Source organism: Myzus persicae, unplaced genomic scaffold (genome assembly GCF_001856785.1).
Source record: "Myzus persicae strain clone G006 unplaced genomic scaffold, MPER_G0061.0, whole genome shotgun sequence".
In the NCBI taxonomy this organism is placed as follows: Eukaryota; Metazoa; Arthropoda; class Insecta; order Hemiptera; family Aphididae; genus Myzus; species Myzus persicae.
Window position 1 is genome coordinate 185,734 of NW_019103933.1, and position 144,179 is coordinate 329,912.

Consider the following 144,179-nt stretch of genomic DNA (forward strand, 5'->3'; position numbering starts at 1 on the left):
GCAGCACGAGGTTGTGTACTTGTGTCGGACAGCGGAGAAAGTGATCCCGCCGCCCGCCCGTCAGGTTACTTTCATATTTGAAGTGTTACTTAACCTTGTACGGGTACAGCGCACGCACACATTAAATACTCGTATTAATAATAATAATGTGCGGCCCATCGCGAAACTTCAACGCAAGAGTCGCCGAGTATGCAATAACATTAGGTATGGGGAATTATATTATTATACATTCAATAATTATGTACCTTTAATAGCTTCAGCGTGAACTTATTTATACTTTACATAGTTAAGTGGTCAACCATTATAATAATTAATAATATTATATTATAAATATAGGTCCAACTGCTCGCCCGTCAAGTTCTCTTTAACTGTTTCGTAATGTTATCCGCCAACCGCCAAGTGTCAATATCATTGACATGCCAGGGTAACCGTCTACTTATCGCCGACATTTTATCTTCAAAAATTCAAAATATTGTATTGAACGTTGGTATACAACATTATTCAAATTACAAACAAGTAAAAACCCTAGGTACAGGGAACGACTATTATTTGTGGATGGATGTTTATCATCAAGGCGTTTATACAATTATTATTAGACTTTCGGTGACATACAATAATGTTTATTTTTTATAAGAAGTATACTATTGTGTTATCAGCTATTTGATGGAAGCCCAATCACTAAACAATGTATCTTCTCTACACCCTGAGGGTAGCGGTACGTATTGTATTTGGGTTTGGAATCTAAAATGTGCTATTAAATTATAGACTTGAAAATACATTCTAAATGGTGATGGTCAGTATAGTATAGTGCCCTGTAATATAAAAAATGTCGAGAATTACAGATCTAATATGGTGCACATTACAATACTTAAAATAATATTATCAGAGTAAATATCGTGGTGCACCGCTGCAGCTGCACAGACGGTTCTCATCCATTGTTAGTCGGTTTCTAAATGGCTCCCGTTGAAAAAGGTTCCACGAATACTTAAATTCCTAAATTGCTCCGATATTCGACAGCAAAAATTCTTTATAGTTTATTTTTCACATACAATTTTAAAATAAATAACACTTATTTTTCAATTTATGATTTATAATACCTATGATTTTTTTATAAAGCCAGTTTTATATTTACTTTGCATAAACAATTAAAAAAACCAAATTTTTAAAAAAAAAATTTTAATATAATGCATAGACACTTATGCTATATTTTTGGTATTATTTATTATTATTATTATTATTATTATTATTATTATTTATTATAAAAAAATACGAAACATAAATTTTTGATTTAGAACGTTCATCGAACTCGGAGACACCTCGAGCATAAATCTCGACTGGATTTGTACAGGATGTCATAGCCATTAATTTCATTTTTGATACTGCTTTCATAACAATTTCCATTTCAAATGTATTTAAAAAATTGAAATATAAAAATTTAATGAAAACACTTGAACACTTCAATGACTGTCAATAGACTAAATATGTTCACTCAAATTATAGCTCTAAAGTATGAAAAGGTCACCTATAATCAACTATAAGGGCACTAGGATTACTTAGGGCATTTCCAGTAATAAAAATGTATCTTACTCTATATTATTATACTAAGCTTTATTGTATTTATGTTTCGTATTTTTTTTATTATAAATAATACCAAAAATATAGCATAAGTGTCTATGCATTATATTAAAATTTTTGTTTTAAAAAATATTGATTAGTGGGACACTATTTAAAATTTCTAAAAGTTGTTCTTTTTTTCCGCGTTCTTTTTTTCCTTTGTTCTTTTTTACTTGTTCTTTTTTTCCGTGTTCTTTTTTTCCTTGGTCTTTTTTTCCTAGATTCTTTGAGACAGTCGTAAGTATGTATATGAAGTAGAAGAAATTTATGTTGTCAATAACAGGAGTCATTTTGGAAAAGGGGGAGCCAGATAGGCTATAGCCTGGTACACCACATTATCTTACGTAATACCTACCTAATGAATTAAAAAAAAGAAAACTATTTATTAATAAAAGCAGCCCTTGAAACAGATTTGCAGTATATTATGTAATGTATATACAACAACAAATGGTTTATCACATTAAAAAAAAAAAGTTTGGTTTAACTTTCGTGTAAAAAACGATCGTATAAATGTAGACTAATTTTGATGACGGTATACGTAAGTTAGAGAGATCAGAGAGGGTATTTAAGTACATACGTCATACAGTGCTAAGAAGTTTACGTTAAGTTTGGTAAATATTAAGTACTGAGGAGGTATTGAATTGAAAAATATAAAATATTGAACGATGATATAACGATCGCAATAGAAAATAAACATATCTGTAATTTATCATAAATAATATATTGTCATAATTTCAGGCGAGTGGAAATTGTCCACACGCACACGTCGTTATAGGTTGGGTTATACACGCCAATCATTATTGCAATGGTCGTGTCAACAGAAAAAATACGTAATTTCCTCTAGTGCTGCAGTGATTATTTGCATCTTGTATTTGCTGTAAAGCGTAACATACAATGCGTGACGAGAAAATGACGTGTAAAAATTACATCTGCTGCAGGTATAATAATGTGTCAATATTATAACCGAGGGCTCGGAATATTGTGGTCGCCAACGTAATCAAATAAAATATTATTTCATCGGTTATCATTTATATGTGACATAATTATATCCGGTCATGTATACTATATTGTAGACTGTAGTGTAGACATCAAGACACCAGCAGCTCCGTAGTACGCCCGCGGTGTATTTGTCGACGGTTTATCTGCTTTCCGGCGATGACATAATCAAATGCTATCGGTCTCCTATTCTGGACTGCAGTGGATAAAATTCCTGTTAATATGTTCATGATACTTAAATTGTATGCAGCATTGCAACTGCAACAGGCTTATCACGCTGCTAATAAATTACGATAAAATAGATAATATTTATAATGCGACACGTTTTACCAGCGAACGGTGATCGTAATGATTTGGCGAAATCATCACTTAAAATTATTTGTTATGGTTAATAAAATGTACTACGGCGACCGTCCGGAACGATGGTAATATAGGTCAGAGGCGTATACACTCGGGTTTGTATGCTAAAATGTTAAAAACTTAAAAGGTGAATAAGTATTTGAGTTGTTGACATCAATTTGTTACAAGCAACTGGAAATCGTTATTAATTTACTAACATACGAGACAAGAAATTTTGTATTTGATACCGAACACACAGTGGTTTTAAAAGTTGAGGCAACAATTGCAGACTATGCTTATAATTACGAGAATTTTATTTTTGTAAATACACCTTTTTTCAGTGAGTAGTTTTAATACATTTCAGTTTTAAATAACTTATTGGGCATAGCTGGTAAAACATTCTAAACACTTGCAATTTTAGATCCAAAACGAATACTTGTAATTAATGACAAAAACAATTCCGTATATCACCAAGTAAGTGAGGTAATCATTTTAAATATTTGAACAATTTAAAATATTTATGGTATTTTACATTATAATATATGTGCCTATGTCCTACATGCCTGGTATAACCAAATAAAAGAATCATGCATTTTTTTTTAAAATTAATGCGGGATTGTGAGATTTTTCAAAATGTAGGGCTTTGAGTAAAAAAAAAAATGGTTGGGAAACACTAATAATCGTTTGGTTTGTTCGACTTTCCATGGCAGGAACTGATAAGTTATAGTTAAAGTTATTTTATTTGTGTTGTTTATGTCATAACTCATAAGGAAGTAGGTGTATACCGATTACTGGCCGGTGCAGACGTAACTAGCTAAATATATGAGTCACCGCGACGATAAAACAAACAGTTGACTGTACGTCTTCTGTCTGTACGTATGTAACCAAGTATAATATATTTTATACCAAGGTATCGTGGAATATTATCTTATGTATTTACGGTATAATATTAATTGTTGGTATATGTATTTACTCGAAATCTTTGAACTATAATATTATCGTCGATCGATACATGATAATTAATATTATTTATTTTCAGGTTATGTGAAAAGTTAGGACATGTGAAATTAATTTATGTTCTATGAAGTTTGTGGGGGGGGGGGGAATCATTTTCCACATGATCATTCTATTGAAATAATAAAACGTATAAATTATTTTGTTACAAATTATTCACTGTTTAAAATGTGTTTATGATACATGTATATGATTATATCAAACAGTGTATATTATTCGTATATTATTGTAATATAAGTTACAAATAAAATAATAGGTTTGTAGTTTGCATTTCGATTGGTAGCAATTTGCATTGATTGATAAAAACTCGCTCTGAAAATTTATTAAGGGGAGGATAACCGTATACCTAATCATACCAACGTAATATTTTTTTGTGTACGTACACAATCATGTTGGTCTTAAAAAAAAAAATAAGTTGTACCTATTCAAATTTTCAAATTTATAAGAAAAAATAGATTGTACATTTCGACATAATTTTAAAATTTTAATAACAGATGCATCTGTACATGTACAATAGCAAACATATTGTACTTAATCTATATCGGTATACATAATAATATTATAGAGTGGTTACTTGTAAGAATGGACACTCATGATAACGACAGCTATTTACATTTTTAAAGATATTTGTTATCGTTATTAGTGTTATTAATTATTACATACAGTTAGTCCAACTACCAGCGATCGGTTAAATTGATTATCTACAAATGTTGTTTTTATTTATAGCCAAAACTCTGAGCTTTCTGACCACAACTGTATATTTGATGTTTGTTCATACGTCATATTATACTGTACAGCTTATATAAATATTTTAACTACCTCTATCTATATCTAACTCTCTCTATTCCCCCATCCAAAAAAGTGGCAACAATATATTAAATAATATTAATATATGCATATAATTCGATATCCTGTTTTCGGCTGTAAAACTATTGACGAAATTTTAGAAGATATTTTAGCATCTGTGACTATTTTCTATGTATTTAAATATTTGTCTACATAATGATGTATACGAAAAGCAAATAAGTTTCGAAATCATTATTAATTAATAGTTCGATACTTGTTTTGCACAATGCGCGCTCACCTTTTGCAGCCTGCAGGAATATTATGTAAATTGTACCGAAGTGAATGTATTTTCTTAGGATGTACCTACGATAATTTAAGTTCATTCGAAATCTATAAAAATTAAATTAAATGAAATTAAAAATAAAGTTAAAATAAAATAAAATCCATCAACGTTTTCGTATATTAATAACCATTAAAAATTAAAAAGAACATTATTATGTATAGGCACATTCATTATTATGAATCACTAAGAAACGTGTAAGGACCTACAAAATAAGTATTAAATACTGTATTGCAGAATATATTGATTTCCACCAAGTATATGATAATATATACCATCACACGCAAACCAGATCTCAATTTTTTCAAATAAGGAATATTGTTTTAATTGTTGAGAATCATTTAGCATACATGACGTTCCATGGTAGGTGATTCTCAATATATTCCAATTAATTTTAATTTTTTTTACTAATATTATTTTTTATATTTTATTAATAATTTTGTTAAAAACGTCTTATGAAAGTCGTCATATCATAATAATTATAAATTTATAAATACCTATTTTTTTTTTTTTTTATTTTTTTTTTTTTTTAATACAATAAGGTACTCCTAGCTTGCGCTATCTATACCTAGAGAGATGAGATAAAATACAATTTTGGCGTAATAAGTGCGATAAATAAATAATTACAATTTTACATTAGATGATAACAGTAGTTAGAAAGTTAAGTTAATAATTATTAAATAAATAAGTTACAATTTTACATTAGATGATAACAGTAGTTAGAAAATTAAGTTAGATATTGTCTTGAGGAATTAGGTCATGCGGGCGACCTCGTTTGAGACGGCGCTGTGGAGGTGGTCTGATGTTGATGTGGTAGTGCATTGAGCCTGTTGACCTGTGGATGGATTCGAAGAAGCTCACAGCTGTGAGCTTGATGTGGTCTTGAATAGTTGAAATTTTGAGGTCATTGTGAATGTTTGAATTTCTTACGAACCATGGAGCGTTTGTTATCGTTCTTAAAACTTTGTTTTGAAATATCTGCAGTTTTTTGAGATGAGTTTGTGCGCAATTACCCCAAATAGGGCAGGCGTAAGTGATTAATGGACGTAGTACTTGCTTATAAATAAGTAGGGAAAGGTTTTTTTGAAGGGAAGACTTTCTGTTTAAGATAGGGAAGAGCATCACTAAGAGTTGATGGGCTTGTTGAAGTTTGGATGATAGGTGTGGCCACCAAGTTAATCTTTTATCCAACGTTACACCAAGGTACTTGACGGTTGGCTTCCATGAGATTGGTTCGTGGTTAAACATTAGTGGTGGTGGAGTAGGATTACGGCGTAGACTGAATAATACACTTACGCTTTTTGATGGGTTAATTGATATTTTCCAGTTCTTGCACCAGACAGATAATGCGTTTAAGTGGTTTTATAGGTGTACAGATATTGCTTCTGGGTTGCGAGATTCAGAGTAGATAACAGTATCGTCTGCAAAGAGGGCTATGTTTGTGTGCGGTGATTGCGGGATGTCGGAAGTGTAGATGTTAAATAACGTAGGGCCGAGTATAGATCCTTGGGGGACGCCAGCTGCAATTGGTTGGAAAGAAGAAAAGTTGTCATTTATTTTAACAGAAAATTGCCTGTTAGATAGAAACGAAGTTAGGGAGTTGAGTAGATAATTTGGTGTGTTGATAATTTTGAGCTTGTACAACAACCCATGATGCCAAACCTTATCAAAGGCTTTTGAAATGTCAATGAAAACGGCACCCGTGTGACAGTGTTTTTCATATGAATTGCTTATATGTTCAGTTATGCGCATGAGTTGCTGTGTAGTAGAATGATGTGCTTTGAATCCGAATTGGAATTTTGGAATTGTGTCTGTACAGTTTAGATAATTTTGCAGTCTCGAGAGGATGACTTTTTCGAAAATCTTAGATAACGAAGTTAGTAGACTAATTGGTCTGTAACTGTCGGGGTCTGTTTTGTCTTTCCCGGGTTTTTTTATGAGTATTATGATTGCTTTTTTCCAGTTTTCCGGAAAGTGACCAAGGCGAAGGAGCGAATTGAATAAAGAAGTCATGAACATAATTGCCTTGTTAGGAAGTTTTTTGTACATAAGATTCGTGATATTGTCGTGGCCAGGAGATTTTTTATTAGGTAGCCTTTTAATTATTGTTTTAATTTCACCCGGAGTAGCAAAGTTGATTGAATTTTGTACCGAGAAGTTTGGTGAACTCAGAACATTTACAACCCTAAGATCATTAGAGTTGTGTGCGTATTGATTCAGGGAGAAAGTATTCGAAAGGTTTTCCGAAAAAAGTTTGCATTTATCCGCGTTAGAAATTATAAGACGAGTTGGAGTGCGAAGAGAAGGAATGCAATTTGTCTCTTGGTTTAAAAGATTTTTTGTGACTTTAAATAGGCTAGAGTCGTTTTGATGAATATTTGACAAGAACTTGCTATATGAATTTACGCGGAATAGTTGCAGGGCGGTTTGCACTTGTTTAGTAAGCTTGTTTAACGTTGTTTTGGCTGCTGGGTTTCTCTGGTTTTGCAAAGCGCGTCTGGCGATGTGTTTTTGTTGAATTAAAGTCAATATGAACAGTGGTAGCGCACCGTAGTTTTTTTGAATTGGATTTTGAGGTGAAGTGACCGAGCACGCCCGTGCCGCGTTAGTAACGACTTCGGTGAAATGTTCGGCAATTTTGTCTGCTGCTAAGACAGTAGTTATATTTTTTGGAATAATTAATTTATTGTTTATATAGTCTTGATAATGAAAATAACAATTAAGATATTTCAAATATGGGCCTTGGCTCTTTGATACATTGATAGTAGGTACTTATCGTTTAAAAATATTTATCGGCCAATTAAAACGTTGGCCAAGCGAAGATAACACATCTGGGTCATTTCAATCTGTATACTGCATCTGCACACGCCTATGATCACATGGCTAGACAAGTTCATTAACAGTTTATTATTTATTGTCAAATTACTATACATATTACATATGTATTATAATTCTCGCATAATCTATTGTGCAGCAGTGCATAATATAAAACATATACTGTTATAATACAAAACAACCATTGTCTGCTTTATTATTAATAAATTTCTATTTTGATATAATATGTTTAAGTTATTTAACTTTATGTACTTATAGTAATGGCTCTATGATAGTGGATTTAAAAGATATGGAGGCTATGGACGCTAGGGTAAATGGAAATTTTGGTACTTAATTAATATGAATCTATCAACATTAATAATTTGCAAAAATGGTCCAAGTAATAAATTATAGATACAATATTCCATAATATATTTTATACTTTTGTTAAACCATTTCTAAGGGTTATTATCTTCAGTTTAAACATTTTAATTACCGAGAAGCTGCTCATTAGAATTTTTAATAAGTTGCATATATACATAGATAAACATTTTAAAAAAACTATCCATTAAATAATTTACAGTAAAAGAGGGGGAGGGGGTGTTCTTATTTGAAGGAGACTTGCTTGATAAATCGCCCTTTATATCACTGATTTATAAAATAAATTTTTAATATCTGATCGCTATCACCCAATGATGTATCAGCTAACCTGACGGTTACTGATCTGCACAGCTATAATACCTACATATAATATACCTATATTCTGTACTTTCATCGAATCACTATTGGACATGAACATAGGAGATTTATTATAAGAAACATAATTATCTTTCGACGGACCATCATACTCGATTTAAGTAGGTATTATAACACATAATAATATGTAACAGGATGTCAATGATACCGATTGACATCAATGTATGAGCAATGGTAGTACGCAATGCCCTACTGATGTGTGTAACTTCAAGTCAGAAATTAAAATATAATATTTTATTCATATATAGTGGATCTATTACGTATGAGTGCAGAGTGACGTATAATTTATAATATTTAAGCGTGTAGTATATTATTAGTTTCATGAAATGTTTTCGACTTTAGCAACCTGATGCTCGAGACGACAGTGATCCGATACGGCATTCTGGTTTATTCAAATAATATTCTATATGACAATATACAATCGCATACATACTACTTTAGTATATTATGTATATCGTATATGTTTTATTATATCTGTTATAGTATACTGATATCTAAAGTTCACATACAGGATGCCCTTTAAAAGTTATTGTTTGTTTCACGTATTGTAGATGTACCTATTTAGTTATCACATAATCGCTATAATAATAAAATATTGTTTCAAATCACCATGGGCGAGTTACACCTAGGTGGCTAGGTACAGTAAAACAATACCGTACGGTCGTGATTATTTACCAAGAAATGTACCAGTGGTGGAAGTGTAGGCTAGGGAATAGAAGGAATAATAATCTCTGTAGCAAACAAAAAATATATATATAAATATATGCAGTTAAAATTTAACCTCTTGCTATAGTTGGATAACATTTAAACGGCGTAGACAAGTATAATTAAAATTAGTTCAATATAATATATCATTCATTGTCCTCAACAGAATAAAAGTCCATGGCCCACGTTTAAGTCCACGGTTGAAACTTAAAAAGGTTACAAGTCAATAACTACGATGTACTGTCAGAAATATGTTTACGTTTTATCGTAGGTTAGGTTTTTTTTTAATATTGCTTAACAACAAAAAGTACTTACTATTAGAGATTAATGATAATGTAAAGCCTGTGAAGAAAAAAAACATGTTTGTGGTTACAACAATGGTGACCAATGTTCTTAAAATATATATAATATAATATGGTAACTGGTAAGGATATATTTGGTCGTATAATATACATTTCACCCAGCTTTTTACGAGCATGGCCTTAAAATATTAAACTTAACTTTTCACGGCACTTAAAACAATCATAATAACTGCAAACATAATTTTCATATACTAACACTAAATTATAGTATTATAAAATAATAAAAAATATGAATAAAAATGAAATTACATATAGGTACGAATATATATATAAATAGGAACATTAGGAACCTATCAACTGTTTATCTATACTTATTTACAATATTTGAATATTCATAAGGATTTTCTTCCTCTATGTTTTTTGTTATTTAATTATTTTAGGAAGAATTGTTGTGTCTTGAAAATGTATAAATATTAAATATTAACTTTGAAATAATTACATCCAAATCATGCACTTGCAAATACATGTTGGTATTGGATAGCGACCTTAGTTTTGGAACTGCTGATCTAATATGGACCGTGCCATAGTGATGAGTTAGTCTGATTATTCGATATATTGGAGACCGATCTCGATAAGGTACTTATTGGTCTTATACTCTTATTGGCGGTTTTCATAAATGCAACTTGTCAAAATAGCATAAGCGTTATTTGCAAATTTAACTCAAATTTTTATACTTTTTATGTCTACGTTGATAGGCACCATAAAACGCTGTGCAAGCGTACCCGTACTGCAAAATGCAAATAAATGTTACATAATATATACAAGCGGATGCCGAGAGAGAATAGAGAAATCTACATATACCTATATAGTTTAATAATATGTATATAATATATAGCGACATGATTTATCCATACAACGTTCGCCAAAAATACAGCTTCGTGATTTTTTCTATTTTGTAATGTATATGCATTAATGCGATTTATTATAATATTTGAAGCCCTCGCTTCTGTTCGCTGATTGTACTATCTGAAGTATAGCCGTGTAAGGATAGGAATCACGGTGTTCGGAGACAACAATTTTATTTGACGACGACGGCGGTGGCGGTTGTCGGCGGTAGAAGTGCAGCGATTTCACAATATTTTATTATAGTATGAGAATAACAGCCTCAAAGGTACTAATAAGTAATAATGATATTTCATAATACGAAACAATCGTGATCGTATTTTATCGTAAGAAAATTGTGGGTAGGCCCGAGAAAAAATTATTTGCTCTCGTAGCAATATTCGTCGTCCGACGACCTAATAGTTAGTCACGCTAAATGGAAAACGAAAAAAAAACGATTTGTCCACAATTTTTCGTGAAGTTTAATTTAAAATACTCAACAGACAATATTATTTGAAGCGACCGTTTCCGGTGCGCAGTTGAAAACGAATCAAATATAAAATTACGTATTATGTTATGAATAGTTTGTTAATTGTTTACGACGTGGTGTTATTCATATTTTTTTATTATGTTATTATTATACGGACAAGACATCTGAAAACGTTGTGCACATTGAACTAGTTGTGACCGTAACCTAAAAACGTTATCACTTTTCAGTTATCGAGAGGGATTCAGATAATATATACCTATTATACCTTATATTATACAATGTGATTTGACAAACAAGCTCACCTACTTAACTAATAAGACGTTTATTCAAATTCTAATTTTTGGAATTTTTAGTTTTACTAGTTTGACAGTAGACATCATATTAATTTCAGATACTTAGGTTTTATAAATATTAAAGTGAGTCCAAACTTGTTTTTTTTTTCAAATATGAACCATCTTTTTTTACTGTACTTAAACTTCATGTATTCCCTATTCAACTACAATGAGGTTAACAATCCTTAAAATAGTTATACTCACATCAAACATAAAATGCTAATATTTTTTACTTTACTTTTCAATTTATCAATTATCATAGCCCCGTTCCCCTACGTATCCTGTTATTCTGGCGCTGGCCAAACATGCACCCTTAAATAGAATAAAAAATCAAAGTGTACTTGTATTTGAAGATATCGTATGTTAAACTTTTGTCATATTCAAGACATCCGATTAAATATAATAGTTTCCATAAAATATTCGTGATACGCTCTGTATGTGTATGTTATGTAGTTATGTTATTTGAAATGTGGTATCCGTTAAAGTCTGCAAAACGTCCTCAAAATTACTGGCTTTTGCACATCCGTTATACGGGCCTTGAGTAAGACAAACATCTCACAAAATAAATAACTCACAAGGATACAATAGCCGCTTTTAAACGTTGCCAAGAAACCGTACTTTTGAGGGTTGGGCCAATGCGGCATTAAAAGTTTTATTTTATTGCTGGAATTCTTTCTCAAATACTACAAAAATAAACGATTGGTTCCATTTTAATCACAAAATTATTTTTATAATAAGTGATTCGACCGAAAATGTAGGTTGACCCCTTTTGTAAATAAACGATTTGGATTATTGGATTGTAATATTACGATTATGTAATGTTGGCCCACCCAAAAATGTTGGTCCGTTTAAATGAAAAATGGACGTTTATAGAGGGTGCGTGTCGATTTCACGTAATAACATTATATTATATAGGTACGTATAGACTACATAGGTATATAAGGAAAAAAACAAAAACACTGAAAACCGCTATAATTTACAAATCGAAGATCGCCGCTCCCACCTCACTTGACCGACGTCTCCTTCTCCTCGTCATCGAGCACCAGTGTCAAGGCTCAGCTCTCTCTGTCTCTCTTCCGCGCCCATTTACACCGTCACCGTCTTTCACCGAGCGTATACTACCGCGGTATGCGTCTCAGCGGCTGTACGACGGTAACCGGCTGCCAGACACGCGGCGACAGTATTTTATTATTATTTTTATATAACAATAATATATAACACTATATAGAATTCGCACAGACATTATTACCATCGTCCATCCGGTTCAGTGTCCGTTTCTCCTCCCGAGCGCGCTCGTGTTCGCCAGTCGGTTTATACCTACACTGTTGTGGTAGTGGTCGTCCGCAGAGCGCACGTTTACCTCTATCCCGGGCTAGCCGTCGAAAGAATAATATCATAAGACTCACACAACCGCGCGATATCATATAATATCATGCTATTTGCATACACATTATTTTCTTACGCCATGGACGTCGCGAGCGGTTAGCGCATTTCGTTTTCTTGATATTACAATATAACATTTGTTCACTATTCTCCCGATTGAGATCCTCGTCGCATATTTTCCCGGACACGACGTGTTTTCGCGACGTTTTTTGAAAAACTGTTTTAATAGTGCGCTCGCGAAAACACAAAGAGTAACTTACACGAGGGCGGAGGGTCGTCTCTCGTCTCCAACGCAAGATGGATATCCAATTCGAAGACTTGACGTACGAGGTGAAGCCACCGTTTTGGCAAACCAAAGGTCAGTACCTACGATATTTTTATAAGTTTTTTTCTACTCCGTGTACATTTTTCTGAGCTTGCAAGAGCGAGGCCAAATACCAATGGGTATGTACTGTCTCTTATGACTTATAAGTTATTTTATGATTATTTTAATATCATTTCACGTATTTATGATACTGAAAAAAAACTAGTTATTCAGTTAGTCTAAATAACATTTTAGCACTCACAAAAACATAGTCACCGTTTATAGTATGACGTATAACACTATATGCGTTTCAAAATTATACCAATTTTCATTACTTTTGCAGCGCAGACCCAAGAGTCACGTAAACATGGCCTATAGGCCTATATATGACCAAACTACAAATTATAGTGTTGCAGTATGCTATAACGTTTAGTATTTATATTTTATAAGTACAAATTTATAATGAGAAACTACAAAACAAAATCTGATAGGATCAACAGGCAATTAATAGAAAATTTTGATCATCGAAATACAATTCATAAATACTAGTTTATTCTATTTCATCATATCGCGGTTTATGAAACTGACGATAACTTGTTATTCAAACTTCAAAGAATGCCTGTTGTTATCTGATATTTTAAATCGGAATGCTCATTCAATCATTCCTGTTCATAATATAATATAGCTGCCAGCTGCTAATAATTAATAAATGTTTTTTATTTTATATAATAGTATCTATCTTATATCTAAATCATTCAGTCAGTAGGTACTAGGTTGTGACTTGTACATAGATACTATATAATATAATATAACGTTGCATAAATAACCTATCACAATAAGACGTGCTTTGTTCTGCTTAAAAAAACGTGTATTCTTTTTCATTAAGAAAAAGTAAATAAGCAAATCAGTGTTTGGTTGTACCATGATGGTATAACACTATGAGTAATACAAAGGCTTCATGTACGTAATATTACTATAATCGAGATGATAATAGTTAGGTATGCGTAACCATATTAGTGCCTAATTAAATATACATTTATACATTATAATGTTTATAATAATGCTATAGTGAGGTTATAGTGGGTCACTCGGTATCTGGGTATCTGGGTCTATTGGTTTTAACTTATGTGTGTGTTATTATTTGACATTAAATGTGTTTTTTAATCCTATAAAAAACATATACCCACAGAGCGACTAGTGAAAGAAAACAATGGTCTGACTATCGTTAAGAATACACAGCTTGTATTAATATATACGAATGTTGGTGTATAGTATATAAAATAGTCTCTATATGTACTTCGTCTGGGTAGTTCTTAGTTTTGTTATAGTATAATTATGTAAACAACACAACATTTGAAAAAAATGTAATTCGCCTCACGACTCGCATGAGTTATGCAGTGTTTTTGGTAATTTAGTTATGGGTGTCAGTCATTGTTGAAATACAAAACGTGCAGACAGGACGGTGCAAATTACCTGTAATATAACTGATATAAGGTACCTATTTACATAGATATTTTCCTGGAAGAGTGTTTTTTAGAGAAAAACACCTTTAGCGATATATTACATTTTAAAGTATCTGCCTCTAAAACATTTGAGAAACGACTTTATTATAAAGTCTATGACGTGTATGCTATATATACCTATATGTGTACATTATACATTTATGCTATGCTTAAGGCTGCAGTATAGGTGTAGGTACCTAAATTTTAATTAAAATGAAAATTTTAAAATTTGAACTATTTAAATGTGTTCTTTACACGTGGAAAGAATAATTGAAAAGCATGACCTACAGTTGGCATAGAACCAATTTTTACAATGTGTATAAACAAAAACAAAAATACTATAGCAGGTGTGACTAAATGTATCCGAATACAAATATGAGTCTTGCGAATTCTCTAGTCGACATTCTTGCATTTAAATCACTATAATATTATAGTAATTTAATTATCTATATAATATTATAGGTAGAAACATTTACGCCATCACGTTATATTATCGTCGTATTTTTGTTTGCTTATCCGTATATAATAATATAATAATACGATGATCGTGTGATTTGTAGATACGCAGATCTCGATATCACGTGACTCGAAGACTACAGCGAGTGTAATCATTATACGATTTAAATGTTAATTTTTGTAAGTAATTCGAAAAACGATTATTTCGTAATAATTAAATAATTATTTTTTACTAACCTAACTACTGACCTACCTATAGTAGGTATACCTACCACAGTACTACTTATAAACAACAGGCCACAGGGTCATTGGAATCATTAGATGTTCAGGTGCAAACAGACACGTTATTAAAATTAAATTAATATCCAATTTATTATAAGAATATGGTTTTATATACTTTCACTGAATAATACAATTGCATTTATAATTTTAGCTGAAAACAAAATGTCTCAAATCAATCTTTTTTCACATTAAGTACACCGCAATACCGAATACGTATAAAATTTCATTTTAATTTGAAACATTTTGAATGTATTTAGTTTTATAAATGATGTGCTATTATACTCAAAATTAAAGTAAAAGTACATGAAAATCATAAAAAATGGTCAAAGATAGTAAAATATTCTTAATTTTACCTAAATAAATTTATAATAGGTTAGTTATATATTATATTAAGCATATATTTTTATGTAGCACCAATGTTAAAATGATTTGAATTCAGTAATTCTTATATATTGTGCATTTCATTAAATTTTTGGGAATTTCGAGCCATGATGGTCTATTAGGGTGTAAATGTATTCAAATCTAGAGCTGTTAAAAACATATCACACATTTAGATTTATTGATCACAAAACGAGTGCTGACTTTCGTATTAAAAATAAATACATGATGAGTTCATCAGACTTCCTGAGTCGACTCTCGCCGTCGCAATGATCGCCTAGGGGACGTTCTGCACCGCTCATAACTCATATAGTCATAATATGATTGTATTCATACTATACAGTATTCATCTATAAGTTATACACTTATACCACAGTAATACGGGGGCTATACGCAAACATGAATTTTCTACGTTCTTGTTCACGAGCGAAAAATAAACGTTTTTTTTCTTCTAAATAATAAAACGAGAATGTGAAAATAGCGATCGTGCAGTGCGTAGGTCGACTCTCATCGTCGTTGGCCGATTACGTGCCGGTCGTTTTTACAGAAAACTCACGCACGGAGATATATTATCAGAATATTATAATAATATTATATTAAATTATACGGTATACGTATAATACGAAGACATAAACCACGTAACCACGTTTACTGCTGACGATAAATATAATTGCAGACTGTTGATATGTGTACGCTGACATATACAGCTGCGGTGGTCACGGTCATCCCTGTCTAATACAATATAACCTAGTATAGAACTCAGTATAATAGTTTTAATAATCAAATTAATAACATATTATAGTATTATATGACATTTTTCCCCCTTATACATAAGCGATATTTTCTTACCATAGTCCGATTATTTCGATTATTGTTCCATAATCTACACGATAACAATACTATATAGGTACCTATAATGTTCTCACGATTTCGTACGTCTGCAGTTGTTGAAAAGTGAGAACAGTATATAGATACTAACTAGCATAGTCTAAGATTTTAAGCGTTTTAATGAGGACTTAGTTTTAAAAAAACTATATCTGGCACAACTGTTTGAAAATGCACTAAAAGAACAATGCTCACACCCAATCCCCTTACTAATGTTTCAAATATTTTAGCAATATTTATCATAGTTATTGAATATAGAACTTTGAAAACTCTAAGAATAAAATAAATTCCAGGGGGACGAGGTGACCGAGTGGTCTGACGCGTCCGCTGCGACGCAGCCGATCGCGGTTCGATCCTCGGACACCGGGCGGCATTTTTCTCTGGACAAGTCGCGGTGACCGGAGAACAAGTGCCGCCATCCCCCAACCGGGCACGGCAGAAACCTACGGGTGCCCAATAGAAATTCTGCCAAAACAAAAACACACACGTGTCCCCCCCCCTACAGTCCCAAAAACTCTACAGTACCACACAACCTACAGCTAATGGCCTCAGTTGCCGAAGCTTAAATCAAAAAAAAAAAAATAATAATAAATTCCAGTTGATACTAGGTACTTAGTACTGTTAGTACATAATACAACGCTTTTTCACTCATATAGGTACATACAGACGAGTTTTAAAATTAGACTGAGAGTAGAGATGCTCTTGTAACAGCTTTTTAAGTAGGTATTGTATAATAGTATTTTTTAATATTTGCCATAAACCGTTGATTGTTTACTTCTCATCGTAACGAGAAAGCCGAATAGGTATATTCATTGTTTACATCGAGAGCTCGATGAATACACGAGGTATAGGTTATAGACCATATTTTAACGTCGTAATCAAATTACAAGGTAGGCGGCTACGTATACTGTTAGACATGAACTGAAATGAAAGTGAGAGTTCCTTCATGTATCCTTGTGCCAGTCATATGGCTTAAGTTCAACGTAAGGCTCTCATTATCTTTTTTATTTTCTTTAAACTAGTTTAACCTGTTAAGGACCGTACAATGATCACCGTTCGCCATTCCTATATTTGTACATAGGTACATACACTAAAACAATAAACGATGATATTGTATTATGCTTATAATACTCCGGAATCGTATAGTTATTAATTACCATCGTTCGTTGAACATTATTTGTTGAATGGATGAAACTATTCGATTACATGTTTTGACTGAATGTGACTGGTAATATAAATCATGACGTATATAATTGTAATAACCACCACATCAATGTAAGCCGTTTAAGTGTGTTTAGATATTCCGTCATTCATGGATCATCAGCGTATAAACTGTTTTCAAGTACTTGTTTGGTACAGAAAAGTTAAATTACAAGGCAGTTTATTTCGTTTGTTTTCTAAAAGATAATTATTATTATTTTGTATTGCATCATAAATTGAATATAATAATAGGTTTTTTCAAGCATAATATTATATTTTAATATTATTGACCTTTATGCTGTGAGACTGTGAGAGTGTAAGGCGCCCGTATGTTGTCTGCCGCAAAAAGTACAATGAATAATAATATATTGCCAAACACACACACGCGCGTTGTCGTCTGATTCTTCATCAATTATTTCACCATAATAAATTAAAAAATACCTATAACGTATTAATTTATGTTGTCGAAAATGATTGATATTGTGTGAATGTCTCGTTTTGCCATCAGATTTTAATGTACAATAATAATGTCATATGAATTAATTTTCAGAAGATTGTTAATATTATTTAACTGCAGGTCAGCAGTCAGTCAATATCTTACCATCAATATAATAATAACGCATGTAGAATACCCGTGTTGTTTAATAATATTGAACTTGCATAATATTATATTGTGATATATAGCTATAATGTAAACTTTATACAATGACAATAATTACAATATAATTGAGTTTTTCGTGATTGATATAATAACATACCATCAAATAAATGATTTTTTTCTTAGAAAATTTCGGTCATTCAAGTTCAGTGTCAATGCCATATACTATAAATTATAATATTATAATATATAATTTACTAATACGAGTATAACACGTCATATGAAAGTTTACAAATTTAATAATTAATTTATAGCCATGAGTCTATAACACATTTACTTGTTATTTGTTAACAATTGAATATGACATAATGATGAATATTTAATTCCGAGTTCAATTAATAAGATACTAAGTCGGCAAGATATAATAATAGAGTGACAGATTATAATTCATCAATAACTCTCCATTTCATAAATAATGTACTACATTGAAAACACGTTTTTAATCATTTTTACACATAATAATTTTAACAAAATATTGTACTCAAGAGTGTTAGAATATAATATGTAGTATAGTTTATTGGAATAAGCATTATTTAGGCGTGCGCAGACTCTAAAATCAGGTATTGCCCATGTATATTATCATTTATCATTGGTCTACTAGTCAACAATTCATAAATACAACACATCTTAATTTTGTTTTTTGAAAATTTGTTCAATTATAATATTTTAAATAATATTTTGAAGCCCTGCCATATAAACACAGTATTCGACTACAGAGTGCACGTAGTGAATCATTAATTTTTTTTAAGCAAACAATTCAACAGTCTTAAAAGATAGAACTAAAGACATTTAGAAGTACAGCCAGTGAAAATTGCAGTTTAAAGATAAAAAAATCTCAAAAATAAGCCCACATGTACAACTTTTTAACAACGTTGAGAGCAATTTGGTTTGCTATGGAATAGCAATTTTTACTTATAAAATCATAATTTATAAAAATAAATAGGTACCTATATCGATAAACAATTATTTTGTACACAAGCAGTGTTTAATCAGTTTTGAAATATTCTGAATACTATAACCATTATGAAGTAAAATATGTGTAATATTTGATTTAGTTTTGCAAATTATATTCTAATGTTGTTATTTTGCAATTCATTATTTTTGAATCTCACTTATTTGACTCTATCTATAAGTTATGTACAAAATATTATAGAAAGTTTATTAAAACTGTGTACATACCGAATAAGTACGATTCGTAATTTAGTTAACTATAAATAACGTTAAAATATTAATTAATAATGGTTGTAAGATTCTAACATCTTATAGTTTTAATATTTTAAAACAAGAAAAATTAAATTTGTTTTTACGTTTATAATACGAATATAAACAGAAATACATATTATACTTGTACCTATATTCAATATATTATTGTATTTCAATACATCTTATGAATGGATATTTTTAATTTCAATTCATGTTTTATCATCTTCATTTTAGTTAGTGAAACTATTCTAATGTAACTTAATAATTTATTTACGTTAAATACATACTGATAAATTCACGTGACATATTGTAGAGCTTTGAACTTTTGGTTTACCTATACATTTACTCTTACCTTAGACGTACAATATGTAGGCAGTTACTTTTACACCCAACTTCATTCTAACTCCAAGTTTTTGACACCAATATAAAGCATTTAACAGTATTGGTTTTGAGGGGATCGATGGGTGATTATCTACCCCCCCCCCCCTTGGGAATTATGTGATTTCTTTTGATATGTAAAGATTGAAAAAATAATAATTGATAGATATTATTTATGATGAGTATTACTTATAAGCGTTTTAAAATATATATGAACAAAATGTAAATAATAATAATAATAATTTTTTGCATATTTTCTTACTCCATGGTATGATTTTATGTAGGTACATATTGTTATGTGTTTTGGTGTATTACTGCTTCTGGAATAGAATGATTTTATTAAGTGAATATTAAAATTCACAAAGAGGGGAACAACAAATATTTTTATGATCGTAATGATGTGATAACGTGCGTTAAACGAATCCTTACGTGTTTTAATAATGAATATTAATTTTGATAGATATATCCGAAGATGGCAAATATTATATTATTTTGTTTCCGGGAGGGGGGAATCCGTCGATTTCAATCGGAAACCGCCGCCAGCTTTCACTTTTTACGTCAGATCAGTTTCACATGTACAAGTTCGTAATTTCAAGTATCTTTACGTATAGACAATACTTGAAACTGTATAATATATTAATATGTCATACCTATACCTACTTATTTTTGTTTTTTTACAATAATTGAGTGTAGTAAGTAATAAATATTAATGTAGGTACATAATATGGTAGTGTGATACTACCATTAATGGATCAAACACTATTTCAGTTTGGTATAAAATAAACAAGGTATATTCGTTGCTCAAAAAATAATCATACTTATAATATTCCTTAAGGGGCCAGCACGTGACATGCACGTTACCCTCTCCGTATTGTAAAGTGATTCTATTTTATCATTTTTTTTTTTTTTTTTGAAAGAGAAACACTTCTTACAGGGCGTATTAGAATTGGATTTTCAAAATGTATTCTAATTCTAAACCATACAATACGATTTTGAATATGACTAATTGTCATAAGTTTTTGTTTTTTTTCTTATGATGTTTGTCTAAGTATCAAAATTAATAATCGAAGAAAATTATCCTCTATTTATTAAAAAAAAATTAATCAAATCAGACCATCACTCTACAATATGTGAGAGGTTTTCCTGTAAAAAGCGTTTTGAACAGAAAATCACGCTTTTCATTTTTGGTCGGCGGTGCCGTTGACATAATATGTACTTAGATACCTCACACTAATTATCATTAACGACTAACACAAAATACGCCATGGGCAGCAGCGATGAAATTGCATATTGCCTAAATATTGCCCCTTAATGAAGATACACATGCAGGCACCTTTTTTTTTTTTTTTTAATGTTGTAACTAGACATTTTTACGGTAGTTTTATGAAATAGGCAGTAGCAATAATATTATTTTATTGGTGGTTTTTTTAATGAACTATGCTATTTTTAAATGTACTTGTATTATATTATTGCGACATAGCTTGTACGATTTAACGAATAACTCAATCGGGTCAATCAACAATTTATAACATCAAATATTATGCCATAGTAGCTATAGGTACCTATATAATTTAGAAAAATAACTTGCTATTATAACAATGTCAAATCTTAAGTACCAATAGGGTGTACGAGTATAATAGACAATTGGCATACTGCTATAAACATTATTATATTAATAAATATTAATTATTATAATGTTATTTAAAATTACAGTATTTAAAATATCAAATAATTTTAACAGGAACCACATATTTTGGCAAGAAGCATATTTTGTAATTTTAACTATTTTATAGTGGCCTGGAACAAAATTTAAATCTTGCATAAATCTTCATACTTAAACTATTATTTTCTTGCGTCCATTTTGGTCAATCATAGTTCATAAGTCATAAAAGTCATAATGAATAAATAAATAAATTCATTAATTAAATAACCCACATTTTTTTTTTAAACATATTTATTTATTTGTTCAATCTGTAACAGAAATTTACAATAAGCACAACGGATGGTTACATAATCGGTCATTTAATAGCTTGGTTGGAGTACTTGAAGAAGCTATTCAGTAATAGCACTTCATGGCGAGATAGTTGTGATTAGTGGACTAGTTAACTAGTCCATTAGTAGATCACGGCACCAGTTACGCTTTAAACGTCAACCAGGGTCGCCCGGGTTTGTTCGGGAGGAGAGGTTGTAGATGAGAGGGTTTCGGTGATTTGCAAGTTTCAGGTGGAAACGTTTGTATTGAGTTTTGGCGACGTTTTTTACTGTTGGAATGAGAAGGTACCTGTGGAGGGTGTCTTTGGACACATAAAAAGGATCTTTGGTTATCTGCCGGAGGCATTTAGATTGAAAAGTTTGGATTCGGTTTATGTTGGAGTCTTTGGCTGATCCCCAGAGCTGGATACCATAGGACCAGATAGGTTTGAGGAGTACCTTATACATAAGGATTTTATTATGTAGTACCCCACTATTTTTAAAATTTTTTTAAAAGTTATTATTGTTATATTATATAGCATTGCATACAACATTCTAGAAACCCAACAACTCATTTTTAGGACTCGTTAAACTTTTTGTATGATTGTGTGGTCTAGAGAGAAAAAAATATTGAATTGCTTAAAATTGGGCATGTTTATAAAATTTGCTTAATATGGCATCTCTGAATATACTAGATTTTTTAAAAGAATAGTTGAATTCATTTCATAGTACTTATAGTTATTCTGTTATTATTTTGTTTGTAGTTCCGTCAAGAACGATATTGAAGTCAGTAAATGGCCGATTTTCAGCTGGAGAATTAGCATGCATTATGGGACCATCAGGTGCAGGGAAGAGCAGCTTACTTAATGCATTATCTGGTTACAAGTAAGAATTTTTTTTTAATTGTAATTTTTTGGGTTAGTTTAGTATCCATATTTAAATCCTGTTTATATCATGATATAGAAATCGTTAATAGGTTTTATTGTTTAAATTTGTAATGATCCTTGAATACGTATTAATATATTATATTATTATGCACTATTTGTTGTTAATATTCAATATGACGTGTTGTTAAGAGAGATGTATCAAAATAAGACTGTTCTTACAAAGATAAAAAGTAACTTTAACTTAAAATGTACTTGTATTAATTAATAATTTCATAACCTGGAGCTCTAAGGCGAAAATAAATCAACTATTTTTTTTTTTTGGAGACTTAGGGCTCAAAACGTCTCGCTCTCCTATAATGTTTTCTAAAAATGATGTTTGCCTTGTACTAAGTATTAACTTTGAATTGTAGAGCATTGGCAGAAATTTCGCTTAATTTTGGTTACTCACTTAACCTGAAACTGAAGAGAACTTGTTGAGTTCCCAAAAATATTCTGTAGAACAGCAATTTAGATATTTCTAAAGTAAAATAGTTTCGAAATTTCAAAATAATTAATTTTAAATGTGAAAGCAAAGTCGCTGTCCATTGATGTCAAAGTACTTATATTACATTAAAATACTTTTAGTCGTCCAAAATGCATTAAATATTTAGGGCCAACAATGTTAAATTGTATGCCAACTAATATAATATATTACTATAACAGTAAAACAAGTTCAAACAAGAGTAGGGAGTTGTGAAAACGTGTAGTTAGTTAGTCTATTTTTAAACAGTTAAACTCTTTTTTTTTTAATTATAGAAATATGTATAATTAATAAAGATGTGTATTCGTTATTCTATTTATGTAGGTACATAAAAAATGTTGGGACATTTTTTTCTACTTGTGTACTTGATTTTAATTAAATAACAAAAAATGTGCATTCGATAATGATGGAAAACGCTTAGAGTTCCGATTCTATAAGTTATATTATTATTTAAGTGTCTACAGTTTTTACCTTATTAATTATAACTAATGTATTATATTGTCTTATTTAGCCTTCAACTATAATTTTATATACATTTAAGCTACATTTAAGCTATATATTTTAAAGTGGGTAAAGAATGAATTCGAAATTTTTTTGTCGACATTTTAAATCAATTTCTATAGGTAGGTACCAATAGTCAAAGACTAATATTGACGACATTACAAATGCACATGTGTGTCTCTTCATTTTGTAACAGTTATAATAGATGTATCACTAATATAGTGATACCTACTATTTTTGTTATGGATAATCACTGGTTCAATTGTGTTGAAAGTGGAAATGAAATATTTGCGGCTAATTTAACGTAAAGGAAGATATGGTATATGGCACAACACTTAAACTGTTTGGATCAATGAATATGTATAAAAATTTCAAAGACTTTATAAAATAATACAATTTTACTACCTATGAAGTTTTTATTTTTAATTTTTGATAGCTTTTTACTGAGCAGAAATTTATTTCTTGGCAAAAATATCTATTTGGGTTTTCACAATAGTTTTCATTTATTGAAAATTGTATAAAATATGGAATATATGTATAATAATTACCACTTGCCTGTTATAAACTTATAACGATAACCAAAATAAACCAAAATAATATTTTCTTATGTTGACTAATTATGTGGTAACGTTGCAGTTATAAAGGTGTAAGCGGGACTTTGAAGTTGAATAGTCAAGTAAGAGACGAGAAGTTGTTTCGTAAGTTATCATGTTACATAATGCAGGAGGACAAGATTCAGCCCATGTTGACTTTAAACGAAGTGATGATGTTCGCTGCGGAACTTAAGCTATCCAATGGTACATTGACCAAAGAAAAACAAATGATCGTGAGTACAAAACAATTGTTCTAAATCTAATGCATTATTAAATAAACAATACAAATTGCCTACAGGAGTAGATGAAACTATGATTATTAGCTTTATAAAACAGGGATGGAGATAGATTTGTAAAATACCTCTTACAGACCCGATAAATCTAACAGCTAACTTTTATGCATTATCACACGACAAAAGACAAATAATAAAACATTAAACATATTATTAGTATTAATTATTAAAAACCTATCAAGAGAAAAATATATAATTAATAGACAATAAATATTTCTTGATACAAAAAATAATTTTTGAAGCATATTCGTCACTAGCCGATTTTTATATTATCCTTAAAATATCTTAAGTTTAAAATTGGATTATTCTAACTGAATTATCGATTGATGTCTCAATGTATTAACCTCGGTATAAACCTTGAACCTACTGATGAGTTATAAAATAGAAACTTACATATTTCACTTTTCCATTTAAACAAAATTATCTATCATCATTTCAGTTAATACTGATTTCTTATTTATAAGTATGGACTAACTATTTTTTATTATTATGGTTATTATATTTTTTTTTTGGTGGGATGGTATCGATAATCCGCTTTAGGTTTTGGTTGCTACTATAGGTATATTAAAAAACTAGTATATACATCGAATGAACTAAATTAAAGTAGAATAATCATTAGTTACCTTTTTACGGGATGTTGTATTGTTGTTTTGATAGTGTACATAATATGACGAATAATGTTTTGTATATGTATAATGTAACAAAAGTATTAAATAGGTGACAGAAATTCAAAATGTCCTGGGACTGTCAGAGAGCAAAAACACAAGGACCGAATTCTTGTCGGGAGGCCAGAAAAAGCGGTTATCTATTGCTCTGGAACTCATCAACAACCCGCCCATAATATTTCTCGATGAACCAACTAGGTACGTATTGATAATATTTGAGATTGTAAAATATGTCGTAATGTGAGGTCAGGATGGTTTTTCTTTTTAAAATTATTGACGGTCTTCAGTTTGTTTGGATTTATTGTCTGTTGAGGCCGTAGCCTGTTGGAAATATAATATACATTTTAAATTAATGCCTTCAAAGTTACTACATAATCCGGCAATTTTATACAATTACTTATTATTGTTCCTTGAGAAAATATGAAACTGTCGAAACTAAATATATTTACACCTATATGACCTTAACAATGTACTTTAATGTTACATTCATAATATGTAGCGTAGATATGTTGTGTAAATAGTGTGTGATTATGTTATATTATTAGTGATATACCTATATAGTATATATATACAATATAAACAAATATTTTGTCGCTGTTTAACAAGGACCATTAACTAAAATTAATTTCTCTGTACCTAGGTGCACCTTGTCATCCACTATATTAGATAAATATATAATATATATAAAGCTATACCTGTATGGCTGTATGTGTTATATTTGGTGAGAAAGAGTTAATGGTTTAAGTTATTTCGATTTATATAATTCGGGAACACTATAATTTTTATTCGACGAATCACTGAAAATATTATCATTGCATTGGTCATGGTAATAACGTAATATTAAAAACGTAAGCAAAGACCGGAAGCATTAAATAAAAAAATATATCTTTAGGTTAAAATATACATGTCTAATATGGCGTAATATTGGTGTTTGCTTTAATAGAAACACTAAATTTTTTTTAACTACATACAATTTTTTTCTAGGTTCCTATAATATATTAACTTACATAGAATACCATTCTACACAAAAAAAACTATCTAAAATAACTAATTGGATTTTTGCTTGGAAAATTATCGAAATATTGAATATAGTTAAGAATTTTAATGGTTTGATGTGGACACTGTACGTCTGCAGATGCAATGATTAATACTTATTATATAGGTATCATCTACCTATGAAATAATATAGGTATCATACTATCATTATTATATATTATAACTATTAGGTACGTACATAATATTTACTCCGATATTTACGTGTTATAACTATTCAAGTTGTTTCAGTACAATTAAATAGGTGTGCCATAATGTTAATGCCACTTTTAATTAGTTCCACATTCATTAAGGATTTTGTTTAAATTTATTCATTTGATTTTACGTGATAACGTTGATTAGTATTAAATTACAAAATATAATATTAGGTACTCCGTCTAGTGAGTCGATATTTCTATAGGACACGGTAAATATATTATGTTATGTATTTGACTTATAAGGTTTAGGATATTTGGCAATAGACTGTTTGCAATAACAGGTACGTAGTGTACTAGTAGTGTACAATAATAAAGTTATTAGTGCGTGTAATAACGTTATTACGAAGGTCCGTCTAAAACGGTATACACATTATTGTGATTGACTGTAGCAAAATGCTGTTGCGTACTTGCATGTTATCTTTCCGTGACCATAGATGAACGATCAACAAATTTTCTCGGACCACTTGAGCGAAAATTATATATATACTTATACTTATACTTATACTTACTTTATATTTATACTTATTATATAGGTATAAGTATAGATTGCCGGAATCGGTGGGGTACCTAGGAATATACACATGGTAAACTTAAAATTTAACCTAGCTCTGTCTATGCGACTATGCATAGACATGGTTACTACATAATATGGTGATGTACTGATGTCAACCAGTTTTCAAAATTTTAGTATAGACGATTATCAATGTTTAAATAATTTGGTTTAATATTTTGTTTTTTAACAAGACAATTATTATTGGTAGGGGGCAGGTTCAATGTATTATCTACGACAGTACAGGCGTCCACAGATATTTTCAATGAGATGAGTTACAACTTGTATAAAAAAAATTATTTACATTTTATTCATTTTATTCATTTTACATATCCATAAATATAGTAAAAAAATTACCAGAAGGAGCTTAAGCAAAAGTTGGTAGTTTAGTAACTACTATATAAGGAATTGTTAATCAAACCTTAACTGACCATGATGTGAATCTAGAAAATGGCCCATGATTTCTGCCCTTTGAGCTTTTGGGATATTATGTTGATAATTGATTATTGTTTGGAATTTGTAGTGGGCGAACTTATTATTTTTTTGATTGAGTAGGGGGTTATGCATGTCAAAACAAATTTCGACTTTCCATGCTAAAATCACCACTGCTTTAACATAACCCGCCTGAATAAACGATTGTAATGGCCTACAGATCGAGATTTCGTGATCTTGTTCATAATCAACTGATGAGTGCTATATAGACATAAACACTGCATACCTGACCCACGTGGCCACATCACACGTCGTCCATTAAAATCTGAGCGATACCAAAGTTAAGGTGGAATTTTCATGCTTTGTTTTTCCATAAACAGTGGCTTAGACAACGTTTCCAGCACGTACTGCTTGCAACTATTGCGTGGACTTGCACACCAGGGCCGCACCATCGTGTGCACTATTCATCAGCCAAGTGCCAGCATGTTCCAGCTTTTCGACCACGTGTACGTTCTGTCGCAGGGGTACTGCGTGTACCAGGGCTCCACCGACCAGCTGGTACCGTTCCTGTCCACCGTCGGGCTACACTGCCCGTTAACGTACAACCCGGCCGACTACATAATCGAAGCGACCGACGGCGAGGAACAGGACAACATCGAAAAGTTGGCCGCGGCCACGGCCAATGGCAAGCAGTCGCTGTACAAGACGAGGGATGTCAACAATTGCTACTTGCACGAAGACACGACCAAATGTGAGTAATAATGAATATAACTTAAACAGCTAATCCTATACCGAAGTTCAGGTTCACCCCCAAGTCCTCCCCTGGCCAGTGGTGGCAAAACAATATTTTGCTTAAATGTTAATCAGCTGTAAGAAAATCTCAGCTTAATGACATGTATGTGTTTTTTAATCTTTAATGAAAAAAAAGAACTCACATGAAACTCATTTAATCGTCTGAAAGATACATTTAGGTTTCCTAGTAACGGTTTGCGTATATACGGTTTGGAACTATGCCGCTTCAAATTGTACAGTAATCCTGTACCGTATCCGTATGTACCTGGTACTAGTCCTCTTTTCTATTGGGTACACACATTTTTCAGAGATTACCCCCCCCCCATCTATATCGGACAAAAAACAAATAATCTCTCTAAGAAAAGATTTTTTAATTTAGCTTATAATAATTATTACAACTTTAACCACCAAGTCGTACACACTATCACATAATAAAACTTTTGCACCAATAATTTTTACGTTGTTTATAATGCGTATTTTATTGTTCTTTGCTCGTCTTCTATAGCTGGCGAATTACTCTTACCGGAACTTAACGGAAACGTGATCACTACCAAATTGCTCCCTTTGCCACCGATAAAGTACAAAGTAGGCGATGAAGTGGATATCGATGACGACGACGACGAAGACGACGTGGTAAAACCCGGCAACACGTGGTGTGTGGATTTTCCAACTTCCGGTTGGTCTCAGTTTTGCACGCTTTGGAAGCGCATGGTCTTGCAAATGTACAGGAACAAGGTAGGCACATTATTTGTTCAATAGATATAGCAATTGGAACGATTTCCGTTTCCTATAAGTATCATCGATGTGATGTTATCATAATATGTGCATGTTATAATATTATTACTCTAACGAAATTGTTCGTCGTTTTTGTCTTTCACCTGGACACCCACAGATCGGTTTAAACATACAGTTTTACCATCATCTCATCTGCGGCCTGGCGGTAGGCATTGTATTTTACGGCAAGGCAAACGACGGTGAACAGTTCTTCAACCACATGAAATTTTGCATGGGCAATATTCTCTTCCACACGTTCACTCAGTCGATGGTTCAAGTGCTCGCATGTACGTATATATATATATATATATATATATTTACATATATATTATGTTAATTATTTATCCGCATTTTATATAAGACAGAAGTTTTGTCGTGCAACGTCCATCTTCTGGGTATATTGTTATCCACTCCTGTACATATATATTGGTGCAATTGTGCTAATATAATCATAGGGTATCCCCGAGGGCTCAGTCCCTCACAATTTTAATAAGCCCACTCATACAATACACAAGTGATATACAGTATATCTACCTATACGTATATATACTTTAAAATTTACTCCGGAATTTCTGCTTCAGTGTTTAACAATATTGCTATGAAAAAAATTAGTAAGGGATTGAAAGTCCCCTGATCATTTTTAATATTAACGCCACTGCGCAGTTGTGTTATGATTTATTAGTATAACTATTATGAATATTATGAGTTGTGGTAAAGAAATTTAGTACTTTTTGAAATACAGAAAATATTATAATATAAAATATAAAAACAATTACATAAATGAGTCTTAACCGCGGTAACGATTAAGGTTTGTTTAAGGCAAGTGGGCTACATATGGTACTTAATAATTAATGATTTAGTGCAATAGTATTGCGTGAAAGTATAATATTTGTATTATCATTTTCATGAAAGCTAAAATGATCATTGATTATATTATATAATAATAATTTTAAATTACATTTTTTCTGCAGACCCTACGTTATTTTGGAAAAACCAAGTGGATGGATGGCATCCCTCCACTAATATAATATATAAGTGCATCATAATGTATATTAATGTTACATAACAAATTTCAATGTTTGCTATTACTATTGTTATAATGTTATTAACTTTGTAGTTCCGTCCGAAGTGAAACTGCTAAAACAAGAATACTTCAACAGATGGTATAGCTTGAGGCCGTATTTCTTGGCTCTACAGTTATCAAGAGTGCCGTCTATTGTGAGTATAATACTATAATAACATAACATAAATGAATAAAGCAAAAAAAATGTTCTTATAACGCTCACAATGAATATATACATAACGTGAATCGTGAATCTATATACTTTAACGGGGTCGTTCAAATTTAAAGTCACTAAAATAGTTAATTTGCACGGTCCTATATATACGTTTTATATCGATGTCATGTGTATTGTGTGTTACGTCATCATTGAAGTCTAATAACTATAATATGATATTTGTTTTTTCCGCTTAGATATTTTTCAGCAGTATTTATACGACTTTGGTATATTTCATGTCCGGGCTACCGTACGAACTCTTGCGGTTTTCGATGTTCAATATCATTTGTCTACTGGTTTGTTTCGTCTCCGAGGGCATGGGACTGCTTGTGGGTGCTGTGTTCAACGTGACGGTATGTATTGTTATGAAAAAAAAATCATATCCAATCGTAAACCAAAAGCAAATAATTCGACAGTTCTTTCTATAGAAAGTAGAGCAATATTATCCGAAAATACTAACAAAGATTATACGGTGTGCACTGTGCAGTGACAAGCTGGGTTACCTATCTGTATAATATATATTATATATTTATATAACAGGGATGGCAAACCTTTTGAACACTGCGTGCCCAAAATTACCCTTTTTTAGAGCGTGCCAATAAAAAAATATTAAAAATATTATATTTTCTTATACTATAATTTGATTGTATAATTAATGTATTGGTATAAAAAGGTTATTTTAGGTTATTATAGGTCCTATAATATTATATATATATATTATGTAATATATAGTAGTAAAAATTTTCGAGTGCCCATCACAAAACCTTTTTGCGTGCCACGGATTTTCCATCCCTGTTAAACATATAAGTATCTCTACGGCTCTACCTCGTATATGAAGAATAATGACTACTGAACTATACATAAAGTGATTCATTGACAACTAACGCTCATTTTCACGAAAAATATTAACGTTTTTCTTACACAATTTGAAGTCTTTACAAAAGAACATCTTTTATATTTTTTAACTGTTATGCATTGCAAGTAAACAATGTAATTCAAGAAAAATACAAAAATTTTATATTTTTACAATGATTTTTTTCATAAGATGTCGTATAATAATTAATAATATGCGGGATATCATGAAAGTTATGTACTATATCAATTTAGTAATTATAATTAATGATAATAAAGTAATATTATAGTTATATAAAAACATAATCGTTACAGAACGGCAGCGCAGTTGGCCCAATGCTGATAGCGCCGTTTTTAGGACTGGCCATTTACGGGTTCGACTTCGCGCACCAGGTGCCGTGGATCATGGAGTTCGTTATGCAAGCCAGTTTCTTGCGGTGCGGAGTCATCGGACTGGTCATCACCGTGTTTGGGTTGAACAGAGAACCTCTGCACTGTGACACGGGCTACTGCCACTTCAAAGACCCAAATATCATAATTTACTACCTGAACGTGGACAGGAAACATCCATACTTCGAGATCATCAAGTTGTTCGTCATGCTTTTGCTGTTCAGGTTCCTCACGTATTTCGCGCTCCGGAGGAGGCTCTCTAGTCACTAAACATGACTGCGGCCGGTGGTGCTACTTTTTTGTCCGAGAAGAACTTTATTCTTGTTTTTTTTTTTTAATGTTTTAATTACTTATCCTTATATATATAGTTATTTAAATTTAATCAATTTTCAATCGTTGTGTTGTATGTTTGTTAAACTATATATACCTATATAATACAACGATAATATTATTTTTATATATTAGGCATAGATAACTACTTAAGTTTTCTAATTTATCACTCCGGGTACTCGAAGACCGAGACTTCCACATTTATAAACGAACGATATGTAATTTGTAACTAATTTATAAGTATATTATACTGTCATAACTTTTGTATTAGGCAGTTCTATGTATAGTCTAAACACGAATGCAGAAGTGTTGTATAATGTAAATATGATAGAAAATTAATTTTTATAAAATATCTATACGACTAAGACTTACCAAGTATTTTTTCTCCAAATAAATTGTGCCAAAAAAAAAAAAAATTATTGAACTCAAGGAAAGATGCTTGATATTTATCACCCTGACTAATTATGTTAATCATATAATCTAATATACTAGGTAATCCAATAATCCACATTCCAAAATCATAGCACGAAAAATGCGCAAAACATTATTTACACCACCTACAGCAGAAGGGTCAGCATCGTGCATGAAGATTGTGTAAGCAGGGTTGGGGAAGACGCCAATATACTCAAAATAAAATTATGATGAATCATAACTCTTCGTGTCATAAATAAATATTAATACGATATGTTATACGATCGAAATCAAATTTCTTGTTACTATTATTCAGTAAAAATGTTTACAATAATATAGTATCTTTTTGCTGCAAAATAATATACATGATACTAGTATAAAATGTATCATGGTACATGATACTTGACACTTTCAAATTATGTATCAAGATTAACTACCCAATTTATTGTATTTTTGATGCTTCCCAACCCTGATTGTAAGTATATATAAAAGTAGGTACCTACTAGTCTATAAGTAAGAATATTTACATTTTCTGACTATGCGGTATTGCGGTTATAAAATCATATTATACAAAATATGTATACAGTATGTAACACACTATGTATATTGTATAATCATACTGAATTACATTTGTTAACACTACAAATTAGGGAAGTCTGCTAGGTACCTATCTTGAAAATTATTAAAGTTTCTGACAATATTTTTATAGATAGGAATAGGAGTTATAATTTATTTTAATTTATAATCAGAATTATTTTTCATTCTTTTTACCAATTTCTTTAGAATGAACGGTTTTCTTCACTATTTTTTATCTTTATAATTTCTTTTAATGACAACATGCATAGGTAAAATTTTAAATTCGTACCTACTCCGAACAAAATATTTTTCTGAAAATTTTGAAATCAAATTTCAAGCCAGTATAGATGAGCTGAGTTAAGTGGTAGGTACAGGGTATCCCTGCAAAAAACGTTGTTCTATTACTCTGCTCAATTAAATTTTAAATATCATACAAATTATTACAATATTATGCACACATAGGTACATTAATCGTCGTTTTAACTATTTTTTTATTATCATTTAATATTAATTAAGACTTATAGATAACTGAAGAATTGAACCAACGTTGTGAGGGTTGCGGTAATACGGTGGTTACCATCACTGTTGTACCACTTTTCACGTATTAAAATGTTTATTAGTAGGTAGGTACCCTATTATTAATTCTCAAAGTTCGTATTACCAATTAATTAAAGTCTACTATCCATACTCGACGAAATTCAATTTTTGTGTCCAAATAATCCGAAAATATTCTGTTTAGGAGTATGAAATGAAAAACACATGTTGTGATTTGTCATTCAAAATATTTCAAGAGATATAATATAAATATATTTATTTTTTCCAAATTGTTGTATTGACACTTATGATATATATATATCACTTGCAATGTGTGTATAAGCATCCAATAAATAAGACGTCCTATTATTAATTTCGTAAAGGCCATATACAATTTTGAAATGCTATTTGCGCCAGTGCATCGCAACTCGTAAATAGTGTCCATTGCAGCACTTTCAATTTCTTCGAGGTTTTCGTGTTCTCGAGTCGATCGTGGTGTCAATCGAGAAACGTTGTTACAAAAACGACGGATAATATTATCATCTTTCCGACGGGGAACAACGGAAAAATGAAAAAAAAACAAAAACGGACTTTCGGCTTCTGATAAAACCCGTGACAAGACGAGAATCGAGTACTGTTATCACGAATAATGAATGAATTATAATAAATGCACTCGACGGCGATGATGGACGTCGAAACAGGTGAAAGTAAGACGTAAGTACCTATTACATAGAAGTAATCTTCCGTTTTCTGTGCCTCTGACCGAGTAGGTTTTAGTGGTTTTACAATAATCAACCGTCGGACGTGCGGAGACGATGATGTGACGCGGTCACCGGGTTGTACGCATCATTACTCGGCGGAATCAAAATAACTTTCGTTCGCACGTCGTCCTCGTGTGCACACGGCAATCGAACGGAATTCAATTTCAGCGTTTCGCCCCGCAGACATGACAACCAAGCGGAGCACCCGGTCCGGGTCGATCGAGTCGAATTACATACCCACGGGCTTGGCCATGAGATCCGAGACCAAAGGCACACTGCTGGTCAGGGACCCGACGACCGTGTCGAACATATTCTTGACGGTGTTGCTGTTCGCGTGCCGAAAATACCTGTTTTTCTCGACGCACAAACGGCTGTTCGTGTACCTGATCCTGCTGGTCGCCTCCGTAGTTGGCGACTTCATCAGGTTCCCGAAGATCTACTTCGCCAACAGCGACACGTTCCTTAACCAGTACCTGGTCAAGTTGGGTTGGTTTTGGACGTTGCTGTGGACGCTGTCGTTTCTGGTGACCACCAGCAAGGTGTTCTGCCTCAACTCGCGACCGACCATTACCGTGCACGCCACTCGTCTGGTGGTAGCCACATTTTTCTGGTACTTTTGGACAAACGCCTTCAATCGACTCGAAGATTATTACGGCAAGTGTTCGGGAGGTAGAGGACTGACTCGATCAGCGTGCAAGTCTGCTGGCCACCTGTGGAAATCGTTTGACATATCTGGTCACGTTTTCATACTCATATATAGTACACTGGTGATGATTAGTGAAGCGAGGCCGATCATTGGCTGGGATAAAATTCAAGATGTCTTGAGAAATGAAGAGAATGCTCGCAAAGAAGGCAAAAGCGTGGCTACCACATTTAGCAGTCTGAAAGAAGAGGAACTGCAAGAGATGAAAACTGTTTACAAAAAAATGACCCCTTATGTTCAAGTTTTATTCATAGTAATCACAATTTTTGTTGCTATTTGGGAGCTAATGCTCATCACAACAATGATGTATTTCCACACAATGCCCGAAAAACTATTGGCTGGCATAGTGGCAATGTCAACGTGGTTTGTGACATACAGGGCCTGGTATAGTTCATCATTTTTGCCTCCTCTGCCCGGTGACGGGTTCTTTAAATATCAAGCACTTCAAAAGAGTGAAGTAGGTATTTAGTTATTATTACGGTGTCATGACAATATATTGGTGTTTTGTATTTTTTTTCAATAACAAAATCTGTATGTTTATTTACAGGTAAAGTACTATATTATATCTGTATGTGTTCATTTTGAATAACAATTTTTACTGGTTTTATTGTTGTTAAAGTAAAATATTTTGTTTTCAATATATTATATATATATTTTTTTGAATGTTTTTATTTAGGATTTTTTTTTTTATTAATTTATTATATTAAACTGTTGAACAATATTTCATGATTTTATGTATTTTATTTTTTTAATCAATTCACTTATTGTTTAAAACCTATCCCGAGCATTTTAATCAAATTAATGAATTTCAGTTATTAAAAATTTACAAATTTACAATTTTTTTAATATTTTAATATCACTGATATTGTTTTACTCAATTTGATTATTGTAAACGAAAATCAAAGTATATACTACTTTAATAATATGAAAGCTACTTATATAAATAACTTTTATAGAATAAAAATCACTCAATTAAATTTTATTTGTTTTAGATAAGAGTTCAATTATGTAATCAAAAAAAAGATTAACCAATGAATTACCTGATGTATTAAATAACGCAATACTGCTTATATTAATTGAAGATTACAGAGATTGTAAAATGTTAAATTAAACCAATAAACAGTATTTTATAATGATCCTCAAGATATTAAATACATTTTCTCAATAACAGTTTTGATGTACATAGGATTAGAGGATAGTTCAATCAGGTTATATTTGGGTATGATCTTTGAAGCTCCACCCAAAACAGACAAATAAACTAAACAATAATAAATATAAAATAAAAACTACAGAATTAATGTCTTTCAAGTATTTTATTATTTCAGCAAATGGGTAAGTCGAAATTATTTCTAAATGTGATATTTATATGTAGTTATATAATAATTGGGATTGGTTATCGAAGTTGTCTGCTATACTTAGATCATAGAGCAAAAACATGTAAAAAATTAATATTATTTTAAAAAATATATCATTTGCTTGTACCAGGAGGGTAAAGAGGTGTTGACATGTACTGCATACTTGGATGAGGTAATGCTGGCATGACAGGTATAAAAGGTGTAGCTACAACAGGCACGGTTTGAGGAGCAATGTTGAAAAAATTGTTTTGTAATTCCGTGGGCAATGGTGGTAATGGAGCAGGTAATCCTGGCGAAGGTTTCATTTTGGTTTCTTTCATAGCCGCAATACTAGTAGTTTCCTTATCTTTACGTGCTTGAGCATGACCCCAACGTACATTCAATTTATGTCCACCCAATGTCAAACGGCCATAAGTACTCTCAGCTCCCATTTCAGCTGCAGCTCGTGTAGTGTATTGAATGAATGCGCAATTCTGATGAGCTACATGAGTAATGTTTCGGATTTCTCCATATTGATAAAATACATCACTGAAAGTTACATAAAACAAAATCTGTAGCAACTTGAATTATGCATATAGTATGATATTTACCTCAAATCTTTTTCTGTAGTAATGTCATTCAGGTTGCCAACATAAAGTGTTGTGATTGTTTGATCCTCTGGTTTCTCCAATTTTGGCATTTCACTGGCTCTGTTCATCATTTTCTCGGCAACAGGATCATTTACACCATAATACCTAATATAAATATGATGATAAGTATTTATGTTGACACTCTCATAAAGGTATTTTCTACATACTACTAGATTATTGATTACTAACATTTAAAAAATACAAACACTTCAGAGGAACTTACAATGCGATAAGTCTCATAAATAGATAATATTTTCAATACAAAAACTTGCAAAAAAATCCAAGAATAAAAATTAAAAATGTAAAACTCCACGCATAATTGAGTACATTTTAAGAAAATTCAAGTATTATTTATGACTAATTAACAATAAATATAGTGGAATTATTTATGATTAGATACCTGTCTTTGAAATTCTGATTCGATAGTGGATCCTCTGGATCTGTAGGCCTTTCATGACGGTATGGACATTCTTCTCCTCGTCGACATTCACCTTTCACCCAAAACGAACAAATGTGTGGTCGGTTACGTTCATAATAAGGAGCTTTACGAGCCATTTTAGCCAGTACATCACTGGCATTCTGACATTTTCCTCCAGCTTCATCCATTTTAGCTAGCTAAATATAATACAAAAATGAATTCAGGCATACACTTTTGGTAACCAAAAATTAAAATTATCTCACTTCAGAATCCATATTTTGAACAAAATATTCTTTATTAACATCAGATTTGGGAATTTGTTCTTTAATTTTTAATGCAGCGTCACGAACCTATAATTAAAAATAATTTCAAGTTGTTAAATATATCAAATTAGTTACTTATCAATAAAATAAAAATGTACTTGTAAAGGAAGTCCATATTCGAGATCCAACAAACATGTCTGGCAAGCATTTCTTAGCCGTGCACAGGTTTGACATATTTCGGTTTTCTTGAAACGCATTCTAGCGCCAGGGCACCAACGGAATACTGTGAATGGTCTCGCACAAACTTCACATTCCTTACCATATTTTTCTTTTGCCTAAAATAAAATTAAGTGATGAAAGTTATAAATTATAAAAATTATGTTAAGTAGATATACTTACCATTCGCAAGTAAGGGCTATCACCTAAACATGTTTCACAAACAATTGGAAAGTCCTACAACAAAATTAAAAATATTAGGCAATATTTTGATACAAGCCAATATTCAAATTTATCATAGGTACAACATAATTAAAAAAATTTTTAAACAAAAGTAATGTTGGTAAAGAAGAAAATGTTAAATCCCGGAGAGTAATAAATTACTCCCAATCCTCACATTATTAACTTTTAACACATAATGAACTCAGTGATGTAAAATGTTATGAAGTTTTAGTTCACGACTTACAAAATTAACTAGTTCAAGTTCATTAAATTAAAACAAGAGTAAATTATATTGGTCTGGTAAATGCCAGACAATTCATAAAATTGCGTAAGCAACATTTACTTTTAGACCTACTGTCAATAACATAATAAGTACTTTCGTATGTGATTTTTGTACAGATCTATAAATATTAAACAATAAGTTACTGTATTTTTCTAATAAGCAGTTACAACAATGACTCTTTGAAGAAATACTAAGCTGTGAAATACCACCCACACAATATACATTATTATATTATATTACATTTCAATTCTTACAACAAACTACAAATTGATAAAATACATAAATCTGTCCAAGGTAATGTTTAGCTCTTCGATAAAACTACAGTGCAGTTGTCTAAAATAATTTTTTACACTTATGTAAACGTAAAATATGAAAAGACAGTAATATGTTAAAAATTATAACTATGAAAAAATCTTAAACCTTCCAAAATCGTAAAAATTAAAATTTAGTTCTGGTTCAAATGGATTTTTTGAAATTGAACCCACTTATATTGTTAGACATTGGAAACAATCAAGGTGATGATCGCGAAAAAAATTAACAATGATTTGAGTACGCTGAAATTTCGTTGTAAAATCTAAAAAATTTTGAGAACGAGATACTTACGGAGTCTTCCCAATTCTGTCGGTTATACGTGTTTGTCGTTTTGGACAGCGACATATTTGAAAATGCTGTTGATAAAACAAAACGGAACAATAAGTTAAAACATTATTATTATTGCATAGAACTATTGAAGTTACTTACTCGACTGAAAACCCAACGACCTGCTTTAACAATTTATCAATATTCTATTCTATAATGGATATATGAAGATGAACTATAAATTGTAGTTCGCGATGAGTATTATATACTATTAGGTATATATACTGAACAGTGAACAGTAAACACAAAAGTACAAAACCTTTTCAGAAATCAGAACCTCAAAATGTTGATAAGAAACCAAAGATGTTGTATTTTCGATTTTCTCTACGGATGTTATTGATGTATTATAACTCTATGATGTAGTCATGTAGACACTGAAGTAGATAATAAATTGATAATAAAATTAATAACAGCCATGGACTACAACCATGAATTAAGATATCTTAATTCATGACTACAACTTACTCACAAATCTATAGGACTACTAACTACAGTAGTAGTCCGTGATAACAACTCATAACCATAGATAATAATAGTTTATGGCAATAGTGTATACTAAATAGTAAATATATAGTATATACTACCTATGGTTACAACTTACAACTCACTGCCCTGCGTAAAATTTTTATTATTTAGCTATAATAAATATAAATAAATATAAATATTTTCGTCCGATACGGACACCCGACTACCGAACCCGCTATGGCTGAAACCACTAGCGAATTAGACGAAACGCCGAGCATCGAGTGCTTTCAGAACTACACCGCGCCCGAGGTGTTCATACAGGGCATCGCTGGCATCGTAAACCAAGAGGATGTCGAGTCCATGATCATTGCCCAAAAAGAAATGTAAACACCGCATCGAAACCCCAGGGTTCATTAATTTTTCTGATTAAGTGCTTGGGTGTGTATTTATCTCTGATTTAAGGTTGCAGCGTTTTGAAAAAACCAACGAAATGCTTACCAACTGCAATTTGTTGTCCATGAGTCACCTGAAAACCACAAGCCAGGAACTGAAGAAACACACTCAAATGTTAGCAGAGTTACGCAAAGACTTGGACAGTACATTTAAGAGGATAGCCACGATCAAGTCCAAGATTAAAGTCCAATATTCAGACTTCCAGAAAAGTAAAAATTTTATTATTTTGGTTAATTTCAAGTTTAGAGTTTGTGTCTTGATGTTATTGTTATCAATGAATTACAGGTATATTAGAAGAAAAGCAAAAAGAGCTGGAACAAAAAACTGTAGATAGTTCATCTAGTGGTAGCGCAAGTACAGCTTCTCCGTATAATTCTGATACAAACTAAAATATATTTTTTATTCCATCAACAATTTTTATGACATGATCTCGTTAAATAAATTTGCCATAACCATTTTAATGTATGCTTTATTCGGTATGACTGTATATAATATGTTATGCTCATTATTTATTTAAAATATAAAACATATTTCGTTAAATGTATGTTCTTAGTCAAAAATAAAATTTTCATTATATTTTCTTTGTATTTGTTTATTTAGGTAAAAAGTAATATTAAAAAAAATTATAGTTAAGGCTAATAGAGTAAGAACTATCAATATACTATAATTATGATAATATATTATATCTGAATAACTGAAAATAAGATCATAGAATATAATCGGATTTAAGAAAAAGTCAAAATATAAAATATAAAATCATCAAAATAGGGAAGATACATAATGTAAAGTCCAGAAATATGTTATGTAATAACATGGATAATTATAAATGAGTAATAATATTACTAATACTGCCATTTACAAGTATTATGTATTTTGATGCCTATATATTTATTATATTATAGTTAGAAATGGAAAATTTCTGGTTTTGAATCTTTTTCTTATAATAATAATGTATAAATTTATTATTGAATAGTGATATCTAATGAGTAATGTAATGGCGTACATACCCAACAGTGGTATTGAATAATCATATTTTTCTTCTAAAAATTTGCTTGGACTCTTATAAGACCCGTTACTAAACTTCTCTTGTTCAAACTTTATGTGTATAATGTATATGTATATACAACAGTTTGATATCTTTTGTATTTATAGTTAGGTTTCATTATAGTTTGATTAACTAATAGACATATCAAATTTTCTTGTTAACTTATACAACTTATATTATATACATGTAAAATTGACACCATTTTTAATCGTGCAACTACCCTTAAAATATTTTTAATTTTTGAGTAAATAATATTAAATTAAATTTAAGGCTTTGTAACCTAAATGATTTATGTTATGTATTTGTGAAACGTATTATAAGTAATTCTAGTATTATAAATACATTATAAGTGTAACATATAAATTAACTGAGAACATTTTTTAATGAGTTAAATGTATAACAAATATCATAGAAAATTATTTTTTTCAATTATTAATTTTGACCTTTTTAACATCAATTCTCAAGACCCATGCGTCATGCATAACCTATACTCTTATCATAGTAAACACAGTAGTTTTTAATAGTACTATGATAATTGTGACCAAGGGAGGACTTGTGATGGAAACACAAAAGTAAAAAGTATAAGCAATTATGTAATGCATCATAAAATAGGTCTTAAACCTGGTTTCGACCAAAGAAATTTTTATGGGAAACGTGTTTACGACAAATGTATTCTAGGTGTGGATGCATCTTTATTCACATTTGTTTCAAATAATAAAAACAGATTCAGAATATTGGTACTAGAGGATTTAAATATTAACTAGGACATTATTTGTTCTTAAATATTATATTTCTGTAATAATGAATACATAAAAAAAAACAAATACAAATTTTTGTTAACATATTATAAAGCAAAATTAAATAATGATAACCAGTATAATTATAATATTATATTGGGAGTATAATCAGTCTTTCATAATAAAAATAAAATAAATAATAATATATATTGCCACACATCGTGCGATGGGATATTAATATGGGATGTTATAATGAAATCATTGCATCTATTACGTGACCATAGCAGTCGTTATTTTATTCTCTCACTAAACACTTAAAAAGGTGTAAGGATTTGTGTGATATGTAGGTAAATATAAGGTATAGAGGATGAGGAATATTTTCACTATTAATACTGAATGATCTTAATATGTTTAGACTTTATATTTTCTCCTTAGTGTACTCAAACTCCATTCGGTCACTCCTTGTTCTGCCAAATCTTGCTGACCAGACTTAAGACTCTCCTCTAGTTTGTTGAAAAGATTACACAGTGTGTCCAACTCAGTTGAACTTAAAAACTCAATGGCCAATTCGAATCTAAACGAAAAGAAAGAAAATTAATAAAGGTACTACAATATTATTACGTTCGAGCTGCGGTAGGCATACCTTTTCGTTCCAGTGATCACGTCTAATAGCCTGGTGACGGCGACTATGTCAGGAACACTGTTAGACGGGAATATGAGTAGTGTTTCGAGCAGTTCGACCAGAACAGATGGAGGTATTTCTTCAGTGTGAAACGTGGAGGCCACATTTTCAGCACCATGTAGACTCAAGTACTTGTACCTGTGTTTGGCCGTGCTGAGACGGCGGAAACTCAAGATGAACTCTTGGACTATGGGAGAGCAAGCACTCGGTATGTTGTCCTTGATGTCGACGTCGGCGACCTAACGGAAAAAACGGTCCGCGTGTAACATAGCACGGAGTCGCCGATTGACATTGTTGTTGGAGAGGTACTCACCGTGAAATCAGAACTCTGCTGCTTGCTGTCTTGCATATTGTGAGCTGCCACTACGTTGTTCCACACTGCCGGTGGGTTGCTCTTGCACTCGATTTCTTTCTTGGTCAACGGACGCAGATGAGCCGCCTTGACAATGTCACTGTAAAAGGTGGCATGAGTCGAAAATCTATGTCTGGTGTGTGTAAGGACTACACCGCGAACGGTGAAGCTCACCTGAACTCTTGATAAGTAGACACGCTCTTCACGGCCCTCAGCTTGGCGTCGTTCTGTTGCCAGTAACGCACGTCCTTCTCTACATTGTCGATCAGTTCATCTTCGAGACTCTTGAAATCCGCAGACGAACCCATTAGTGCCCGGACGGGGAGTGTTTTTGGGAGATGCTGGTCGGCGTTCGAGGGGTACCTCTACTGTACCGCGGACACGGTGTGCACCGAAACGCCGTTTGATGTGTGTTTTTTTTTCTTTTCACTCGACAATAAAACGACTACCGTCTCAGCCCGTCTGCCACCACCAGCACACGGCAGCTATCTATCTAGGTATATCACGTCTCGTCGAAATTTGATTAAGTTTTCTCCGTCTCGCGGTTTGTTTTTTCTCCATGAGTTGCTCGTTGCGAAAGTACGGGGTAGTGTGCTCGGGCGGGTCGCGCGGCGTTGGCTGTTGTTTACGTCGGCGGCACCGTCGCCATGCCGACCATGCCCAGGACTCGGAAGCAGAGCCAGCCAGGACAAGTGGTGGCCGGTGGGTGCTGCTATCCGGGGTCTATGGTATCAAAAAACTAACAGGCATACTGGCCCGGGGAAATAGTACCCGGTATTTGATGCTGCCTGCCGGGGTGATGGTGTGGGTTTCAGGCGTCATAATAATTGTATGTTTAGATTTTAATATTCTATGTCATGTCTGTAACGTATAGTAAAGTTATTTTTATAAGTCTAGCTTTTAAAGCTTTGTATATTATTTGCGTCGAAAGACAAACAAACGGAAAAATTCAATGACTAGGAGGGTTAACTTCAGCTAATAATAAGGATAACAAGTGGTTAACATTTACATTTGGTTTAACTTTTCTCGATTCAAATGAAGTTTCCGATTGTTTGGTTGACGATTTTATGTCTGAAATTCCTGATGATCCAAAATACCGAGAATATTCTGATTATTTGTAGATAACTACATCGGAGAAAATGTCAATTTCACTCCAAGCATTTGGGCAGCGTTTATAGCTGATTTAACTAGAACCACCAATAACTGAGAATCATTTCACTCTTACTTCAATGAACAATTTTATAAATCGCATTCGGATATTTTTAGAAATTTTAAATAAAACAGTTCAAACAGATGTTTATATTAAAATCAATAGTTGTGTTAAAAATATACCTAACCCTCGAAAAAATGCACAAGTTAAAACCAGATTAAAAAACACTTTAAAAGCAATTCAGAATTATAAAACAAAAAAATTAATGCGTTCATATTACTGACTATAATTTTATTAAAATAATAGTATGATCAATTATTATTGAAAAAGAAAAGATTGTAAAAAAAATATATTAGTTTATTAAAATTAATAAAAAATATGTAATTACCTACTATTAGAGTATTAACTATTATTATTTATTTGTTACAATTGGTAATAATCTATTACCTATAGTTTTTTAAAAACTATTTGTATTAATTCTGATTATTGTTTCAAAAAAATGTGTATTACGCAGCTATTATTGATTATTATTTTAAAAACATTCGAATAATTAATTATGATTTAAAGAAAATTGTATACTTATACTAAAAAATATATTAATTGATTATAAATATACATTTATACCAGGTAAATTTGGCGCAAATGGGCTGTACCACAAACAATTTCATTTTTTTTTTGCTCAATTGGGTAACACCCCCTTTTTCGTGAAGGGGGGGGGGGTAAGTGGCGAGAAAAGCTATAGGATATTTGTATAATTTATTTAATATAATGTCACTTTCATTATTTATGAGCTTTCTTATTATCAAAATGTATAGCTAGTAGATAATATTATTAGGTCCCAAAAACCTATGGGGTAGGTATCTTGGAGGGAGCCGCTCAAGCCTCAAAGTGCATAATACTATGCGACATTATAAACGGCAGGTTTTTCTCGCTGGACTAGTCTAAAAGCATAATTAATGTACAATGAAACTTCCATATAACGAACATCCATTTAACGAAATTTTCTACTTAACGAATTATTTTTGAGAACCATGACCTTCAATGTTAATTGCACGTAAATTTATTTCCAAATAACGAATCAGATGTTTTTATGAAATAATGTTTCTTGAAATAATTATTCAATAAAAACTGGTTTTTGTAAATGTTGTCAGTTGTCACTATCAATTTTTAAACATAGTTCTAAAATTGTACATGAACAATGTATCCGATAAAGATAAGATCCGAAGGTAGGCAAACTGATTAATTTTACTGCAGTAGGTATTTCAGTTCCGATATTGATGCAAACGGGGGGTGTACTATTGTACATACGAATTTTTTTTCGTTTTCTCTTCGTCTGTGCAAAAAAATGTCGAAACGCAAATGTTTATCTATCGCCGATAAATTTGAAATTTTAAACGAAGTAGATAAAGGACAAAGGTGTCAACAAAAAAAAAAGATATTGCCGAAAAATATAGTATTCCAACAAGTTTTCTATCAACCATTTTGAAAAACCGTGAAAACATTTTCAAGCAAATGCAAAATTCTTCTCTCCTTAGCAATAGAAAACGAATGAAAATGTGTGTGTACTTGTTTTTTACATAACATATACAACATAGAAGTATATACATACATACAATAAAATTTTTAAAAAGTTGAAAAATATACGTAATTCTATTTAACGAATTCCTCCATATTACGAATTTTTTTCTCCTTATTCGACTTCGTTATATGGAAATTTCACTGTGCTACGGTTCTGTGCTACAAGCTGAGCAGTTATTTACCAAGAAGTGTCTGGGCCAACATTTTTATTATTGCATTATTGCCAAGACTGAGAATCTATGCACTTTTGGCTATTATTGAGAGCGGGCCACCACACACTCATTCTTACGAGTTGTATAGTAAAAAATATAAATTAAAATTTATATTATGACAGAAAAGATCTATTTTGCCATAGAGAATATTGTTTTGATATTTTTTGAAATAAAACACATGAGCACATTACATTTTTTTGAAATACCTACTAAAAATATTTAAAAATCAACTTAAAATAAAATTGGTGCTAATGTACACTTTGCCCCTATTGGTCACCATTTATATTCTTGGAAGGGTTATTACACTTTTTACATAAAAATCAGACACATTAGTGAACCACCACATGATTATTGGTTTGGGCATCTTTTCCTTAAAGTAACTGGATTTATTAGTGAATAGTTTTTGAGAAAGCGCAGTCAGATGAGTTATCGAATTGACATTTTGAGGATGGATCAATACTATAATTTTAAGTTCCACTAAGACAGGACTTTACAAGATTTTGATTTTAAAAGGTTGAAATCGGTAAAAATTGTATATCTATATACATATTTTAAAGCACGTTGGCCCCTCAGGTTTTCATACCGACTTGCAACCATAACTTTTTGTCCGTCTAGTTATATGTTTGATCGGCTCGTAGATATGAATTGTTCCAAGAAGTATAATTCTACAATCTATCTATATCTATTATATCTATACATATATGACATATATATATATATATATATAATATATATAAATAAATCCCAATTTCCCTTAGTTGAGGCATCACTCTTATCACTTATCGTTTAATACAGATCCATCTGTGATATAAAATATTTAATTTATAATTTCTTAGTGCACATTTCACAGTCGATTCAATTGGAATATTAATGACAAATTTAACCCTGAGCTTTTAGATAAGTGTTTGTTAATCATGGTTAATTTAAGCAATTACGCTTAAAATGTTAAACAAACTTAGTCACAGAACTCGCAATGCTACCGGTCAAAGATATACATCAATAGCAAGTCAAACACATAATTTGACGGGCAGAAAGGTCAAGTTGCAAGGTATATTACCCTGGCACCCCTATGACAGAATTTTCCACAGTAAATTATATCATTAGTTAGTAACCAATTCGTAACCATTCGTAACCACAAATTCGGAATTCGTAACTTGTTTTTAACCACGGAAAATAAATGTATATTTTGTTTTTTGATAAAGGTCAACAAACTTGTAAGAAATCTTGTATTAAATTTTTAATTTTAGATATAAATAGAAATTTTTTTATGAATTTTCAAACTAAATACAAATTGCTAATTTTCGAGATTTTTACGAATTTTGTCAAAATTCTAAGTTTATACACTCATAAAAAATTATTGTGGATTTACGCTAAAGTATTTTTTAAATTTCCATTAACAACAACTTATACAAGGAACCTTGTATTACATTTTTAAGTCTTTTGACAGAGTGAAAATTTTTTTATCGACTTGAATTTAAAAAACACAAATAATTATCGAAAATTTAAAATGCCTATAAATAGTTCAACACAAATCAAAATATTTTGAACATTTTATGGCGTATAGAAAATTTTTACACAAATATTTAGTTAAAATTTCAGGTATCTACGGCCATTTTTGTTATAGTTACACTAAAAATCAAAATCGATTTTTTTCAAAAAATGGTTTCGCTTAAAAATTCTCGGTTTTCCTTAATTTTTTGTCTGTTTTTCTTGTTGCTTTTGAAAACTATTGGGAATTTAAATTTTGACCTCCTGAATGCACCAACTATATTCATTTTCTTACCAGAAAAGTTGTTGCTTAAGAAAATCGAAGCACTTTTACTGCAAGAAACCGTGATGACAGATACAAAAAAAAAATATATAAAAACACATCATCGTAAAATTAATACATCCATCACTCCGCTCAGAATCTAAAATAATATTATAAAAATTAAATTAAATATAATTAACATAAATAAATTATTAAAATTTTAAAAACAGTAAATTGATTAATTTTTTTAATTTATCATTTTTATGAGTCAATTTTACTAATTATATTTTTATAATAATTTTAAACAAAAATAATCAATTTATCGCCAATAAAATTTTAATAATTTATATGTGTTAGTTATTTTTTATTATTTTTTAAATATTAAATTTGTATTTGTTATATTTAAAAGTCAGTTACCTATATAAAGTATACAATTTTCATGGTAAAATTGTATTCATCATTTTGAATGAATCTTGAATTTTGGTGTTTTTGTATAACGTCACCGCAGCACTCCCGAGAAAAAATGGATTTCCGCAGTGAAAATTAAATTACAAATTTCAAATTCATGGTTACGAATCGGTTACTAAATATTGGTATATTTTATTGTGGAAAATTCTGACATAGGAGTGTCAGGGTAACTTACATCATTACATTGACCTACGTATACTCAATGTTAAGATATTGACGTACATTCGACCCCTACAACTACCGTACAGTGATGCCCAATTGACGTTTTTTTTAAATTATTTATTTAATTTAACATAATGTCAAACTATTTATTATGCTCAATGTATTCACTCCTAAATATGTTTGAAAGACAAAAGCAGCTCCACCAAGTGCACCTTACTCAGAGATGAACATACTTCCAGCCATAATAGAAGACATGACCGAATTACAAATCCCTCCACAAGCGGCATAAAACCATCACATTAAAAAACCTTCATCTTAATTTCTTAATCCTCCACTTTCCAGTCTAAACCTTCTGACCGTAATAGTACCTACTTACAATGTCTTATTCTACTAACGAAATTTCGCTAACTAAATTTCTTTCAGTAATTTCTGCCTCCATTGTTAACCTCATTTCTCTCCTTACCCACGGTACTACACACTAGTCGTATCACACAATATTATCATTTCAATCGCATCGCCTTTAAAATGTTAATAGTATTATGATAATGGCATAGATATATCTCATGATAGTGTGTTATTTATTTCCCCGTACATTTTAATACGCCTTCTATTTATATTATATTAACTTCGATTATTTAAAAACTATTCATTATTACTTTGTTTAAGTATTATTATGTTCATTCAAATTTTTTTATGCTATAAGCTTAAGTGTTGACTAATCACTATTGTTCAAAGCTAGTAAAAAAAATCAATGATGCTTTCATTATTGTAATTTATGTATTGTATGTTATAATTGTCATCTAATTTTTAAATCGATGAGAATTTTAAGGCATATCTACAAAATAATATTTATTCTTCTGGTCGTATCCAGATACGAATAAGTGTACATTTGTAACATGGAGTAATTCAAGTTCAAGACAAATTATGTATAGAACACCACAGAGACATAGAGTACACAAAAGGTATGAGTGAACTTTGCAGCCATCGTTAAAGTTGTACAGATGATCTCTTTATATGCATTTAATATATTATGAGGACATTCATATAAAATGCTGTTTTAAAATATATTTCAGTCATGGTCGTTATGGGTACACGAGACAAACAATATGTGCTAAAATATTCAATTGGCATAGGTGGTATACTGGTATACTATTTGGTACGATAGTAAACACCTTTTCCTATAAATTCGTAGGTAGGCGGCAGTGGCCAGTTTATGCCTACGTATTGTAGTTACATAAATTACCTCTACTCTATACCTAATGTGTATTAACAGAGTTTGAAATTTGAAATATAAAAATTATCAACTACCTATACATTGAATTGTGACGGTAAAAATAAATAAAGTGGATGCCAATACACCTTCTTTTAAAAAGTTTATAATATATACATAATATACATTATACATATTATATAATTCAATTCCCTTTTCTTTTTGGCCAATTTTCTAGTATCTCCCTAGAGGTAAAAAAAAATGTATTTATGCACTGCTAATAATGCAAGACCATTATAATAAAAAACCTAAAAATATATCGGCATTTTGAGCTGCTTGCGATTGTAATGTTATTTATTAAACAATGTTTAGCTACAAGCGTGATGGGTAGACCAGTTTAGATGATGCCATTACGAAGTGTCAAGTGGTACAACTTCAACTACGCTGTATAGGTTGTAGATAGAGATAAAGTATCGTCACAGAGTCATAGATATAAATTATATGCAGGGTCGGCAATGGGGATAAGGCCAAAAATAGAGTTATGTCTATATATTTTTGGCACAGTTCCTGTGACCCACCCTGTATATTATTATTGCGTTATTTTGTGGCATGGTTGAGCGATAGTAGTTGATATCAGAATTCATAGTATTATACTTTCGGGCTAAAAAAAAATAAAAACTATAACATACGTATTCATTTGTAGTTATTATATTATTAATTAAATATACGGAAATTAGTAATAATAATAATAAAAGAAATTTTTTACGATTTAAAATTGTAAAATATTTGTACGTTTAAACATAATGTAATGTTATGTAATTCGTATGCCTAACGCACTAAACAATATCAGAATATCGGAGACAATAAATTAAAATCACACTAACGGTTGTTTACAACATTTAATACTATTCACTAAAATCATGACTACTGTATAATATTAATAAGATAAAAATGAATACACTTATAATCATATTATTAATGGACTATGAAGACTAGCAAAAAGTAGCTTATTAAATACATTTTAATTATTTTAATATGGATCTATTATAATATAACAGCATCTATGCATGCCGTAAAAATAATTTTTATGATTATTGTTTTACATTTATCTCTGGAAGAGATGATTTTTATTTTTAGTTATTAATTAAAACGAAGATTGAAAGACAAAAGTGCAAGTATAGTGCATCAAGAATGAAATCGAGAAGTCCTTAGCCATTTACCTAATATTATATATAATATTATTATGGAATGGAAATTATTGCTTCCGAGTTACAATGATAATAACAAAACAAAACAAAACAGTATAATAATATTCCTACAGTTAAAATTTAAAACAACAAACGTACTTAAGTTTAGTTAATAATAATATCAAAATAACAACAAATGCATACGAATCTCGTCACGAAATTACGCAATATAGTGCACGATTACTTATTATTATTATTATTATTTTCTGCAGACGACGACATGTTTGAATTTTTGAACGGTTATTCCTTTTTAGCGGCAGAGTCGTCCTCCTGGTTGTGCTTCGCCAGTGCAAGGAGTATCATTGTCAACTCTTTCCTGTTGATTTTCCCGTCGTCGTTGTAATCCACCCCTCGCAGTATAGTTTCCTCGAAGTCTTGCAAGTCGTCGGCGTCATAATCCTACAAAACCAACAGTGAGTAATTATAACATTTTGCAGTTTACCTCACTCTGGTGGGTACCTATACATTGTAATATTATAATAACACGCATCACAACACACAATACACCGGTGATGACAATTTCATTAAGTCTGCACAGGAGTTCTATGTATATAGGCATAAGAGGTAAATAGGTATATACGAGCCTATATATACCTATATACGCGTGCAAAACTCAAGAGTTAATATAATAATATCATTGCTCCGAGAAACTTGCAGCAAAATGCCTTGCCAGCCGCATTACTCGTATATATATATGCATAGCACGTGCAGGCACACGTAATGGTATCATAATATTTTAACATTTTAAAATAACAGACCTTTTTAACCAGCTCGAGCAGATCCTTTAGGAAGCCCCGAAGTTCTTCGTTCTCAATAGTGCCATTGTTGTCCTGCGAATAATCACAAGAGTAAAATATTATATTATTATATAGGTGCCACATTAATAGACTCTTAATTTCAGAATGGTCGCACTCACACTGTAGTATAATGCAATACTATACATTATATTAATAATGTCTATAACTTAAAAACTAAACAATACACTTTAACGCAAACCGCACTCGAGTCTTTGTCCATTCTTGTTGTGTTGATGTTATATATATATATAATATATATATATATATAAACCGGACCAATATAAATATAGGACCAAAATTATATACCGTAAAACTAAAACGTTTGGACTATAGCGTCTTATTGGGGAGGGGTGTTTTGACTATCACTATACCATATATTTCCTTAATCCATCTCAATTTTCAATATTCACATATTCCTACAAAAAATGACATAGTATTTAAGTAAAGACTGAAAAGTTCTTAAATTATTAAAGTTTCAAACACTTCGTGAGCAGCTATGTGTAAATCACGGGACCAAACAGTACAATATAATATTATAAGTAGACAAAAATAATATTTTTAGTTATTTTAATATAATATTAAAGTCGTTTTTTTAATACTGGTTTTCTTGAAGGTTATAAATTATAATTAATTAAATGGTTTTAAAACGTCCAATTTTATGTAAAAAGTTTGTCAAACATCTTAGTTGTAAATTGTAATATTAACTAATTAATTATGTATGATATTATACACATATATACATACTTTTTTTTTGATAATCTTGGCGAAAAATATAATTAACTTTGTAATTTATTTAATAATTTAACATAAAATCATCTTGATACTACTCATAAGATTATTTTAAAAACATTTACGTGGGCCTGTGTTGTATTAAATATAATGTACAATATTATATGTTTTCATGGATTTTCTGGAATAATTTCGTGGAAGTCATTTCAGTAAAATCAACTTGTAAAAATACACAAATAGGTTCTGAGTACAAATTTAGATCCGTTTCATTAAATAAGTTGTACCTACGTTATAACTTATAATATTCGTGTTTACATAGTTTGAGATGGATATTAAATTACATCAAAAACCAATGAATAAGTTATAATATGTAAATATCACTTATAAAAAGTTACAAGTATAAGTTAGTATAATTATATTATGTTTTCATTAAATGTACGTTCATAACGTAATGCATTTTATTTATGTTTGTTTTTTCGAGACATTTTACTAAATGTAAGCAATCTTGTCTAATGGTGTAGGAAAGTAGTTGTAACTAAGTAGTTTGTAAGCAACAAAATTGAAATCGTCTTGAGAGAATAAAGTTCGACGTAGTTTGAAAATGTTTATAGGAAATAGAGGTTCTTTTTTATAAAAAACATATAAAAAATTGTTGTTTTCTTCTTATTATTATTACTGAAGAGTTTTTTGTTCGAAGAATAACCAACAAAACCATGTCTATTGGAAATATTATTATCTCTTGTCGCGAAAGACCATTTGAGTAATATCCGTTTTACAGTATACGTACCTAGTTCATTTAATAAAGTTTTCACAATGAACTTATTTATTAGATTTAAGTATGTATAATGCACACTCCAAAGTAAAATAATTTTCATCAGAAAATCAAGTATAAAGGAAATATGAAATAAATTGATACGAGCGACGTAAAATATACGTAATTCGTTAGGAAGAAACGTTTGGCTAGGTTGCCAAATTGGTTATTTTACTTATAACTCCATATCGAAATCAATCACAAGATCAACTATAGTGTACTATGAGTATTTTATGAGTCAAAATATATTTTATCAATTGGGTATCATAATTTATAGATATTTATCCCTAGCCTATTTGTTTTATTGGACATAATAAACTATAGATAAAAATATAAAATATATCATTACTGAAATTTCTAATCAAAGTAACTTTGAGTGATGATAATACTATGATAGTATCTGTCAAATTGATCATTGTCGACTGTCGTTAACTCAGCTATAGTGATTTTTTAACGTTTTAATTAAGACAATTTTAAAATTTAAATACATATTGACAACAAAATAAATTGTATCTTTGGCACTGGACATAATTTTATGTATTTTAATAAGTTGTGATATATAAAAAGGAATAAAGATAAGAACAAATTCACTTCGTTGTTAAAAAATAATGTAGAAAGTAGGTAGGTATATAGTATATAGTACATAGATACTAATAAATATTTTTAACGATTATTTTATGTCTTTCGGCCTTCACAAATAAACGAACACATTAAAGTCATTAACCTTTTTATAATAATACATGTACATGTAATTTAATTTAAAATACATTTTTGAAGAAATATTTTTATATAACTTTTGTGTCATGTTTTAGTTTTAATAATAAGCTCAACCAACAATACACAGTTCAATTAACCGTTTAAGTCTTTAAGATGTCTCAAAGGTTACTGAAAATGTTTTCTGTCTCAGTTGATTTTTTTTTTATTAAAAGGTTGAAGCAAAAAAAAAATTTAAAAGAACAATTTCCTATCTTCATAAAATTGTATAAAAATATAGTCACACAGATAACTCATAAATAATATATTTTTTATTAATAATTAGTGGAAACTTTCAAAATAAAAATTGAAAGCAATGTTAATGAGTTCTGATATTTGTCGCTTTAAAAATTAACAAAATAAAGATTTAGACTCTTGATAGTTGTTTTACATATAAATACGCGTGTTCAAGTACATTTTAAATAATCAATATATATGTTACGTAAAAATTATTATACATTTAACGTCTAAATTGTTCGAATAAAGCTAAATGTGTTGTAACTTATATCATGTATACTTACTCGATCATACAACGAAAATACTCTTTCGATATCATCCTTTGTCAGTTTTGTAGCTCCCTGAAATCATTACATGTTTATGAATATATAAAACGTTTTTATATTTATTAAATAATCAATTAACTATATTATGCAAATAAGGGATTGTCTTAACTTATTAAGGACCTACATGTTAGTTTCATTTTTATAAAATGTTTGTTCTCAATAATATAATATTATTATCTTTGATGTTTATAAATATTAAATTATAACCAAAACATAATATTGACAACATATTATTGTTTAGACAGAAAAAAAAATTATTAAGTATTTGCCTCATTAGTTATTAATCCTTTTTTATCTATACTAATATTGAAAGTGTATTATTGTAACATGTAAGTTAGGATTTAACTTGCAGTTACAAAGAAATTCATTTAATTTAAAGAGTGAAAAAAATTATTAGATTATATAATTTTTAAATCATATTTCTATAAATTACTTTTTATGTTTATATTCAAAAAAATTACGGCGATATTGCCAAAATTCAGACATTTAGAATAAAAATAATTATACTAAGTAAAGGTTGTAGGTATAATACCTGATATTTATTAAGAGCTATATTATCTATATCTATGTTTATCAACAATTTGTTTGTGTTGACATTTCGCGTGGCCGAGGATATTTTTTATAAAGAATAACTCAACCTCATTTTGAATAATTTTGGTATTATTGCGTACAACACTATTAATTATTATTTTTTAATGAATACTACAGGTAGGTAGGTACTGTTCATTAGCAAAACATGGGTTCGTTGATGGTGAATTTCTCCTATTATAGGGTTCTTTTTACTAAATTAGTGGTGCATGATGTCTGGGTGCACGCGAAATTTAAGCCCTTAAAAGTATGTTTTTATTATAATAATATAGGTTAGAAGTTTAGAACTTAGATTACTTGGGTGAACATAATATTATGAGAAGGTACTTAAAATATGTGATCCAAGACAAATCTGTGAAAGATTTTTTCGGAAAATGTTGATGTACCTAAATCAAAGTTCAAACAAATAGTTTCTGAGTATTATTACAATATAAACATCTATATTCTATAGTGTCTTTAGATTCTATACTAAGGATAATTATAATAAGTCCTTAAAAATGGTATTAAAAATCATTTAATATATGTAATATTGGACTTAGTATTTATTATACTCTAACAATTATTTTTATAAATTATAAAATATTGATAGAAAATAATATAAATTGCTAAAATGTTCAAATCATCTTCGGAATTTGATGAGAAGGAATGTCCCAGAACTTAAATTATGTAACCAAACCTATTATAGTCTTCCAAATCGATTTATTATCATGAACCTATAGGTGGCAATATATATGTTCTTTAGTACACAATGTTAAATATGTAAATCAAAAACTACTCTTTCGAATTTTGATTCAGATACGTTAAAGTTTTCAAAAAAAACAATTTACATGAGAAAAGGCTGATTGTCGTTTGAAAAGAATACATTTTGTATCATCGCATGATACTTCTTATATGGTATAATAAATCGGGGTGTTTGAAAATATGTTCCTTGAGTAGGTAATCTTAAAAATTCCAAATATCAGAATTTGAACAAATACATTATTTAATGATAAAAAGGGGACGTGCATGTTTGATGAATCACTCTATATGTGATTAATGGTATTTTTTGCTCACATCAAGTAACGCATCAATAATTAATCGCCATATACAATATTGACGTGCGTCGAAATGAATGACATAACAATATAAAATTATGCATAATATAAATACGCATAATGTGTGTGACTACGAACTAATTGACGCGAGTTGACATGATCGCATCTAATCCACGCTTATTAAAAATGTATACTTTAATACAACAAATGGCTTTTATTTAGCAATAATTATAATGGAATATCTACCTATAGCACAAAAAAAACATTGATGAGCCACCGAGTAAAATTTTCAATAACCATACAGTACCCGTTATACCCAATTAATAAATCACATACGAAATATTTATAATTATATTGGATTTCGTTTTGTGCACTAACAGCATATTATGTTATTTACCACAGAATTATTAAAATATATGATTATTTAAACCGATGGTTCTTTATAATATTAAATTTAGGATTAGGTCGTTAATGATTTTGCATGTCTAAGGTCCTATAGAATCTATTCCTATGAGTATAATCACGGACAAAGATATAATATATAATATTTTAGTCCATGGGTATAATTAATTATAAATTCGTTTTGTGATTTCTGTGTTAAAAATATCATCATTATTTTATGTTCCATGTAATTTTGTTCACCTATTGTTCATTTTTTGTTTTCCAATGATTTATATTTTATTTTTTACTACTTTTGAGTACATATTTAAGGAATTTCAATGAAAATATTTTAGTCAAACTAATTTTATATTAATTTATTAACTGAATCTGAATCTGGTTTTGATTAATTATATATTTTTTATTGATAGTGTGCTGCTTATCGGTTACCTATAGGTACTTATTGTGGTAATTTCATTATATTGTTTCTCAGTTTCTGGTACCAATGATGACAAAAACACATTAACAATTATGACTACAAGATTTAAAGACACCAAAAAAGATACCGAAATCGCGAAAACATACAACAATATAATGTGATGATAAAATGAATAATAATGTAATCTAGTGCAGACGGATTTGAATGATTCTTCGAAGACTTATTGTGTTCTACATAAACTGGTCTGCAGGCGTGTGGGAAACTTGAAAATTGAATTTTATTTCGACCGAAGCTTTGAGTCAAACATTATTTATGAATATAATATGATAATGACACAGTGGCGTCTCGCCGCTGTAGGTAATGGTAGGTACCTATATAATATCTCTCGCCGGATCGATATTTTTATGTCATTTTATTTTTTTTAAAAGAGAAAAAGCTACAACTCTGCGCCGCGTTACCACCTATCATATCCGGACCCGATTCAGTACCACCTCACCCCACTCCACCAGTCACCACTACACCATACCTACCCCACGATCACAACAACACCTTTCGACCTCGTGGCTGTTATATTGTATTTTACAGGTACGCGTATCGGACGTTTCGTGATACCCGCGCTCGCGAAAACGTCGGAAAACGAGAAAAGGACTTGGAATTCCGGCGCTGATGACCTTTATACGGTTTTCACGATATATATTGTGTAATGTAGGTAACACCTCATATATTTAATATTGTTACAGCTCGTTTCAGAGACCCAGAAACGTGATAAATATACGTAATATATGAATTCACGCGTGTGTTTAGGGAGTCATTTATAGTCTCAGACATAATAATAATTATTATCCTTTTTTTAAAATGTATTCCAAGAGAATAATGGGACTATCCAAGGTATGCTCACTAAGACGTCTAACAACGATTTCTTTAAAATGGCGTTATAATTTACATAAATATTATTATTTAAATATAAGTGTACATAATATCATATAACAATAATAATAATAATTATTGTAAGATATATGACGACAAATTAAATGGATTTAAATGTTAACTATAGAATTAATCGGCTAATACTATAATACTATTTTCATTATTTAAACAGTTTGTCAAATTAGTGAAGTCCGTAAAGATCTCAGAACGAAAAATGGATTCCCCGAGATACTTGAAAAGTATCTAGAAGAAACACTTACGGTCTGGTATCAGTAGATATACCAAAAACCTCGGTGTAACTCAAGTTTATTTTTTTACAAGCGTTTGATGTGAGAATTTTGATGTAAGCCTTGAAGCCTAAACCATAAAGCCAAATTCAATTGTTATGAACGTTTGAAGTTCAAATTATGGCAAAATTGGATACTCACACAATTTATCAAAAAACGAGTACATTTATAGACATTTGAAACATTCCACTATTACTTAAGGGAATTGGAAACGGTGGTTTTCGGTATTTGTAGAACACACGTGGGAATAGGACTTTAGGCTTGATTTCATTCCAACGTACTTACCTATTTATCTAGTGAAGATTTTAAGAAAAACGCATTTCTATAAACAAATTTGAATTCGTCGTGTCTACCTGAGATCGATTTTCCCATATTTTTTATTTTATTCCGTTAAACGTTAAATCTGAAAAAATGTATACTAAAAAAGGAATTAAAATATTTCAATTTTCGAAGAAGTTATAATTAAAAAATTGAATATCTGGTAAATTCGATCTCAAGTAGACTTGACGAAGGATTGAAATTTGTTTTTAGAGTTCTTAGCTGTATCAATCGGAATGACAACACGTCTAAATTCCAATGTTCCGCGTGTAATTAGACTGAGACGGAAAACTATCCGCTTTTGAATCACAAAATATATATCATCGCTAATTTTAAGTTATAAAGTATTCACATGTAAGCGAGACATCCTCTTTATAAGAATTCTATTTTTTTTAAATTTGGAAACACCATACCCTGTACGGCTGTACGTAATATTGTGTCGCAGGTATACATGTACAGTACTTGTTACTAACCTCACTATTATCGCGGATGTATTATACGCGCACAATACATATATATTTCAACTAAACCGACCGTAGGTAGATGAGGGGTAGTTCGTACCGTATAGTTTTTCGCATACAATAATAATAACCGTATAATATGCGTATTGCTTTAATATAGTACCTATAGTGTGTAGGTATGTGTATTATTATTTTCGTTATCGCGGTCGTTTGTTTGCCGGCCAAGTTAACGGGCGAAATAATACATGTGCATTTATATATATATAAATCGTACAAGTACATATTATATACCTACGATGAACTCGTTCGCGCGGGCGCCGTGCGCTATTCTTTTTCTCGTATATTTATCGTTGACACGCGATTACGGTACCTAATTTCGTTGTTGATTTTTTTTATTTTGTATACCCGCCCACTTGGTTCACCCGATGCACTACACATCGAGCATGTATATAAGACATAATATGTACTAGGTGATTCTTTTACCTAAGAACGCTCATTATTTCATAGACCATTAACGTTTTTGAAAATAGTTTTTTTTTACATATACCTACCTGCTGCTGTTTAAAGTCGTTACGAAACGAAATTTTCCATATTCAAAAGCAAAATGTCTTAAAGAGCATTTCGCTCTGTAAAAAACAAATCTCGGACGAGTAGTTGAATAGTTTTACGTATATTATAAAGTTAAGTTTAGAGCAGAATGGTAGGTTGACATTTTGCGGGCTACCTTTGAGCGTAAAGCCACTACACTCCGCCTATCCAAACTTTAGTCGTTACTACTAGTTAGAAATTCGAAAATCTTATTTAGCAAAAGTTATTTTATTTTACTTTAAAATAAGGAATTGGAAATGTGTGTTGTCTTAAAAAATTTGTATAAGAACCTCAACAATTATAATAATAAAAAGTCATATTATTTGTTTTTTTAAAAAATGTTGTCTTATAACGACTTGAAATTGTGTGAGAAAACATTTTTAAAAAATGTTAATAGTATTTGAAAAGTTGGGTGTTATTCATACGTCAATTTAAAGAACTACCCGGTACAGTATTGTATTCGATAAGGCTTAATACTATATTTAAGGATTATTTTATAAATTTTTTTGTACGCACCTAAATAATTATATTATATAAGTTATATGTTTCATTATAATATATGTGTTTTATGTAAAATGTTATTTTTACATGTGTTTATACACTTTTGGCCCACTAAGAGCTTTTGATATTTTATGCAGATCTCGAATATAACAGTTTAGAGATCCCTGGATTAGGCCGTGTGTAGGAAAAATAGCATGCATTAGGTATACTCACTTTGAACACTTGCCGGCATAAAAAGTTCTCCTTGACGGGCAGCAACCTTAACGAGGATAAGGCACAAATTTAATTTCATACAAACACAACGGCTGTCCGTGCGCCGCCGCCGGATCGATCGACATCAATAATTTTTGATTATATAATATTATGTCTTAAACATCATCGATGGAAATCGTCGATTTCGGCGGTGACGGAAAAACAGCGTGTTTATTATTTATGGTGCTGAATGCTAATAACACGCAACCAAACACTCACTTGGCCATCTCGGAAAGCTGCAATTTTCCATCCTTGTTTGAGTCGAATACTTGCAACTAGAGAATAAACGTGTACAACATTAAAGTAAATTAATAGTGGCGTGGCGTGAATAGTGTCGATAAACACGACGATAATATATTGTACGCCGTTTCGGGGGCAAAATAAATGTATATAAAATTATAAAAACTATGCGTTACGTATATATAGTATAAATACCATTGTATCGGTGTATTCGATGAGCTTGTCTTCGGACACGTCATTGATTTTTTTCGCTTCTTTCAGCAAATCCCTTAGAAAGTTCTGAAATGTTAAAATTCAAAAATAAAATACCACGTTATTGATATTATTTCATTTCACTGTTTTTATGTAATTTTATTGATTTTCGAACTCATTTGGGACATTGTAGAACAAATAAAATCTTGTCAGTTTTTGATCACTCAGTTTCGCGTCAACGTGCAATCATATAATATATAGCTAGTGAAAAATCCAAAAGGTAATATTTGTCACCATTATAAATAGGACGTCCTTATCTCAACGGTAAATCAAGCTAAAAGCATCTGATCGGTTGTAATAAAGCGTAAGAATATATGGATACACGTGTGTGTGTGTGTGTGTGTGTTAGAATGTCAACTGTAATATCATCTTTTGTTTTACGTGTAATTTAAAAGTTTCTATTTTTACGAGACATTTGGTACATAATATATACAACACATACAACTATGTAGGTACATATGATATACCAGTTTATAATATAAATATATATATATATATATATATTATATTTATATACTAACAATCATGATCACCCCCCTTTTATCCTTCTATAATAATATATCTAATCGAATTCTGGTTTTTAGAAGTTTTTAGTAATTCATTTTCATACAAACTTCTTTTTTTCGAATTAGTTTCACCATTTTTTATGGTAAATATTCTTAAATAGCAGATTTTTTTGAAAATGTTGATGAATCAAAATTTAATTTCGATCGAGTATTATAATATTTATTTTTAGTACTGAAGGCCCCGATTCTGAGTGACTGAATTATTAAACTTTAAATAATAGGTTTAATAATATATCCGTTAGGTATATGAAATATAAAATAAACTATTATATAATATAATATTTAGATACATCATACTTGTACATATTTTTAAAATATAAAATTGAAATAAATTAAACAATATTAATTAAATTAATTTTTAAATCAACATAGTCTCATATTTTCATAACCCTTTATACAAAATATTATTATTATTAGTATTTAAAGTTTAGTTACTCTGAAACTGATTTTTCGAATTTTGGTATAAAAAAATAATTTAACAAGCCATCTACAGTAAAAAAGTGGATTCTCATTTAAAAAAAAAGAAGTTTGTGTGTTATATCACCACAGCGCACTCTTTAACAGCATAAAACAATCTGAGCATCTAAAAATATAGTCTTTAAGTTATTAAACTTATGTAATTGTCAAGCTATCATAGTCTATAGTAGCGGCATTTATAATAAAAAAAAAACTAGACTTAACTAGTTGCTAGTTGTTAAAAACGCATTGTACGACAGTTGTCCGTGATTGAGGCGCATATTTGCTACACACTGGCTTATATTTTGGCTACACATTAAAACATGATATAATTTATATTTAAAAAGACTTTGCTTCCTCAGTGTTTTACACCTAAAAGTAGTTTCTCCGGGCAATGCTGGGTAATTCAGCTAATTAATTATAAAAGTAAATACGCGTAGTAACTATAGTATTGAGTATACAACAGCAAGAAATTAACGATCATCATTACTCGTGCAAATAGCAGGCACAAATGCACGATGATGTTAAATATTACTTATAGGATTGATTAATTATAATTATTCGTTATAAAATTGTTTTCATTATTTCAGACGAAGCAGAGTTAAAATATAAATATTGAATAATACACATCACACGCCTTTGTGCTGCAGGATTCCTTCGTGTAAGTTGCCTCTTTGATATAACATATTTACAGGATGCTAGGATCGGGTGAATTTTGAAAAACAAACTAGACAATATAAAGGTAACATATTTTATATAGACTCAATAAATAAAATAAATTCGTATTAGATTCCAAGCGCAGTATATGTACTGAGAGCTGCTATTGATTTTACAATGATGTATGTTTTTGTTCTTTTTTTTTGCAGGAATCCATTTTGCAAACAGTACGAATCGTCAAATTTATATTTGCAGCTCTATATCCCTATCAAATATTGAACGCATGTCGTACTTTAAGGAATCCTTTTTTGGCATTTCCGAGAAGTTTGAAATCGCAGTTAAGGAACAATAAATTAAAAAATATATATAAACGTCAAATGCGTGATTTAAACAACAGAATCCCGATCACTTTTTATAGAAAAAATGTTACTTAGAATTTTTTCAGACTCACTGATTTTGAATGTTTTTAACAATGATGCCTACTATAGCTTGCGGCAAATTGAGTGAAATAAAACGACTGGACTTGCACCATAATACTATAGGTATGTATTTTTACCCACCCGTATCATAATATTGTTATATTTCCTTTCTCATTTCAGAACGTTTAACATGGTTTATAATTTATTCATAATAATAAAACGTGCACCTTTTTTTTATTTTTTTACTATCCATTGTTTGCTAAATGTTCAGAGCACAAACTATTATAAAAAAAAGTATTATAATTAAAATGTAAGACTCTCCTGGATGAGATTATTATACTCAACGTTTTATACGTGCATCAATCTTAATATTGAGCTACTTTTGCAGGCTTATTAATTATAAATTATAATTTTAGTTTAATTTTAGATTATGGGTTGACAAAAGCGTATTTAAACACGAGCGGATACCAAGTTTCATTACTTCGGACAAAACATAATTAGTAAACCATGATATAGTCCGATATGATGAAATGTTAAAATGTATAATATTATCATCACTTTCACAGAAATGATTTCTTTGATGATTGAATATTAAAATGATGCAAGTTGTCATTTGAAATTCGAAAGTTGATAGATAGACAGATAATATAAATGAAATAGATACATATAAATTAGTAATAATTATATTTTACTTAAAAAAACACTTAATAGCTATTACATCTAATGAAATTCTTTTGATTTTATTTATAATAGTTATATTTATAATTTTGTATTCATAAATTAATTTAAGATAGTTCGGTTTTGAAAAGTTATTATTTTATAATTATATGTTTCTTTAATTAACATACACATTACTTACTACTAAATAATAGGTATGGGTTTAAAATGGATTTCAGTCTTATTGGGTTGTTAAAATAATTTATAAGCATTTCAAAATTATTTCATAAATTAAAATAGTAATATTGTCAGCTGAATAGAATTGTGTTTATATTTTGCCAATAAAAATATATTACAATGTTAAATATTTCGAGTGGAACACCGAACAAGGCGGCCATTATTTAATGAATCGTTTATAACTTGCAAATTATTAACGAATCAAACATTTTTATAATTATGCAAAATATGAATACAGAAGGTACGATTTTAAATGTAGGAACTATTCATTAAGCGTAAATCCAATTATTATTCGTAATTAACACAACTATATTATAGCCAATGTGAATTAAAACGAAATTGGCATATAAATGCTTTTGGTTTTTATTGTATATTATGATATTAATTTTGTTTTAAAAATTAAAGTTTAACTAATATATTCCTCGATTAAACTTATAGCATTTATTTCTGTATGGTGTTACAAAATACATAGTAAGTGTATTTATTTTAATTGTTAATTAGTGTACAATAATCTAAAATTCATTATGTTTTGTGAATATCATTGATATCAAAAAATCTTCGAGGCAGTATTAAATGATGCATTTGATTTAATATCATAAAAACCCCTTAATAGATTACTATTTAATGTATGTAATACTATTGGGAATCGGGGTCTTAATAATCCCTGTTATGTGTTGTATCAATAGATGTTCTTGGTTCCAGTTTATATAATTAATTATATTATACTTAGAACAAGGATTAAAGTGGAAGTATAAAATTATTATATTGTATAATATATTAATATGGGTGAATCTACAAATAGTGAAAATTAATGAAAAAATTGTTAACTATAAAATGTGTTGTACTTAGACAGTAAAATGAAAAATCGTTGCGGCTATAATATAATTTTTTTTTATTTATATTAGATTGATGAAAAGGTTTATTATACAATATTTTTCCACTTTGTACGGTTCATTTATAAATTCAACCCTATATTTAGTTTGTAGCTCGATTATTTATATTTCAGATTTATTATATCAATGCACTTACTTGATAAAACATTGTAAAAAAAAAACCTCACTACCTGTATGAATCGTATCTCCGCAATTATAGTTTATTTGAGAATTTCGTACGAAACGTACAGTTTGAAATTTATATGTTTATATTTCAGGATTACTTTGAGAAAATTAATATCCACATAATATTATAACATCATTGCACCAAATTGGCCATTCGTATTTATTTTGCCATCGGTATGTACACAATGCGTATTGTGAAAAGAACAACTATGATCCATACAATTTTTTTTTGTCGTATACCAGTCGTATACCGTATCTTTGTATTTGTTATTGATATACAGGTACGGTTGAATATACGGTTGAAATGGATATGATTTTTTACAGCCGTCTGCCAGGAGTAGATAATATTTGTTGAATACGCCTCTATATAGACGTGTAATTCGGCGAATCCATCAGGACGAATCAGATTATACTATTATTATTATTATTATTATTATTACGTTGTGTACAGCATTACTCTATTGCGTCGAACACATGACGTTATGGGTATAGTTATACTATGTGAATAGAAATAATATAATTCGTGAGAGCCTAATCGGATGGCGGAAACTATATCAGCTGTGACTAAGAATCGCAGTAAATCGTCACGGAGAATTTGTGTCCCGAAATTAATCCTCGAAAAAACAATAGGTTTATACTCGCGGCAGTGCTATCTCGGCACGAGTGTGTATTATTAAATGAAAGGGATTTACGTTCGGATACAAAAGGGAAGATTCGAGATTAGTCTTGGTTTACGAGCTAACTGCAGAAGGCCAGCTGCAGCTCAGGACGAAGGACCTATATAAATAACTAACGTGAGTATGTTATTTAATATACTACTTGTGTAATACGAGTTTACAGGGTGATTCATTTAGTAGCAAACGCGTTTAATCATCCCGAAAAGTACTAACTGTTATATTTAAACTAAACTACAGAAATGTTGTTTTACGATGATTTTACAATAATTTATCTATTAAGTAAATTATTTATGTAAAAATTCATAGTTTTACACATAAACGCACACACATACACACAAAATATATGCATATTGAATACAGTGCACACAGAACCAAAAAATTTTCGACCGGAAGTTCGAAACGCTTAACATATATTTACCGGGTTCACCACCGTTATGAAGTAAAGCCATACTATGGTATAAGGCTCGATAGTCGATATACCTAATTCTTACATTTTTAATGAATAATACTAGGGTTTTATGCATGATTCAACATGAAAATGAAGGGGTATAGGTGTGCATAGGTTTATTTTTCTATAAAAAATTTTCCGTCGCATCTAAAGCGTTTATAACTCTGAATGGCTTTCATTATAATATTATCGAGAAATACGACGAGCCCGTCTACAACACAATATGGGCCACGCCGCTGTGTACTTAACCCATATATTCGTGAATATTATGATGATGTTACTATTATTTTTTAATATTCCTGTTTTATTATTTTTCCATTAAAGTTATAATTTACGGTGAAAATATCCTGTACCCCATATAGTACATGTACACACTTATGTATATATATATACAGGTAGTATCGTTTTGATAGCGTTAAAATTACGAGCCTTGAATACTGCGCAACTGCAGAATAAAATTGGCATTTTCTTCACCATAAATAAATCATGTTATTTTATGGCCATCTTGACCGACATTATGACAATATTCATTTTTTTTTTCACTAAACGTAGATACTTACCTATTTATACCACCTATATGTGTACGACCAACATACGGCGCATTGTTGAATACAATGTATACACGTACATAATCGTATAAATAGTACAGTGTCGTGGTTTTGTTCTGACGATGTTCTAGACTCGAACCTTTATGTACGGCTAACGCTATTCCCGTCGGAATCAATTAGACAAGTCTCTAAATGTACATAGTGTACCTAAGTGTATGTATGTATATATTATAGCAAACACAACAATACACCCCACAATACCTATGTGTGATTTAATATACTGCGGACTTTCGCATAAATCAACGCGTCCCAAGTGTTTATGAACATTGGCTGTTTTACACGTTGTTATTGTTATATTACTTTTGTTGCTGGCGGTCGCGTGAATTTGATTTCGACCTTCCAAAGTTTAAGGGGCGTTGTGTCGGCGGTGGGCTAGTGCGCGTTGCGTGTGTGCACATAAATATACGAACGCATACATACATATATATGATAATAACAAACAGAGAAGAAACAGCTGCATATGAAATCCCCATTTAGGGCCCCCCCGGGAGCGCATGAAATCTAATAACGTAGGGTACAGCGCGCGGCATCTCCGGCTTTTAGATATTGTTAAGCTTCGGCAACAAATAGAATCGAAAGCATGTAAACATTTTCACGTATAGGTATACTGTATGTTATATATTTTATTTTTATTTTGTTTAACTCCCTGCGGCGGTACACGAAGGTGGACTGATTGGAATGGGAATTCGGATGGGTGTGTACACGGTCGTAATAGCTGGTTACAGTACCGGCCAACGGTAACTTCAGGCCGCCACTAGACAGCCGATGTTTTTGACAATATTCTAAGAGAATCGAGTGATTATTTGCAGAACACTTTAATACTAAATAATAACCGACAAAGACGTATGCGAGAAAATCATATTTTTATTATTCTGCAGTAGTTCATATCAATAAATAATTTTTTTTTTAAAGTACACTATTATTAGACTCAAATATTATTATTATTTTTTTTTTTTACTATTGAAACTTTATAATCGGGGATGGCGGATGCAGAAAGAAGATGTGGGAATGAGAAAGGGGTGCTGCTTGCTGCTAGTGGAATCGTTAGCATTCAATTTAATATTACGCCTCATATCTTGAACATTTTTAAATATCATGTAAGTTCATATCCACCAATTCTGAGTATTGTTATTATAATTTATAATACAATTATAATATTTAAAAATCACCCTTTTTCTCATCAACTGTCAATCAAATTATTTTTTTGAAAGTGGCTGATGTACCTACTACAAGTACTACCTAAATTGAAATTTGAACCCGTAGTTTGTGAGTTATTCAACTTTGTGTACCTATACTAAGAATAATAGGACCATAATAATCAGATAATGAAATATGAGGAATATGATGAGTTAAAAACGTATGACGTATGTAATTAATATTCATCCATCAACATTTTATAATTTGTAAAAATGTCCAGATATAACAAATACTAGATCGAATAATGCATCTGTTTTACATTTTTATAAATATGTTTTTAAGAACTATACTTATCCTTAGTATATACATGTACATAAAATTAATAATTCATTATTAATTTATAGTTCGGAAACTACCAGTTCAGATGTTGAATAGATAAAATAAAAAAAAGAATTGATTTTCATTAGAAATATAAGTTTTTATCGTTACTTGACAATTCTCAAATGTTATAACATTTCAGGATTTAAGCGAAGCAAGTGTATAAATATTGATTTCATTATTTTAACATATATTTTTATTAATTAATTAAATTACGTATCTTTTTTAATAAAAATGTGGTATTTTGTGTGTGTGTGTGTGTGTGGGTGTTTGTGTGATGTGTGCTCTTGTGAGAGTACTGTTTCTGGATCCGTCCCAGTATTAGAGTCAATCTCAGTTTGAATAATTTGAACGAAAACATTATCGTTCTTATTTATGCATTTACCAAAATTCCGTTATTCCAACCCGGTATTTATCCATTTTATCCCCTTAAAATCATGCTTGAATAATAATACAATATTTAATATACGCTACGTACGTACCTATTTAATGGGGCGGCTATAATATGCCTGTCAACTTACCGTATTTTTCGAATATAAAACGCCCGTTAAATTAGGCTCTAATCGAATCCGCCTCAGTGATAATTTTAATAACTTCAAAACTTAAGTGAATATGTATATGTATGTTTCCCAGCGAATCAGATTTTATGTGCACATAATCTCGGTTCGTTCGCGGAAATCTTAATATTATATTTTAGCCGTACGTCGTGAACTTCTAGAAATTAAGTTTTGAAAATCACCAACTGAGACATATTAAAATTTATATATTCACATAAAACGAAGGTATAGGTGTATCCAAAATTATAATGGAAATTATTGCGACGTATTGGTAGTAAAGTTTTGGCGTAACGCAGGAAAACAAACTATGTCTATTGTCTAATAATATGAAGGTATATCGTACATTTAAACGTGATAATGTTTCATGTTCCATCCGAGGAAAGTGTAGAGGTAAAAAGTTTTCAGAATAAAATTTGTTCATCGTACCTATACGTGTATGCATGATAATATGAAATAATATAATATCGATTTTACGGAACGCATTAGACCGAATGTTTAACATTATTTCGATCAATATTTAACTACACGAAAAGAGTTCAAAATACATTTTAGGATTCTAAACATACGTTTATTATTAAATACCTTATACAGTTATATCCCCATTCCGAACGATTGTTGATTTAGTTAACAAGGTGATACCGTGGTAGATATTATTTGTAACATTATTAAGTAGTAATAATAATGCTTAAATGTTTAAAAGCGCTGAGAGATGAAAAAACACTACCTGTCTCTGTAGTCTTTCCACAACTTTTTAACATATTTTAATACATTTATAATAATATTATTATTTAAAATTTTTTTTTATTTATTTGACGATTTGAAAATATTATATTTATTTATAAAAGATAATTGCATAATATTATAATAGTTTATAAAAATAATAATAATACCCTTCAATAACGTTTTGCAAATCACGTAAAATTTTTTTAAACATACGAATAGGTTCTTCAAGCCAATCATAATTTAAATTCTCATCAATGTAATCCGCGTATAGCTTATATCCATTTTTAAAATATATTGAATAAATACAGAATAGATTTAAGTTGATAAAAATGCTTTTATTATAATTTTATAATTATGGGATATTAAAAAGAATGATAAGGTACCTTAGATATTTATCAAGTTTTAATAAAGTTTTTCTTAAAATTATTCAAAGTGTCATTTATAAATACCAAAACTTAAGATTTATTTCAGTTAAAATATAACTTAGATATATCTTAGTAAAATATAAGTATGATTTATAGATACCAATTACTGTTTTTAGTTAAAACTATTCTAAGATTTTTCTTTGCATCGTCTATAAATTTGGCCAACTGGTCTTTTGAATTTAACTTTTAACAGAATATTATACTAGGTCACCAAATTATTGTAAAATTGAAATTGCAATTATAGTTTATTGCTTAAAATACGTTTAGAAACAGGGATTTAGTACGCTCTCAGAGTATAAACTATAATTATTTTGAAATGAGAAAAAAGTTTTTTTTCTACCTACTAAATTTGTTTGTCTTAAAGATATATTATGATGTTTTCATATTATTTTTTATTTTAAAATTATCTCTTGCTTATTTTTTTAGTCTCCTTTCAAATATTAATAATTTTGGTATAAATATTTTTTCCTATAATGCTTTTTGTAAATCTGTATAATATGTATATTATGAAGTATTATAACGTTTTCGGTTATTGTATAGAGCGCTTTTACGGTACATTATTATTATTAATTTTAAATTCAAAACATGTGGTGCAACGCACAAAGTTAACATATTTTAAAGCATATTTTCTATTAAAATAACGTACCGACTTAAATAATTAAAATGTTATTGGGAGTCTGAAAAAAATAAGTACTTGCGGGGAAAAGTAATTAAAAATGTACCTCTATAAAACGGAATATCACACATGATAACAGTGTGTATTATGACCATTACGTTGTCCGTAATTATTATATGCATATATATAATACAATTTCCTCCTTTGTCTTCTATAAATTGTTTACTTTGGCAAATTGCGTTGGGCATAATTTATGATTGCGTCATAAATAATAAAATATTATTTTTGGGAGAATGCTGTGGTGGTGTTGTACCCTAGACCTGCAGCAATCGATAGTTATATATAATACATAGAAGAAAAAGTCAAAAAACACTGTTATTGACCCCCCCCCCTTCTTCTACCATACTTTTCACAGTTCCATACGACGTATCAATGCTTATATGGGTTAGTTGTATTTCACGGGAGAACATTTTTCCTACATGTTCACCTTAAATAATATAAATATATAATAATCGGATAGTATAGTATATAATATTATATGCCGAGATCGTGATTTTCCGATAGAGGTATTTTTTTTTAAATGTATACATCTTGTAGGAATACATTTTATGCATCACGTCGTATCGAATTGAAACTTAATGCAAACTGTATATGTATACTACCAGCTACATAATATTACATAGGTAGGTATATATACATATACGACGTATAGAAATGGAGATACGAGAAAAACGGCCATAATAGTCTTATATTGGCATATTACATACCTATACACAACACATCATGTAATGTAATCATGCATAGGTATGCGTGGTACATAATATTATACAGAATGATTTACCAAGCATGCTCACCCCCATTTTTTCATTTTTTTCATTTATTTGTTTGAATTCTGTTTTTGGAATATTTAAACATATACTTACTAAACTAATAAGGACTACATTTTCGGAAACTTTGATTTTTCATACCATTTATTTCATTTCCTGTTTAAAAAACTTTATTTTTTTAAGTAAGAGCCAACCTTTTTTTACTGTAAATAATTTAGCAGGCGATATGTTTTAACATTTTGACGTAGGTATCTAAATTAAAATTGGAGAAAGTGGTTTTTGAGTGAATGAATTAAAAATGTATGAAAAATGGATAAAAGTCCCTAAAAATATAAACAATATTATGAAACATTTCATCTGGAACATTTCATCTGGAACATTTATCAATTACAAGATGTTAATGACTGTTAGAAATTAATAGATAAGTATTAATTACTATAATTTTCAAATCATCATAATCGCCATATCTTCCACACTTACCTACTTACTTACCTTATCCTTATAGTATTTAAGGTTAAATAAGGCTAATACTAGGTACTTGTCTGAATTTAAAATTGGACTGATCGACATTTTTTGAAAAATCGGTTAACAATTTACAGGGGAAATGGATTTTACCTTCAAACGAGCAAACGGTAGTTAGCATGTTTTGTGAATCGTCTTGAATGCACAACCGTCAATAATCAGAAATCTTTTCGCCTCAACCTTTGTCTGTTTGAGCAATATTGAGTACCTATCTACCTATGTATTATATTTGATTATAGTGTGTATTACGAGTGCTCACGGTTGGTATATATATTTTGAGCACCACGTGACGCACACGACCGCATGCGGTAATAACAATATTAAAATATAAAAATATAATAATATTATATTTATTATTATATAACGGCACAATGATATATTATGCATGTCACGAAGTTTTCCCGTCGTCTGTCGCGGCGCCTGTGAAATGTGTTCAGGCGCGCACTCGCCGTTTTGTACAATAATATTATTATAATATGTTTCTATATTACTATTATAATAATATTATGTGCGCAGTGTGCGTCTACCGCCGACAAGCCATTTGTTATGTAATATTTTTTCTGCAAATATATGAAAAGCGTTCGTAAGCATTCGTTCGTTTCTATACATTGCCTACTTACGCCGCTATATTGTTCGGTCACTTCCATTTTATACGCGTGACATGTGCACATCACGGCGATCATTTAAACCCAAACGAGATATATTTTAATAGTAAATTGTATTGAAATATAAATTATAAAAATTCGCGACGACGTTTGAGGTCTGTTTAAGCCTCGGAAACTATAATATTATGCTGTCGACGTTTCGAGTTCGGTCTGATTTCAAGTGCTCCGTGCATTACATGGAATTTAAAGTATGTAATATAATGCGTTCAAATTAGTATCCTTAATAATATGCAGGTATTAGCCATTAGGTATAAGTACCTATAATATAACATATTAATATATTTATAGAATGTGTCTACCTGCTCGTTACATTTTTTTATCCATAATTACATTTTTGCGCAGCCAAAAACTCAAATGTATACCCTATTATATACTAATCAGCAATCTCAGCGATTTTTAATGACGATCGTAACCTCAGCCAAGCCACTGAATGTAATTCGTAAAATATTTCCAACAGTAGTCGATAAATAATATTGTACATCCCATTATAAGCTCACTATATTCATACGATAATTTTATATATAACTACTTTTAACCCTAGAGCACACGCTTCACGGTCAAAAAGACCGGGCTTTTTGAATTTAGTTCATTGTTCCAAAAATACGAAATATTAACCTAACCCAATCTAGGCATCTTATAATTAGATGATAAATTAACATTACATACAAATCCTAACTGTATACTATTTGTTGCCTGTACTATAGAAGGGTTCAAAGTCCATTACCTATTAAAATTAAGTAGTATTTTTGGTTTAAAAAAAAAACATGACTTTAGTGTCATATAAACCTAAAGCTAATAAAATTGTTTTAGTTATATCAACTATGCATAACGATGATAACATTGATACTGACTGTGCTAGATCAAAGCCTGAAATGATCAAATTTTATAACTCGACCAAAGGAGGAGTCGACACTGTTGACCAAATGAAAGGAAAGTATTCCGTCACAAGAAACAGCCGGCGTGTTTAGCGAAATTGTTTAAGCAAAATTATTTGACAATATTTATTTAATTTAAAAATAAAATCAATAAAATAATTATTATTTCAATATATCGAGTTTTAATTGATGAAATATTTTAATACACCGTCAAAAACACCGTGTGCATGGAATCTCGTGAATATTTTTAATGCGAGTAATCTAGGGTTAAGTGAAGATAGATATTAGTAGTTAGCTGAAAAACAATATGAATGAATAGAAATGAACATAATATGCATAATAACATAATATAACATAACATAATAATAATACTCACATTTTATCGTTTAATAATGCATTTGGTAGTATACTTTTTTTTTCTTATTTAGAAAATTTACAATATGTATTACACAACACAATAGACAAAATAGATGGCAGACATAACACAATGTACATAAAATAAAACATGAAGCACAAGATGAGGGAAATCATCCAGCGATGGTACCCTCTATCCAATACTATACTTAGCTTCACATTTTCATATACTTACATTTTTACTTCATTTTCTCAAATCAGAATAACTTTTTTTACAGTGAATTGATAAATACATGATTTTATTGAAACATTAATTTTCAGATCATCATATGATTATCTTTAAACCTACCATCGTTGGCTATTATCTTTAATAAGTACAATTCGATTTAGGTACAAAATCATTAAACAAAATAAATTATACGCTAGCAATTTTCATTAATAACGCAATGTTTCTAATTTGTAATAAAAAAGTTTGTATTGACACAAGATAAACCTTTAATTGCATAAGAAATCGAATTATTTAAAAATAAAGATTTTGAGTATAACTATTTAAAAATTCCAAAAATCAGAATTTGAAAATACCAATTTAGTATTTAAGGAAAAAATTGGGGTAACCATGATGGTATATCACCTTGTGCACTATAGTGATAAATGATAATGGCCCATAACGATCACTTGACGTCGAGAGTTCGACGCTCGTTTAAATAGGTACCTAACCTACACGCACAAGTGGTAAAATGAATCAGGCCAGTCCTGAAAGTCCCTGATTTAATATGTATCAATCTTGCCAGTATGTTAATCAAACCTTGTCATCGCCCATTTGGAAGTTTTGAAAATGTATGCACAAATATTTAGTACCTCTATAATTTGTATGACTTCAGTTTTTTCGGTATCTCAAATTATTATCTCATGTTCCGCAGCGTTGCGGGTGAAGAACTAAATTATGAAAACAAAAAAAAAACAGATCTAAAAGGGTGTGCAAGAGAAGTAGACAACTCCCCCCTTGGGTATGATAGGTCAGTGAGCTTTAGTAGGTCGCATATAATATATTATTTTACACTTGGCGCTGTCTCGAAAGCCGCACCCCCGTGGGGTTCAACGTCCCTCGGGGGACGCATTCGTCTCCGTCGAGAGAAATTTTGCACTTCGTACCTATATATTATAACATATAGGTGGGCGTCGACCGAGAATGTGGTGGTGGTTGTGTTTGTAGATAGTCATTGTATAGGCATTACCGAGTTAAAAAGTTAAAGTTAAGTTACCTAATTTAACTATATTACATAACGAGTTACTTTTCGTTTAAACTGACTTTACATTTTTTTTCCATGATAATATGCAGTTTTATAATCAGATGGATAATTAATTTTATAGTCACCTTGAGTTAAAATTTTTCTTACATAAACCCCTTAGGTTTAAAATATACTTTTTAGCGTCGTTGTACCTGGGGCGATCAGAAATAATGGAAGACTATATATACGTACTATTAGAAGGGCGCGATTTATACGTCGGCTGACACGTCCCATTTCGATATTCGCGTGTATTGTATATTATATTTGTATGCACGTGCAGTAATATTACGACGACGTTCCGGTCGGAATAACAATGCATGATTATATTATGATAAAGGTATACGTGACAAAAAAAAAAAAAAATGGAAAAAAAAATTGACGGCTCGATAATATTCCGGACGGTAGTCGCGTGCTCCGAGCTTTTCCGCGCTCCCGACGATAAAATATACGACATGAAATGCCATTATTATTATTATTGTTATTATTATTGTGTATCAGTGTGGGTATTAAATTTATCGTTCCGACGAGACTTTTCGCTCCGACAAATCCGTAAATTCCAACGGTATAACAACAACGAAAACAACAACAACAAAAACAATAATAACAATAATAATAATAATTATAATTGTAACGATCGGACGGTAGTCATACCTATATGCTGGCCAGGCAATCGGAGCACTAATAGCATGGTACACGTAACGACGTTAATCCGGTGAGCGCCTCTCATCCACACGACGTCCGCTCCGAAAACCCAAAATTATTATATGCTGCTTAACGTGAATCGAAAAGAGCTGTGCAATATAATATTATTAGATGATAAAATATATAGTTTGTACAGGGATTATCACCGTGTTCGTATAATTGTTCGCATTAAACGATATAGTCCGTTATTGTATGATGTTTACGATATGTGCAGTGTTTACCTACAAAGACTTCCGAAATTTTCGAGACCAATATTAAAATTCGAATGACGATTTCACCAGAATTCCTGTTGTTAACAGATTCGAAACAAACACACCGAGGTGTGTATTCACTATATTCGATAGATTGTTGTGTCCACTGTCCATAGACTATAATCTAAGACAAACATTGCTCATTATAAATACCTGTCAGAGTTATAATAGTACACGTACAGTGATGGCAACTGCACGCCAATATTACATAAATCAAACTGCAACTACAAAAAGGTCGACCAATTCGTAACCATTCGTCAAATATATTAAATTTATTTTTTAAATGATTAGAAACGAATTTTGTCGGAAAATAATGGAGCTATTAGATGGTTTTTTTATAGAAAGGTAGACACTATCCAGACCTGCTATATGCACCATACTTAAGGATGTCACGTTTTTTATTTCGGTCGAGTGTGTTATTAATTATCCAAGTTTTTTGAAATAAATTTAATATATAATATAATTCTTGGAATATACGTACAGACGGGGTTGAAAATCTAAAAGGTACTGTCTAAAGTATTTTGAAAAAAAAACATACCTATATAAACATGAAATACCCTATTATACGGTATAAACATAATAGTGTACTATATTAACTTTCGCTGAACGACTCCCTGCTCTACACACTGCACAACGATCCCACGAATTGTATCATTGTGACATTCCTCATATCCCATTCAACCATCCCAAATGTTTACCATAATGTGCCAGTCTATTGTCCCTTTTTAAATCTTTTTCTAACGTCCTCTTCATAAAAAATATTTTTTCTTCCCAACAAAAACTTTTTGGCGGAAAAAACTCATTATATTTCTCATTTTAATATTCGTCAACCATAATATTATATCATGAGGGGTGATCCATTTAACGTAAGACACTCATTATTTTAGAAACAATTGATGATGTTCTTTTAACATTATTTTGAGTTATTAAAAAATAAAATTGATAGAAGAAAAACCATATTTTTTACTATTTTTTAAGTGTTGAACACTATTAAATTACAACATAATATATTTTTTATTTCTTATAAATAGTTTATATGAGTAAAGTAGAGGACCAAGATTTTGTGGGATACCCTTTTACCACTCCACTTCACATAACAGAACTTTAAATTCTTATCTTATAAACAGCTTTTCCAAAATTCATTTTTTACATCAAAGTACTCTAAATAGTATTCTGCTTCGAAAGAAAGAATTAAAAATGTAGGTTGTCATTGAAAAAATTTTTAAAATTTTTCTTTTTATGTTTAAAAACTGTGTAAAAATATATTTTCAAAAATGTTGATGGTTTTTAAAATAATTACTGTCTAACATTAAATGGATCACCTAGTAATAGTTAATTTTATCATTTATTTTTCGTACATACCTATATTCATGTTTTTAAATATAATACATAGCCAACAAGTAGGTAACCACTTAATTGCTACACAATATTAGGTTTTGGTAAGACAAATTATATTTTATACTCACGTGGTCTTATAGCTAGATTACCACGAATATATACATAATGTATAGTCACTTTTTAGATTTAATGCTGATGATAGCCGTTCCAATATACATGTTTCAAACAGATATTTATTAAAATAATAATATGAAGCATTGAACAGTTTTTATAAAGAACATAATTTTCGAATACTAATATTATGTAGAAGTATTTAAATTTATGTAGTGCGTCACGCGTTTCATGATGGGTTCAAACGTTAAATTGATAATATATTCATATACAGGGAACGAATGTGGGAAACATCGCTTAACAATTGTTTGGTTAATCCGCAGTTTAAACATTGAATTTATTGTTTTCGTTTTTAATTTTCTGTAAAAATATGTTGTTCCGGTATTGACTTAATACAATATACTGAAATACTGAATTAAAATAATTTATGTAAATTTATTTAAAACGCTTTTATACAATACCAAAGTTAAGAGTTTTAATTGTCAATTTCCATTAAATGCAATAAAAACAGAAATACAGAATCGTGATTTTTATACTAAAAGCAATGTTTGGAATTATAATTTATAAATACCAAGTTTGAACTGACTCTTATAAATGTCAAATCAAATTAATGGTAACAGTGTGATATACTAATACTGCAGTACTTATATGATTTCAAATTGTTTATTATAGTCTTAAAACAATTGTATTTAATTAATTTCATTCTTAAAATTTATGCTTTTGAAAAAAATGCAAAGTTTTTACAAAAATCGTATTATACACTTATGTACAAAAATTTTTAACTACCAAACTTCAGACACTGGTTAGATTGTCGGAAATATAATAAACATATAAATAATAAATATGCTATACAAATTGTCGAATATCGATAAAAAGATATCAAATGTGTTGTTAAATACGTCAGATAAGTAGGTATCTCCATCAATAATTATGTACATAACTTTTTTTTGATTTTAAAAGAAAATAATATGTTATAAAATATAACCATACTACAAATCAGAATTCACTTAAGACATTTTAATACAACATTTTATGTTTAAGATATAACGTAACGAACCAAAGTGATGGAAAAATTGAAAATTGACGTGAGGGTAATATTTGTTGACATTTGACATGTATGCGGCTGACACGCACATTTAACCCGTCATCCTAAACTGCGAGTAAGACCACTGAGATGTAGGTACGTGTCAAATAATTCACAGAGTTGTCCGACACGTAGAGATGGTTCGGAGAACTAAAACTGCACTTGTGCGTTTCTGTGACCTTTCACCGATTAAAACAAAAATATATACCCAAAACCCAAGTCATATTGCTTCCATGCTCGGGAGAAGCACGTGCAGCTACATTTGGGTTTCCCTCTCCCATATGAAATTCAGAAAATGTGCGGACTTAGTGCCATGTGCTGGAAAGCCTCCTACGATAGGCACTGACATACTATTCGATTCGTGTGTGTGATTCAAGGTGTTGCCGATGTCTTGCATTGTGGTTTTGTATTATTGCAGATAGACCGAATATTTATCAGTTTATTAATTTATTTTCAGTATAAAATGATACTTCAAGTATATGTGACATTGCAATACAATAATTGTAAATAAGTTTAAAAAAAATGTACTTGGTATTCTTGTATTAATAAATTAGAATTTCCTCTAAATACATGCTTATAATTACAGTATTTATTCTTAAGTACTATTAGAATGATAGAATCGATGTATGTATGCCTAACGCGTGTATATAAAAATTTAAAAAGTATTTTTTACAAGCCTGGTATCATAATGTATGTGACTGAACCGTGGTATTATAATATTATGTTATCCAAACTAGGTATATGAAAATCAATAAATAAATGATGGTTCGATTAAAAAGCTTACAATCCCTATTAAACCTAAGTGGATATAAATTATTTAGGTCTATGTCTCTAAGTTTTCACGGATAATTTGAAGTGTTGTGACGATATCAACAGTCGAAGATGCTGTGGTATCGGTCACAATATAATATCGTGAAGTTGTTTCGTAAATATACGGTTTGGTATAATAAGAAGACGTCTGTCGAACCGTGTCGGCTGCTGAATCAATGGGATGAACAAATCAATATGGGTAAACACATTGCCCATGGGTAGGCCATTATAAGATTATTATTTTTTTTTATTAAGGGCCATTGTTATGTTCTGGCAGGAGGTTCGACAGTGATAAAATGTTTTTATTATTAATGGAAATTTAATGTAATCACAGTAATTTTCTACTGTGAAATGTTGTTGTTATTGTAAGTTGTATGCAAACCGTATTACCTGACTAATTTAATATGTAAGACATTAAATCGTATAAGCAAAGAGCTAGCAGTTGAATGCTAATGAGACCGCAACCTCGCTGGTTTACCCTACATAAATGTTTCTCAAACGTCGAGTAAACAATATAATCTTGGCTTTGTTTACATCATTGTTTTTGTGTAATTATTTTACAAATTCATGGGTAATTTTTTAATGGAACAAATGAAAATTAAATCATTCAAATTATTATCATTTAGTAGGTACACACACAAAGGTACTCGATTTATGAAGTCTGGAGTATAATATGTAAAATAAATACAATAATAAATTATAGTTATTTTAACACTGAGGCTGAAGAATTTTAAATAATATTCCTAATTTAAGCCATCAAATTAAGAATTGTTCTCCAGATTCATACATTTTTTATAAAATAACTACGAATAATATTTAATATTATCAATGTTTTAAGTTTTTAACAGACGCAGAGAAAAATTTCAAATTAGTTTCTGTGGATGATTTATTTATTTTATTTAACATTTTAATCGTTCACTTTTCGTGTTTACCTGAGAGAAATTCTTAAAGGGAAAAAAATATGTGGGTATTTTGATTAACTCGAGATATAACTTTTTTATTGACTAACATTTTTAAACTGTGTAAATTGTGTGATAGATATAGGTATAATTATTATTATAAATATTGTAATATTCAAAAATTAAAATGAATCAAAAGCTGTGGAACATTAATTATATTTAGAGCTAAACTTATAAGTTATTACTTATTATTGTGCTCAACATTAGTAATAATTATATAGTATAATAAGCTCATTCGATTATAAAAATTAAATAGATATGACAATCATACTAATTTGGTCCTGATTAATGTAATTTGAATATTTGGGTCGTTTTCTATGAATAATTTATGTTGATTCATTAAAACAATATTTGCATTTTTTATAGGTACCACAGAAACAAGTATCTTCATAAAATAACGAATGTTTAACTGAATTATAATTTGGAAGCGACTAAGGACTAACCCAACCTGTTTGTAGTAAATATTCAATAATATTATTACTCATATATTTCATTATTTTCCGTGACACTGTAAACTTGTTGACTGCATTGTTTTTTTTAATCACGAATTATATAATTTAAAATTCAAAGGGCTCAAATTTCCAAAAATTGATTATTTTAAGTGAAAATTAGAGAAAAAAGTAAAACATTGGCACAGTTCTTAATTTACATATTTTTTAAAACCCTGATGCATTAATTAAGATTGATTTAGCTGATTAAAGTGTTTGTTTTCATTTTTTTTTAGATTAAAAACAAGTTTCCTGTATACATATGCCTGGCGTAAAAAAAAGGTATAATAATATTATGCACGATGAATTTTTAATGGCAAATTAATCCATATTATATTATACAAGCTTGTACAACAAAATACATTGTTGATAATGTTTTAGTATGGAATGGTTTTTAATTTTAATTAATTGATTAATTTAGAAAAATAAAGCAGTGTTGAAAGCTGTAAAAGATGTAAAAAACCTAACAATTTAGTTGTAAAATACAATGTTTAGTTCTACTACACTCGATTAATATAATCTACGGAAATCTAAAAAAAAAAATAAACTGTCGTCGGTATAATGTCTTACTCAGCGGAAGTAGAGTTATGAAAACCAGTTTATTATACCTTTCAAATCTATATTTATTTTATTTTATTTTATTTACTATAAAAGTATAAAAAGTAACAGCATTACCCAGTAAACATGATTATATATCTCTTCGAGTTTTATTACTCGTACATTTATTATCATAATAAATCAATATTTTATAGCTCCAATGACTCTCAATGTTAAGTAATAAACTAAGATAAATAAAAATAAAATGTAAAGTTTGAAATAATGATATTTAAGGTTTTGAGCTAATTGGTATTGAAAGTTGAAACAATATGGAATGCATTTATATTAGGTTTATATTTTTGTGAGTATTTGGGTGATGTAATTTTTGGATTTATAAAATATGATTTGCACTGAGACTTGTATTTAATACGTAAACAAATGTTTAATATTAAAGAGAATATTTCAAAAATTTTTAAGTAACTTGTATATATTTTCAAGTCCCAAAAATTTGGTTGTGTCATGTTATTTTTCAAAAAAAAATAAACTTACAGAGACTCGAACTGAATATAATACATAATAATGTAAAGACGTGTTAATTTTTTTTTATTTTACTATATAGTAAAACTTTATTCATAAATTATTTTTATGTTCGCTTCAATATTTTGAGACCTTTTAAAAGTGCCAACCAACATTGTTTTAACTGGAAATTTCAGACAGTCTGCTCAGAATCGTTTTCTCGAACTGCCAAGAATTATTATTACATTAAGATTTCAAAAATATATAACTGAAAACCATTTCCCAGCATGAATCCGGGAAATTGTCGATGATTGTGTGTTCATGGTTTTCGCATCACGTCCGGTTATTTTTTCTGCCAACATTATAGCGAAATTGAAACGAATAAAAAAATCGAGCCAACGTTTAATTACCACCGTTTCCGTCCGATTCGTCGACTGTAATTTATTACCAAATGCAATCAGAATAAATTGAGCTGGGTAATTATTATCTGAGGTGCTCGATGTTATAATGTACACGTACAGATGATACCTGTATATAGGTTAGGGTCGGTTCTATCGCTCGCACCCGATGAAATTTACGGGGCACGTACGATCGGGTTTTGTACCTTTTTCATGTTGCTACGGCAATCGCTTTTGATATCACATTTAACTCGTGAAAAATTAAAAACTGCCTCTCTAAAATGGTTTCTCATAATTATTGATACTCGACAACTTTCATGTGATCACGACAATAGTGACTTGAATCGACTATTTCGTAGATTCCGTCGGACATTAATTAGTGGGTACAGCGATTTTGAGACAAAACTAAATGGACTTTGTTCATTATAATTATTATATTTGAGTTTGATCCACTCGTTGTTTCCGACCAAGCTGTGATTTTTGTAGGGAGGTGTGTATAATAATTACAATTGAAATTCCACGTGGACGTGAGAATAATCCCAGTTATTTTACTCGGAATTCCGTTGTGTTGGCTTAAATATTTTAACAGAATTAGAATATGCGTAAAATAAATATTTCTACATAACGATAAGACGCCTAGTTTTGTCGAGATTAGCATAATGTGGATTAGTATACTTTAAAACATTCAACGTTGTCTCAAAATCGAAAAACGACTCAAAACTATTGTTTACACGCTATTAAATAAACAAATCAAGTATCAAATCAATATTTTTGTTTCATAAGCATGTAGGTATATTTGAATACGTAAGGTATTAAGTAAAAATCAGTCACTCTATTTACCATATCCACCGAGATTTGTACTATAAAACAATATATTATAATTCTTGTGCAATCGGCGTTGTGAAGGTTCGATTCGGCTTAAGATAATTTTAAAACACATTTGTTTTATTACTCATCAATATTATTAACATTGTTCTATTTCAGTTCTATAAGCGCATAAATTAATTTACGACTGCAGTCGCCAAAGGAGTAATAACGATCTCAACTGGAGCCTAGAGATTTATTTTAATTAAAAGTTCATAAATGTTGTAATAATTAAAGTAAGTATGTTAATTGTGTTTCAAAAGATACAATTTGTGTATAAGATGAATTAATTTAAAAAATATATATATATATGTATAATATATAGGTATAATACATACTTACTATTTATTATATTAGTAATTTTAAATATAATATATACAAAGTGATTTACTAAGCACCCCCGATCTCACTCCTATTTTCATTAATAATACATTTATTCAAATTCTGATTTTCAGAATTTTGAAGTGGATAAATTAAGGGCCATATTTTCTAATAATTAGATTTATTATACCATTAAAAGATTGTCCTCTGGCAATATAAACTTCCGTTTCTCTGACAAGAATCTTTACATTTTTCTTATAACTGTTTAGCAGATAATTTTTCGAAATCTTAATATATAATCCAAATTAAAATTGTATGGAGTAGTTGTTGATGATAACACTATTATATATAATAAGAGTATAAATATACTAGCTGTCTAATATTAGACATTATGAAAAAAAAATGTAGTGATTCATTTTAAACAATGATTATATAGGTGGCTATAATACATATTCATAGTTCATGATATTATCTCGAACAAAACTATTAGCATTGGATAACGCTTAGAGACCAAATTAATTCTCTATTGTAATCCTCTAATTCAATTTTCAAACACATACCATTAAAATAAACCAACTAAATATATCTATTCGTTTCATAATTGTTTGATCTGTCCTAGTATATTTTGTAAACAGTGAGTACTTTATACATTATAATATATTATGTCGTTAGTATTTACCTTAAGCTCGTCGGCTTCGATATATCCACTGCCGTCAGTGTCGTATTCCCTCCATATCTAGAACAGGCATGAATTGATGATAAATATTTTATGAACTTATAATACGAACGTTGGACTTGAGAACTTATGTGTTAATTATTTAAGCAAATAGGAATGTATAACTTATACCTTCATGAACTCGACACTGGAGTCTAATGGATTATCGAATCTGAATAGAAGTAGAAAGTTCTCTTCCATGGGCAAAAGTTGAGCAAGCTGTAAAATATTATAACGATTAATCACCCGGACTAAGATAGGCGTAGGAGAATGGTGTTCGCCAAAATAGCGATTTCACCTATCAACAATAATTCATTACTTCACGGATGTCAATTTTCCCATCTTGATTGTCGTCATAGGCCTCCATGAAACACTGCTTGAGCTCCACCAACATGGCATCCGAAACCGCCTATAAGAGTCATATTCAATTGTTTAATAATACATTTGTGACATTACATTTGAATTTTTTCTCTAAGCTTTTATGTTATATTCAAAATAGAATTTTTAAATCTTCATATTTAAAGATTGTATAATAAATAATATGAAGTAAAAAAAAAAAGTATTCATTGTACTTATTTATAAGTAATATTGATATTATATTAAGCAATATACATATAAAGTATATATCTCAATATATAAAGCCCATTTGGAAATTTCAAATAATTATAATATCATTTATAAAGGATAAATATTTTCCATATGATTGAAAATACAAAAAAATACATTAAATGTATTATACTAAAAATAGTAGGTAGCTACAAGAATGTTATTTTAAGTTAAGTGCTGGTACATTTATATTGTATTTGTTTTTTGTTTAAACATACATCGAACAAAAATGTATATTATAAGTACTGAAACTTTCAGTGAGACATTTTATTTTTTTCATCAAGATTAATTTTAAATATTTTACGTGAGGCAGATACGCAAAAATAAATACAAGTCAATTATTTTTATTATTTTTAAAACGATACTGTTATAAATGTTTCGTACATCAGTTTAAATCGAAACGTTTTTACATTATGATTTTAATGTTAAATAAATAATAATATTCCATACGTACAGTGCGTACATTGTACGACTATACTATTATTGAAGTAAATTACTAAATAATTTCTTGCTTGTTAATAGTTATGATTTCACAAAATTAAAATTTATTCTATATGTAGAAGGATTCTATTATGTTTAATATAATAACTCAATTAAATATGACGGCCGAAATTTGCATTTCAATTTTAATTTTATAATAATAATACAATAATGTGGAGGGAATACACTTATTATAATATTGTATTATGCATTAATGAGTTCATTTAGTCCCATACACCCATAGTGTGATTTTAATTTACATAATATTAGTGTTGGTTCATTTTAAGTTTTTGCTGGAAAATAAATTGTAAGATAGTTGTTATAGAGTTATTTTGAAAATCGTATATTAAATATTTTCAATTGTAACTTATCATACATTATGTTTGCTATGTTTTTATGCACACCTACATAATGTTTAGTGTCACGTTTTTAGTGTTTTCGACATTGTTATTGATTGCTTTGCGATAAGATTGAGTATTATAGATGAAGGTTATAGACATATTTTGTTGTACAATATTTTTGATAATGTATTTTCAGCTTTCGCTTGAAAATATTGTTTTGTGAGCTCAAACCGTTCATCAAAATACATATGAAATATTCTAACCATTTGAATTTAATCGAGCATGATCGAAGGTTAACTGTCGGTGGTTGTTTGATAAATCCGTGCTAAAGCAGATTCCATAATGTATACTCGAGGATACTGTTGGTAAGAAAAGATAAAATATCTGTACCTACTGCATATATTTTATACCGAAAAAAAAAATTATACGCTGTGTAGTAATATTAGTAAGTGACTTTGTAATATATATTTAAGAACCCGCCGAAAATCAAAAATGAATCTTTGACTAAACGTCTTTAAATCACCATCAGTTACTTTATTTATTGATGTAAAACTCTATCAGAGTGACAGAAATCATAAACGACAGTAAATTTACTTTAAAAAAAAAACTTATACTTAAGACATATTATGTACATTGTATATATTACGTTGAAAACCGAAAAACGAAATTGTTAATGTCGAGAACTTAAAAAAATAGGTAAGACCAGATATATATATATACGAGTATATTAAATACAGTTTTTTGAAGTAAATTATTATCCTTTTAAGAAATGCGAGTTGAGATAAAAACCTTATTGGCTGTCCGAAAATCACTGACTTGCTTTAAAGAAACTTGATGATGAATCATTGTCGACACGCGGTCATAGCAGCCATCGATCTTTTTACCGCAGTATTTTTATTTTTAATTTTATCTTCCGGCGAAAAGTCATTTTCCCCCATCCCATACATACCTTTAATGGTATTAAGGAGCGGAATATTGTTGCGTGTTACTACGAAAAAGGTTGGTAAGCGTAAAAATAAACGAAATCGTTTTGCGTCCTACCCTGCACGACCCGTCTTACGGTATAATAAAACGGTCTGTCACGGGCCAAAATTAATTTTTAACACTTTACATGGGCAATTTCGAGAGCGTTCAAAGCACGAACAATACGGATGGACGGAAAAAGGAAACGAAAATGACCTTTTGAACGGCGGATGGATGTTCCGGTTGAGAGGCGAACAATGGGTCAATATGGACATGGTGCACGTAGGACGATACTTGTGACGGTGTTTCCTATACCCTTTAAATTTTTAAACGTCAGGTGTTATATATATATATTGTTAATTTTTAAATTTTCCAAAAACTTTATGTTAGGACACGTCATGGCGATAATACATTATATATCCACGATTTATGCGGTACTCGATGTTTTGTAAGTGGCAATTATTAATGACGAGATTTTAGTTGTTTTTCATTAACAGTTTTGATATTTTACGTAGATACCTTATAAATAATATTATATTAGAACAGTTTGAAAAATGAAATATTTAAGTTGGTGTGAAAAAAGACGTGATAATATGCATTTTCTGTTATTTTGTATTTAAAAGTGATGACTGGTGATAAACAATCGTACTCGGAGAAAAAACGGTTTTACTTGGTTGGCTTTTAAGTGCTCATAAAGAAAACTTTAAGTCTATCATTTTAAATTAATTGCAATTAAAACTAAAATAAAAGATGACGTTTATATTCATTTTGATATTTAAAATTGAAATAATATAAAATGAAATGAGCTATAGACACGGAAATATACGACGACATTGTTTTATTTTTTCTCTACCATAATTTAATAATTAAACGGTAGAAAATGCTGATAAAAAAATTATTTAAAATATTTAGTTCATAATTTACCTATACAATTACTTATTTTTTTTCGTTATTAAAACTCAATATTGTTATTAATTAACTACAAACAGTGGCTAAAAATAATTATTTCCTTTTATAATTTATAACATATACCTACTTGTGAACAATTTTCAGGGCAAAAAAAAATCCATCACGAAACCATTAATTTACATCAGTGGTTATAACACAAGCGATCGTTTAAAGCAATCGCTCATCAGAACCAGGTCCACTATTATAGTGTACAAAGAGTTGATATATGTTCAATTATAGTCAAATAAACTTTTAAATTTCTTAGGATATGCTGGACTCTTATAATTCAGAAATGTTATTTTTTACCTTTAGACCTTTTTCCATTTAATTGGAATTTTTATTCTAATATCATGACTATTATATTATAAAGACATCGACAGATCTGTTTTTAACTTAAATCCAAAATAAAAAAATAAAACCAACACGACGACACCATAATCACTAATCAAGGTTGTGCAAAAAAAAACAACTCTAGTTAACAGATGATCAAAATTTAAGAATATTACATTTAACATTTAATAATGATAAATTTGAATAGATAAATATTCATTTCTCATTGGGCATGCGATGATGCAATATTTATGTTAAAGCAAATTAAATTTGACTATGAAAACAACTATAGTAAGTGAAATTGAATCATAAACCATGATTAATTTTGATCAGTTTTATTTTTATTAGTTACGACAAATCATTATATTATATTGATCATGTCTCATATAACAGGTAGTGACAATTAATATATATTTCATTGAATTTGTGGGTTTTAAAAATTTGATGTACCTATACTGTATTAACCGTAGAGCTTATATTACTCGTTACTGACTACAATATTTGTAATAATGATATTGTGCACCAAAAATCGTGGTGGTACTCAAACATATTTTACGTCACTTTTATGGTTTTAGTCATAACAATTACCATCCAAAAAGAGATTATTATTTTTTTCGTTATTGCAATTGTGAACTACATTTAGTCAACTGTGAATGTTACTGTTTTTATTTCTTTATTTTTCTTACACTTTCTGGTGTTATTTTAGCTAGCCGAAGAGACAGGCTTATTATCTGTCGTAGACCAACAATAATAGAAAAGAACGTTAAAGTAATTTCGATTGCCCCGGTAGTGTTGGCCTGTCTCAACTTTTATTAACGTTTTTTTTTTTATACGTATATATTATTTAAAAAGAAAAAGGACCTAAATGACAAGTAGCAGCTGTATATGCAGCCTACATCTAGTTGGTAGTTAGTATACGTATAAATGCGGTGTGTGCGTGTGTGCGTGTGAGTGAGCGCAATTTACCTCTGGGCTGACGTCCGCGGTATTAGCACTGGAGACAAATTCTCTGAGAAAGCCGTCCAGCTCGGTGCCTTCGATGTATCCATTACCTGTGGGGAAAAAAATAAAAAAATAAAATATAAAACACACGATAAAAATACGACGAGAAGCGAAAAAAGTTTCACAATCCAACTGTTCTATGGGGCAAATATATATCTATGTTAGATGCGTGTGTGTATGTGTGGGTTAATCCCGTGTATATAGTTTATAGTGCCTATCAATATAATATATACACGAATACGCTAGGGACGGTATACCGTTTCGCAGTCGGTCTAAATAGACTGGATAATTTATTGCGGACATCGCCGACGTCCGCCGGCCTATATTATTCGTGTCAGTGCCAAAGGATTTAACAGCGTGGACCATCTGATATTTGCGTTTCGTCCGCCAATAATCGCACGTTATATTATAATATTACGTAATAGCCGTCATGCCAATGCACTAATGTCGCGACGAAAAACCTTGTTTGTAATATCTAATAGGTAATTAATATTATTTAATATTATTATTATTATTTCAGTGCTCGGCGATTGTCAGAAATAACGTCATAGGTCATGTGATGGATGCAATTAATAGTCGACGATTATTGATTCAATAATATATTCGTTTACAAAACGCCCTTTTAAATAGCTTAATGGCAGCACGTCAAATCAACTCGCATATTATTATTATTATTATACAGGTATATAGGTAATGCACATCAAATAGCCGGAGGGTTACCTTGGTGATCGATTGGATAAGCTCAATACAGGTAGTAATAAGCTTGAAATATAATATCGTGTTGTGGCCGACAGGTGATGACGACGAATACACGGTAGATCACATGTTTCTTTATTTTTCTCTTACTAAAGTTAACTGTAGTTAAAATGTATAATATTATATTGTATTTCATTTGAGCACGAAATTTAAAGAATCGAATAAAGATTCTGCGGTTTTACAATAAACGTGTGTTCGCGATAAATTCGACTGCATACATGTTTTCTACCGATTATTGATCGAGATTATATTATTATACATATTTAACTCATTGGACAGTTGCAAGCGAATATCAATTTTATAATATATTTATGAATGATGCCCCGAACTCGGAGGGCGTAAATTATACATTTTATACAACACAATAGTACACAATAGCACGCAATTCTACGTGTATATTAATGTTGTAGCTGTTTCAGCTGTTATAGCTTCTAATGTTCTATTAGATTAAACTTGAACATATTTCGATTCGAACAATAGGCTTACATGGTTATGTTTTCTAGCCTTAAGTTTATACACGATATGACAGACTGGTCAACTCTGTGTATTACTTTTCCGAGTCAATAATGAGAAATTGATTATTAATTATTATTATTCTGCACAAATACAAAAAATGCGTTAACGTAATGTTTGCACAACGTTCGCTCGAAAAATAATATTAAATACGAGACAACGGTTTGTACCTACACAGCTCTTGCTTCTGACTACTGCACAATAATATTCGCTTTTAAATTTTGTTTACGATAATATTATAGAAAACAGGCGTAGGTACTAATCACTATTATAAAATTGTTATAAAAAAAATCTTTGGAGAGTTTATCTATACATATTCACTTAACAATAATTATTGTACTCATTTGCAGACGTATAATTATGAGCACTTCGAATTCTCTTTTTTTATGACAGTTATTTTTTAAACGAAATTAATTATACATTTTCGTTTGATGTACGGTTACTGTACGAAAGTTCATTCAAACCATTCATTCATACCGTTTTTTGTCGAATGAATGCATTTGGTTATATTATTTCGTACGAATCTATTGACTATTTTACAAATGGATTCGGCGGCGTTCAAGCGAGTTTCTGATTAAAACGGTTGGGTATAAAATGAGCGAAGCATAATAATATTGAAATGGCCAAAAAAGAAAAATTTCCGAGTTGACTATACAGGTATATATAATATATAAAAAGAAATGCGGGAAGACCACCGCAGCAGCAGCAGCAGCAGTGGTCCGCCCAAATAAAATATTTTATTATATTATGAGGAAAAATAGCGCTTACCATTTATTTTTTATCACCGCATGATATTACGCGTAAATATTGCATCCATAAAGCACAATTGAGTAAAGCTGCCGTATAATAAAACTGTATTAGGCGGTATACGGGCCGAATAGAAAGGAAAAAAGTCCACATCGTGTAGGAAAATCCGACACGGAAATTAATTCGCCCGGCGGTGAACAAACATACGTGTTGAATAAAGTAGGCAGGTAGGCAAATGGGTACACAACGCGTGTTATATAATATTATTATACACGGCCGTAACTGTGCGAAGAGTGTGTGATGAATAAATGAATTTTTAGTGTTGGTTGTGTAATGTAGAGTGCATTAAGGAAATAAGGACATCGCCGTGTTTAAAATGTACAGCACTCTCCCGTTTAATGGTTCCATAATGCCGTGATCATAATACAATACCTTGGTACCTGCTGAATATTATTAGGTACCGTGACTCGGTTAGTAGTGAATAAAAGTGAAAATTGAAACATATCAATTACCAACAACGGACGACCGGCGTTGAAACGAAACAATTTGTACAAAACGAACAAACTGTATTTCGGAGTTTACAAAATAATAATATAAACACGTAAACAGTGTACAAAGGATCAGTTAGGTATAAAGTGGTAAGAAAATTGTAATTAAATTTGTTCGGTATTAATAAATACCATTACATTATACCATATTGTAATAAAATATGTTTTCATACACCGGTATTAATAAATACCATTACATTATACCATATTGTAATAAAATATGTTTTCATACACCAAGAATTAAGAAAACAAATATGTATATTATAATTTATCATATATGTGTGTAATAAGTATGCTAGTAAATTCAATACTTATAAAAACTTTCGCCTTAAATTCAGACCAGTTTTTTAAAAATGAAATCAACTGTAGCAACTCGTCGAATAATAAAAAAAATATAAGACAGTTAATAGGTTAGGTTGGGTTTGTAAAATCATAATAGTAGATGATTGTGCGTACAGGGTGTCAATTTGAAAACCTATAATATATTATATTTTATGCATATTTATACTTTTATTCTCATTTCATTTTGGTATCATACAAACAATTATTATATTTCGTGCATTACACAAATTTAATAATAATAATAAATGTCTAATCTTTTGTAGTAGGTTTATTTTTATTTGCTTGAGTAAAGGTTAATTTTTTTTCTATTCTATACTAGCTGGCTATAATATTGCACGTTTATGCGAATCGGCCATTAATCGTTATGTGTTGGTTTAGGTTGGGTCAATGATATAAATCAATGCATAATCAATATTATTTGTGCACGAATAATAAAACATTATTAATATGTACCTGTCATTCAATTATGGTTGCATAGTAGAATCATTCAATGATTGCTATGTACGTTTGCTCGTGATATTTCTGTTTAATTACTTATGCATAAATGCACGATTACATTTCCCATTGCCTACTAAAAGATTTAGTGAGTACGTAGGTAGGTACATACACTTATTATAACTTTTGTTGGGGTTTGAAAAGCATATTTAATTTAAAAACCAGCTCTGCATTCACTCGCATGGTAAATTCTAATTTAATCATCTAGAAATCGAATTTATAAACAACAATTATCCAGAAAATGGATTTAAATATGTACCTGTGTACGTAGCTTGTATGTTTTATTTTAACACATAATTGATTTTATTCAAAATACGAGTTTGTAATGTATCTACGGCTAACTATTTCAACGAATTAGAAGAAACAACCGAGAAGTTTATTGAATGGTGACTAGTTAAAGAAAATGTTGATTAAAAAGTCAAAAAGTTTCAAGTTAAAATCTGATTATTTTTATATTACATGTAAAGCATCTGCGTATCGGATTTATCAACTAATTGTATATTTAAATGATTTTATTTTTAACTTTTCTATTCTATTTTTTTCTTCGTTACTCCCATGTGGTTCGATTTCATAAAATGTATACATTTTTTTAATTATTGTAGGTATACTTAACCCATACAGTGCGATCGCGTTTAAGTCGAAATATATTACAACGATTGATAATGATAATAATTACAAACATTACTGCAGTAGTGTTATAATACGTGTTACACTCAGGGCCGGCGCAAGAAGTAGTGGAGCCCTGGGCGAAACCATGTTTTGGCGCCCTTAACAAGCCCCTCCCCCCGCCTAGTTTGAGTAGTAGTAAAATTAAGTTTTTTAATAATAAGTTAAATAAAATTAGTATGTATCATAACTTTAAAAACAATTAATTCGAAAACAATAAAATTTATAATAATTTAATAATATTTAATAATTGTGTGTGTCAGATAATTGTGTCTTTTTGATTTACACTAGACTGCGTTATTTTCGCCGTAAGGTCCGAATGGGTTTTACCGCCGCGGTTTTTCTGACAAATCTAGATGTAATCGTCTAGTTTTATGAATTTATTTATAAATCGCTGAATATAATATGAAAATAATTATTACGACCATCTATATATTTTATTGACCCACACAAATGCGGTGGTATGCTTCCGTGATCCATAGTTCCACGCATAATTTTTACATAAAAACCAGAGGTATCGAATATCGATGTACACTGTTTTATTCTTACATTATACAAATATGAAACAATTGCAAATGCATCTTCAATTAAAACGACATTAGATAATTAATATTTTAAATTGTACAGATTATCAATACTCAATGCCTATTAAAAGATAATTTAAATAAAAATAATTTTCAGTTTGGCGCCCCTTAAGTGCTGGCGCCCTGGGCAGTCACCCAGGTCGCCCATAGCTTTCGCCGGCCCTGGTTACACTGATACTTAAACAGTATATTAATAATAATATCAACAACTCGCCGCTGTCTCGTGAATTTATTTTTATTTTACCGTCTTCGCGTTTTCTAAATCAGTCGATGTGACAAATATGCCTGTAAAATTCAGACCGAGCGTTGAGGGATTCGTTTGCAACGCAAATCCCGAGTGGTTGGCGTTGTTTTTATTGACTCTGCAAAAGTGATATTCCGTTAAAGTGTATTTATATTATAATATTAATGTATACACGCATACCACATACATATGTATAGACGTATAGTACCTACTGTCAAAGGCTAGCCAGTTAACCAAAAAAATTACCTTGAGTTAGTTGAGCTAAGTCAACGTTAAACTATACGTCAATAGTAAACAATCTCAACAAATTCAAAAGATGTATTTAACTCTAAAAGTCTAAAGTTAGGTACCCAATATAGAGAAAAGTACTCACTTAACTTGGTTTGATTTTTTTTTAAATTATCTCTCGAGCCACATACATATTATAGTGATAGAGACACATTAATTTTTTAGAATATCAACTAAATGTTTATTGTTAAAAACTTATTCTTACGACGTTTCTTATTACATACTAGTCGTAGTGGCTCAGGAAATTACTAACGTTTGTGTCGACTGAATTACTTACTATCAAAGAATATTTATTATTAAGTGATTTGTGACAAATTAAAAATACAATAATTGTGCCCGGGCGTGATTGAACAAAATAGTAATTAATTAGTTAGTTGTAATATAGTAATAAATTATATGTATGAATATGATTTTAGTTTAAATTATTATTTTTAAGGTAACTGCAAAAATTGAAGTGTTGCTAAAATAGGACTGTTTTATTACCCCTCGTTAAGTGAATCAGAAAATGAACAAACTAGTGAAGTCAAAAAGTGTATAAAAAAATTAATTTTTTAACTAGGTACGTACTTAACGTTCACTTTTGTGTATAATATACGCATAGATATTATACCTAAATTCCTAATACATAGTATGTTTGACGGAAGTGTTTGCGACTCGTGGGTTTTGTTTGTGAATGAGACGGGTCGTGCTTTGGCATCTGAAAACTATGGTGTAAGAGAAAGTACGACGCCTCCGATTCTCGATCTAGTTTATATCGCTTCAAATTTCCTGTGCCGATCGAGGGAGGAAATACGTAGATGGTATTTCTTACGCGCTGCAGTTTCGTTTAGTAGTTTAGCATATTATAATATATTATGAGCTTAGGCACATGGCACATGTTTGTTTATAGCTACATATTGTTAAGTACAAGATGCGATGGATTGCCTATGGAGGTATGTATACAAAATAATAAATTATGGTTCCTACGTCGATAGCGATAAAGTCGTGAAATACAATAAATGGAGGCGGGTGACACCATATATTATACGATGCCTTAGCTTTATTATAATAATATAAAGGTAGCCATGTATAGTTTTTTTTTTAATGGTTTTGTCGAAATTCGATTTATAAAAAAGTAATTCGTGTACAGATTTAAACAGTTTAAGGATTATATAAATACATAAGATAATATTATACACTAACGGAATAATTTAATTTTGATATTTTATTTAACCCCTTACCGTGTACCTATCTATAAGTTTATTAATTTTACCATTTTCTTTGAAGTCTTGCACATTCGTTTAAATTAACGAACACTAGCATGTATATACGACGGTGGTTAATGCGTAATCGACTACTTATATGATATGACTGTATAAAAACATTATTGTAATATTAATTAACGATTCAGACGATTGGATACATTTTTTTTCAAGCACGGTTTTCATTTTAATCGATTATTTCCGAAGAAGAAATGGTTTCAAATATATATATTATTTATCATGTCAGTGAATTGTGACGCAACTCACGCTGAACACATTTCCAACGTCTTAGTTTTACCATTCCTTTATATTTCATGAGAAAATGTATTGTGCACTTTAGACTTGTGTGTATTCTATATATAATATGTGTGGCGTGTGCTTGTATGTGTGTATGTGTAAGTAAGGTTAAACTTTGGACAAGTTACTAATGGGTTCTTTTCTTTCCAAAACACATTTAGCTATTAAATTTAGAAGCACCGACAACTTAAGCACCATATTAGGTCATTAAATCATGGATTGTTAGAAAATTTGTTTTCTATGATATTGAAATTATTAAAATCATTGACACTTTTCTGAAAATGATGGGTGTCAAAACTCATAAATGTTTACAAATATTTTATCTAGTTTACAACTTAATCGTTCAGTTATACCTACCTATATCTATGGATGCTTTTTTATCAATTTATTTATGTACATCGGATCTGTCAATTTCACTAAGGTATTGTTGTATTATTATACACATTGTGAATTACCTTGTTTTGAATAGAGAAAAGTGTACAACTTCAATACATTTTGTTTTTTCTCATAATAATTCGTGTACAATGTTCATTTTATGTTCTAAATGGAAGGCTATAATATGATAAAAATGTAAATATTTCATTATGTTGACAATATGTTTTTTTATGCAAGATAACTTATTTCGTTAATAAAATACCTATTACATTATAAAAATATGGATATTTAATGACCCGGGTAGTTTACTTTTTTTTTACAACTGAGGAACAATGGTTACAGTCTTTTTTTAAATATGAATTATGTGGTAGTTTGGTAGTACACTTATAAGTTATAGTAGTTTTATTTAGGATTCAGTTTTTGCTATTATATGGTTGCTTGATTTTTATTAAAATTCTAATCTATTTCAAAGTAGTAATGATAATATTACATTTTACAATTATATGTATACAATATATTATTATATGCTATAATGTTCCTACATTTGATATGCATGTAAACTGTGAGAGTTCATTGCACGTACAATTTTTGTACCGCAATAATTAAGAATGTTTTCTATATTCTATTTTTTTTTTACAAAATTTTCAAAATGTTCAACTATATCTTACATAATTTTACCCGTGTATAATTATTAAACCATATAATTTAAGGTTATAATGTTATTTTCAATATTAAACTATGTTCTCGTTTTATACGAGATTAATATAAAATCGATTGACTAAAATGGTTTGTATTTATAATGTTATGTAGATAAATATAAATATATTGTTCAGTCGTGCACATATGAAATCATTATATAATGGCCAAATGATATATATATATATATTATATTGAATTTAATAGCCAACATGAAATAATAAATTAGAGCCATTGTGAGGCGATTTAGTTTTGCTTTGAAGTGCGATAACATCCAAGTCAAAGTAATTTTATTATCATGTATAAATCTTTCTACTTTTAATACGTTTATATGTTTGGCTTGCAGTAATGGTTATAAAATTCGTAATATATCATTTTTTTTAAACTATAAATGTATTAAACACTTTATACACTCAACGTTTAGTTAAAATAAATATATAATAAGTAAATTATATTCATTAAATTGTTAAAGCGGTCCAAATATTTAAACGAACGAGAAAAAACGAAAATAAAGTTGCAGAAAATTAAAAAAAAAAGTATAGTAATTAATAGTTAACAAATTACACTTTATTTATAGCAAATCGCCATTCGGCCTATATGATATTGATATTGAAATATATTACACTTTTATAAAAAAAAACTTACACAATAAGCTATGATATAATATTACAATAATCTATAATAAATGGCCAGAGATTGGCCGAAACGTTTTTTGGATAGGTTAAGTATACATGGTAATATGGTATTATATTATTTTCACTTCAAAAATGTGTGAAATAAGATATACGTTATTATTTTCGCAATGTATGTATCGAAGTGAATTCTTATATGTCTTATGAACTTGAAATTTGTATCGAAATTTCTGACAGAAAATATTGGATACCGAATTTGAGCGTATTCGAGAAACCACGAGGCTGTCAGATATCTTCAAAACTCCATTGATATAATAACAACTGATGGGACAAAATTATTTTCGAATGTGTGGTTAGACGGCGTCTTGATTAGGCATTTTCGCTACACGCAGGAGTAGATTATCTTTTTCGACAAGTAATAATAATAATAATAAAAATAATAATAAATAATACTAACTTGACATCGGCGTAATTCTTCTAAAAAAAAAAAAAGGAGAGGAAATAAGGAAATATTATAATTGCAATTTTAAAAGTAATTTTATTTCAAAACTTCATTAAAACGAATTCTTTTTTTTAAGCTTTACATTATAATGTTTTACTTGGTGTTTTTTTACTTAGCAGAAATATCTCTAGAGTGCTATCAGAGTTCTATTATTAATACTAAAGTTTTATTATTTTCTTTTATGTATCCTTTAGAAAATTTAATTATAATTATTTTTTTCTTTAACAAAAATTACTTAATACTTTATTCAGAAAAAAATTATTCTAAATATATTATAATCATTATATTATATTATGTACTTGACAACATTTTATAGTTTTATATAAATAGCCTGTGTTGACTATGAATATTAATCTGTAATATAATAACTTTATTTAATGATTTGTGGTATCTAACAAAACATTATTAACATTATTCATTTCATTTCAAAAATTTTACAAATGTATTTAAAAAAGTATAAACAAAATATTTTTGCTTTTTATTATAATTGATCGATTTCAATTTCATTGTTAAATACATAAATCCATTAAGGTAATAAAATATTTTTTGAAATAATGTTTTTAATTAAAAATTTTAATTTTATATTATAAAATAGATTTTAAATGTGAATATTAAAAATGTTGTTAAACTGACATAAAAACATTAACAGTCAATATATTAAATTGATATTAATTTCAATAAAAATAATAATGTATGTGACTAAAAATTATCATTGTACAATTTGACAAACCTTTTATATAAAAATACCTATAAACTATAAAGAAACCTATCGTTTAAAATACGTATCAATTTGTATTAAGAAAACAATTTTAATTTGACGTTAGGTTATTTTCTGGATTCAAATGCTTTAAAATTTAGTTTTTTTATACTATTATTGTACAATAATTTAGTATCTAATATGTATAATAATTATCAAACAAAACAAAATCAATATTTATAAGGATATATTAACTATTAAGAACAATAGTTGATTTATACATTACGTATATAATACATTAATTTATTAAACAGTAGTATATGGAATGAGAAATTATGTGAAATATGAGCATAACAAAATACAAACAAAATTAATTTTGGAATTTTTAAAATAAAATCGAAAACTATTGACACCAATTCAGTAAAATATTAAAAACTTTCATATCTTCAAAAGTATCAAGTCTTGATATAATTAAAATTTATAAAAATAATCGATTAGATTGACCGTCAGGTATGTATATTGTATATGATTATAACTACGTACAAGTATACAACTGATTGATGAAATTAGAATATCTGTCAAAATATATTTTTCCTCGTCGTAAATGTCTATAGTTGAAATTGAATTTATAATTCTTTGTAATACATTTATTTACTGCATTGAGAATTATAGACAGTTTATATCTATACGTTGTCCTTAATGTATTGTTATTATTATTATTATTATTATTATTATTATTATTATACTATAACGTATATGGTGTATCACATAAAATGCAAAAATAATTTGAACAATTTAGTACCCACCTATGTTAAGAAAATATTGATACTTATAGCGATATTGCACAGAGTAAAATGTTTTAGATAACTGTGTACTATTATCATTTTGCATAAATTATAATATGATATTTGTGTGGAATTTATGCGTATTTGGAATTAGTGAAGCAGAAATATTCGACCAACGCGGTGCCAAAACAATGTGTATACAATTAGTATATTGTGCCATAATGTATTCGATGAATATGGGTGATATCGATGCCTATCCCTTAATTGAAATTTTCAAATTTTGCATATTTTAAAACGTGTCAAAAGAGTTTCATAGCTGAACGTTTATAAATTATGTATAATGTCTATAATATATATAGTAAATATAACTATAATAATATTTATAATATAATTTAAAATGTCATATAGGATATTTTTACAGATCAAAAATAAATGTTATCATATTCAGTTTTTACTTTATAATAATGAAATTACAGAGACCATCCCACATAAACACAGATTCTGCGTATTTGTTATTCGATTCAATTATGAACTCACCTACTTCTCCTTCAATTATCGATATTGTTTTATCAACAGACACGTGAAATGCAGTAAGAAACTTTTACCTTCCACATCAACGTCTTACTGACAATATACCGTTCGGTTTGAAAACTCATCATATAGTGGGGAGATGGGGAATACATTGATTTTCAAAATTATCAAAGTAAGAACTTAATATTACGAAAATGTTTGGCAAGTGTAGTTGGACTTGAAAATTTATTTGAACTTCGTATCAAAAACATTGGAAGTGTTTTTAAAATAAAACAACAATTTTTCTTAAAATAAATTACACACTTATATGTTTTATTAATTAAGATAGGTTAGAATTTTTTAAACTGACAAACTTTTTAAATTTGAATAGATCTATATTTTTTTCAACACTTAACAACCACAGATCTTACAGGTAAATATAGTAAGGTACTCTAAATTTATTTTTTAATATGGATTTCATTAATTTAACTAAGAAAGAAAAATAATATAATCCTTAAACAAAGAAAATGTGTAGTTAATTAGGTCAGTTTAAGACTAACCAACATTTTTGCATCAAAAAGTCTACTTTAAATTCTTTTAATAGTCATTAATTTTTTTAAATAACCAACATAAGTAAGGATTTTGAGTGAAACTCTAAAATAACTCTGTGTGAAATTCAATAGAATAACATGACTGAAAAGAATTTCGACACTCTGAATATTGAAAATGTTCATGTAAGTCCAAAAAACATTGTTGAAACTTTTATTTGTAAAGGTACTTATAAATATTATAAAAAATTGATGAGGGTTTCTAGTATTTGGCACTGATACTAGTGATACTTTTTAAATAATAAAAAATAACAACTCAAAATCGATTTTCTGAAATTCGGGTGTGTCTTAAATTGTAGCTATTTTTCGTGACTATTCCTTATGCATTACTCAAAAACCAGAGAAAATCAAATAATGACCTCTTTAAAGTACAATACATATTCAATTTAGTATCAGAAACAAGATAAACATGGAGTGATCATATCGCTCTTTCTAACTAGAAAATAAAAATAAAATAAAAGCAACACAGGGAAAATGTTGATTGGTGCATTATTGAATCATCTAAAAAATGTATAGTTGAATTGAATTTTGTGACTGAACGACAACATTCTGCTTTTCACATAGTAAATTCAGTTTTTGTGATAAGTCAAATAATAATGATCCTTCTCGCAGTAGGTATAATACCCATACATTCATTATTTTTCCTCTTTCGTTCAAAAGCTTTTATAATATATATTAATGTAATGTAGGTCACAAAGTTCGTTGCAATTGTTAGATTTCATTACCTTAATCCTTATCAATAATAATATGGTTTGATAATTTAATGGTTTTTGATTCAAATGTTTTACTACCGAATGGTAGTGAATTAGTAATAAAATAAGACATTTTACATCGTACACTATTAAAGTTACCTATACGCGTATTATAAATGAAACACGTGCGATCGTGAAATACGGATTGATCAATATTGTTTTATACGTTCACGTGTATTATTACAATATAGCATTCATCATAATTTAGAGGTTTGCAAATAGGTACTTTCTATATAGCGAACAATGCATAAACTTTGAAGTCACGCCCGACGTGTTTATGCGTATTTCACACTACCAGGAATATTATTATTATTATTATTATTATTATTATTATTATTATTAATAATAAAATCGGACGGCAACGTGTGAAATCGGAAATTCGGTATCATTAGATTATTGATAATCACGACACTCGCGAAAAGCCGTCCGAAAAAAATGTCCCACCTGGGAAATTTGTCTTATATATATTTTATTTCAACCCCTCGTCGTCGCCCCCGTGAAATGTCGGCAAGCACGTCACTCAAACAATTTAAGAGATCCGAGATCAACAGAAACATTTTGGGGCCGTTTGACATTGACACGCAAAGAGAGTGATTAGCTGATCCGTTTTGCCACGCCCTCGGGCTATCGTTACTATTCGTCAGTTAGTAAATCGAACATGTACATTATAGTATTATACTATTGGATATCTAAAACAATTAATATCAAAACAGTAGTAAATAAGGTACGATAAAACGGTCATGTTTTATCGTCATCATGACACAATTATTATTTGTTAACGCACTTGTGGATAGCAAAATTCATTGTAACGAAGTGACATAATAATATACATGCACATATGATATTGAACGATGATAACTATAAATAGTTCGTATTAATTCAGACCAAGTTTTGTCCAAATGAACGATTAGTCCTGATGGATATGAGGTTTTCAAGGGTTCTCGAACGACCATGGCGTCCTAATTAGGTTCTACCACAGCTTTATTCATTAGTCCTGGTACTAAATTACTAGAGAAAAAAAATCTATAAAGTAAATGACTCATAAGATTTCATATTGTTATAAAAGGTGCCCGAAAGAGTCAAGTTGATTAAATTAAATTACTCATCAATGAAAAATATCATCAAGAAGGGGGAGAAGAATAGCAACCCAGATAACGTGATAAATTTGTTTCATTTAGCCATACATAAATTTGTTTCATATAGGTTAATAATAATTATTGTGTTCCGGGAATTTGTCTAGTCACATTTATTAATGGATTGATGTGCCGCCCATCGCTCCGATAACTACTGTCACCGGACACTACAAGTATCAAATTTCTACTAGATGTATATCTAATATTAAATAGATAATAGGTTGAAAATCACTGTTGTGGTTATTCATTTTCCCGGTGGCATATCATTGTTAAAATTCTTGTATTACATCTATTTTTAAAAATTACGTGTAATATACGCACAAAGTTATGATCATAACATTAAAAGTTTAACTTACTGTTACATATTATACATGCTAGTTCGATTTAGATTAGTTTGATAAAATTATAAAAGTAGGTGATATGAGTACAGCAAATTCATAATTTGCGATATGGCATAGTATATAGCCGGATTGGCTTATCCAAAATTATGGAACCTCGTTGGCAATCCATATCATCCTAACAACGAATTGGTTCGTATAATATTTTTAATGGCACACAAGGGGATAAGGAAAGGAAAATAAAAGGACAGGATTTTGAAGTTGAAACAATTCAAGAGAGGTCCGTCGATCATGCTATAACAGTATTGTCTTATAAAGTTCACGAGCGCTTCGTATTAACGTTAATATTGTCGAGTAGAAATATCGTAGCCAATCTCAGTTTCACAACTTTTTAGGAAGACTAAAAAGCTGTTTCGTTGAGAGGCATTTTGAAGGTTAGAAAACCATTTGAACAACTATAAACTCTAAAGCGTGTACTGTGACTTTCTGTTATTTTTACCAAATATGATTTTTTTTTACTAAATATTCACGAAACTTACCTCGATAGTGTAGAATTTACATTTAGACAGGTCATGCTATTTGAGATTGGTCGTTCTTTAGGTCATGATATTTTTAATTAAGATTTAAGAGATTGGCCTTGATAGTATAATATATTTTATTTAGGTAGATCTTGATACCTAAGATTGTTCTTCTTATCTCAAAGCTTATAACAAGATTTGGTGTATCTATTGTAGACACGAATCTATATTTATACAGGTACGAGTTTAGAACACAAATCACAATTTTTTATATGCAAAAATATTACATTTAAATACGGGTATTTGAATCAGGTGTATTGGGATGTGGTGTGGGGGCATCGTTATACTTGCTATTTAGAATAAACACAATTTATAATGATAGGTAATAACTAATAACAAGGAAATGAGTTCTCATGTTTGTCTTGAGTTCGAGTTCTCAATGTATTTTTATTATTAAAAAAATGTGTTTATTTTATATTGCCGGTCTAAGAAGTTAGTTGACTGATTTTAATAAAACGGTCTTTATATTATTATTTATTGAATTTTCGTGTGACCATCCCCACATTACCACATATCAGTACATCACGTGGGGCAGTAAGTGGAGCAAAAAATAAACTATTTGAATTTTTTTGATTTATCAATAAACTTTCTAAAGTTTATTTTTCGCATTGATTTCAATAGACAAGTGGTAAAACAATAATACCAAAAAACAAAAAACGAGTAATCGATTGCCGTATGATATATAGCATGTCTAGTATTTTTTAAACTAGTTTACTATATAGTATGATGTATAAATACACAGTCCGTAGGCTATTTTATTTTTTAAGACATTATTCTGACGATTGCGAGCGAATAGCAAATAACACGCGTACAATTACCGTGGAAACTATACGTTGGCACTATACCTATATATGTAGTGTGTATATACTGTACACACCGCCACCATCAAAGTTTTTATCGTTCTCGTGGCATCGTTTTACAAAATCCAAATCTCTCGGGGAATCTCGTATACAACACGCGTGTTATAACACACTGAGTCGGGCACGCATGTTACACAAAATGTGTTTAATGCTATACGACGTACATATACGTTTTTTAATTTCGCATATCTTGTGCCAAGTTCCTGTCTTTCGGTTTTTATTTATATATTTTATATCGAAGTACCTATACACTCGCTGTGCTGCAGCATTTATATTATACACACATATATATATATAATATATACGAGCCCCTGACAAATGCGCTCTTTTCGACATTGTTATGATCGCGTGTATTTTTTTTTTCAATTTATATTCTATTATTATATCGTGTTTTTATACTTGTGTTAACTGTAAGCGTACATTTTTTTATTTTTTTAACGAAAAATAATTCAAATATTTGTTTGTCTCGGAATTGTTTCTTTTAGAAACCAACAAGAGAATTAATGATGACATTATATATTATTATACCGATGTAGTACAATAATATATTATTATTGTTATTATTATAAGAACTATATATGTATTGTAAATAATGTCGGAATAAATGAAATTATTATTTTACGCTGCTGCTATGTAAGGGAGGGAGGGGGTGGAAAAAACGTCTGTTACGGATGGAGTCCATCTAATTTAATTAATACGATATAATTTTTGTTCACTGCGCGTGTTTACGATAGTTAATGAGATAAAAATAACATGCGGCACGAGTAAAAATGTATTTTATCATTATGACTCTCGGATTTGAGAATTATCGGGATTATTGTAATAGTATTAGAGCATTATCGATTAAACAGTTTTCCGATGTCGGGATACTCGTAAATTCGGGTGTTTTGAATTATGGCGTTGTTATTATTAGGGCAGCAGACAATGATTTATCGCGGAAACTAAAGACGGCTTGTGGTTGAGGCGTATTATATTACACGGTGGAATAAGATATATGTTTATATTGCAACGCCATGATAGAATTTATTGTTTAATTTATATTCATTTTTGTTTCGTATTTAGATTCTAAACTCCACTGTCATAATATTTAAAACAACCAAGTGTTCTTTTAATTATTCCGTTCAAACAATTCATTATGAAACCAAACAAAATGGTTTTAATTTATACAAAATATTATACAATGTATTGTAAGATGTTTTTTTGCTTGCGATACTTTCAAAATTTTTCTATCACTTATAATTGCTTGGTATTTCGAAAATAAAACCTATTTATTTTGTAAATACGTTAAAGAATAGGTACTATTAAATACATGATGGTAGAATAAAACGGTTTCATTCGATGTGTATTATTTTTCTATAGAATTATAAATAGTATAATTTGTTTAGAAAAGTTTACGAACCCTACCATACAGTAATTACACTGAGAAAACAAGCAAGATGACAGAGAATCGAGTACAAAAAAATTATTAAAATCAAAGGTAATTAACAGAAAAAAAATAATATTATTAAGCTTTTATTGTTAGTTATATTTATTTGTATAGTCTCTTATTATTGTGAAAGGGAAATATTTTTTACAACCTCCACAAAGAATATTATACTATGCAAAAGTGTTTTTCTGAGAATCAAGTTCAGTCATTTAAAATATAATTAAGAAAAAACATCAAAGTTATTAATAATAGGGCCCAGTTGTTTATGAAATGTCATGTTTTTTTTATTATATTTACCCAATTTAATACTTACGTTCTTACAAATGTTCACGTTCTACTGAATCAAATGATATAATTTTTACTTTGCATATTTTATGGCATTGACATTATAAAATAAAAAGCAAGTTTAACTATTTAGGTACATTTATATATTTTTTACTTTAAAATATTAATATAATTATTATAATATACAATCGCATTATAATTGTATTATGTTAATCAAATTTATTTTTCATGTTTGTGCATTTGTACCATTTATAATTTGTATTATGCATATACATACATAAATCCCATGTGTAATATATGTATTCCAATATAGAATTTCGATGTTTGTTTATTAGTTTATAATCTGTCCCGATGATTTTAGAGATCAGTTTATTTTATAACTTTTTTTTACTCGTATAAAATCTGATAATTTACAAACATTTATTCAGCTTAATAAATAATTAATTTGTTTTAGTTATAGATCGGAAATATATTTATTTTGATAATTTATTCATTTGTACATATTTTTTTTTTTTTTTTGGGGGGGGGGGGGTTATTTAGGTAAAAGTGCATATTTAACGTATTTTTAATGCATACTTGGTAATTTTAAGTTCGTTAGATCCAGGCACTAACTATGAAGTGTATATTCTTTTCTAAGCTGAGAACATTTTGATCGACGAATTTAAATTTGACTAATATTTTATTCTGTGATCTGGGTGTTAATAATGGTAATTTTTGATACTACAATTTCAAATAAATAATCATTTAGTATACCTTGACCTAGCTGTTAAGGTGCATATCGCTGTACAAATAAGATAGAAAAGTTGATACGTACAGAGAATGTGATTTTTTTGTTGATGTTAATCTTTATCGATGACATGTAATAATATAAAATCCCATTTTATTGTTTTAATATATATTTATATAGTTTAGGCACCAACTACCTACAGCAAAAGCGGAAACATAAATACGTAAAACGCAATTTTTACAATTCGGATGTTATTTTTCCCGTTCTTGTGGGTTAATTATAAATAAATGTTTGCCAACTCTTTCAAAGTGGTATTTGTTTCACGCAACGATAATTCATGAACAACTAAGGGAGAATTATAGTTGTATAGTATACAACTCTGAAGTATGTTTCGACTATTAAAATTGTTAAGAAACAATGTCGCACTCCTATCGTCGGTGTCGTCAATTCTATATTATCGCGCTACGTTAAGCACGACAGTCGCCAGACAATCTATAACATTTGTATAATATATTATATTTTAATTGTAACTTAAACTTTTGTCACGATTAAAAATTGTACGTTAAAACGCGACGATCGTTCCTCGCGTCCCTATGTATACAAGTGCCTACTATGATATAGGTTATCATTATACATAATTTTATATTTTTATGGAACACATTAACATCGATTAATATTCTGTTATGTAGGTACAGCCGGTACAGGTTGATTTATTGTTATAAGTAAACACTAAAATTATCACTTTCACCATCACTATCATAATCATTAACACATTATCTCTAAAAACATACAATTTTGCAATTTTTTTTTATGGTAATTTAAAGCCATTAGAAAACAACATTTTAAAACAAAAAATTATTTTTTTTATCGTTCTCATTCGTGGAGATTTATTAAATTTTTTTGATGACATCAAATATTATTAGTTTCATATTTCAGAGCAGAATATTTTCTGAAATATTCATTATGTATAATAATCTGATTTCGATCGATAACTTATAATTATTAATTAGTTACATAGAATAGGTGTTTGAAGTTCTGATGAGTGGAGAAGTCGAAAAATATTTTGCGAGGTACCCCTGTGCTACTATATTTATTCTGCTCATCTAAACTTCATATTATGTATATTGTATATGTAATAGGTACTTATAATCATTTATAACATCTCGTTAAAAAACCCATTTTAATATAGGTACCTTTATCGAAATATTATCAGAAAAATATTCTGCTCTAAAAAAATTTCAGATTAAATTAAATGTGAAATTAAAAATGTAGGTCGTTCAAAAAAGTTCAAACGTTAAATATAGTATTAAACGATAAAAATAAATTTTTCTTCGGAAACGTGATTATGTAATGAATATTTCCAACGAAGTTATTACTTTTCGAGAAGTTTAGTGTTTACAAATAACTAAAGAATCGCTTTGGTATATTATAATTCATGATATATATATGCATGTAACAAACACGTTTGATCGCAATAAAAGTTACAATAAAAGCATGTAATGTAAAAAACCGTATTAACCGCTTGAAGGACTTTGAAATGTGAAGACAAATGATTATTTTTCTGTTCTTGGCCGGTCGTTTTCTACATCGTTATTATTCGTCATTACTGCCTATAATGATTATTGTTATTTTCAATGCATCAACTACGTGGTTATCAGGCGAATTTAACTGCGGGGGTCGGGGAGAAAACAGGTCTGAAACACGTGTATACCGTCGTATATTATGATGGGACGAAGATTCGTCACTAAAAAACCCGGGGGGGGGGGGGGTCACCAATCCGGGAACTAGTGACGCTGGGCCTGATGCTTGACCTCAGAAGTCAGAACACGTCAAGTGACTGAGGCCAACCACCGTGCCACACTAGGTCCCTATAATTATTATTATTGTATGACATTGACAAAGCATCATGACGTTTCGTCGCAGTACTCGGCGATCACTGCCAACAGCCAACTGACGAATAGTATAGATCGACGCTTTACAGCACAACTATGTCGTCGCAGGATTTACAATAATAGTTGTATTGGAGTAGAGCTTTGTTGTTAAACACGTCGTCGGCAGTTATATTTTTATCGCATGTCTCCCATAGTACAGCATCGGCATCAGGTTAAATGTCGAGATTTCCTAATTAATTTAGACGCTCTCGTCCCGCCCGCCCACCCGCCAGAGCGTTGACGGTCGAGCAAAACCAACCGCGGCGTATGTAATAATATATTGTATAGGTACCTAAAGCATCGGGGACCGGAAACACGTCCGAATCGTATTTGCTCGGACCGCGTCGAAATGAGTTTGGTCGTTTATTAAAAACACTGTAATCGCCGTATATACGTATTATTATATTATATCGATTCACTGTAAATCAATATCACCTCTCTCCTCCACCCACCCGACTAGTCGCTATACGCAGTTCCGGGACCTTTTTGCGGCCGCACACACACCCACCCCGTCGCTCGTGTATTTTTATTTTTCGAGGATTATTCTATTATACATATATATAATATATTATATATGGCATACACGTCATCGTTATAATATGTTACGTTCCAGGTTCTGGGGTATACGATTTTACGATTCGCGTAGATAAAACCGAAAATTTATATGTTTAAACGTCCGCGTGACCGTAGCCAAAAAATCGTCACGCGGCTAATAAAATATGAAACTGTATAATATATTATTATTGCACGGAATGTATATCGCCGAGCATGCGCACTCCCAATTCGAGCACTAAAATCAAGTGTATGTACTCGTTTATTTGATCACTGATTTTCGGAATTTTTAAGTTGTATGGAGTTCAAGAGTCAAATACATGGATTCGTGTTTACCCCTTGACTTCACGGAATGTATACAGGCGATAACAATGTCAAGGCCTCTCACTCAAAACCCAAGTAACTCAAATAATTTTATTTTCAAAAAACTCGTATCTTATTTTATTTTATACATTTCATGTGATAATAATTATAATTTTGTTATAATTATTAGTTATTTTTTAGTAAAATTATTAATGCCAAGAATGATCTTATTATCAGTTGTTATTATAATTATTAGTTATTTATTGTTTCTCGTTCTTAACAATTTGTTACGTTAATTTCATCCATCTATTTAGTATTTACTTATATCTTCTAAAGGAAATATTGAAGTAATATTTTAAAGAACATAATATAGACTAAAAAATTTCGTGAGTACCTACATAGTTTTTAAATCAAATTTTTTCTGAACGGCTTGACACGCGTATTAATTCACGTCAAACGTTTATTTAACTTTGTATTCTAGCGCCAGAAAACGCAGAAACCCGAAACCCAAAAAAATGACTCAGGTGCAAAGCCCTGTTGAAAAATGTTTTTTTTCAAACGAGAGCTGGTTGTATTTATTATTCCCTCGAACTCACCGTCTTTGTCGTAGTGGCTCCAGACATCCATGAATTGGTTCGCCGACAGTTTTTTCAGTTCACGGCTGTGCGGGTCTCTGTATTGTTTCATGAAGTTGGTGGCTTTTTCTAAATTCAATTTTTTCTGTGCTGCCGCCGCTTCCACTGCCGCCGATGCCGAAGATGCGTCCGAAGAGAAACTCATATTGTATATTTTCTATACAACATCATAGAAACAAAAAAAAAATTAATGAAATATTACATAAAAAAGTCAATTTTTTACACTCGATTTGTAAACAAATATAATTTTGTGCAGTCCGAATAAAGTTACGACACATTATGTATCATATATTGAATACAAATGAAGTCACAATTCCAAAACAAGAATACACTGTCGTGTGCAACTCGTGTTCTCCCGTATTTATCATTAAGATGTTCGTGTTTAATGTAAGATCGTGTTTTGAATTAATGTACTAAATCTCAATATGAATAATTATTACTGAAAACTTTCGGTGTGACATATTTAATATTACGTTGTATGTCATGATCATCCCTACTGTAGATTTTGATAAAACCATAAAAGCGATTCGATTATTCGGTGGGTACACAGTGATTCTAATAAAAGGTCAATCTAATATAAAAAACAAACGATTTTCATTTTTCATTTCAATAAAAACACGGTGGATTCTATGAACAAGAAATACTTGAAATTCTTCTTAAGTCGATATTACTATGTACCTACATAGGAGGTCAGATATATTTTTTCTGTTTATCGAGTTAACGTTGATAACTTTTAATACGGTACATTGAAACCAGAAAAATAAGTTCAGCGGAGGATGATCAAACCTATCGTCTTCCCCGTGCTACGAAATAAATACGCCTCTCCTCATAACATCAATTTCGTCCGAGCAAGTCCGTATCGCATTATTATAAAAGACGTATACAGTTGCAGGACAAACTCAATTACGCGCACATAATATAATAATGGTGGCTTTATTATTATTCTCCGAGAACTGTTTATCTTTTTTGTGTCGATCACAAAGGTAGGCACTTTGGGTATAATAACAGTTTAAAATAATTGAATGCGAAACAGTGGTAGGCAACAATTAATTTATTGTTATTATAATTCGGGTACTTATTTTCGTTATTATTTATCGAAATCAAAAAATATTATAAACTCTTTGCTGAATCTTATCGTCGTTTTTCGTGTGAATAATAATATTAATTGTTAAATCCTCTATTGAATATAAATTTGTAAGTTGAGATAACAATCATTTTTCTGACTGAACATTCCCTACTCCAAACGAATAATTATCTTTACCAAGCGATTAAATTTATATAATGCGTTACCATACACCTCTATGTATATATATATTATATAGTTGGCAAACTATTCATGCATAATAATAGATAAGTTATGAACTGCTTCAAGCTTAACTTAATACAATTAAGGTAAAATAATCTTTTAAAAAGGTTTAATACATACAATAATATTAGTATTCCCTGAAAAACGTATCAATCAATTATAATATATACTCATAAGTCATTTTAATTCCATTTTCCTATGTTATTTAAGTCCCGGAAACCATAATACGTGAAATATTTGATTACATTTTAATTAGAATATAATATTTTTTTCGACCGCCATTATTTAAAATGTTTTTTAAAACCCCAGTTTTAATTACCAACAGATCTGTGTCCTTTACACAACATTATTATTATTATAATTACTCTTTCAATAATTACTATAAGTACCGTTGTGCCTTTATAATTTTGTCTAAAATATCTTCTGTCCGTTTACACCTCGGCAATTGAATCTAATTTTCATTTAATTGAATATAATTAAATAACGTTAAGACATAGTGGAGTCATAGACAATGCAAATACACTGTTTTATTTTAATTATAATGAAAGTCCAATGTAAGCCATACCATATTAAAAATTCATAGTAGGTATGCAGAGTACGTGCTATCAACTTAAAACAACATAAATAAGATAGCTGTCAAGAAAAGTCAACAAAACAAGTATAAACTTTTTGTATTAACTTGCAAATCTAAATCAATAGTATTTTAAATTAGTTCAGACGGTGCTTGTAAAATAGGAACCGACGATATCAATTCAGTGACTGTCTGTTATTGACGTTTTTCATTTCGGCCGTTTGGGACTTTCGATGTGCGGCTTTCAAACGATAAATTTTAAGACGGACGTGTGAATTTAAGTCTCTTTTGGCTCGAGGTCGTAGATCAACAGGCAATTCATTGTTTTTTCCGCTTGCGTGCAAAACCTTAGAATAGCTTTTAACGCAGGCTTATGGTTTACTTGACTCGACATTCTTTACAACATTAACGTGTGCATTCTTCTTTTTACATTTTGACGTAAATTATTATTTATTAACGGCCGTGCTATAAACCGTTTTGAAGACAAGTTTGCGGGTGGAGTAAAATGAGGCCTAATGGTTTTCGATATGTTTTCAGGCAAAGACGTGTGGATGTCTATAATTGTATGAAGGTGTATGAATGAAAAGTGAACGCTGTCATGTAAGTGTCACCGCTGAAACACTGATAAATGCTTTCAAAATCATTAATATAATGTTAGCATGTTTTGTAATCGTTTTGATAATCCATTTTAATAAAATCTACGTGCTAATAATTAGTACTGTCAGAGGGAGCGAGAAAGGTCTTTGTGTTGCAATAATGTATGCAGTGGCTTATAATTGTTGTCCGGGATGTGGTTGGTGCTACTCAGTTCTCTTGTTTTTTTGTTTCTGAAAAGACGAGTGTAACGTAAATTTTTCATGATTTATTTTGGAAAAGTACTCCAAGAAATATACAAAAACGACCTCCTTAATGTAAAAACGATACTTGTACTTAATTTGCATAATATGGGCTTGAAAAAAATATTGAACTCGTGGGAACCGAGAAGAAATAGTACTTTCATTTTTGCTAATGTTTTCAGGTTTTTTGCCATAGTTCCCTATCTACGTGATAGAGATGTATACGGTATACCCACGAATTTTTTTGCCAATACATCACTGTATTTTTTGGGTGTATGTTGTGCGTGTGTGTGTGTGTATGTGTGGGTGTGTGCGTGGTGCGTGTATTTGTACTTGAGTTTTTCTGTCTTCTTGTTTTTATGAAGGTATTTTTTCGAGCAGTTAAAGAGATGAAACTTGTTCACAGGGTCGTATATACCCAATCGATTGTACATTTAACACAGATTGTACTTCAGAGAGGTCGTTTTTACAGAATTCCCAGTAGTTAAGAAACAAAACGCGTTGAACAACAGCGAGCAAATCTAAAATAAATGTCCAATAAACGCGCACGCCCGATCTTATCAACATTATGAACAATCTCTGTTCAAACCGGGGTAATTTGGAATTGTAAATTGTAATTTAATAACGATACACTGCTTTATTTTGTACCAAGGTAAAAAAAAAAGTGAGACGATAAGTATCTACAAATGACATAGTAATATACTTTCTGACTATTATTATTATTTATTGGTGACCGATTATTGATTTGACTAAATAGCTTTTTGTATTAACAACGCGATGACGTGCATTTTTGTATTTTTATATGAAATATTACTAAACACCAAAGAACTGCTTTGATATTTAGTTATTGATCTCATGAAGTATGTATTTCAAATAATCAGATCTAGAAATGGGTCATGATTGTGATCAAGGAAAAATTAAGAAAGCTGTGAAAAAATATTTAAAAGGCACATACTTTTTGATAGTACTGTGAAAAAATATAGGTAGTGGGTAACCATATTATAGAGATCTGAAATTTAAACTCATGATAGATCATTATTACCAAATCGCATTTTTCGAAAACTATTACAATGTAAATCTCGGTGTTAGTTGTTTGAAATCTCGATATAATATATTATTCCAAAAGGGTACGTAATACCAATTTTTAATTACGTTTTTTTTTAAACTCGACAAATAAACCCCGAATATTTGAATTTTAATAATTTTTATTACGGTATCATATTTAATTATTGTATTCATAATACCATAAATACATAATACACATATTAAACAGATATTACATGAATAAAAACATGATGTAAAATCCATTATTGTACTGTTAAGACTTAATTAGGTGCATTGTTAAATAATGTAATTGAACTTTTTAAATATTCTCATTGATAACTTTAGTACAATCAAACTTCTATTTTATTTGTTCTTGTGCATTTTCTAAAAATGTCTGATATTTTTTAATATACATATATAATAGGATATATTTTGTTACAAAGTCACAGAAACTTCTTCTGTGACGTTAATTAAAAAACTATTTAACAACAAACGAATTATAGGTCATAAGTGCGTAGAAAAGTACCCAAATCACGTTAAATGCATGACGTATTTCAAGAAATGTGAACAATAGTTGGATTTCATTGATGTTTTTCTTCATTCGATTGGAATAAAGAACGCATTATAGCGAACAAACAAAATATCAATACTGCTCAAGACTAAGTCTCTCTCTGATGAAAAATTTGGTTTAACCATAATATAAAAAAGGCGTGTATTGTACATAAACACACCATATTCATGCTCTTTGAATATTTTTCTTTATTATGCTAAAAATAAACCAATGTTTTTGAAAATGTATTCTTTTAAATACTTCTTAAGCTCGTTGTATGTATACATCATATTGATAAAATAATCATACCTTTTACACTTTAACTATAATAATATGTTTTGAATAAATTGTATTTTAAAATGTATATTATGCTCAAACTTGACAAATTATTTTTGACTATTTTTAACATTATGGTATGAAAGTATACGGATGTACTGTGTTTTGCGTATCCATTTTTGAATAAAAAATATCATAAAAATTAAACAAATCAAATGTAATAATTTATAAATTATAATACGCAAGAGTGTTTTTAATTTTTTTTATATTATAACAAATTATTGATTAAGATGACGTTTTTTTTTCATCACTAAGTGCACCTAATTAAAAATGATTTTTATGTTGAATAAATAATTATTATCAACACCCATAGGCAATAAGTAATAAAGATGAATCTTTTTAAAAATGATTATATAATCTCTAGGTAATAACATAATACACTATTGACATCGATTTACTGAAATGAACACATCAGATTAACATCGTATAAACGAAACATTTTACATTTAAACTTTTTTTTTTAATTTTGTTGAATCTCCAAACTGTATTAATTTTTTTAAACGTTATTGTTACTGATCCAAAAAATCGTTTCGTGCGGTACGGTTTATACCCATGTGGCAATACGTTTACCATTAAATTATTATTATTATTATCGTATAGTATTATACCTATCGCATCGTCACTCCAAACGTGCGGTTTGCTTTTAATAATACGATAACAAAATATAAACCGGATAAACCGTTCACGCGAACCCAACCGTAGTTTTATTCGCATTACAATTGGGTACGCAATTTTCTTTGAAAAATCATGCTTAAATAGGTACCACGCACTACATCAGCTATATATCTAATACATAACGTATACATCGTTCATATTAAATCGTACATATATATATGTATATTGTATATCGTAATACTGCTGCAATAATAATAATAATATATTGTGGGTCACAGTTGGTCACATCGATTTGTGTAAAGCCATCCGGCATTGCGGTCACGTGACCAAATGCAGTCTTGATACGTACACACAAATCCAAATCGAATGTGTGTGCATAATATAATAATAACAATAATATACATATAATGCTGACGAAAGCGCGCAAACACAATCGCAGGCGGACATTAGAATGTAATACTTATATATACATACAAGACACCGATTTACATAAAAACTTATTCAAATCATTGACCCCCTCCTTCCATCACTCCACCTTCAGAAAGTCCCGACCGCTGAGCGTTACCCACCCAGTCGTTTGAGAATAATATAATATCATATACGCGTGTGGCGGCATTGAGTTTATACATAGTCGCAGTCGTGTAATATAAATTTTCCCTCCCGCTTGCCACTGCGACTTATATTTTGTCAGCGGCTCTTTTCGGAGTTCGATTGATCTATTCGAAATCATATAATACCATAGTATTACGTATAGTGTGTTTGCAAAAGAAAATCGGCTTGAAATTTCGAAAAATCGTAACACGGGATGATGGAAAGCTATAGACGAAACCGGCGGACCTTTAAACTGATGTAAAGGGGATGAGGTTTGGGAATTTTTATTTATTTTTTAGTCACCAGTAGATGGCTCTTGGTGCCCTGCTATACCTGTGATGGGTAGAGGAGCTCTTTCGTTCCTATCAACTCCTAGGGCGGTGGAAAAATCTCAAAAGAATTGCTTTGCGTTATAATCGAATGATGACGTATGCGTATTTATGGTGGGGTCTTCACATATTATCAAACAATTATTGAGATATTTTTTTATACCAAAAAAACAACTCACGACTCTCTTGTTCGAAATGACTGATGGTCGCAAGGTGTTTTTTTTACTATATAAATGTGGTTTTTCAAAATTCTCAACTCCCCTTCTATATTTTGTAAATATCCTGCAGGACTGTAGTGTACTATGATGTATTGTTGGAACATAATAAAGCTTTTGCCACGCGCACAGTGAACGAAGCGCATTACTTATTACGATATATTCGAATATCGTATCAAACGAAACGGTCTATCGGACGAAGGACTTAAATGCTGTATTATAATACACGATTTAATAAAACCGAGTATTAGTATTTGCTTTGCTCTTCGACTGTCACTCTCATACATTATCTATAGTCGACCCGCTGGCTATATTATACCGTTTGTTATATGATGCATATACGTTCGCAGCCTTACGCGTGCACCGGAATTCAAAAGGAAGCACAGCTCGTATTATATCATATTATAACTATGAGATACACACGGCGGTTATTAAGTTGTAAAATATCTAGTGGCAAGGAAACGCATGTGGGTGTGAGGGGGCCGCGCGTCCGATCCTTGGCGCGATTTTGAGCTCGATCGCGATTATAAACCGGAGAGCTGCACAATGGATTAATACCTTTACCCGCGGGTATTATCATATAAGTCGTTCGGCGGCTGACAGCTGCAGTCGTACCGGGACTCCAAATTCGATATCCGGGGCTCAAATATTTAACGCGTTTGTTGCACGCGGCCCCCCTTCTCTTTTATACCTGTAGACCCACCGTAACTCGTTAACCCCAAAGTCCGCGATAAACGTCACAGCAGACGTCCGCGATTGGCACAGTGTATGATTTAAAATGTTAATATTAATAATAATTAGTCAGCTTGAAGCAAAAACTCGCCTTCAGCAAAAGCCAAAATGTCGGGAAATTAAATAATTTTTTCAAAAATTAAAACGATGATACTATTGTATTCGTCCATATAATGAGATTTTTATTTAAAGATTCTTGATATTGTTTCGGGCATTAAGTCACTAATATGATATTAAGTTCCAAATTGTTCAGAAAACATAGGTAAACTTGTAGTTTGTGCGCTTTTGCTTCAAGCTAACGGATTTTAACGGCCAAAACGCCTCTAACACTTTAACGATGGATAGATACATGTATTTTATGTTATATTACTTAATATATTATATATTTTATATATAATATCATATTATAATCTAGTCGCGTGTAATGTTCTATAATAACAGTAGGTGATATCAACGAATTATCATTAAAACAATAATGGTATTGATGATGATAATAATAATAATGAATAGGTATAAATATTATTGTGTCGCAAGCTGATTTATTTTTAGATTTTCCGATTTTAAGATTTTAAGATTTTCTGGACTGTTTAATTAATAATAATAATAATAATAATAATAATAATAATAATAGTCTAACAGAAATAAGAGTTATTTATAAAAATCATATTTTTAAAATATCACGAATAATAATAATAAGTAAAAAACCTATGTTAATTGATGTTGATCATTGTAATAATATATAATAGTATAACGTTTACCTTGGTGTTATCGAATGGAGGGCAACGTGAATTGAGCGAGAATGTGACAATGGACTGTTGCAGTGGTGCGTGGGTGTTGATACCTGTACTCGTCGTGGAGGACTAAAGCTGTGCCGCCGCCGAGCACCCCGGCTATTTTGTCGGCGCCTAGAACGCTTGCGCGGCTCCATAATGCAGCAAACCCTTGGCCCTTTTTCTCTATGTTTTTTTCCCTGTAAAGTTTTAAGTTTATATACGCGCGGAGGGGAAACAGATCGTTGCGGAATGCCGGCCAATTTTATATATTACACCGAAGCATATGCAAATACCACGGAAAATATAACTTGACCCTAAGTACGAACATTTAAACGAGAAGATTCTTTTATTATTTTTAGTATCTCTTAGAACTGTTAATATTTAAATCTTCCGACCCGTCTCCGATGTCTTTCACTACCCATATAAGGTACCTACTATATTTCAATGGGAAAAAAAGGTCCTTCGCCGCTGCAATGTCCTAAAGCATTTTCGTCTCTTCGCTCTTTCGCTATAAAATAAATAAAAACGAAGCCGCCTGTATGCTCGAGTGCGAGCTTTCTTTTTCTTTTATTTTAACGACGCATAGAACGCGGGAAACTATTTAATTTTAAGGTTGTCGTTGATAACTCGCACGTACTTTTATCGACAACAGCTATAAATACGATGCATATATTGCACGAGGACCTCCCCGGCGGCGAGCAATATATTACTGATATTTCAAATTGTGAGCTTTATTGGAGCGAATTTAATGATGAATGAAAAAAATATGTATATGTGAAAAGCCGTGTGACGTTTATTGAAATTTATTATTCCCATTGGCTTACTCTCATTGACAGCCAAAGGATACATAATGTATACATGTGATTGATTATCGTTTGACATTTTATTTTTGAAGCAATTTTTTTTTATTCTTCACAAATGTTTTAAAACTATATGTGTGATTTGATTTTCCATCATTTTTTTCCCAACTCCGATCGTAAATGTACAAATTTATTCTAAAACTCTCTTATATCATGCTGACGCGTTTGATTCTCAAAATCAATCGCATGAAACTAAAACACTGAGGCAGATCACAAAGTGCATCATACACTTGAAACAAATAAAACGCAAAGATCGATATTTTATTCTTTTACGGTAGTCATATTGTTATTTTTTAGTAGTATTTTTCATTTCGTTTTAATTCGACATAGAACACTGACATTTAGTTATGGTCACGAACTCATGGATTAGTTGCGTATTAACAAACGAGCGTACCGCGCTGCAGGTTGCAAATTTTTTATAAACTCAGCTCCTTTTGCATCTCTCAAAATTTGTATTTGTAAGACAATATTGTCTGTACAGTGTTTCCTTGCAAGGAGAAAATATATTGAGGAAATTGAAAAACGGCTTCTTCAAATAGTGTAGGTACCATTCAGACTTGATTATAGTAATAACGGACATGAAACTATTTCCGAGTACTCTTTTTACCCGGAAAAAGGTTCACAGAAAAAAGAGAACAAAAAACATTTTAAAACAAATGCATTCCTCACAGTAAGAAAATAGTATATTCAAGTATCAGAGATATATTGTACAGGGTGATTCACTAAGAGCATGTGTACCCTAAGTGTTCTTTAATAATAAATGTACACACATTTTGTGAATTACATAAGTACTTGAGGAATACTTAAGGAACGTATTATTTTCTAATACTTAGATATCGTTAACCATTTAAAGAGTAAGCAGTGGCAAATACAAACTTCTTTTCTTCAAATGAAAACCACTCATCTTTCCGGACTATTATCATTAGTGAATACATTTTAATAATTCAGAGCCTACTCGATTGAATTTCGGCTTAGAACAACAAAACTCAAAAAAAAATCATCTACTATACAATTTACATTTCAAAAGATTGATTCTTATTATGAAAAAATAAGTTTATATCGTCAAAACACAATCTTTATATGGTATAAAAGATCCAATTTATAAAAATAATATTTTTTTTTTTTTGTAGTTGGTCATTATTAAAAGTATCTGATTCGTTAACATAAACTAAAAATGGTCATACAGCATTGTCTCGAGTATACTGTACTACTATAATAAATAATAACTATGACAATATCATTGAAAAAGTTTTTTTTTTAAATCTTATTTAGAGTTTTAAGACATTTATAAAATTTAACTTCTTCGTTCAAGTTTATCCCAAGTATTTTGAACGGAAAAAATCTACAGAAAGTTTCTTCTGAGAGTGAATTTTTGAATTTCCACCTATAGTTCTAACGAAATTATGAATTTAATTATATCTAGAATAAGATACAAATTTAATATAATTGAACATTAATCTCTTACCTGGCGATTTGTATTTTATGTTTGAAGTTATAACTTTGATGTAAATTTATTATAATATATGTAAATTTACAATTAATTTAATATAATTTAAAGGCATAAATTTACATTTTTAAATACTTACATATTTATTAGTATTTCTGTATATGAAATTATTACTTAAACGAAAATCAGGTTATAGGTACGTACTTACATTTTATATCCGATCCTTAGGTTATTACAAAATCAATATCGTTAAACCAGAATGGTATTTTATCATTAGTAAGTATTATAAGTATAATTTAAAAAAACTATTTTTATTTTCATTTCATTTTCAATTTAAATACATATTATATGATACACAACTACTACCAACATTATATTTTTCAAATCTATTAAACGTTATTCGCAACTTGTTTCCGGGCCCTTCAAATGTGTGACACATAATGTGCAACATAGTAAAAAAAAAACCTATATTATTTTTAACCACAAATTACTTTTTTCATGTAACATGCAATTTTTGTTATAGCAAAAACACTAAGTACCTACGTGTAGAGAATTCTTAAAACAACGTAACCTAAGTCGACAAAACTGTTTAAAAAAAATACGTATAGCTGACTGTGATTAATATGGTAAAGGCTTATTCGCCAGGCAAGAATAGGCTTTGTTTCGACTGAAGTACGTGGCGTTGTGCCTTTTTAATGAGAAATACGCGTCATTGAGTTTGAAAAGCCAGTAAGTTAATCTTCAAGGAAAACACACACGCTTGGGAATTTAAAAAAAAACACATACACACGTTTTTGTTTTATATGGAACACGATTGTGTATATCAACGAATTTTATAAGAAAAAAGTATGAAAATATTTTAAATTGTAATGCAAAAAATAAAAAATAAAAAATAACTAAAATAACAATTTCTCGTATCGACACAAAAACAAGCGAGACAACAAAGTGATATTATATAATATTTGTATTGTACATACCTATACAGCTATACACTGTGCTGTTGATATTTTCATAACCATCGTAAGGTTGTACATAATAATATGTTGTGACAAGCGCAAAACGTTAAGTCCAAATAAACAGTGCATTATAGTGTATAATACGCATATTACATATTTTATGCACTCACGTATCCCTTATTAAATGAATATAACTTAAAATGAAAGTTATCTTGTAAGTGTTTTTTTTTTTGTACGATTTTTCATAACACGACAGATCGATATTGATGAAGATATTAAAATTTGAAAATCTTCAGTAATTATTTATATATTATAATATAAACAAATTATTTATCGAGTATGAAATATGTTTATAAATAAATTCATAGTATAATATACAAGTACAGAGTTTGATTAAAACAGAATATTGGTCAGAACAAATTATCATAAATGTTAATCTGTTGGATTGTTTTTTTTTTTTTTATTATTGAATACTAGTATATTTTTTGAATTTGAGCTGTAAAGTTTTTTAATTTAAAAGTTTACCTAAACAGACTTTTAAAATTAAACCCATATTTTAATTTGACATGTCCTTCTTTTATATGACAATGTTTTTTTAGTTATGTATATGTTTCATTAATTATTTGTATTCAAATTTGGTCCACATAATGGATTATTCAATATGATATAAGAATATTTCATTTCAGGATTACGAAAAATCTTCAACATTTAGATAATTTTTAATAATATCCTATATTAATAATAAATAATTAATTCTACTAATTAGTCTCTATAATTGTATTTAGCAATGTGAACTTGAAATTATATTTATTTTTCTAATTGAAAAAGGCCAGTTGTTCTTTTATACTTTAACGAATAACGATTTTACAATGACTAAAATAAAAAATTATTTTTAATTTTTTTAATTATATAATCATGATAACTTCAAAAATGCTGTAGATATCATTGTGTAAATAACCTTACACCAATTTTAAACCTAAATGTAATTTAATTGATAACTGTTTACTTTTAATTGTATTAACTAACTGTGCTGACCCTCATAATTAGACATTAAAATAAATATAAATTGAAAATTAAATTTATTTTATTTTCGCTTTTGAATTGATATAGTTACAGGTATTTAATTTTTTAATTTAGATATTAGTTAAGACATATACAATTAATAAAATTTCTGTATTTTTTGCTGTATAATTAAATGACTATTCATGAATAATAAAGTTTTAATTAACCGATGACGATGATTGAAACAGTTACAATTTATGATCATATCGTATTTTATTTATTAATTAAAAATTAAAACATCCCAATATTAATTATATTGTGAATATAACAAAAGTGTCAAATTGTTATCAACAAACTAGTTTGTACGCGTATATTAATCATAAAATACCAGTATTATAAGCAACTTGCAATCGTTCAAAAAAAATATTTATATTATTAACTACTTTATGAAAATAATTACAAAATATATTTTAGTATCTATCTAAATAATCTGTTTGTTTATATTGTAGAGAATTCAATTATATTATACGTACGTTGTTTCTACAGATTTTGCACCTTTTATAGGAGAATGCAAAATTAGAAGACAATATTTTGTGTTGTGTCATATATTATGGTTCACAAAAAATGTTTTTACGAAAAATCAATCATTACTTGTTCAAAAAGTGAAATTTCTACAAAACATCCCGTAACATGTATGATGTGCATTATAGGTCCTGCAGAAATATAGAACGAACCACAATATTCTGACTTTTTTTAGATATAATATTAATGGAGTGGAGTTACAATTCACACAATCAAAAAATATAAGAATATCGAGGGATATCCTGACATCAATTATATAGTATATATAGGTAATATTGTGTATCATAATAATATAATATCATATAAAGTGAGATTATTAATATAATATTATTTCATAATTATTATTAAAGATTAAAAACATTTCTGTTGGGTAAATATTTTTATGGTGGTGTTTTTAAAAATATTATAAATAAACCTCTTACATTGTACCTACATTCAAATATCTAGTTAGTGATAAACCTATTGATATATAACATTTAAAATGTCAGAGTTACGTTTTCATAATAGTTATGATTTGTAATTATAAATTAATTTTCCAAAATGCTTAGATAAATTGCTTTCATAACATTAACTTTAAATAATTATAGTTCTATTTATGAACATTATTAACAGTCTTAATTACTTTAATTGTCTTTATTTATATTAAGGTTCCGAGTGAAACGGAAAGGTATTTCTTTACAATGTTAATATGTTTGACGCAGGTAGTAGTAACATTAAAAAAGGCTTCAAAAGCACTATAAAATATAATTTGAAAACGTTAGATTTTTCAGAATATGTTTTTATATGTAATGGTAACCTTTTATAATAACCTTTGATTATTTTTAAAATAAATCTGCCTACTTAAAAATTGAATTGAATTATTTATTGTATTTAAAAGTATATAAATTAAGAGAATTTATGATTTTTTTTCATTCATAATATTATGGTGATTTCGGATAAAACGAATGGTGAATAATGATAAGTTATCAATATAATTTTAAAACCAATATAATTATTGACATACATAATTAATATTATTTTATGTATACATTTATTTTATGATCCCGGAATAAACTTTAGGACAAGTATATATCAAAATTAATTCACGACGGAGTATTACAAGTTTACTTTTTTAGTGCATATTATATTTATCAAAGTCAGCTAATTAAAATAATATGTATAATATATTGAACAAAAAATATTACAGAAGTATAGAACATAATATTTTTAAACTCAACCTAGCGCACAAGAAATTCACATATTACTCCATCACAATTAATATTGTATGTTATAGAAAAAATTTTTTTATAACATACCTAGACATACTACATACCTATATTATATTATATTATAATATATATTACTTTAAATGCAACTGCACACCTAATGGGGAAGTAGTTGATCAAATAAACAATACGTAAATACATTTTTATAAAAGAAAAAATATTATTGGAATTATCTACACAGTTGTACGATAATTGTTAGTACCGAGTCAGCAGAAATAAAAACAAAAAGTGCGAATCATGACAGAAAAACAACTAAGTACCTAAACGCGCACTATCATTTATAGTTATTATAAGTCCGGAACTAGGATGTATACCTACAATACCTGCTTGACTGACATTTTGTGTATGAACCCAAATTCAGTGAATTCTACATTGAAAACCTGTACGTTTATGTAAGACGAAAAGACAATAGTTTTCGTTAAATGCTATTGTGTTTTTAAGTCTTATTGGAAACCTATAAGTTTCTCTTGAACTTTTGACTCCCACGCCCTGACCCCAATAAAATTCTTCTATATCAAAACGATCGTTTTATAAGTTTTCCAAAAGTTTTATCGCAACTATACCAGCTATATATATTACATAAAAACATATATACGTATACAATACGTCGGTACGTGCCAGTTTTAGTTTATAGTTGTATAAATATATGTGTGTACGCGCCGGAAAAATATACCCGAAACGAGAAATTCTATAAAATAGGGACAAGGGCTTTGATTAATATTATTAATAATAATATGAACATTTATCAATGGCCCGTGTATGGTTTATGGACTCTACAATGGGCAATGGCCGATCAAAAAACCACGTTAAGTTTGACGTCCCATAACAAAGAAAGGTAATAATTTTAACTTATTGATTATAATTTATATTGTTGTATAGTATACCCACAAAAAATAAAACACTATTCAGATTTAGAAGCCATACGTAATCAATGCGTATAGTTGTTTTAGATTGAATCATGGAAATTCGCATACTTGCATGACAAGGTAACCTTGTGTTAAAATTATATTTAAAAAGGAGACCGGAGATCAGTGAATAGAAATACACATGTCAAAAACAAATGAAATATGTGTCCTGTGTAATATTTTATGTCCATAATAGATGAATTTCAAGTACAGTCATTGTTCTGATATACTTAATTTTATTTAGTACTTGAAATTGGTTGGTTTTTACATTTCAATTCTTTTGTGCTGTAATAATTACGATGATAAAATATGATAACGTTTTTGTTTCATCGCCCATTTCCACGTTGAACGTTTTACAGTTCTATTGTGTCATCAAATTAAGGGCATTTTTTTATTCTCTTCCACAATTGAAAACAAACAAAGACTCCTGTAAAGATTTTTGTTTCAATACGTACAATACATTAATTTTTAAACTTTTATGTGCATTTGAGTAAGTACCTAAACATTGTTTATGGTATTTTCCCTGAAGCCAAATGGATGCAAGAAATTTACCTCTATAATGATACGTCAAGTGGTTTTTGTTTTTGTCATTTCCCCGAAATGGCCTTTGGGTAGGTATCTAACCTGTGAAATAGGCAAAAAATCGTTCGCTTGTCGCATTATGGTTGTTTATTACCCACATTACGACCACTTTCTATATTATGTATAAATAGGGATATTTTCATTCATGGACACAATTTTCAATTCCAACAACCATTGTGTCCCTAAATATTCATTTTATACATCTGATGTTCTTCTTACACCAATTATTTAAATTGTATTTGTATTCAGATATATTTACTTAATCTGTACAATAATTATTATACGATCGACACAGTACGAATTGTCAAAAATAAAAAATATTACTAATTGCATGGTCATTGGCATGATTGTGAATTGAGTGATTTTGTAAATCTTCGAATTTAATTTTAAATTAAATAAATAGAAACAAAATAAAAATAAATTATGTGTAGGTAGTTTACATATTTTTACATATTATTTAAATATTAGTTCATATAAATTCATATTATTCAATAAATCAAATTTTTCTAAGAACCTTAAAATCCCTATTTTTTATTACCATGATATCCCTACATATATACATTTTTAACGTTGTTTCTAGGCATAATATTTATTTTTGCCAAATATATTTTGATTGTCAATTTATTTCACATTATTTGTGCGGTTGCAATGGTAATCGGTAAAAAACGACACGGAAAAATACGTCACGGAAAAAAACGACAAAGTTATAAGTTATAATAAGTAATATACCTAGTATATAGTATTATTATCACATTAGGTAACAACAATTACAGGCCGAGTGTCTTATCGAACCCAGACCAAATAACTGTCGTAGATAGGATATATATATACAAAAATATACGTAAAATCCTATTGAGTATCGGGTATAATATAGGTTTAAAATTTATGCTTGCGGAATTGCCCAACCTTATTTCCACCTCACGTATGGAATGTCCATAATATCACATTGAACGATGGTGATCGGACTAAAAATGAAACTGAGGGATGGAATCATAGATTTTCAAAGATAGTGGGACATTGCCATACCTCTATATGGGTATTGATAACGAAAATACGACTGGAGGTAGCGAATGACGAAACAAAATTAGCTCAAAATGCATTGGGAACATTACCAAGAAAAAAAAAATCAAAGATTTATGCAGAATTACAAAACAAATTAAAAAATATATGCAATGAATATTCAAGGGGGGAAAGAGATATTCCAAATTGTTTAAAGGCAATAGCATATACTATAGGATATTTGTGATTTTTAAAATTATTGATAATTTTTTATTTTTATATAAAAGCTATTATACCATATTATATATATACTATTCGATATTTGTGGTTTTTAAAAACTATTATTATTTATTTATAAATAAACTTAAAAACCATGATTGTGATTTTTAGATAAAAATATATTTTTGACGTTTTTTTCTGTGACGTTTTTTACCTGTGTCGGTTTTTACCATGACGTTTTTTACCTGACGTTTTTTTCCGTGTCGTTTTTTTCCGCGATTCGGTTCCAATATACCACGGAAAACTTTGATGCAATTGGATAATTAAATACTATAATATTATCCTATAATAATCATATACACTATTACTAATATCCTATGATCGTACTGGCGTTATGACATTATATTTAATTTTAAGTCTTAACACTTATTGTAATGATCCATTTAAGTTTCTATACTTATTATTTCAAAGCCTTAACTTTTTTGAAATTCATTATTTACATAATTTTATATCATTGCTGAACAAAATGTTTGAAAAATAAAATACATTTGTTTACTATTTGTCATATTTTTTTACATTTTTTGGATGACAGTGGTATATATTTTTGGATTCATACTCCAAAGCAGCATATTTATTGGATTCTTCCAATATTAAAAAATCGAATACAAGTGTATAATATAATAATTTAAGTATTTAGTATTTAAAATTGTGTTAAATGGTGTAGGGTAGAAATGTAGCATAAGGTTAGGCAGTCCGCAAATAGTTGGTCCAATACAATGCACATCTAAAATTAAAATACTAATTATAACCATTAAACTATATTCATTCGAAATTTGATTTTTACGGAGGCACTAAAGTGGGTACTCCAAAAAATCTCTGTTGGAAAATTTAAAACATGTAAGTTGATATTTTAAAAAGTAAGAACTTAAGAAATGATGACGATAACAATTTGAAATAATACAATTTGTATCAACAATTATTTTGCAATGATATCAAGTTATCTAAAAATAAAAATGTTCAAAATAATTTAGTAATGATATAGATTGGGTATAGATCAACAACTTTGTATACTATACAGAAAAAAAATTATAATATTCAATGTTCAAACACCAATTTAATGTATTTCTCTTATTAGTTATTTCTTGTGGTGAACCGTTTTGCGATCGTAGTCATTCAATGTGAGTATTGAATAATATATACAAACGAATCATATAATACATCCTTTGGATTTTATTGATTCTCTTTTGTAAGTAATGTTGTTTATCGTGATCCATATAATATTTATGACGCGTAAATAGTAAATACTATTTATTAAATAATGTAATTTGTAGACGAGTTTTTATTGTAATCATATTAAACTAAAATATGATCTATACAGCGAACGATAAGGTTGAAGGTCATGCGCACATGTGTTTACCTACTTTAAATCAGTTAAACTTGACGAAGGTACCAAAATAATAATAACAATAACACCTTAGTAACACTTTTTGGCCTATTGACGTTTTTGACAAAACAATACTTTTTAAACTGATTTCCAGTATATTATTTTTCATTCGGAATATGTCAGTGAAAGATTTTTTTATTTCTGTTTTTTCCCCCCATTATTTTTTCTAGAAACTTTTTAAGTAAAAGAAATATATGTTCGAAAAGTGTCGAACATTGCTTTTTAAAACCGGACATAGAGTTCAAATAGTACTTGGAAAAGCTATAATTTTTGGACTTTCTCAAATGCTTTTTCAAAAGTAAAAAAAAACCTACCGACAATCGTCGAAAATGTAGAAGAAATTTCACCTAGCATGGAAATGATTTATCATCACTTTCAAATGCAACACCACTACACACTGCTCTACTACATGGAGGTGAATGAAGCGATGCTCCGAATTTCCCCACACCAATTATACAGTGTTTAGTACGTGTTTAGTTATAACTCATTTTAATTCAATTCATTATGATATTCATTAATATTCATAAAATAATGTAAAATAATTAGATTATCAAGTATTGTATCCACTACAAATCAGCTCGAATAATAATTATTTAATTTTTAATAATAATAAAACGAAATGTACTGTAACTCCTCCTCCCCACACAATATGTAAGAGTATAAGGCATATTATAATATATATTTAAGGGTAGCACAAAGAGATTTATTCTCCACAGAACGATTTTATTATTTCTATGAATTATATCCAGATATTTTATTATACAATTTTAATTGAATGATGTTTATTGTGTAAGGTGTATTGTCCATATTAAATTATAATTCCATTTTATTATTTTAATTAAAATTCATCGGATCAAATAAATATTTGAAATTGAAAGAAAATATTGAAATTACAATATGGATACTTTTCATTCAATTAATCTCCAAAACATATATTCATACGAAATTTAATTTAAACATTTTTAGAGTGTTAATAATATTTCATAAGATTATAATACATTAAAATAGGTTATAAATACATAAGGTTAACTTACAGTTTTAAATATCTATATATAATATATAATTAACATGAAAGCACACAGGTTTAGAGAATTCATTTTTATTTTATACTTAAGGATGTTTAATTTATAATTATTGTTACCATAGGTTTTTAATGCCATTACCAATATCAAACGGTTTCACATTTATTCTCCAATTGTTTTTTTTTCGATTACAAAAGACCTTTGAGTTTTATTTTTGATGCGAAAATATCCTTTTCGTTGATATAATATTATTTTGTAAAAATAATAATGACCATAGGTACTTGTTCAGTTGATTCTGTTTGACACGGTTGTAGTGCAAGTTGTTGAGGATTTATTTCTTTTTAAATCTCATCGAAATACACATAAGAATTATATTTGTACAAAAGTGACTGTAGTTTTTCCTTAAGATATATTATGTTGTGTATGGAAATCACACGCAAGATGTGAACGTTGACATTTGATACCAATAAGGAGCATTATATATAACTTTAACTTATCGATAAAAAAAAAACAAATCGCTTACATAATATGTCACATATTACATTTTTATACATTTTTTTTAAACCAACTGAATCCGTTTTGGATAATGGAATCTAATTGTCTGCAGTCACAAAATAGCCGATATTTTAACGACAAATCCGATAAACGTTTTCATTAATTTAGATTGTATTCATTCATTTAAACATTTTGTAACTACCTGTATATTTACATTTTGTATGTAGAACTCTTATACTTTTTGACAAATTCCCCCAAAATTCATAATACTATTAATATTATTTAGTTTATAAATGATATATAAACTAAATAATTTACGGTAATATTAAACTATGATAGTAATAGATTTGTTTTAGAATTGTTTTCTAATGAAATGAGAAAAAATATTTCACGACAGTTTGAGAAAATCCGGTCGTTGACAACTAGAAGTTAAGTAGGTACATATTTAGCATATTATTATCGTTCATCCCACGGAATCCTCTCGGAAAATGAGGTTCTGCTGGTTCTCAAGGGTACTTTACAAGCACCTATAGTTTATCACCAAACGCTATGTAATATGCCCCAAATGATTTGTTTTTTACTATTGGTCAAACATGTGTAGTATTTTTTAGTAATTATTTCTATTAATCTTAATTTATTTTAGAGTAACTATAAACTATAATTTTATTTTAATTTAGTTCATTTTTTTTTCAACTGTATTATGGCAGACTTTAAAAGTCTTATAGTTGTTACAGCACAATATAACAAGCTGTCCACTTTTGTTGCAAAATCATTTCAAATTTTGTAAATGTTATGAAAAAGAAATAGTCACTTTAATGAAGATAGAAAGTTTTCATTTATTTACCGAAGACATTAAACAAGGATAGTCCTAACCGGTAGTCTTATATGTCGACCTTGTATTGAATTACTCAAACAGTCTATTCAACAGACAGTAGTAAAGTTAATTCATATCTAAATTATGTTAGTCCTTATACCTGTATTTATATCTGAAAAGTTGACTACAATTCTAATACTAGAATACAAACAAAGAAAGCTACAACAATTCAGTATTTGAAAAGTTTTATTTTCGTTGCTTACAATAAAAGTTAATACCGTATAAATATAAATAATCTTAAACAATAAATAATAGTATAAATATAATAATAATGATTTAAACAAATATTATAATATAGCATGCAAACAGTTTTGTAATGTATTTAAGGTATTTTTAAGTTGGTGTAAGATAAACTGTGTATGAATTGTTTAAACTTTAGCTAGGTATTCGAATTTATTTTTTTATAAATGAGTAAGTTAATTCAAATAACTTAAAAAATTTTTTGACGATTTTTAGGCTAGGCTAGGTTAGGTTAACCTTTTAACCCTAACGAAATCTGGTATTTCAGCTTCAAAAAATTATTTAAAAAAGTGATTGTTCATTTTTTATCTCTTTAAATTGTTACAAGTATGATGAATCTTGTTTTAAATTGCCAATGTTTTCAAGCAAGAATAAACAGTTTAACCAACATTTATATCATAAAAACTAAAATTGTTAGACAATTTCAAATACTTATAATTTGTTTAAAATTGGTTTTTGATTGTGAGATATTTCGGATTGATTTACTTATCCAAAAATAATATATACAAAATTACGAAAAATGTATTAAACCAAACAAAATTGTATAAATGTATGTAGAAAATTCTTTTTAAAAAATCCATTTAAAATTATACGATTCACATTTATAATATTATATCTAATAAGTTATAACTAATGGATTTGAAACTTTAAATATTAATAATAATAAAAAAAAATAAGAGTAAATTTAATAATTTAATATACCTAATATTATACACCTACTCTTACTTTAATGATTTTTCACAGAAGTTGCAGTATTTTGTTTTACAAGTAAAACAAATATTTATGTTAAATATAATCCTTTGATATCCACGAAATTTTTATGGTTCAGTATTCAACTGCAGCAGTCACGTGTTCGGTGTTCACCACTGATAATAATTATTTTCATAGTAACAAAATAGTCTCATATTCAATTCATGGAAAACAGCACAAAGCGCACCTACACACGAATGTACTAAAATTGCCTATACACCGCGCCAACTAACGGATATAAAATGAAATGAGGTACGTTACACTAGTACCACAACCTAAAAGAAATGTCGTAAAAAAGTGTAATTTTATTATTATACTCACAATTATTCGTACAAAAGAGAAGGAATCTTGAGGGAGTATTATGCTTTTGCTATTTGATTTACACGGATTTAATGATGAAAATCAAGTGGTAATTATAATTCTTAACCTAAATAGATGTAATACGTAGACTTGATTCACCATATTTAAGAATTGTATTGTTAACGAATTAAAATTATAACTATGTCTTAGTTATGAGTGTTTAATAAAATTAAAATTTTCACAATCACAATAAAAATGTTTTAAATTATTATCTCACGTGGGCAAGAATATTCTTGATGAAACTGTCTCCGGTCGCGGAAGATTAATTTTCCTGTTTCGATCGTTATAGGATTAACCAGCGGACAATTAAATCTGAAAAAATTTGTGCTGTCGTAAAACGACAACTTAGACAACAATTTATGTTAATCGAATATAAAGAATATTATTTAAAAACTATTAAATTTATGAACCTATATTAAACATAAGTAACAATAACATTGTCTAAAAATGGAAAAAATTGTTGTATTTTTCTATTCAGGCGAGAGATTAGAAGTATCATTATAATAGGTATTACACTATTATAATTATAATATTTGTTTGAGAACTTAATCGATGTAAGATAAACTTATGCATAATAAGTTCTAAAGCTTTAATATGATTTTGATAAGTCTAAACGTTTTCAGATAGGTTAAGACAGTTAAGTAGCAATTATGATGTCGGAGAGGAACATAATACGTACATACTTTAATTTAACATGCATGATATTATAATTAAAATCGCAAATCTCAACACTTCCACGAAGCACAACACTGAGCTAATTCCGTCTGCGAGACTCCGATGTCTATTTTTATGTTTAAATTTATCGAACATTAATTTATTTATTTATTGATGACGAACACTCAGTGTAAATATTAGTAATAGAGTGTTAGCGATTGATTTAAAAATTTTTTGGTAGGTTCACATTTAAATAATTATCATACGAAATTATATAAATACAATTAAAACTACAGAAGTGTCAGAATAAAGTAAAGTATATTACGTACAATGTATGTTTTCAATGTGAACATTTTTTTTAAATAGAAAAGTTATCATTTAAGAATACCTGATATAACAAATGCATACATTTTGTGAATCACTTTAAAAAATATACCCTTGTTGACTTTGTGATGGAATAAATAACGTAAGACATACAGAAAGAGAGATGTCATCTTTTCTTTCGGATTATGTTATATGTTAGAGTGAAAAAGCTCAAAAGAAATGAACGATAGACTTTAAGAGAGGTGGACATGCTTGTAGTGGAGGGAGTAATATAAGGTTTAGTAAAAGTAAAAAGAAGTAAACCAGCGGAGACTGTGTGAAAATTCGGAGAAAATAATCTTGAAATTGATAGGGCAAGGCATGTGATGAAGCCGAGGAAGCTGTAGTATGTGAAGAGTTATAGGTTCAAGGACTTAGGGTCTAACCGTATAATGGTGTTTTTGATGATGACGTCAGAAATGTTATGATTATGTAGCTGTGGATGAAGAAAGTAGAAAGAAGTGTCAGGTATTTTGTGTGGCGATGGGTGTTGTTGAGGTTAAAAGATAGATTTTATAATAAAATAATATTATGCTATATAGTTGTAATAAAATATGATTGTATAATGGAGAATAACAATTAAAACAAAAATGTATGTTAATATGTAAGTACTTTTTAAACGTTTTATTGTGATTATGAATCTATTATATTATGTGTATAGTGTTGTTTAACTCGGTTAGCTCCAAGTATTATAAAGATACTATAGTATAATGAACATTTTATAATGACAATGTAATCTTTAATACTAGACGTTGGTTATATCGCATCACTTGAATTTTGTTTTATAACAAACATTAAGTGCATAACATTGTATACAATATATTATGACGTAATATACTAATAATGTATAGCTTATCAGTATAAGCGTTAAGTTTATCTATCAACAAGGACCACGTACTGTGATAATTCAATTATAGGTATTATTTCTAATATTTATGAAGGGACGGTTAGCTGTAAATCACACGGTATATACTTATATCGTTTCAAACGATTTATTAATAGAACTGTTTGAGGAAAAAAATACCCTTAGTACAAACCTACTCTAAAATTATATCTAAATTATTATCTTGAATGGAGACGCCAACGTGTAACAGTACAAACTACATACAGATTTTATGTACTTACCATGACGTGTGAGATAACATAGTTTTGAACTATGGAGGTAAAACAATACTGTGCGGCGAACAGGTATGTGACCAAGTACAATCATTATTGCACTACTTTTTCAGTCTTCTCTGTGTTTGTTTTTTGAAAATAAAACTTTCGCCTGCTGTGCAATATAATAACGTTGTGTTCGGGTGCGTTCGTGACCACCTATAGATGTTTAGGTCTTAATTTACGATCGAAAACAGGATGTTGAGTGTTTTGCAGCGTGTTCGTCTTAATTTATTATAAAGCAGCATGTTTGGTGTCAGCATTATTAAACGAAAGCTACGTCTCCTGCACACACGCCGCACTTCTGTGATGGAAATTTATACGAAATAGTTTGACATGATGAATATGACAACTAAGTCGTAGGCACTTAATACCATAAAAATCCTATATTATACTATCATTGTGCATTATGAACTTGTTATAGTTATTTTATAATAGTATTAAACTGTCGGTTACTTTTCGTGATAGTATTTTACCTCTAATTATTAATGAAAAAATATCTACGTTTTTATAAATGAGGTAGAGAAATTTTTTAAGAAATTAAAGCATGGTGCAGAACTGGCGCATATGTTCATTATTTACCTACTGGCTACTAATGATTTAACTACAGTGATTTGCTACCTTTTTAAACAGTTTTTAACTCTAAAATCCATACAAAAATTATGCGCGCTAGGCGGGTAGGTTTTTTAACAAATGGGGTACACAATAAAAAAAAAACTCATGGACAATTAATATTCGGATTCGAAATATTTTCCTATTTTTTTTTTTATAATCTAATTAAAAACATATGTTAGTATAGTTAACACTTTTTATAGGTAATATAAATAATATAAATACCATATAAAAATAAAAGAAGTTTTTAATTTTCACTTCCTAGAAAATGCATGATCCGTTTATCAATATAATTTTTTTTTTTAATTTACAATCTGTAGTAACAAAAACACAACGAGTAAATGAAATAAGTCAATATAATTAAAAAATATCAAATAAATATTACTGTGGTAACTATAAACTTAAGAAGTTGATTTTCAAATTATACGGTATTACAATTTATTTTAATAACACCTATTTAAGGTGACTTGAAAACCTCACACCTCTGTAGTCTGTCTACTTAATAATACGTTCGTATAAATGGAAATTGCCGTGAAGACAATAATATGTGTATTTAACAAATTTATTTTTCATACGTGTAATACGTGTGATATTTATACAAGAAACTTGTACGACAAAAATAATGCAAACATTTAATAAGTAGGATTAAAGGCAATCATAACTTTTATTTTTGGTAAACACAAAAGAGTTTTGTATGTCAGGTCACACCCCATAGTTATTAAATTTCCTTCTAGCCTAAAGCTATATATATATATTATATATATATATATATTTGATTTTTGTTTTATCATTTATTTTAGGCTTTTTAATAACGATAGTTCCTTCTAAGAGGATTACCCTTGCCGTTTACGTTGTTATAGTAACACAACATTGTGAGAGACCCGCTGTGCCAAGGTAGCTAGCACGATAAAAAAACATAATATTATATCATAATGAAATTAAGTTAATTTATTGTGTCGTAATAATAATTAAAATGTTTTATATTTTGTACTTTTAATGGTGTCTGGATACAAAAAGGTAATATTAGATATATTATTATACAACTGTTGTAAGTATCCAAGTTTTCATTTTTATTTTTGCAAATTAATTAAAGAATAAATAATATCAAAAAGGTGCTAACTATACCATGTGTACAAAATATATAGCTAGTATATTAATTACATACATATATATGCTTTGTTATATAGTATATACTATATTGACATTTTGCGACGACAATATTGCGTGTATATGGCATTGCGTTTGACATGCATTTTTAAACATGAAAGTTCACATAGGTACTCTTTTGCAAAATGTGCATTGATCAATACGTTTATACTAACAGCTAACAAGCGAACACGTTTAGACACTTTCTGCTGGTGTATAATTTCTTGCATGCAGAGTTGAAAATGTTTTGTAAAACATTTTAATTGATTTTCGTTTGTCGGTCGTTCGTACCGTGTAATATAATACAATATGCTATTATAATTAATAATTAATTATACGCATCTTTTAAATAATTTCACATCCAAACAATCCGAAACTTTTATGTAGAATAGTTTTAGCAAAACTTTTCTTTTTTTTATTCTTAAGCCATCACGATCGTATTCTTCACAAAAGTTCAGTTTAAAAGTAATCACATAAAAACTACTGGAGTTTGTTCGAAACATATTCGAAACAATTATAAGTCTCCAGTATTTCAGGGCCGCGTCGTGGATATAATGGATTAAAATAATATATTGTTTAGGTTTTCGACTAACTATAATATATGGGGGGGGGGGGCACATATAACTCCCAAGAAATGTTTATGCTGATGTTGCGTGAGTTTGGGATTATGCAGAGTATTAGATAATATAGAGGTGCTCGTATAGTGTACACTGTACAATATAATATATCATAGAACTATAGAAGTTTATGCTGTATATAAGCGGTACAGTTTGTTGGTACAACCATACTCGAACTTACCATATCAATGTGCACTAAACGATGAATAAGATTATAATATTTTAAGTTCATGTGTGACTACTATTATGGTCTAAAGTCAGTTATTTACCGGGTGAATCGTTTAATGTTAGAACACTTATTATTCGAAAAGTTTATGTAAAAAGTAAAAATGTTTTTAAAAATATTTTTGACATCGTTTTTGTTAAATAATTTTATTTTTAAATATTTTTATCTGCATAACTTTTTAAGTTTTTACTTTTTTCAATAACGACATAGTTTAAATATCATCTAAATAGTAGAATATTTTCCTGATTATTTTTATACATGAAAGTCAGATTTAGAATGAGTTGTTTGTGTGTTGTAACTTATAAGTATTTCAATTTTAACATATAGATAAATATAGTAGAAGACCAAAATTTTTCGGGGTAACCGAAACCCCTACCACTGCTTTTCGCCTACCACTACTCTACTCCACTCATCAAAACTTTAAATACTTATAAGTTGTAAGTCTAGAGCTCAGATTTAAATGCCCTAAAAATATCGAAAAAATGCCCTTTCAACAAATCGACCACACACCACCGACATAAAATTATCGCTTGATAAGGAAATACTCCAATAAAAGGTGTTTAGTTGTATGCAATAAAATCGGTTAATTGGATGGTGTGACATAAAGATACATTTCAGCCTTGTCTAATTTAAAACCTTATTACCTGATGTTAAGTTAAAAATGAAAATAATTTATGTTACTATACTACTATGAAGTACTTATATTTCAATGAGGTCAATCTTTTTAGTCACACAATAAATAGGTCAAAAATATACTAAAAAACTGAAAAATGCATTTAAAACGTCAACAAATGTCCTAAAAAAAGTATAAAATCCTAAAAAAAAGGCAAAAAATTTCTCAACAAAATTTTGTGGTTGGAACACGGAGTACTTGAAACATATTTCTAACTTGGAACGCATCGTGTAAGACATCCCAAAAAAAGATGCAAATGCATTGAAATCCGAGCCCTAGTTATAACTCATAAACGACTCGTTCCAAATTTGATTTTAATGTATCGAATTACTTAGAAGAATATCTTGATTTGGAATTCTTCTTTCAAAAACAAATGTATTATATTTTTTAAATGTTGTTTTTATCGACTAGAAATCATGTAAACATATTTTTTTACAAAAAAATGTAAACTTTTTGAAAGGTAAAAGAATCATCCTGTAGTATATTTAATAATTTCTCCTTGCATATGTATTCTTAAGACGTCCAGGACACAACCAACTTTTTCCTTATGATAACACAGAAACTCTGTACGGTGTTCGCGCATCGTCTTAATTTTGATTTTAACTTATACACAGCAATAAGCCGAATAAGGCAGTAGCCCATAAGTTCATAACCGAAAGAGAAATTAGTTTTCAATTTCGACCATGTTGTACAGTACGCAGACTATTGATGGCGTTTAGGATCCGTGTATACATAAAAAAATCAAAAAGTTTTACAGCATTTTTCCATGTCTGAATACATATACGTATTTTATTATATCCATTGAACTCAAAGAAATTTCGTTCAGCACTTTTGCCAATGTATACGAAAATAAATTAAGCCAACACAAGAGTGTATAATATAAAGTCGTCCATTATTATATGACCGTACGAATAAAAAGAGCATACAATACGTTAGAAATAGTCCATTATAACCATAAAATAATATATACATCCAATATAATGTTGGTTTTTTACTATATATCGGTCGAAAAATACAATGCTATGTAAAACTATAAAATATGAAGATTTTTCCGGGACGTTTATTGAGATTTTCAAAATTATACCCGATTTTCCACCATGATAAATGATTTCTACAACATTTAAAGTATAATATTAAAAAGAAATTTTGGAAAAATGTATCATTTTTCAAAAATATTCAAATACATTTTAAAATACATATTGCATTCACGCATATCATTATAATAATACAGTGCATTCTACTCAGTTAGAAATATACTAAGATACTTATATTTATACTTATACTTGGAAAGTTTTTTTGAAATCCACTATATAGAGAATGTACATATTCAGTTTTTATATGAAGTTATAAAATTTCGGAAATTTTACAAAATTAAAACATCAAAAACTTAACATTACATATACCTAATTACGTTATGCGTTTTTTACAACCTTTTGAATTTTAATTCTGGTTTAATGAGCTGTAAATTTCACGAAAAATGGAACAGTTCTGGCACTGCGTGAAACAATAGAGAGCCCAAAGTCACCCCGGGACAAACGAGTCACTGCAGTTTATTATACGGATAAGAAAAGGAAATCTTTTTTTTTTTGTTTTCGTGACAAAAATGTATAATTGTTTCGCTTTTATTTCAAAAGACACGAATGTCCATCATTTGTTATGCCCCTTAAGTCGTAATTGTAACATTGTTTTCCTTGGTTTTATTATTGTGCATTATTTTCCAGGCTGGCACTATAAGATTATAAATTATTTCTTTAGCTTTAAATTTTAAAATGTTAATAAGCCTCACGATAAATAAAAGTATAGTTGTGACGTCCTCCGTATCATGAATCATGTTTGTGTTTAATATTTTCAATCATTTACTATTATCTTTTTAAATATTTTTCCTTACTTCAACTTAAGTCATTCAGAAAAATGCTTACTTAATGCACACATAATAACATATACATATTAGTAGACGACAGATGGTAGGAATTATTTTATAATTATAGTGTTCACTACCTAGTGATATTGTAATTATGCGGTATTATGCATAATATCATTTTAATCTTCGATTTGACCCATTGGCAGCAATCGGGAGGGGGGCTTAAAAAGCTTAATTCCCACCCCCCAATAAAAGAAAAATTATAAATAATAAATATTTTACATGTCTAAATTAAATTATTTACCTAAACTTCTTTTAAGATCAAAAACCGCTTCAGCTAGGTACTTTAAAAATTAATTTTTCGAAACTACCAAAAATTGGACTATTTTTTTTAGTAAAGACTATTATCATAAACAATTCATTTTGAATATTTTTTTTTTTTTTTTTAATTGATCCTGAGCCCGGCAACTGAGGCCATTAGCTATTAGTAGGTACTGTAGGTTTTTTGATGGTTTTTTGATGGTTTGTAGGTTTTTGGAACGGTAGGGGGAACACGTGTGTGTTTGTTTTGGCAGAATTTCGAATGGGGCACCCGTAGGTTTCTGCCATGCCCCGGGGGTGGGGGATGGCAGCACTTGCTCTCCGGTCACCGCGAATTGTCCGGAGAAAAATGCCGCCCGGTGGCCGAGGATCGAACCGCGACCGGCTGCGTCGCAGCGGAAGAGTCAGACCACTCGGTCACCTCGTCCCCCATTTTGAATATTAAAATTGGTCCAAAAGGGTACAATTTTCAGAACTCCAAATTAAAATAATCTAGGGACTTGAAATGTTAATATTTAGATATCATCAAATGTTTTTAGAAAATACAAACATTATACGCATATACAAAAAAATTATTGTTTGATCCAATACATTTTATGAAACTTAATACCATAATAGAGAATGTGGTGCATCTTTAGGTGAAAGAACATTTTTTAGGATTTTATTAAATTTTATATGGATGATTCAAATTTTTAACAAAACTGAATTTAAGATATAAAAGTTAAATAGTGTAAAATATTATAGCATTCGGGTAGATGGAGGTGTAAGGGCAAGTCTTCATGAACCTGTTTGTTACTAAACACTGATAAACCTTCCCCGAATATTTTAAAGAATCTGTGCCTATGGTTGGACTGCATTGTTTTTTTTTCAATAATGCCAATGCGAATGTCGTATTATTGTACAAAATAGCATAGGTAACATTTTTGTAGAAGCATGAAGGTATAATAATTTCTCTCCTGGTGTTATTGAAGATGACAAAACAATTGTAATGTCCCTACAAACACAAGAAAACAAAGTGTGTGGGGCAAAAGAAAAATTAATGGTTCACCAGTGTACCTGCCTATATTCCAGTGCGATTTTGTTCAATCCATTCAAGTTTTTTTTTCATTTCGCATTTCTGTTTTTTTAAATATTTAATTTTTGCACCCCCTAGTACGTTTGTCAAGTCCCACCAATGCAAGGACAAAATGACTCGGAAATCGCCTTGTATAGAATATTACAAGCGGATACTATATAATATTATGTTATATAATAATATATAAGATAAACTTTCAACTTTCAAAAACCATAATTTACATAGGGCTGTGCGGTATAACGGTTTCCCGGGAATTCACGTACCGTGCACGTATACCTAAAACCTTTTTACAGTTCGTTCACCGTGGTAGTGGTATATACATGTTTATTATGTAGATCGGTTTACGGTTCCTCTATGAAACTTTGCTCGTGCGTATAGACATAGCTTAACACACCCGCATATACCGCCAGACGCCAGTGAGAAAACGTCACCTGTTTTCCTTCAGGTAATTGAATTTTCTGGTTCGTTTTGTTTACGACTTAAGTGAGGGTGTATCGGTGTGTCGTTTGTTTTGCGAAAAAAACTACATACGCTCGATGGAAAAAAACAATAACGACGGGTCGACACAGATTTAAAACTATCTTGTTTTGTTTCGTGTATATTGGCGAATAAAAAAGTTACCGTTCTATAGACTTTAAGTTTCACCTATTACGCCTACTGCACCACATATTTTACGGGGTGTGGCAGTCACAAGCTATAACAATCTTGCTGTGGCAACATTTTTCATATTTTTCTTCTGCGCGTCCGCTGCAATGCCATCACAATGCACTACTTACCGCATGATAATAATTTGCATTTTAAACTTAAGCAGTATAAGACCCCGCCAACATGAATCATGTTAATTGTCTATTGTACGCGAGGGCTTCAATAAAATTCCACAAATACCATTATAGTTTATTTTGTCAGCTGACATAATAAATACCTATGTAGTATGTACACAGTGATTATATATATTTAACATTGACAACGTAAAGTAGCCGGTTTAGTTATTTTCATTCAAAGGAAATTAAATATTAAGATAATTTAATGCCGCACTTATTGAAGTTTAAATGTATTAATATATAGGTATAATAGCCGTGCAGACATATTGTATAATAATATTATGTCTACTGAAGATATCATAATGATTATATTATGACGTTCGGTTCAAAGTCTCTTTAACATCAAAACAGTTTGCTTTGTACTCGTGTATGGTATGCACAAATACACAGCGTAAAGGAAATTTTCATCGTTATATATGTTTGCAAATTATTGTTTGAATAATCAATAACGATGAGTATTTCGTATTGATAAGAGTAATAATAAAAATATTACTATTGCAATAGTAAATTATGACGATAGTAATCATTATGAAAATTGGAAACTTAATTTTTTCCGTGCGCATGTGTCTTATACTTCGAATGAAATGATAAGGGAGATTTTTTTTTACTTAGACAAGTTTCGGATATTAATAAGAACTCGGCTCAATAAAGTCTCATGCCATAACCTGCTACACGTATCGTTATACAGGGTGCGGCGTAATGGAATCCCATATTTCAAATAATCATTAGCGCGTAATCAAACTGATTAGACTAATGAGGTTTATTTCTCTTGATTATGTTATTAATAAGGTTTTTAGTCGTCACCATGCCGTGGTTCGGTGAACTACGTGGTTTCGTTATCTAGGCCTTTTTTAAAAACGCCAAATATGTGACTGCGACACAGACAGCATTTCGGCATTTCGCACTCGGTTCGGTTTGAATCCAAACGAAAGTGTCCCTGATCGGAAAACGATTTTTAATTTGGTATGAAACTTAAAATCTACCTAGAACAATTGAAGAACTAAATGAGGATATTCGTCAAGAAATTTAGTAAATTCCATTCGATATACTGACAAGAGTGATGGAAAACTTTCGAGAACTGCTCCATATGTGCGTCGGTCGTCAAGGCGATCATTCAGGTGATATAATTTTTAAAAAATAATTTGAAAAAACCTAATATAATATAGTTTTTAAAAATAAAATGTTTTTTTTCTATACCTTGTATAGCTTTTTTTAATTCACTTCAGAAATGTGGGAGTCCATTATGCCACACCCTTTATACTTGATATTAGCTACGTGTATATGTTTATTTCCCATGAAAGCATTTTTTCGATATGGTTAATAAGGTGAAAAAATATGTGTACGTACATAATACAACATCCGCATTTGACAAAATTTGAATAATCCGTGAGCTTTGTTAAGATGTTTCCGTAGGCAATAATTTACCATTGGTTTATAATTTAAATTTTAAACCCACCCCCAACCCTGCGACCCGCGCAACTCCGCTGCATCAATCGCATAATACTTAACCTCCAGCCGACGAATCGATGAAATTATTCCGATTGTTTTCAATGGTTTAAATCGTTGGACTCTCCGTTATATTTTATCCAACGCTATTATACCTGCTAACCTGAATACAACTATATAATATTATCTTCATGATAGAACCCAGCGGGAGCCTAAAACAAATGTGTACCGACCTATTTAAAGTCTGCGCCTAATGCAATAAGAGTGTCCATAATCATAATTGGGTTGTATTCATTACTAGGAATACATTTCGTAAAATTATTTAGAACTGAGTTCAAATATTTTTTAAGAATACTTATTTATTTTATTCCTTTTAGAAAATAATGTTCGTCAAACACTGATCAAAATATAAAAACAGTTCAGTAAAGTTATGTATTTATTTTGTTTTAATAATATCGAATTAATTTTTGTAAAGCTTCATTCAAAAATCTATATTTATTAATAACAATAAAATAGAATAAATCGCATAATTATACGCATTAAAAATTATAATAATAACTAAACAGCAAAAACCACTAGATATACAATACTAAGTATTCAAACATTTGTTCTACATAATTCTGAAAAGAATTGTATTGTATAGTTTCTAAGCCGGTATATAGCGTATCAAATATTTTATATTTTATAGCATAATGATACCTACTCATACATACACTGTTTAAAAGGTATGCATCTGATAATATTAAGGTTTTATTGTACCTAAGGCCTGTATTTTCATCAGAAAAACCGTTCGGTCGTCGAAAATACGTTACAATAATATTATATTATTGATTATTCGAGTACCACTCGGAATAGTATAATAATGTATAGGTCGGTGGCAATTTACTAAAAAGACATGCAAATAAATGTGAGTGGAGGAAAAAGAAACCTAACTCAGAGAAGTAAAATGAACGAATGAAAAAAAAATACAACTTAAATAAAAAAGAAGATCTTAATCTAACTCGTCTAAAAATCGGGCACACCCGAGCACACTACTTTATAAACGAACAAGACGCCAACTCAGTGCGTAGCCTGTAATACAATATAATGTATTAACCATCAAGCACCACCTCATTAAATTCCCACATTCAGAAACCGTCAGAAATCAAAATAACATCACCGAATTCCTCCATCAATCACTAAAATGGAAGTAGAGACAAAATTAATAGTTACTAAATTGAATACACAAACACTGAGACTCATCAAAGAAACTAATATGGATTATTCGTATTGTAATAACATCAAACATGTACTACACACATCATGATATTGTATGATTGTATTATATATATATATGAGCATATAAAATTGACAGCCTATGGCCCAGATGCCGAGATTTGTCCTAATAATAATAATAATAATCATAAAAAAGTACCCATATATAATATAATATGTCCATATCAAGTGCGTTATTATAGAAGTCGCCCTCCTCCTCCATCGACATGACTACATACCGTAAATAAATAATATCGTAATATGAATACATAATACATACAGGGTGATTCACCAAGCGTAGTCTCCCCTTTTTTCTTTTAATTATGCATATTTTAATGAAATTATGATTTCTGGAATTTTCAAACATACTTAGACTATTTTTTTTAAATACATACTTAATTGAAAAATGTCAGTGCTTGTTGGAAAATATTGGCGAGGTATCTTTTGCAAGTGTCTTTTTTAAAAATGCCAGAAATCATAATTTGAATAAATTAGGAGGACGAACATGGTTGGTGAATCATCCTATACATGTATACAAAAATTACAATGGATACCTGTACTATTTCGTATAATACACAC

At 29.7% G+C, this 144,179-nt stretch overlaps 6 protein-coding genes and 1 long non-coding RNA gene across 8 annotated transcripts in view; 4 read left to right on the forward strand and 3 right to left on the reverse strand.

Moving 5' to 3' along the window:
• LOC111036567 overlaps nucleotides 1-753 on the forward strand; it is a 2,046-nt gene extending 1,293 nt beyond the window's left edge. Inside the window, exons 2-3 of the long non-coding RNA XR_002604784.1 lie at nucleotides 1-204; nucleotides 337-753. The exon at nucleotides 1-204 is cut by the window's left edge and continues 13 nt beyond it. This is a non-coding gene — a long non-coding RNA (uncharacterized LOC111036567). The remainder of the gene's footprint in view (nucleotides 205-336) is intronic.
• Nucleotides 754-12,476: 11,723 nt separating this feature from the next.
• LOC111036527 (ATP-binding cassette sub-family G member 1) lies at nucleotides 12,477-32,492 on the forward strand. Of its 2 annotated transcripts, none has more exons than XM_022318562.1 (10): nucleotides 12,477-13,111; nucleotides 22,735-22,855; nucleotides 24,515-24,704; nucleotides 25,482-25,627; nucleotides 28,042-28,412; nucleotides 28,959-29,188; nucleotides 29,346-29,514; nucleotides 30,345-30,445; nucleotides 30,702-30,857; nucleotides 31,672-32,492. In XM_022318562.1, the coding sequence occupies exons 1-10, from the start codon at nucleotides 13,051-13,053 to the stop codon at nucleotides 32,014-32,016; spliced, it is 1,890 nt and encodes a 629-aa protein (XP_022174254.1). In that variant the 5' UTR covers nucleotides 12,477-13,050; the 3' UTR covers nucleotides 32,017-32,492. The 2 variants fall into 2 exon arrangements, with proteins under 2 accessions (XP_022174254.1, XP_022174255.1); XM_022318563.1 differs by lacking the exon at nucleotides 12,477-13,111 and adding an exon at nucleotides 15,176-15,195.
• Nucleotides 32,493-34,219: 1,727 nt separating this feature from the next.
• LOC111036556 (FIT family protein CG10671) lies at nucleotides 34,220-35,606 on the forward strand. Its single transcript, XM_022318615.1, has one exon. The coding sequence runs from the start codon at nucleotides 34,544-34,546 to the stop codon at nucleotides 35,528-35,530; it is 987 nt and encodes a 328-aa protein (XP_022174307.1). The 5' UTR covers nucleotides 34,220-34,543; the 3' UTR covers nucleotides 35,531-35,606.
• Nucleotides 35,607-36,355: 749 nt separating this feature from the next.
• LOC111036543 (pre-mRNA-splicing factor RBM22) lies at nucleotides 36,356-39,345 on the reverse strand. The gene is made up of 8 exons (XM_022318596.1): nucleotides 39,189-39,345; nucleotides 39,051-39,115; nucleotides 38,126-38,179; nucleotides 37,885-38,061; nucleotides 37,727-37,813; nucleotides 37,446-37,660; nucleotides 37,007-37,150; nucleotides 36,356-36,944 (listed from the first exon to the last, which is right to left on the reverse strand). The coding sequence occupies exons 2-8, from the start codon at nucleotides 39,102-39,104 to the stop codon at nucleotides 36,530-36,532; spliced, it is 1,146 nt and encodes a 381-aa protein (XP_022174288.1). The 5' UTR covers nucleotides 39,105-39,115; nucleotides 39,189-39,345; the 3' UTR covers nucleotides 36,356-36,529.
• Nucleotides 39,346-39,523: 178 nt separating this feature from the next.
• LOC111036544 (kxDL motif-containing protein CG10681) lies at nucleotides 39,524-40,548 on the forward strand. The gene is made up of 3 exons (XM_022318598.1): nucleotides 39,524-39,934; nucleotides 40,014-40,213; nucleotides 40,290-40,548. The coding sequence occupies exons 1-3, from the start codon at nucleotides 39,789-39,791 to the stop codon at nucleotides 40,391-40,393; spliced, it is 450 nt and encodes a 149-aa protein (XP_022174290.1). The 5' UTR covers nucleotides 39,524-39,788; the 3' UTR covers nucleotides 40,394-40,548.
• Nucleotides 40,549-42,172: 1,624 nt separating this feature from the next.
• Nucleotides 42,173-43,445, reverse strand: LOC111036570 (coiled-coil domain-containing protein 103). Its single transcript, XM_022318638.1, has 4 exons — nucleotides 42,995-43,445; nucleotides 42,782-42,920; nucleotides 42,430-42,707; nucleotides 42,173-42,360 (listed from the first exon to the last, which is right to left on the reverse strand). Exons 1-4 carry the CDS (start codon nucleotides 43,126-43,128, stop codon nucleotides 42,198-42,200), a joined length of 714 nt encoding a protein of 237 aa, XP_022174330.1. The 5' UTR covers nucleotides 43,129-43,445; the 3' UTR covers nucleotides 42,173-42,197.
• A 6,785-nt stretch (nucleotides 43,446-50,230) lies between these two features.
• Nucleotides 50,231-117,474, reverse strand: LOC111036523 (calbindin-32). The gene is made up of 12 exons (XM_022318558.1): nucleotides 117,360-117,474; nucleotides 109,438-109,633; nucleotides 88,395-88,480; nucleotides 84,080-84,169; nucleotides 83,893-83,979; nucleotides 83,725-83,781; nucleotides 60,459-60,542; nucleotides 60,243-60,298; nucleotides 59,985-60,030; nucleotides 54,209-54,265; nucleotides 51,356-51,427; nucleotides 50,231-50,996 (listed from the first exon to the last, which is right to left on the reverse strand). Exons 2-12 carry the CDS (start codon nucleotides 109,619-109,621, stop codon nucleotides 50,838-50,840), a joined length of 978 nt encoding a protein of 325 aa, XP_022174250.1. The 5' UTR covers nucleotides 109,622-109,633; nucleotides 117,360-117,474; the 3' UTR covers nucleotides 50,231-50,837.
• Nucleotides 117,475-144,179: the final 26,705 nt, after the last annotated feature.

Bases quoted from the DNA above. Each gene is read 5' to 3' on its own strand.
- LOC111036527 (XM_022318562.1), top strand. From the start codon at position 13,051: ATGGATATCCAATTCGAAGACTTGACGTACGAGGTGAAGCCACCGTTT. The intron at 25,628-28,041 runs GTACGTATTGAT...TTCCATAAACAG, and splicing joins TTTCTCGATGAACCAACTAG to TGGCTTAGACAACGTTTCCA. The intron at 29,515-30,344 runs GTACGTATATAT...TTAACTTTGTAG, and splicing joins GATGGTTCAAGTGCTCGCAT to TTCCGTCCGAAGTGAAACTG.
- LOC111036556 (XM_022318615.1), top strand. From the start codon at position 34,544: ATGACAACCAAGCGGAGCACCCGGTCCGGGTCGATCGAGTCGAATTAC.
- LOC111036543 (XM_022318596.1), bottom strand. From the start codon at position 39,104: ATGTCGCTGTCCAAAACGACAAACACGTATAACCGACAGAATTGGGAA. The intron at 37,661-37,726 runs GTGAGATAATTT...TATTATATTTAG, and splicing joins TTCAAAATATGGATTCTGAA to CTAGCTAAAATGGATGAAGC. The intron at 37,151-37,445 runs GTATCTAATCAT...TATTTATATTAG, and splicing joins AATCAGAATTTCAAAGACAG to GTATTATGGTGTAAATGATC.
- LOC111036544 (XM_022318598.1), top strand. From the start codon at position 39,789: ATGGCTGAAACCACTAGCGAATTAGACGAAACGCCGAGCATCGAGTGC. The intron at 39,935-40,013 runs GTAAACACCGCA...CTCTGATTTAAG, and splicing joins ATCATTGCCCAAAAAGAAAT to GTTGCAGCGTTTTGAAAAAA. The intron at 40,214-40,289 runs GTAAAAATTTTA...AATGAATTACAG, and splicing joins ATATTCAGACTTCCAGAAAA to GTATATTAGAAGAAAAGCAA.
- LOC111036570 (XM_022318638.1), bottom strand. From the start codon at position 43,128: ATGGGTTCGTCTGCGGATTTCAAGAGTCTCGAAGATGAACTGATCGAC. The intron at 42,921-42,994 runs GTGAGCTTCACC...CACCTTTTACAG, and splicing joins TCTACTTATCAAGAGTTCAG to TGACATTGTCAAGGCGGCTC. The intron at 42,708-42,781 runs GTGAGTACCTCT...TTTTTCCGTTAG, and splicing joins AGCAGAGTTCTGATTTCACG to GTCGCCGACGTCGACATCAA.
- LOC111036523 (XM_022318558.1), bottom strand. From the start codon at position 109,621: ATGAGTTTCTCTTCGGACGCATCTTCGGCATCGGCGGCAGTGGAAGCG. The intron at 83,782-83,892 runs GTATAAGTTATA...TGCCTGTTCTAG, and splicing joins CCAGTGTCGAGTTCATGAAG to ATATGGAGGGAATACGACAC. The intron at 60,299-60,458 runs GTATTTATACTA...TTTATTCTCTAG, and splicing joins TCGAATACACCGATACAATG to TTGCAAGTATTCGACTCAAA.